Source organism: Vicugna pacos, chromosome 5, assembly GCF_048564905.1.
Source record: "Vicugna pacos chromosome 5, VicPac4, whole genome shotgun sequence".
In the NCBI taxonomy this organism is placed as follows: Eukaryota; Metazoa; Chordata; class Mammalia; order Artiodactyla; family Camelidae; genus Vicugna; species Vicugna pacos.
In genome coordinates this window covers 66,155,024-66,294,647 of record NC_132991.1, presented here as the reverse complement: position 1 = coordinate 66,294,647, position 139,624 = coordinate 66,155,024, and the positions used below count along the sequence as shown (strand labels likewise).

General features: G+C 47.5%; 1 protein-coding gene and 2 long non-coding RNA genes across 7 annotated transcripts; 1 reads left to right on the top strand and 2 right to left on the bottom strand.

Moving 5' to 3' along the window:
• Positions 1-17,982: 17,982 nt before the first annotated feature.
• Positions 17,983-129,741, top strand: NRP2 (neuropilin 2). Of its 5 annotated transcripts, XM_072961403.1 has the most exons (18): positions 17,983-18,475; positions 18,777-19,074; positions 33,130-33,307; positions 51,770-51,951; positions 57,742-57,972; positions 59,283-59,438; positions 61,095-61,264; positions 63,142-63,297; positions 75,586-75,730; positions 76,815-77,164; positions 79,027-79,171; positions 83,421-83,537; positions 86,201-86,341; positions 96,938-97,200; positions 98,757-98,853; positions 99,995-100,030; positions 124,300-124,350; positions 126,465-129,741. In XM_072961403.1, the coding sequence occupies exons 2-18, from the start codon at positions 19,002-19,004 to the stop codon at positions 126,767-126,769; spliced, it is 2,796 nt and encodes a 931-aa protein (XP_072817504.1). In that variant the 5' UTR covers positions 17,983-18,475; positions 18,777-19,001; the 3' UTR covers positions 126,770-129,741. The 5 variants fall into 5 exon arrangements, with proteins under 5 accessions (XP_072817504.1, XP_072817503.1, XP_072817506.1 ...); XM_072961402.1 differs by having other exon boundaries at positions 17,983-19,074; XM_072961405.1 differs by having other exon boundaries at positions 17,985-19,074; positions 99,995-100,015.
• On the bottom strand, positions 87,300-97,076 carry LOC140696442 (uncharacterized). Its single transcript, XR_012072786.1, has 3 exons — positions 96,904-97,076; positions 94,429-94,573; positions 87,300-87,472 (listed from the first exon to the last, which is right to left on the bottom strand). It is a non-coding gene; the product is annotated as an uncharacterized lncRNA (long non-coding RNA).
• Positions 103,011-108,994, bottom strand: LOC140696443 (uncharacterized). The gene is made up of 2 exons (XR_012072787.1): positions 106,746-108,994; positions 103,011-105,140 (listed from the first exon to the last, which is right to left on the bottom strand). It is a non-coding gene; the product is annotated as an uncharacterized lncRNA (long non-coding RNA).
• Positions 129,742-139,624: the final 9,883 nt, after the last annotated feature.

Genomic DNA, 139,624 nt, shown 5'->3' with positions numbered 1-139,624 from the left:
ATGACTTAACTCCTTGACAAAGTTACTCGGGTCCTGGATCTAGCTGTGCCTAGGTGCCTAGGTAGACCCCTGATTTCCTGATTATAAGAGCCACTGAATTCCCATTCTACTTGAGCTAGCTTCCTGGTCCTTGTAATAGGAAAAGACTTGATTAATTCAGGCGTGAACTTACCAATGAAGAATGGATGAGACTGATCAGTTAGTTCCCCCTTGGAGGAGGCTGAGCCATGTGACCCCAACCTCCATGACTGGATGAAGCAGTTGCTTTGTGCATCTTTTCACAGAACCTACAGAGTTGATAAAAAGGTGATTTGAAATGACCATGTTTTTTTAAGTGATTGTAGTCAGCCTCCTCACAAGTGAGTTGGTCATCCCTGGAAATTTGGAGTCCATTCTCTCTGCCTCCTTCTCATAAATTAACTCATATTATCAGCCAGTAACTCTTCTCCTGACATTAGTTCCTCTGTTTGGGCTGCCCCCTCACTTCCACCCCGGCCCATCAGAAGTCTTCATTCTCCTCTCCTGGCTCTGCCATTTGCATCAGCTTATTCTCTGTCAGGTTAGGTGCTGTCCCATGACTAGACTGAAAGCTCTTTGGGGACAAGGTTGGAGCCCCTTAAAGTATAGCACACTGCCTGATATGTAGTGGGATTCTGCATTTACTAAATCGATATTGGCTGTGACCTACGGCTCACTAGATTTAAGGGACCGAGACACAAAAGAATGACTTGTTTATTCTGTTTATTCTGAGATCAAGCTGATTGGTTTTCAAAATATTTAAGTGTAACTGGTGTGTGTGTGTGTGTGTGTGTGTGTTTTAACTCATTTACAGGCTTTTTGCTGACTGGGCTAGGGTATATATATATATACTGCCAGGGTACATCGTTATGAGCCCCATCTCTGGTTCCAGATAGCCTGAGTTTGAATCCAGACACACTGTATGATATGGGGTTAATTATTGCCTTTCTGCATCCTACTTCCCTTATCCATAAAAATAGGCCAAAAAAATAAAGTCACCTCATTATTGTAAAAATTAAATTGATTTGCACCAGTATGAGTTAGAACAGTGCTCAGATCCTAGCAAATATTTAATAAATGTAAGATAGTATTAAGAGTGCAATCTAGAGGGGGCGGGTATAGCTCAAGTGGGAGAGCCCATGCTTAGCATGCACAAGGTCCTGGGTTCAATCCCCAGCACCTCCACTGAAAAACCAAATAAATAAATAAACCTAAGTATAATGACCTCCCCTCTGTAGTCCTCATTCAACTGTCGGGCCAGATTTATGGATACAGAATCCACCAGCACCTCTCTGCTACACGAGGGGCACTTGAGAGTTTTTGTGACTGTTCTGTCTGAAATCAGGGGCTTGTTTCTCCGCACTGTCCTAGGGGGCTGGGCAGCAGGTGGCAGGCTCATGAAAGTCTACAGTGGTGTGTCAACATGGTGAGTCACAGATGGCATCTGAGATGTGGTTCCGGAAGCCAAAAAGAGGAGACTGAGGGTGCCCACCAGGCTTTGCTGGGAATCAAAGAGCTCTTCTTCTTGTGCTTGTCAGTGTTCTTCCGGCGTGTCGCCCTTGTGCACGCTTATTTTTCTTTATCAAATCCCGATGGTAAGTTCTCACGCTCTCGTTTTGGACATACACTTTTACATTTTCACCAGTCTTTCTCTCCACATAGCCCTGACCTGATCTTCGTTTGCATCCCGTTGCTTGCATAAGTTGTGCAGGAGTGTCAAACAGATGAAATGATTCGCAGGGAGAGTTTATGTGTCCTCAGAGGCCTCCCACAAGGTAACTTCTGACCCCCGTGCACTCCATTCATAGAGCTTTAAAATTTGTTCAGCTTGCTAACGAGTCGGAGAGTATTTACAGAGGAGGGATGAGTCAAACGGGGACCATGAACAGATGGAGAAAAGCCAGTCGTTATGCTTCAAGTACCTTTCCCACATTGGAACGCACCCATCAAAGCCTGGCTGTGTCGACTGTGCAAGTCACCCACATAGTATGAAACTGGGTTAATTTACTACCAAGCGCTTTGTTTCTCCATTGCATAATCACTAATGTGCCTCCAAAGAGGCAGTGTTGGAATGTAAGCCAGGGCAAGGAGCCAGCCAGACACGAGTTCCGGTCCGCAGCTTTCCTGCCCATCCTCCGGGGCCATTCTGATCTATGACAGGGACATACCTGATGCCGCTCTTGTCTGTTGACTTATCTTCCATGTACCTCACTGGTGAGGTCTGTGTTTTACCGGCCAGGTTCCAGAGCGTGCTGGAGACACATAACGGGTAATTGACCTGGTGCCTTGGGGTGTAGAAGCGACTCCCAGCTCCGCCGCCCTGTATCCTGCCTGCTCCCTTGTGGAAATCGCTGCTCTGAAAACAGAAATCAGCGCAGCCTGAGAAGGGCCCGGAGAGGATGACCCTCACCGCCTTTCCCTCCAAGGCCTTGCTGTGCAATCTCCCGCGAGCTCCAGGAGCAATTGTCAGCCACCCACTTGGCCAGCCCTAAACACCTCAGCTGCCTCTACGGGATGCGGGAAATTGCTTTCAGGGATAGATGCATCTCAGGAAAGTTGGCTACAAAATGGGTTTCTATAAAGAGAATTCCATTTTCTCCTGGTTTTCATTACAAAATTGGAAAATTGTCACACTGGGGGAAAAAATCCTCTCTGGAGACTAAAATGAACATTTGGGATGAAGAAAACAAAATGTAAAGCCACAGCAAGGGCACGTCTCTCGTTGGAAGGCACTGGTGCCTGCTGAGAACCACCTCATGGTTCACTTCTCCTTTTAATCACTTCCAGCATGTTGCAGAAGTGTTGGAACTCATGAACCTCACACTCATTCTCAATCCCTATCCCGTCTACCGCAAATCTCTTAGAATTGTCCCCGTGACTGAAAGTCCCATTTCCATGTTCTTGTACCTCTCAAAATTGGACTGTTCACTCCTATTAGTCTGCGTATGACACCAGGCTGCAACATAAGATTTTATTCATTCATTCATTCATTTATTTATACCCTGCTTCATTCCTATAAATAATTTGATGTGGCTCACAGGGATAAAGATGATAAAACGTTATGTTTGCATTTCAGATTTAATTCTACTTGTTTGACCTAATTAAGTCAATTTTGACATTTTAATGTCACAAGTTATAGCATTAAATAATAAATATTCATCTATTTGAGTTGAAAGAGTTTGAGAGGTTATCTACTCCTACCTCTCACCTAGTGTAGCTTGTCCGGAATGAAATGGAGAGATATTTCTGCCCCGACTGTGTGACAGATTAATGAGAAACTGCCCAATACTTTTCTCATGAGACGGTCCATGAGAAGTCCTCATTTAGGACGTGAATCTTGGGGAGTTTCCTAGTGAGTGAAGAAAAGTTTGATTATGTCTGGGAAGATTGTCACAAATAACCCAGGTCATTTCCCACTGCCCCATCAGACAGTGTTTTTTTCTCTCAATAGCTATACCTGAGGCATTTTTAGCTTATTTTCAGTTTTTCCTCCTTTTAATGAAGGTTCCTAGAAAAGCAAGTCACACACGCACACACACACAGACACACACACACACCCCACACACATGCTGCCAGACAAAAACTGCTTACCTCAGTGTCACCCACTCTCTGATTCAGTGGAATTTCCTGGACTCTGTCCACAGAAACCCCCTGCCCCAAACTTCCCCTTTTCTGGGTCAGTTCCTTCAGTTATTTCTTCTTTAAAAACTTTGTAACTATGAATAAGGCACCGGGTCCTTTCCTTTACAAGGGGTGACCACAGCTCCCCTTTGGGGCAGGAAAAACGTGGGCAGGGACATTGAACTGACAGCTTAGCTGGTCAGCTGGTTGCTAGAGACATCTCCTGATCTCCCTACTCACTTTCTGGGGGCCAAGGACACCTCCTTCTGGCAAGGATGCATCCTCCCCCAGGACTGTAGTAAGTCCCATCCCACCCAACACATTGTTCAGGATCACAGGGAGCATCCTCACAATGTCTAGTGCATTTATATAATCCACGTTCACTGGAGGATGCTGTTGTAAACCCAAGGTCTCCATGACTTACAGTACAAAGGTTTGCGTTCCACTCCCAGCATGCATCAGTCAGGCTCACCTGCAGCTTGGCTCTGCTCCTTGTATCCTCCCCGTGTTGGGATCCAGGCTGACGGGCGACTCTTGGCTGTTGCATGCCATGCTCACTTAGGGTAGAGGCAAAGAGCAGTGGTCCAACCTCACGCTGGCTCTCCAAGTGTCAGCCTGCAGGTGACCTATGTCACTTCCATTCACGTTCCAGCAGCCAAAGCACATTCATGGTTGAGACTGATGTCAAAGAGGTGAAGACGGACACCACAACTCAGAGAAGGCACTGCCCACCGCAGAGCAAAGAGGGTTGTTTAGTCCTTCTGCAGCAAATGTGGTGAATAATTGAGACCAATGATACAATCTGTCCCAGTTGGTGACAGTGAAGTTTGGGGAAGGCTCCCACACCTTTGTTTATCCTTTTTTCCAACTATAAAGCATCGTGGAATTTCACTGTCTAGCTTTCAGGGGCATCCACTGCTATTTCTTCAGGCAGCATTGAGTGTCTGCCACAGAATTTCTTGCCCTTCTTTGTACCACACTCTTCACTGTCTCCCTCCCTCCTCACCACACACACACACACACACACACACACACACACCCCTGAGTCTTCTTTATTCTCCCAAATCCTCTTCCTCCCCTTCACTCCCATGCTGTAGTCCCTCCCAAAGCCTCCTCCTTCTGTGCCTTGGAAACCTTTAGGGGAACGAGGCACAGATGCTCTTGCCCTGTTGGATGAGGTGCGAAGAAAGCCCCAGGTCCTTCTGGTGAAAGAAAGAAGGAAAGACACCATTTGGGCTGGATGGACTTCAAGGGACATCTTGAAGTTCACGCCCTCTCTCTGAGCGTCTTTAGTTATGGTCAGCCTTTGAAATAAATCAGATATCTCACGCTGCAAGAGTTTATCTTCTGCCAGTGGGTTGCCCTGAGTTTAGAAATGAGTCTCATATTCTCCCTGCTGGCAAAGGTTTCATACCTTCTCAGGCTAAAAGGATATCTGTCTCCTTCACAACCTTTGGTTACATATAAATTACTTTTCTGTTAACTTATCCTTGAGAGACATGCCCAGTGGTTGCACTTTTAAGATTTCTCAGTGTGTGTGTGTGTGTGTGTGTGTGTGTGCGCACACGCATGTTCCCTTTTTTTGTTTTTTTGTTTTTGTTTTTGTTTTTCTGTTCATTTGTTTTCAGCAGTAAGTGAAACACGTCCTGCCACTGGGTCAAGTGCAAGGTACCATCCACGTCTGTTGAACTGTCTCACCCCTCCACCGCCATGCTCTCTGCCAAAAGTGCCACCATTTCTATCTACTCAGGAGCTTCCTCCTGCCCAGAGGTGCCAGGTACAGATGAGCGTTTTCAAAGTCCTGTGTCCATGGGTGCTTCTCCCAGCATCGCACTGGTCCATGATCTCACATCACTGTTTAAGTCCCCAACTATTTCAGGCAAATAACCCAGGGTTGTTACTGCCCACTGACACTTCTAAATTTATCTCCAAAACAATGCATATGTGCACCAGGAGTTTCACTTTTAAGTTTGCCAAACTGTCTTTCTATTGTCACATGAACACCTCCAGCCTGATCACTGTTTAAATCACCGAGGCTCCCCGATGAAAAGACTCCTATATCAGAATGGAAAAGGACTTTGAGACTGGCCCAGATCAAGACCCTAGCGCCACTCAGGTATGCAGTTGTCTTGGTTTCCATCCAGAAAGGTCATGACCTTTGACCTTCATGATGTTTGCATTTCTTCCCCTGTGCCTAATCCTGCTGCTTTGGGACAAAGGGTGCTAACCTGTAACTTGTCCCACTTTTTCTTTTAAAGGGTGGGCGACCATTGGAAATCATGTAAAGCCAACCAGCTCATGAAAGAACACACATGGAGACAGGGCTATTGACACAAATGGCCAGTGAGCTCCAGCTCCATAGACTTGTGGAGGAGAAGGAAGACGGATCTTCTAGGGAGATCAGTCTACCTCAAAGCCCTCATTTTATAGAGGAAGACACAGAAGCCCAAAGCGTCAAGTGAAACTTGCTTGCAAGGCTGGGGAATGAAAGAAAGTAGGCTTCTCATCCCTTGAAGCCACACCTTCTGTTTTACCATGTCCCGTTCTGGGGTTAATTTTTTTCAGTAATTTTTTTTTCAGCAACAACACAGCACCAAGAAGATCTTTGAGATATTTCTATTTTTGAGAATGTTACATGATAAATAATGGCTACTTACCCCATTTAGACAGAAGTTGGTTTATTTAACTTAGTTCCCATCAGAACTAGTAGAAATGACATTCAGTGGTTCTCCGCAGCACAGCACACCCTATCTGCTTGTTCCTGGAGCGCTCTACCACACCGACAATGTGCAAGTCATCCTTCGGGCGTGTGTCTTACTATCCATGCGTGTCAAGCCTGGGTCCTTCCCTCTCATGTTCACAGCCTACCTGTGATCCGTGCTCACAGATATACTGAAAGACAGACACAGCCCCAACCACCCCCCAGGAGCAATTAGGCGCTTAGTAAATGCTATTGCATGGTGACATGTTTTTACTACAGTGGTGATGACTGTTTTTTTTAAAAATCAGCATCCTGGTGACAGAGCCCAGTCTGGCCAGCTGATGCTGATTTGCAAGATTTCTTTTGGAAGCTGTTCCCAAGTCCTTCTGCCGTCGTGTGAGTAAACAGACCATGTGGAGAGAGGTGGGGAGAGCTGGAGTTTGGACTCTGAATGTTGCCCTGTGGTGAAAGTACAGAGCTTGGTGTCAGAAGTTTAGAGTTTAATTTCCTGCTCAGCCAACAACTCTTTGTGTGATAGATAGACTGGCGTCCTGTACCTGTAGGCAGAAGGACGGTCGACACAGCTCTGGAGCAGGGGGGTCTGTTTATTTTGCAATTAGCCAAAGGTAAAGGGTCTTGTCTGAAATACTTAGTGAGGATCTCAGACTTGACACCCCTTCCACTGACGGTACGCATCTCTCTCCTCTTTAAATAATCCTCCCGTCACCACATTTTAAGAGAGTCTGGGAATTTTTTTTATCAACTCTAACAAATATCACAGCAACATTTGCTCATGTTGACTTTTTAAAATTGTTTCATTGGATCTGGGGTTTCTCTGTACATGTTATCCTTGAACAGAAAGGATCAAAATACAAAAGCTGCGGTAGCAGTATTTCTGAAGGAATTGCCCTGGTGAGTATTTTAAAAATAGCAGCAGAAGAGGCTTTGATTTTTTTCCCATCACAATGTTGCAGGAGAGTCTAAATACAGCTTTGCATTTGTTTAACTGAAAGCTGCCATTTCTCAGTGTCGGTTTCGTGTTGCATCTCAAAATGATGAGCGCAGTTTTAACTTCAGCTACCACAAAAAATTATGAGTCTTAGCATATTTTCATGAGACTGTCATTGTTGAAATGATTCTATGAGAGATTCAGCAAGGAGGGGAATCTGCAAAAGCTGGAATTACGTAGAGAAATGTGTGGGATGGGTTTGCATTGGATATGACTTATACTTGGCCAAAAAAAAAAAAGAAAAAGAAATGTGAATACATCGAATTTTCCCAGTCTGGGCAAACTCTCATTAATAATGGGAGTAATGAAACAGCAATAGCCGTACAAATAAAAATTACCATAAAGTGATGCAAAAGCCTTTCATGATTTTTACCTATTTGGATCTAAACAGTAGTTTCAGAACTGATTCCAAGCAAATATGCTTTTGTTAGTTTGTAGGTCAATCTATATGTATTGGGCTGGTCAATGCTGGGATCTTTATTCACTTTAAAAACATGGACTTCCTTCAAATAGTACCTTCTTTTAGATTGTTTATGATACACTCTGATTCACAAAAGTGTGATCTCCTATACTATAGCTCAAGAGCACATTTTTGCATGAACCAAGGTGCCCCACGATGGAAACACAACCGCGGCCGTGGTGTTGGACTGCTCTGGGTGAGCAGCTGCTCTGTGACCGGGACGCCGGGGTGCTGCTGTTTCTTCTGGGTAGACGTGTGTCTGCTCTGCTTCGGAAAGGCAGGAGGGGCTAGATACAGAAGATTGGGTGTAGCAACCCTAAACTCTGAGTCAATTTGCCTGGCCACGGATTTTCAGGCAATTAAGCAAATGGACTTGAAAATTAACTCATGGGCACGTGCAATGGGCCCTGAGCGGGTCCGTTGGCTCTTGCCTTTCTTCAGGATGATGTATCATTGATTTCTCAATGGGATTGCCTCGGTCTGGTTCTCCCATCCCAAGGGGTGTCAACTTTCCAGGCAAGAAAGGAAGGAAGACTTGGGTCATCTCTTTCTAATCAAATGTATGATTTTAAAAAATGATTCTGCGACTGAGAAGCTTACTACTTAAGCCACTTAACTAAGGGGAAAAAAATCTGCATTGAAGTAAAATTCCTCCTGCTTTGAAAAAGTTGACTTAAATGAAAACTCCCAAGGCCACTGTGAGGAAGGCAGAATTATCTGGCTCCCCAAGGACAAAAAATAGAAAACTTTCACAACTAATTCTTTTCTTCTTTTAAACATCCTAAAGTTTTATTGAATTACAGTTATAAGTAAGAAGAAGGCAGTTTGCCCTACTTGAGAGAAGTTAACTCCCCCACCTTTTTCCTTAAAATTGTAACAGAGATTCTAAGAATTCTAAGAAAAGGAAGTTCCTAGCACCACAAGGGCAATATAATTTTGAATTTGGTTTGTAAGTTTGGCTTTTTGGAAAACATAATAAATTATGCTGATAACTTTAGTAATTTATTTGGTAATTCATATTGCTGTATTTATTTCAAGACCTAGTGCATAAATCTCATGTTTCCTTTCATTCAAAAAGCCTTTGTCCAGCACCAATCATATGCCGGAAACTGGGTTAAACACTGGGATCCTCTGATGGGCAGTGCTACTATTTATTCAATAATAAGTAAAATCGATCTAGAACTATGCTCCATTGGGCTCCTGCTATAAAAATTGAATAGAATCATAGAATTTGAGAGCTTAAATATATTTTAAAGATCACCTAATCCAATGCAACCCATAGAAAGAAATGTATTTTACATGTGACCCAGAACACTTGTGTTTATGTATGTTTGAAATATATATATATAAATGAAAACAAGTTTCATGAAACAACACACACTCTTACATTATTCTGATCTATTGCATTTTTTTAAAATATTGATCACAAATTTCTAAGTTGATTTCATAACCCACTAATGGATCTCAACCTAGACAACACCAAGGTAGCAAAACTTCTTATCTTAGAGATGAGAGATTGAGCCTGTGCTAGGTTACTTGCTTATTATAGAGCCTTTGTTTAATGGAAAGACTAGCCCAGATTTCCTGTCTGCTGTTTAACTGGTCTCTACCACATTATCTTGCTTTCTTTTCCTTTTAGAACTCACTATCACCATCTGAAATGATCCTGCCCATTGCTGGCTTGGGTGTCATCTGTCTCTCCTACTAGGAAGTAAAGCCTCTGAGAATAGCCATTGTCACCGATGCACTCACCAGTATTCCACCCATGCAGAGCCTGGCATATAGCGTGTGCTCAATAAACATGTTTTGACTCATTGAGGGCTCAAAACTGGACCCTGCTTTAGATTCACCTGAACAGTTTGGTAGAGCCATTATTTTGGAATAACAACATGCCTTGTATGAAGGAGGAAACAGAATCACAGAGTGATGAAAGGATTTGAAACAAAGCCCCCGCAGCATCAACAAAAAAGCTGGAACCAGAAAGTAGGTCTCCTGACCGGGTTCAGATCCCTGAGTTCCCTCTGACATGGCTGTCGTTTCACATTGTTAACCCAATTACTAATGTTATTAGAACGACTTGCCCTGGAACACAACTCACCTCCAAAGTGCAACTTTTCCATTTGCCAAGGGCTGGGGGAGCTCAGCGTTGGAGAAGATGAGGTCTGTGATAACAGTGTCAGTCGGGTATAGCAGCAGGAAAACATGCTTCCAAATGTGTTGAAAGGTCAAAAATTACATTTCCTTCTTCTAAATTATGATCAAATCAAATGGGAAATCAAATGGGGAATGTTTTTACATCCTAGATTCTAGCCAAATTCTAACAAAGAGACAAACTGGCTTTGTAATTGAACTTTCGGGGACTTGTTTAAAGGGAAGAAAATTGCTTCTGGTCAGAGAAGTTTTTGTTTAGCCAAGTTTCCAGACTTTCAAAACTTGTTGGAAACTAAACTCCAGCACTCCATGTCAAAGAAAAAGAGAATGAGATGGGGGGGTAGTTGGAGAGAGCTTCTGATTTTAGGCTACAGGGGAAACCCCAAATTCTGCAAAATGACCACTTTGAAATAACTCATATTGCAACTTACCCCAATTCATCAAAACTCTAGTGCCCACTTGAGAAAACCCAGCTTCACCGGGCACAGGGTTAAGGGGTTCCTCCTGGCAAATGCACCTCAGGCTTCTTCTTAGTAACCCCAGCAAGCCCAAAGTGTCCCCTGCCCATCCTGGCTCTTCAGTAAATACATGAGTCTGACAACAGTGATGAGTGATTAAGAGCAAGTGCCTTTGATCCTAAAACAAAAGTTTCCACTGGATTTTGATGAGTGAAAGTGGCTGTAGAGTTTGGGAGTGTTCTGTCTTCTGAATCAGACTTAGCAAATAATAAATACAGGATGCCAGACACTCCATGTTTTATCCAGTGACCCTAGAGCAGGGTTTCCTCAAGTTCTTGTTGCCGATTTTAAAGCTGAGGAGGGGAAGTTTGGGTTAGAAAGGGAAAAGAAGACTAAATGAAAAGTGACCATATTTATTGTACTCTAGAAGCAATTTTCCATTTCATATTATCCCAGCATAAATGTTGCCCCTGCATTCCATTCACAATGAAAAACATCAGGGTACAGAACTCCCAAGAGGGCTGGTTTCTGCCTAATGTACCCGGGGGAAAGCCTAGAAAACGTTAAAGCAGTAGCTAGGAGCTTTAATGAGGTTAACCTGCTGAAACCAGGGGAGGTTTGCCTGAACTACACCTGAAAGCACTTTGATTACGGCATCAGCTTCAAAAGAAACATGGTCCCTCATTTCTGAGCTCTGCTGCATTGAGAAATAGAATTGCACCTTTATATTCAGGTTAATTTCGCTGCCTTGCTGAGGGCTGAGAGCATTCTTAAGCATTCTGAGGATGTAAGGGAAGGGGGCTGCTCCTCCCATCCCCACCCCTCCCCACATCACAAGCCCAGATGGGCAGAGGCCACTCTGAACTCTTCAGTTTGGAACAGGTCCTAAGAATGTAAAGTCCAGCATGATAAATGACTTCCAGCTCAGAAAAAGATAACCTCCCACTTTCTGCTAACATTGAGCAAATTTAGGTGCTACAGGTTTGCTTTTTAAAAAAAAAAGAAAGGAAAAAAAAAAAAGCCCTCAATCCCTAGCCTTTGTAAATTTCTCCTCTCTTAACACAGACTTCTTTAGCTTTTTAATATTACCATTTCCTCCTCCATTTCCTTTTATTTTATGTTTTACTATTTATTTACTTATTTATTTACTTATTTATTTACTTATTTACTTATTTATTTACTTACTTACTTACTTATTTATTTATTTATTTATTTATTTATTTATTTATTTATTTATTTATTTATTTATTTATTTTTCCTCTTCCTCTGATCTCTCTCCTCAATTCCTTTCCTTTCACATCTCTTCCTCTTGGATTTTGGTTCTTCATTTTTCCTGTTGTTTCCTTTTCTGGTCACAGCTGCCCCCTAATGGTTATCAAGATCATTACTACTTAGGGCTTAGAGGAGAGAGATGGGACGGGAAAGAGAGCTGGAGAAAAGAAGCTGGGGAAAAACATAAAATATGGCTTTGCTTTTAACTTGGAACGTAGTCTCAGTGTCTCCAGAAGGCTACCCCAAACCTGTATCAATGGGAAGATGAACTGGGGAGGTGAACTGCGAAACTGTGGGGCAGGGTGGGAGGAAAGTTTACTTTTTCAGTATCTTTGGCTTGAATTTTTTTTTAATGAGGTCCATGTACTACTTGTTCTCTTTTTTAAATTTTGAAAATAAATAGAATCCAATTCTGGAGATGGAGAAGGAGTAGGCCTCTACGAATTTTTTCTTGGTCCCTGTAGAAAGCAAGCGTCATTACAAGCCCACTCCCCATCAGGGATCTCATCCGGAAACGACGGGCTGATTGGCAGCTCAGTAAACTACGAAGGAGTAAATATGAAGGAGGAGAGTAGGAACTAATGAAGATGGTGGGTGTGAATTAACCCACCCTGGAGGGTCCTCAGTATTAAAAGGTCAGCTCCCTGACTCTCGCCTTTCCATCATGACTTTCATGCTCAAATTAGCAGCTACTGCCACCATAATGTAACAATCACTTGACATGTAGATGTCTAATTAAGGCACCGTAAGTCACAGGTTACAAATTTGAAAGCAGCAATAACAAAAAAAAAAAAAAGAGCAAAGCTTATGAATCAGTGGGGGTTTGACAAGATATGTGTGCATGTGAAGGAAGAAAGAGCAATGCTCACCCTGGGATGGAAGAAGCACGTTTCTGAAAATTTTAGTCTATGAATTAAGTGACAGAGTGGGAATCTTTAGCTCAAAATAAAATTTTCCTGGATGGTAAGGAAAATTCTGATCAGAACTCTAAAATTTCCCATCACACCACCTGTAAATGCCACGAAGTTACAAATAAGTTCTTGGCCTTTGTGATTGTCAAGTGGAATCTGTATGGGGGGTGGGCGGGGGGGGCTGGCTAGGAAAGGCCTTTGTCCAAAAATCCAAAAATGTCTGCTCCAAAAGCCCTGCCAAGATGCCTAACACACTCACTCTTTGAGTAAAGGTACCCAAAGTAAATACTATGGTAACAGAATATCCAGTTAAGCCTGATCCATGGGTTTACATCTTCTTGGGGGATAAATCAATTTCAGTGACTAAGGGTGGCTGTGAAATTAGGACTAAAATCAGTCTGAAATTCATGAATGAGGGTAGAGTCGGGAGATCTCTTGCGAAAATACAAAACTAAAATGGGGCAGAAGTCATTCAAACCAACCTCTTCATTCTACATGTGACTAAACTGGTTCCAAACAGGTTATCAGAGTTTTCAAGGACACCCAAGGGTAGTGGAGACCTAAGGTCATCTGCCCTGACCTCAAATGTCTACTGCCCCAAACTGCTTCTCTCCATTTAGGACTGGAGCTGAGGCCAAGAGCCTGGAGGACCATGAGGTTCCAGCTTCCCTGTGAGTGCTCTGGAAAAACTGTCCAGGAGAGCAGAGAAGGGGTGGTGACGGGGGGAGGGAGAGCTTGAAGAAGACATGGAAAGATGCCTATTTCAGTTCTCACAGGCTTCAGGATCCAGTCGTGGGGTGAGCTAAACAAAACTCCTAGGGAAACATTTCCCCTGGGGGACAGGGTGTGAGATAATATAACAAGCCACCCCTTCTCTTCCTCACCAAATAGACACAAGCATTTTCAAACGATGCCTCTCCTGAAACTGGGGCTCCCTTTTTGGTGAACAAGGGAGGCAGCCTCAGAGACTAACAAGGGTGTGAATTTCTAGGGATATCTTTGGGTTTGGTCTTTTGATGATCTAAACCTAAGCTGGCCGATTTGTCCAATAGCCCTTAAACCCACGTAGAATCTTTTTTTTTTTTCTTTGAGGGGATAGGAAATTAAAATTTCAGTTATAAAACTAAATACAATTTAAAACTCAGTTATCAGTCACACTAGGCATATTTCAAATGCCCAATAGCTATGTGAAAAGCAGAGACCTCCTTCATTGTGGAAAGTTGTATTGGAGAATGCTGCTCTAAAGAGAAGGGTTGATGGGGTCCTTTTCGAAGCATTGATGCCTCAAATGTATGAAAAATTAGTGTGGCAGAGGAAGATCTATCTCATGCTTAAGCCAATCAGAGTAGTGAGAGCAACATGACTTCTTTAGTTTCCCATGCCAAGGATCTCAGGGATGTTTGAATGAATTTTGCACATTTCACTTGTTTTTTTCCCCTGCTTCTTTCATTCATTTCATCCCTCCTACCTGATCTAGTCTGAGAAAGAGATGAGGGACACACACAGTTTAGAGTGAAGGAGATTTTGATACTTTACAGAAGCCTGTGAGGATTCTAGGAACCCACGGAAAATAGTATCAAACAGAAACTACTAGGCGTGTTCAAATGTATTAAATAAAAGAAAAATGTTGATTGTTTAAAGACTGAGTCGGGGGGGGGAAACCCCTATGGACCAGAAACCTGGACTTCAGCTTCAAACAAAAGAGAATAAAAAATGAAGACCTATTACATTTTAACTGAAGCTTTGCCTCTGAGACAGATGCGGCTAAACATTAACTAGGGCACTGTTGTGAATTACAGATTAAGACGCAATTATGTCTCATATCTCCCCCTTTCAGGGTGAAAGCTTGCTGATGTTGGGGCTCAGATAAGGGGACACACCATGTGACAGGTGGCATCTATTGTGCAAGCATGAAACTTCTGGTGCTCTTGGAGCCTGTGTTCCCAGGAGGCAAGACCCAAACGTCTTACTTGCTTGCATACCTCCTGCGTAGTCATGCTTCCACGAGCATTTAATAAGCACAATGTGATGAACACAGATGGAAAACCACACCTGAAACAAACCTCTAGTAACAATCGATGCTTGAGTGAGTGGATGGTGAAAGGATTGGATCCAGCTCCATAAACCCCATTAGCTGACATTTTGAACAGTTTTTGCAAACCTCCTGCACCCATGAGGTGGGGTTCTTGGTGTTTCCAAAAGGCTCTTTGCTGTTCTGCTCAATAAATGTCACAAGGTAAAGCTGGAAATACCACCACAATGGCATTTTAAGGGACATGTTCTCGGTGGCTTTTTTCAGAAACTTGAAGCATCTAACCCCTATCTGAAAAGTGTCTGGAGATGAGATGTAACTAAATACTTGTCCAGGAGTCCTTCAGTGGAAGTACATATATTGAAGGCTATGTGCAAATATATCTCAGAACAAAGGTTCCCAATTGCTGGTCTGTTGAGTATTTGCATCAGAATTACCCAAAATGTATGTTAAAAATACACATTCCAGGATGCCACCCCAGCCTCAAGGAATCTGATCTGCAGGAAGGTGGTGCCCAGGGATCTGAATTTTTAACATTTGCCTTGGGTGACTGCGATACACCCTCCTCAGGTTGGGATGGTCTAGCTGGAAATGCCTATTTCACTGGGGTGTGGCTAGCTTACAGCTTTCTCTTAACATCTTTTACAAACCTGTTTTATGTTCCCCACATCCCTTCTTGTCAAAGGAATGGAATGTAGGATGGGATTACCTATTATTATTTCACAATTAAGGATAATGATGTAAAACGTCCTAGGTGAGTCAGTGATGCCGCCAGGAATCTCGACTTCACTAGTTAGCTGTTTCCTAGTCAGTTTGCTGTTTCTGTTAACAAGCCCACTGTTTACTTGCCTTTAGTAGGCAGGATTCTCTATGGGTCAAAGATGTGAACTCACAAAATAATGAAAAGTATGGTGCCTGGCTCCTCACCCCTGCACCTCTGGTCGAAACCAAACCAATTGCAGCCAAACCCCTGAGATTCCAGTCTAGGCAAAAACTGGGGCTGGCAGGTCTGAGCCAGTCCCAGTCTGGAGAATTTCCCTAAAGATTCATTTTCTATAGGGCACAGATTGGATTTGCATTTAGTTCCCAAGAGTCCTTGGAAGTCTTGGATCAAAGTCATTCTAAGTCTTCCCTGGGTCTGTGGTCTTTTGTTCAGAGTGGTCTCGGGGAGATCTGGTCTCACTCTGAATCTTCCCTGGTCTGATAAAGGGCTGTGAGCTTCTGGAAGTAAAAGCACCGCCAAAAGTGCTACTGCCAATACTGTTATCATTATTTATTGAGTGCTGCCCCCTAGAGGATTAAAAATGGTTTGGCTGCTGGGAGTCCCCAGGGCTCTGAACCAAAGACTCACCCTCTCTACCCAATTGCAGGAAATCAGGACTTCACTCAAGTGGACTGATGAGAAGTCTTGCAACAGTCACACAGAAGACTCCTGGGAACTAAGCTAGCTTCGTCTTAATGACATCTCTGAAAAATTCAAATCCATAATGCTGAAACTCAGGTCCAGGAACAGAACACTGAAACTGACCCTTCTCCCTACCAGACCAAAAACCCTCGAAGCAGCCTGGTTAAGGACCCTCAACCCTGAGACCCCAAGAGTCCAAGTCCAGAGTTTCATTCCTATGGTTTCCCAGTGGGCTTCAGTTTACTTTTTCTTTCTGTCTCCCCTTCACATAAATTCTGGCTATAATGTTCTTGGAAACAGAAATCTTTCATATTGAGCACTTGCTAGATTGGCTTGGCATGCCTGGTGAGTGGTGGGGGGAGGTGACACTAATCGACTCTATTCATTCAGCCTCTGTCACTGTAGATAATGCTATTTGTCCTTAGGTTAGCATCTTGGCAATGATATAAGCTGAGATCTCCAATGAAGGTTCAAAATTCAGACTGCCTTGTACACTCCATTAAGTATCAGTGAGCAGTGGTCTTTCTTTCCAACTGACTTTTTTAAAAAGTAAATCTGGAGCTTTTAATAATGTGGTTGTGCTCCCAAGTCCAGGAAGGAAAGAGGGAGAGAAGGAAGGGAGAGAGAGAGAGAGAAAATGAAAGGAATGAAAGGTAGTCCTCAGGCCAGCTAGGGGATAGGCTCACTGGAAGACTCACCAGGCCTCAGTTAAATGCCCTTTCAAACCCGGCATCAGAGATGAACAGTGCGATATGCAGCCTGTGGATTTACACAGCACTGGAAAATCCTTCCACGGCTTGGTTCAACTGTTGGCAAATCACTTCTGATTCAATTTTGTTTTGGTTATCTCAGTGTAAATAACAGTTAAGTGGGAGTTTCAGATTTTTCAAACACTAAAAGTGATAAACAAAGCTAATGGCAAGTCTAGATAAGAGGGAAAGCCACCCAGAAGAATCCACAAGTACAAGCAAAGAAATACATGGGATAGTGAGATGTGTGTGTGTTTCTTGTCACCGAAACTTTATTTTTCTTAATCTGCAGAGTGGCAGGAAAGGTATACGCAGAGTGTTATTTAGACTTGTTCCTGTTAGAGGCTTTCTGATAATGCAGTAATAGGTGCCTAGTGAAGCAAGACAGTTTGGAAGCCACAAAGCCATCCCCAGAAACAAAGATACAAGTGTTTTCCCAACTGTTAGCTCGCAGCTCAATCTAAACAGTTTTCACGCCTCCATTTAAAAATAGTTGGCGTAATGCTGTTTTCTTTCTCTCAGCGTCGTGACCACATTTCCATGGGGAAAATATGAATAGAAGTAGCTACAGTAGCATTTCGAGAAGTCTTCTGGTACCTGGACTTTTTTGGAGGGTTGGGGGAATCCGATTCTATTACCTGAAAATTTTCTTTTAAGAAAGTGTCTTCTTTTCTGATAGTTACAAGTTAGGGGCGCTGGGAAAACTAAATCCTCATCCAGAGAGGAGAGGAGTTATGTTTGGGACAAAACAAAGGATCTGAGTAGTAAACACCACGGAGTGTTTGGGGTTTTATTCAGCCAGGGCTGACGTGTGTGTCGCCGCCACGCATTGCTGCCCGTGTGAACGCATGGCTGAGCTGCCGCCTGGCTCCCTACTCCAAACACCGTACGCCACCCAACTCTTCTTGTAACGCCATTGCGCGTGGCATTGTGTTGGGTTCTACGTGTGTGGCACCGGAGTCAGGGGATTGGGGAAGAAAAAGAATTTCCTCCGTTTCCCGCGGAGTCTTCCTAGGGCGGGGGCGAAGCGGCCAAGGGCAGCGCGCCCTGGAGGTGCTCGGGGCGCTCCCTCTCCGGGGCATTACGCGCGGGCCGCCCGAGTAGCCCAGGCGCGAAGGTGCCCAGAGTGGGCGGGAGGGGCCGAGTGGGAGAGGGGCGGCTGGGCGGGAGCTGCCTGCCTTAACTTTGATCCGGCCGCGGCCGGGGGAAAGCCGCCGCCGCCCCGCCCGAGCCGGGTGCCGCGGCGCTCGGTTCTGCGCCGCGCGTCTCCGCGGCTGCCTCTTTAATCAGGAACACAGAAGGGGCGGGCCCTGAGCCGGCGCGTAATCGGATAGCTCTGCCGCGGCTCTGACATCCACATGCTGCTCGGCCTGAAAAGGCAGGGGGGAGCCGGAGGGGAAGCAGAGAACGCGAGCGAGGCACCAGCCCGCAGCCTGCCCCCAGCACATCCTCAGACGCGCAGACACTCGGCGAGGCGCTGGGCGAGGTGGAGGTGAGGGCGGGCGCGAGCGAACTCGGAGAGGGGCTCGCTCACTCCCAGGCGATCCCAGGCGCCGCCGCCGCCGCCGCACCAGCAGCAGCAACAGCAGCCGCAGCAGCAGCAGCTTCCTTCCTCAGACTCCCCTCGTGAGGCTGGCCGAGCGGGTGTAGCCGTTGGGGGAGGCTCCGGCTAGGGGAACCCGGCGAGGGTAAGAGCTGGGCGGCTGCCTCCCACTCGGGCCGTCCGGCGGTGGGTGCCTCCGCCCGCGTGTCGGTCCCGGGTGCCGGGGGATGTGTGTCAGTTTACGCCTCTGAGATCACACAGCTGCCTGGGGGCCGTGTGATGCCCAAGGCAAGTCTTGGGTTTTATTTTTATTATTTTTTTCTTTTTTACGCTTGGCTTACGGGAAACATCCGTGATGTTGTAGGATAAAGGAAATGATACTTTGAGGAACTGGAGAGGACATAGATGCTTTTTTTAAAGAGAGGAAACCCGTCCTGTCTTCCCAGCTTGCTCCCTCTTTGCTGATTTCAAGAGCTACCCTCCTCCTGGTGAGGTGGGGATCCGGCAAGAATAAAGGTGAAGACGGGCCGCCAGGACCCAGGAGGGAAACATTGACCAGTAGAAACCTTTACAGAGGACACTGAAAGGAAGAATATAAGAAAGAGAAAAATACAAAGACATAATTATACCAGAAATCTACAAAAACATCTCTGGAGAAAACAACCTCCAAAATGGATATGTTTCCTCTCACCTGGATTTTCTTAGCTCTCTACTTTTCAGGACACGAAGTGAGAGGCCAGCCAGGTAAGCCTTTCAAAGTTTTTTTTCCCTATTCATTTCAACATGCCTTTACCTTTAAAAGCTACTGCGAATGCAGGGGGCCACACGCAATGGCATAGAAGGAGGCTCGCTCAATACTGAATTATTTAGAGAGAGATCCCAGCCGGCCCTCCCTACACCACCAACGCTGCTAAAACCCAACTTTTCTCTCCTGCTAAGGAGTGTGAGAGTGTATGTGTTTTGAAACATAGACAGAATTTGGCGGTGTTCAGATGTCACATATGGACTGAATCAAAGGTTTAAAAATACTACAAAGCCTTTGCATTACAGTTTTTGGGAATTTTTTCCCCTGTCTTGAAGCAGAACACATCTCCCTTGAGTTTCTTCAACCTAGCCAGCGAAATATAAATCATTTGCATTCCCTCTACTTAGCTACATTGAGCAATGTTAACTGAAGGGCTTGGGAAATACAGGAGTGTAGTTTGGGTTTTCCGATGCTGTGGATGCTTTACAGACTGTGTGGATGAGCCTCAGAATCATAGGGCTCAGGCTGATGGAGCAAGTTATCTTGCGGCTGAGCCCAGGGCTTGGGCTGGGCTCTGCTGGCAACCAAGGTGGTTGGTCGACCAGCTCTCTTTCCCGCATCCATTTGTTTTGCGGGGAAGTAAATCATCTGTTCTTTTAAAAATTATTATTAGATAAAATAAACTGTGACCCTTGAAGGTCTCACTCTTGTGAAGTGGTAAGAAACTTTTGAGTGGAATTTATTCTCAACCACTGCCAAAAAGGGTGTGTGAATGGACTGCAGAGAAAAGCACTGCAAGGCCCAGAACAGTCTGGGCCAATATTTGGGGGTTGGCGGGGGGCGGGTGGGGGGAGGCTGGCTCGGGGTCGGCTTTCTGAGAAGGGCTCTCCGGTTCCAGGGAACCCAGTGGGGTTTGTTCTGGCTTCCCCACCCCACTCTCCTGGGGGAGCCTCTCTCCCCTCTGACAACACTGCCTGGAATCTGACAAAACTCTAAGAAGCTGCTACAGGTGATTGAGGATGGGGAAACCATCCCTGGAGGAAATAGAGAAAAGACAGAGAAAAAGCCTTCCTGAAGTGTCCTTACCCGGAGGTACTTCTAAGGCTGCCACCTCCGTGGTAGGACTAACCTCAGGCAGCCTCCCGGGTTCTACCTCATCACAGCGGGCTAGTGGGTCCTGTGGGAGCCTGGGACTCTGGTCCACACTCCCCAAGAGCCACACACACCCCACTTGAAGCTTGGGTGTTTATTTGAAGGGGAAGGAAGATTCACAAATGCCCTTGTTATCCAAATCCACACGTTTGCTGCTGCTTCTCTGCCGTAACTGGTCTTCAGAGCAGCTGCAAATCTTATCAAAGAGATGGGTGCAGGCCCCACTTGGGGAGATTTCCTGTGGCTCCCCATTCCCTATTGCCTTAATTCTAAGTTCCCAGCTTGAAGCAAAATTAAATTACCTCCCACAGACCTGAAAGCTGCGTAAATTATGTATGTTTGTGTTATTCGCTCTGTGTGTGTGTGTGTGTGTGTGTGTGCGCGCGCGCGCGCTTAAGATGCCCACGGTACATTATGTATTCAGGCACGGACGCTGGTAGGCCCCGGAGCGCGAGTACGCGCACACTGGCGCACACACCGGCGCGTGCGTGCGTGTACACACACACACACACACACACACACACACAACTTAAGGTTCCGTGTGCTGTGCGGAGCGGGAGGGGTCGTGAATACTCTGGGGCTATCTCCTACCCCAGATGTTCGCACATCTGTCCCCGAGCGCTGCGCAGAGTGTGTACGTGTGTGTGCGACACCCGCTCAGACCCACTCCCGCTCTGCCACCTGCCTCCCGCGCTCTCTGCAGAGCCCCCTCCCACCCTAGCCCCGGGCGCGCTGCGTCACTTCTAGAGAAGCCCAGAGGCGCGGAAGTACGGGCAGGTCACCCTCTACGAGGCCTCAGGCAGCCTCGGACCCGGGGTGGGACCTCCTGGTGGGACGCGGAGCTGGGACCTGCCTGGGGTGGATATTTTCCAGCCCGCGGAAAAGGCGATCGCAAGCCGCGAGCCGCTCGGGCTTTCCGTCGAAGAAGCCGACTGGCACCGGGCGAGCTGGCAGCGGGTAGCAAAGGGCGAGGCCCAGCTAGATCTCTGACTCACCGGCGCGCGCCGGCCGGAAGGGGATCGGGACCAGCCTGCGGCAGCGGCTAAAAACCCATTCCGAGAAGAAGTCAGAGGCAAAGGGAGGGCGAAAGGTGCCAGCCAAGGAGCAGTTGAGCAAATAACCTCGCGGACACCATGCGCGACTTCTAGGACTCTCTGGTAGCTAAGAGGCCGCGTGGGTGTCGCGCACCAGGCTCCGCCAGTCTTTGGCACGCCAGCTGCCCTGCTAGATCTCAGTGCCGCCGCCCGCCTTCTTCCTGTCCCGGCTCGGGACTTGGGGTAGCTCCGCGAGCCCGGCTCGGAGCGCCCTCTCCTGCTTCCCGCGCTCCATACTGCACTGCATTCCCCACCGCCGCTTCTGGAGAGCCGGCTCTGCGGGGGTGGAGGTCAGAGCGCTGGCCCAGCTGCGTTGCGGGAAGCCGGAGTGGGATTCTGAGCCGGGGTCGGAGCGGGGCGGAACGAAGGCAGCTGGAGCCGCGAGGATGCGCGCAACTTGCGCTGCCTCTGGTAGCGCCGCGCGCCGGGCGCCCACCAGTGCGGGCGAACAGGTGAAGAGCACGCGGTGCGCGGGCATCCACGTGGTGGGGACGTTGTGGCCCCCCCCAGCCCAGCTACCCCCACCCACCGCTGTCTCTGACGCCGCATCGATTTGTTTGGGCTGCGCAGCAGAAACAGAGCCGAACGATCCATAAACATTCTATTAGGGAAAAATATTCCCAGCGAAAGCAAAACCGAGGCTCAAGCCTGGGTGAAGTGGCCGCCTCCAACTCCTCCAGACTTGTCCCCTCCTCCTCCTGACTAAGGACACCCCCCGGGAGACGCTTGCGGCATTTCCTCATTGCTACCCATTGCCAGAAAGTTAAGTCGCTGCTGCGGTTCTCTGCCTGGGAGAAACCTCTGCAGTCGCGGCGAGTTCCGCCTCCCCTCCCCCGCCGCCTCACTCTTTGCTTTTCCACTGGAGAAAAAGAAAGATTCGCGGCCAATGCTTCATTTTCACTGATTGATTCCTTTTTAATATCAACAGAAGTTAATGGAGGCGAGGCGAGCTGTAATTAAACGGCTGCCTCCACCCTTCGCCTCGGGCTCGCGCACCGCCGTTTTCCCCACCAGGTCCCCTGCACCCGGTGGCTGGGTGAGGGGCGCCCGCAGAGCTAACGTCTGAGGGCTGGCGAGGGGTGGTGGTGGAATGAACCGGTCGCCCCTCCGGGAACCGTGGGGATATGAGGATGGGAATCAGCTTTCCGAGCCAAGTTTAGGAGATTCGGCTCAAACGCGTCGCCGCTTCTGCGGCTCCAGTTGAATTTCTCTGAAAGGGGAGGGGATCCACGCTCTGGTTTATTGGCGTGTGCTGAGGCTCCTCTCCCTCCCTCCGCCTCCCTTCCTTTCGGTTTTAGACAGAGAGGAGAGCCCCCTGGCGCTAGCCATTCCCGGTCAGAAACTCTCCTTTGCTGGACTTACTCGTGGTCCGCGGGGAACTGGGTTTTGCTCAGGAAATAATTCAGGCCCTTACAGTGGGTTTCTAAAGATAGTGGCAACTCCCAGCCCTAACGTTTCCCCACCTCCGGGACACAACGCTTGGGGCCAAAAGAATCCGCACCCTGTAACCAACGACCTCCCACCCCTCGCCCCTTGCCTGTAGAGCTTTGATCTGTGCTTGGGTTTTAACACCATTGCCATGGACACTGGAAGACACGGTCAATTCAACCTTTCGTCTGGACCGGATGATCAGATAAGAGGTGTAAATTGGCTGTGGGGGAGAGGTCTGGGTTCAAACAAATCCTGAAAGAGAAGACAGGACAGGCTAGGCGCTGGAGATGAGTTTGAAGAGGCTTGCTTTTTTAGCCTGTCTCTCCAGATTGCAGGATGGCTGTAGGTAGGCATAAATATTTGCAAGCAGAGCTATAAACTCCTGGATTCTGCACAGACAGCCTGCTCTAGGCTCTGGGGACTGGTCTCGTGCTCGCATATAGTGGGTACCCAGTCAACTTTACCCCATAAGCAGCCACTGGAGGTGGTGAAGCTGGGGCCAGTTGCCAAAGGAGCACACAGTGCAAAACAGTGGAAAGAGGAGCGCTCCCAAGGAGGGCTGCAGGGCAAGCCCCTTCTTGTCCAAGTTGTGCCTGGTAGAACTGTGAACGCCCAGGCAGCGCTGCAGGTCTGGACTTTCATGTCATGCTGTGGAACCCTCAGATTAAGCCACAGAGCACCCAACTGGCAAAATGAAATGCTGGAAGGCTGCAGTGCCTAGAACCCCGGGCTATCCAGCCAGGACTCCTGCTGTGTACCAAATGGCTCTCATCTCCTGCTGTTCAATATATAGTTCACATGCTGCAATCGAAAGGCCAGTTCCTATCTTCCCGCTGTAGACATGGCTTGGAGTCCAAATGCCAATTCATATGCAATGAGGCATGAAAGCAAATAACAGTTGGGGAGAGGCCCCTGGGGGTCAGTGGGAGAGACACCGTGGACTCGATGGTTCTGAGGACCCTGCCTGGTGTTTTTCTTTTCACTCAACTGTTCATTAAATCAGTCAAGAGAATGAGCTGACTTTGGGTGACCCGAGTATGGGGCACACTTGTTAACAAAATTAACAGAATTCAGAGCCAGGTTCACTGGAAAAGAATTTTCAGAATATATTCCCCGAAGGTTTAGTTTGGGAAGACTTTAGGAAACAGAGATGAGACTTTCCTTTTATAAAAGACGGAGCAGAGGCATGATAACTTTTTAATTTCTTGCACTGACGAGAAAGGGCTTGAAAAGTGGCATCTGGGCAGTAGTTTGTAGTATCATTAACATATTCGAGATATTTTATCATCTGGCCATCATTTGCCACTGAATAATCTTTGAGGTACCCTCCTTGAGTGGCAGACTTGGGTTTGATCCCCAGAAGTGAGTCTTTGTATGGTTCCTTCCAGGTAAGAAATTTACTTTTTTTTTTATTAACCCATTCCTGGAAGATATTGCAGAAGTTTGTGCTGGAGAGCCTACAGCCTTCTTCAAAGTTTTATCTGCCTTGATGAGAAATTGCTGAAGGGCTTAATGGGCTCATTAGCTAACAGGATTCAGTGGGGTTGGATTCCAGGACACAGTGGCCTTGTAGCATGGCTGGCCCTTCAGGAGAAAGCATCTTCTAAAGGTTTAGGAAGCTGCCAAGTTTAGATAAGGCTGAGCTCCAATCCTATGGGACCTTAGTTGTATTAATAAGGAGAAATTAATTTTTAACCACTGGGAACATTGCCAAATTATGTGACCTTTGGCAGACCAGCTGTGCTATAAAAATAAATCCCCCATTTCTGAAAATGCTGCTCCTATCCAGTAGAACAACAAAACTGTGGCATTTAGGATGGGGAAGAACGGCAATGAGGAGCCAAGAAGAAACCCTCGGATGTTATGACACATAGTTTCAGACTTGAACACCCTGTTCACACCCCCTACACCCTCCCCCAAATGCACACCCTGGTTTCCAGAACGCAGGAAGGAGGGCCAGGATGACAAGGATCCCAGTGCCTGTGTGCTGGGAGTGGAAAAGGTGTTAAGTGCTTCCATCCCACTCACACCCCAGCCTCAGACACATCTCTCATTGTTCACACACGGATTCCTGGCACCGGGAGAGAAAACGGAGTTCTCAAACAGGCCAAACATTTATCTTTCCCTCCATGCCACTAAAGTCTGTTACCAAAAAGTTTGGGGGGAGACCTTCATTGGCCTTCCCAGCTTCCGAAGCATTGGAGTCAGACCTCCGGGTTTAAAATCCAGTGCGGCCACTCGCCAGCTCTGTGATCCAGAATACTTAATCTCTCTGTACCTCAGTGTCCTTATCTGGAAAATGTGATAATAATAGCTCCGTTATAGGGTGGTTGTGCCACATGAGATGACACAGTACTGTTCAGGACACATTAAGCCATCTATTCAGAAGTCATTTAATCTTCCAAACAGCTTCAGTAGGGTTCACAGTATCTAGTGATCATAGAATTGTCGAAAGCACACTCTAACACCCTTGTGATAAGTTTATGTTATTTGTATGAGTTTTTTAGCAAGTAAATAATTATTCATTCTCAGCTCTTACCCCACTAAACCTTTGTCTGGTTTTATAAGCGTCAGATTATCTCTCAGCACACTGTTCTTCAGAGGGGATGCTCTCTGCTGGAGAAATCTCATCTTAGATTTACATCTCTTAGCATTTTTTTTTCTCACCTTGGTCTTCCACTTTCAGTTCTCGCCTCTACTGATTTTTTAAATCTCTCTCCTTTTCTTCCCCTTCCTCCTCTTCCATCCTTCATCTCTGAAAGTATGCTCAGCAGGGAGCGCTGCGTGGAAGGGGCTCCCTGAATGTCTAATAACTTCTACTCTGGCATTAAGGCCCTTCAGCAGCTGAACTCAAAAAAAAAAGTCATCATAAAGACAAAATAGCTTTTACCCAGCAAGACTCTTAATAATCCCATTTCCCTCTGGGTCTTCATAAAAGAGTCATGATCTAATCCAGGAAAAAAGGGAGGAGGCTGGGAATAACAGAAGGAAAGCGGGCAGTGGATGGGGCTGGCCAGCTTAATGCACACGGCCAGTGATACCCTGCTCACCGCCTCTCCAGATCCTGTGATAGCCAGTGATCCGGGTTCTGGCCAGTCTTTCAGCGAAGAAGATAAAGGGAATTGCAAATTACTGGACCAAGCGGCAACAATCATTGCTTTGATAAAGGGGAAAAATAAAACAGATGTGCCTAAAAGGCAAATTGGGGGCATGGGAAGGGAGGAAGGCAAATTGGGGAGGGATGGGTAGAGAGGAGTGAATGGAAACCCAGGAAGAGATAATCTGTTCCCGGCAAACAGTTTGGTGATGAAGCAATACTTTGAATCTTCCTGGTGCTACTGACTGAAAACAAATACCTAGAACTTGCCTTTGGCAGGGTGAGCGGCAGCGGGGCCAGGGGTGGTGAGCGCATGGAGTGAGGGGGCAAGAAAACCCTCGGCTAAATTAATTTTACTATTATTAGAATTCAAATGTAATATCCTTTGAACTCCATTGTTATTACACGAGGTTACTGTGTCCCACGAGACAGAGCTCACGCTAGCTCCACCTTGACCTATGACTAGGTATTAGGAACCCAGACAAGGTATCTGAACTCTTGGTTCACCAGAAAAAACATTTGCATTTCACAGCAGCTGTGGATTGGGAAGGAATGGTAGTAGCTGGATAAACAGAACAATTTGTGACAAAGCTTTCTTTCTTAGAATTTGTGATACCTACTGATGCTTTTGGTATTACCCTAATCAATTAATTCATTAATTCATCAAGCCTCATTGAGTCTGACCTTTGGGCAAGGCTTTGGGTTTGATCCTGTAAGGTCTGCCAAAGATGAATCAGGTGGTCCAGCAGAATGGATGAGGCTCTCGCACATCTTAGGAGATGCTGAGGAGCTTCAGCCTCAGAGGCTGGGAAAGCTTACTCCTGGTGTGGGAGACCAGGAAGGGTGGAGGTGGCCTGTGAGCCTGGACTGGGAGGGTAGGTGGGATTTAGAGCGGGAAAAGGCATCCCAGGGGAAGGGGAGGTGGGAACAGAGAAACGGACATTGGGTTTGTTTGGGGAACACTTAGAAGCCACAGTTTAGATGGTGTGGAGGCAAGTAATTGCAAATAAGCTTGGAAACAATCGCTTGGGCCAAATGGAAGGCCCAAATTGTTAGGCCAAGGGGTTTGGATTTCATTTACTAACCAATAGGGAGCCATGAAGGTTTCAACAGAAGCCTTCAGTTAATCAAAATAAATGAAAAAAATTATATTACCTTTTTGAGAGACCTTAAAATTATTCTTCTTCTATTTCCTTCCCCAAATGTCTGTTGAAATGGTCAAGAATGGTAATCTCAGATCTCTCATCAATGGCATCAAAATTGCATTTGCAATGAGGGCTGGGAAAGAGTGGACATAAATGTAAACTAATGATATTATATTGGCTGCCCTATTGGACTTGCATTTGTTTATGATATAAGATGACAAATAACAAGGTTACCACAGGTGGCATGACTTGAGGTCAGGGGAGGAAATCACATCAAATGTACATTTTGACGATTAGATGAAGGTTCATTTTTAGAATCCAGATTGAGGGAGAGAGAGTTTCCAAAGGCCCTATTTGCAGACCCAATTTCCAGTTCTCTCCCTGGTGAATTCGTTGGAGGTGTTTTAGAAGAGGAAGTTTGCCTCATTCTTTACTCCTTTTTCCACGCTCAGGCGCTGGCTTCCTCTCCTGCTCTCTGGTTTCTCTCCTTCCTGCCCTCTCAGATGGTTCTTTTATTCAGATTTTGAACTTTATCACTGCAGAAGTTCACAGGGATTTCCATTTGCTGTGCCTTCAGGAGTGTATCACTCACTGCCACCCAGCACCATAAATTGAATAGATTGCATCCCTTCCCAGTTGCCTTAGGAAGTGGTCAAACAGCCGCATTCCTGGGCTGATGGATTGGCTCATTTCTTCCCAGCTTAAGCCAAGATACAGATTTTATGAGACTGTCTTGTGACAGGCTGAAGTCGCTTTGAATAAAACAAAATCCAACCTCAGCTCAGAGAAATCGCTCTTAAAAAGCAGCTTATCCAGGGTTGGTGAGCAAAATTTGGTTCCAACCCTGAGCACAGGACTTAGATGATTTGAGCAAGAGATTAGAAGAAACTCTTTTTTTGATTTTTGGCCTTTCCTTTCATGCATCACTGTCATTGAGATGCTCACACACAGAACTGTGTATCCCTAATATTTATAAATATGTAGCCACACACTCAGTTAAGAAAAGAAGCTCATGTCAGTAGAGCTAACGTGATTGAAAGAGACATTTGAACTCTCCATAATGTAAGACAGATATGTTCATTTGAAGAATCCCAGAGTTTTATTTCAGGCTTACCAAGCAGATGAAACAGGAATTAACACCTTGTGTAAATATCTTATTGTCTAGAAGGGTAGAGAATCTTTTTAATTTGGGGTTCATCTATGGGTTAGAGGATCTTTTCTCCTCCTCATTGTATAGGCTTTGAACTTTAAAACTGGAACTGACCTTTTAGAACCACGCCCCTTATTTTATAGAAGAGAAAACAAAGGCTCAGAGTTGTTTACTCACTTATCCAAGGTCACACAGCTTGCTAGTGGGGAGACCACACTTGAACACAAGGCTTCTTACTAGTTAAGTGGCAAAGTGACAACCTTCTCTTTTTAAGTCAGAGAAAGAGCTTTTTCTTTTCCTTGCTACTAACGATTAAATAAAAACAATACTGTGGAAAAAAGGAACAGGATGGGATTAGGCTGTGGATAAAGAATAAATTATAAAGTAAATAAAGTATATTATTTTCAGGGGAAATGAGAGTGACTGCTTTTCTCTACCAAGTGCCCTTAGGTATATACATGAAATCGATGTCTTCTAATTCTTCTATTCTTTCTCTTTTCCTTGGCATTTTAAAGTAGTTAAGAGTGGGGAGGGTATAGCTCAAGGGGCAGAGTGCATGCTGAGCATGCACGAGGTTCTGGGTTCAATCCACAGTACTTCTTCTAAAAATAAATAAACCTAATTAATCCCCACCCCCCCCAAAATTAATTAAAAAACATTTTTTTTAAAGTAACAAGGGAACTGAGATCGGTTCAGTGGGTTTCAGACCCTGTTCCAAGAAGCCCCAGTATTCTTACAGAGAAGCCCCCTTGGTGGGGGGACTTGGAGACAGAGACACTGTACTGATTCTGGTTCCCCCTATCCCTACACCCAAGAAGAGCTCCACTCTTAGCTGCTTTGCACATTGGAGTTCTGCGTAGAGTTTTGGTCAAGGAAAATAACAAACACCTTTAAAAAGAACTTTGAAAACGACACACTTCGTTCAGCCCCCTCACAGAATTACAGTCGAGGAAGGTCACAAGGAGTTAAGCATACATGTGCTGCCTCCCCTCTTCTTGCTAATGTCAGCCCCCCTCCCCTCCTAGTAATCTGGTCCCCTCACCCCAGACCCACCTTTGACAACAATCTGACTCACTAATCCCAAATCCAGCCAGCCTAAATTCCCCTGTTTTTGCCAAGGACTTTTTCCTTCAGTTCAGCTAAACCAAGTGATCTGATTATTCTACTGTGGGACAGCCCGCAGGCTGTTGCCTGGTGTCACTGGCGTCTCTGGTGGCCATCGTGAAGTAAGCCACTGTAATCTGATTATTTAAAAGTCTTGGCTGTACAGTGTTCCTTTAAAACAAATCCAAGTGAATTTCCCTAGGAAACAGACCAGATTTTTTAAAAGATCTTCTTTTAATCCTTAATAAATATGTCCTAAAAATCAAGTATTACCGAGGAACCAGTGCTCCATCTTAAATTGGGTTCCGTAGGAGGCTGAGTTCCTTCTGAAGCTGGCAGAGGGCCTTAGAATTGTAAGTCAATGGGTACAAAATCCCTGAATCTGATCCAGGGCCAGGTTACCCCCAGGCAGCATCAGATGGTACTTAGGTCATCAGCCAACAAGGGCACCAGAGACAAACAAAGAGAGAGACAAAGAGGAAGATACGGATGTCAGAAATAATCTGACCTTTGATGTGTCAAATAAAAACACCTTAGTAGTCATTGCAGCGGGGAAAGAAAATCAGACCTTTGTGACTTTAGAACTTAGTATTCCCTTGATTTCGAATTACATCTGGGGATCACTTGCATCCTTTCATCCCTGGGCCTCTGAGGTCTTTATCTGGCCTGACCTGGCCCATCCCATTGGCTTCCCTCCCAGATGTAGGAGAAAACTTCTCTGAACAGTCCAGGCCTGGATTTGCCTACTTCTCTTTGGAAAACGAGTTTGCCCCAGGTGAAAGGTATTCACAAAATAGTTAAAGAAAGAAGTCTCTTGTCGACTTGCCAAACAGGCTCAGTAGCTGCAACTTCACAGGGTCAACCTCCCTTTTCTGTGTGGAGATTGGCCTAAAGGGGTTTGCCCTTGAGTTCAACTCCCTTTTGGCTGGACCGGACTCCTCTGAAACAGGACAGAGAGCATTTATGCGGTTCCTTTAGGAACACAATAAAGACCTCCCAAACCACGGATGGTGTAGCTCTTCAGAAGAAAGTCTAGCTCATTTCTCCTGGCGGTGTGTTTGCATTTAAGAAATGAAGGGTCCCCAAACCTGGAAATGAAAGATCCATTATCAAGAGGAGCCGAGGAGTAAGCGTGTTTTCCTTACAATTGTTACCGATGATAGATTTCAAGAATTCAATTCTCTCCAAGAAAAGCAGAGATGGAAATTCTAGTATTTATCTTGGTGGATAGATGTCTTGTGCAAATGATGTGTGATATTTTATGAGAGGGTGTGAAAGCGTGTACCGGGCTGAAGTGTGAGTTTCTAATATGTCTGTGTACTGGATGTATGTCCATATCTATGTTTGTATGTGTTTCTGAGTGTGAGTGCCAGCCAAACAAGAACGTGAGTTTATAAATGTTTGGATATTGAGAAGGTTAACTACATGCAAACAAAGCAGATGTTTTAATGAGTTCTTAAATATTTTAGTAAGTGCCTTGATTTTCCTCAGATAAAGAAAGAACAGGAGAAAAGGAAACGAGTTACTCCTTTTTTTCTTCGGTTAAGTAAGTTTTAACAGCAGAAAATGCAGACTGTTGGCGATGAGATATAGATAGTTTAACTTTTTTTTTAAGTTGGGAAATGATTACTCCGAGCAGTGAGGGTGAGAAATGAAACCTTTCTATGAGGAACTTTCCTGTCTTTATTGCTGATCATGTGTGCCTGGTCTAACTGCTAAAAGCTTTAACTTGGGGGGCAGGGAAATTCGGGAGAGAAGTTCTTCTTTCAAGAGTAATGGGAGCGAAGCAGGGAAGGATGAAGAAAAGAGGGAGAGAGCTTGGGTGATGTGGTTACTACACTGGAGCTCAGCTCGGATTCCCTCCGATGAGTTCCAAGGTGAAAGGTGTGGTTTCCAGTGAGTAGGGGGGCAGGGCTGCAGTTTTCAGCAAGACAGTCAGTAGAGGAGCTGTGCCCAGTAGAAAATTTCCTCTCCTGCCAGCTTGGTAGGAGCAGCGGGTGATCGCAGTTTCCACACCTCCACCTTTACAGAGGGCCACTCTCAGCCCCGTTTCACGTGCATGAGCCACGACCAATGGGCCACAGTCTGACTTGCTGGAAGATGTTGGCTGCCCAGCGTGGCTGAGTGGTGTGGACACCTGGAAAGTCACTGCAGGATGGGCTGCTGAGAACAGGCGGTACCCTGCTCACTGCTGGCCTCATCTCCGTCTGGGCGGGAAGGCTGGGCCCATTGTCCTCCTGTCTGGGGAGGGTGCAGGGTCATTAGTTAGAGGATGCTGTGGTCTCTGCTAGCCGGAGGAAATGGCCTGCTTTTGTTTTCCACCCAGTAGGAAATGGAACCTGAATCCATTAGATTCTGGGCAGTTCAACTCGGCACAGTTTGAGCTCTGGGAGGCGCGATGCCTAAAAGGCTAGTTGTGTGGGTTTGTGTACCCCCACCACCATTGTGCAGTGTGCCCATCTTTTATGCATTTAGAGCCTGTCACGCTGGTAATCTAAAGCAGAGGTCTGGAAGACAGTAATGCCAGCAGACACGGGGAATAGGAGAGTGCACCTGTAGAGTTAAAAAATGCATGACCCTTTCCCTCAAAGAGTGAACACAGGAGAGAGCCCCGTCCTGTAGGGTAGCTGCTGAGATGGAATGCATAATTCACGGGCCCATGCTGCTCCATGCAGATGGCGATATTAAATCGTGATTGATGCTAAGAGAGGCGCACATCTTCGGAAGGTCTCTGAGAGGCTTCTGAATATTTCCAGGTCTCTGGTGCCTTCCCGGCTTCTGTTCTACTGCAGTATTAAGCAAAACCCCCCGTATCCCAGGAATCCCCTCCTGAGGGTGACAACCTCACTCTCAAATACATGAAATGCTTCAAATGTCATCGCCCACCTTTCCTGCCTTTGAAGATCACCCCCTTCCCTCCTGGCCCACAAGAAGCTGTTTACCTCCAGCCGGGCACTGCTGGGCAGGGGGAGGGGGAGGGGCAGCACCCCCCAGCAGCGGCCTTTCCGCTGGCTGGTGCGGCTGGACGAAGCGGCAGCACACTCTGGTGGCGGTGACCAGGCAGGAGGGACCGCGGGCAGAAAGCAGGGAGAAAACACAGGCGTCCACTCAGCACAAAGCACTTTTGTCAGAACTCTGAGGTCAGAGTCAGTGGATTCTCTAATGCAGATTTTTCCACTTGGTGTATAATGAAATAATAAATCAAATTTGTGGTGTATATGAAATTAAGTGTTTGGGAGTTTCGCTTTTTCTTTCTTTAAAAAAAAAAGTTGAAATCACCCTCTAGGGCCTGTTCTGGCCCAAAACTAAAAACGCTTCTTTCGCATCACATGTAATTGTTACCAGGCTCACTGTGGGTCGGCACCACAAAACCACTATTGTCAGTTCCCGGAGTCTTTACTTCTCGCTGCCTGGGCTGGGAGACACCAAATAACATGAAGGATTTATGAGATAAAGACAGAGATGAGAGGTTTGAATGAGAAGGAGATGAGCCAGGCAGGGGAGACAGGAAAAGGCAGGGAGGCATGTTAAGTTTGCAGCTTCCTTGGGGTTTTTTTGTTTTTGTTTTGTTTTTTTTTAAATCTCAGACCATGTAATTGGGAATGTTTATGACCATTTTCTGGAGTATTTTCATTTGAGGAGTGTGTGTGTGTGTGTGTGTGTTTGTATGTGTGGTTGGGTGAGTGGTGGGGGCGGGGATGAGCTGAAATAATCTCTTCCACTGAATGAGTAAGTAGGTTAGTCTTCTGGACTGCCATAAAAGGTCTGTAAAACAGTTTTAATCAGCCACTGGTAGAGAAGAGAAACAAGGAGAGGAAAAAAAAAAAAACCCAGGCTGTAACATATTTGAAGTTCTTTGCTTCGTGTGTCTTCTTTTCCAGACCCACCCTGTGGAGGTCGTTTGAATTCCAAAGATGCTGGCTACATCACCTCCCCGGGTTACCCCCAGGATTATCCATCCCACCAGAACTGCGAGTGGATTGTTTACGCCCCCGAACCCAACCAGAAGATTGTCCTCAACTTCAACCCTCACTTTGAAATCGAAAAGCATGACTGCAAGTAAGCGCCATCCTGTACGGCTGACATCCACAAGACACACCCTCCCGCCCCCGCCCCCCTGCCCCCGCCGAGTAATGGCAGCTCCCCGACCCCAGAAGCTACTGTGGTGGGGCCTGGCCCCTGAGGGAGACCTCAAGAGGTTTATTTCTTTCAGGGGAACTAAAAGCCTAGTTGATCCCCTAGTATGAAGGAAAGCACCTTCTTGAGTGAAGAGTAAAGAGAATACACCCTAAACTCAAAGGCCAGCATGGAGGAGAATTCCACGTGGGGGAGGGGGTGGACTGCACAACGCCAGCTCTTGACTTGGGGATTTACTTCCCCCTGGGAGGCCTCCCCATGTCCACCATCACTACCACATGTAGGAACCCCAGCGGCTTCCTTAATAAAATAGTAGTCAGTTCCCCAAGTGGAGACTTCCTCTGCATCCAGCCGTGGAGGATCAGGCTGTTATTTTGTGAAGTAGCAGCTGGTTTTCTTAAGAAAGAGAATGAAACATCTCAGCCTATACTGGTAGGTCTAAAATTCGCACTGGTGCTTGCTTGGTATTAGTGCTATGCAGGTTAGAGTCTCAAAGCTGGTGTCAGGGATTTATTTACAGTCTTCTAATTGCTTTATGAACATCCATCCATTTGGTTCTCTCAATGGCCCCTAGGGAGGTGGCACCATGATGACCTCCATTTTGCAAATGAGGAAACCAAAGCCCAGAGAAGTTAAGTAAGTCACCTGAAGTGACTCAGCTGGGCCCACAACATCAGTCCCGCCACCTTTGAAATGTCTAGCTTAGGAGAGACCCAGCGGGTGTTTAGACATCTGCGAGTGCTTTAGAAATGCCATGTTAACACCAAGGTCCCTGCCCGTCAAGGTGAGGGAGGAAGCAGCATTGTAATGTCAAGAGCGTGAACGCCCTTTGTGCTGTCCGGTGGGCTCCATCTTAAAGTCTTTCGTCACTGAAACAAAAGTGAGAGTTTTCCTTGCGGGAAAGAACCTGCCAACAATCCTGTCCTGCTCCAGACACGTGCCTAGAACATGCCACTGCTCTGATGGGTGTTCCATGGCCCCTTATGATTCATAAATACTCAAGCATTCTTCGTGACCAAGGCATTGTGAGGACTGAAAAGTTAATACAGGGGACAGCCGGCCGGGGAGGTGGGCCAGATCCGGGCCAGCGCTGCCTCATGGAGGACACAGGGTCCTCTTTAACTAGTGCTAGACTGCCAGGCATCAGGGGTCAGTGTCATCGGTACCCTCCTAGGACTCCTTTGCACCTTTGTAATGACTTTTTCCTAACCAGAGGTTGTCTTTCTTGAAAACCGAACGGTTTCCCAGATGAACCCTTCATATGACAGTCATAAGATAAGAGTTTCTAATCCAAGATCCAGTTCTGACTCAATGGAGGACACGGGGTAACTCATCAGTTCCTCTTTGAATGAGTTAAATGCACAGCCAGTACACATTTGCACATTTGCACTCAAGGCTGCCAGTTCCCTGCCAGTGAACTTTACCAAAAATTTATGTTCAAAGAGCGTCTGTATAAGGTATAAGGCTCCTGCTGTCTGGCCGGTTGGCACAAATTGAGGTGTAATGTACCGAGAGCTTGGGTCTGAGCTCGGAGAAATTTGACTAAGCACCTCTCTCCACTGAGGGCCAAAATCTGTTATGCTTATGCCTGCAAATCTCCCAGGGGAATTGCTAAGAGGTCAGCTCATGTATATTCATAGTGGCAGAGAGAGAAGGCAAGGCTTTTGGAACGGAACACTCAGGAGCTGGTGAGCACGGCTTAAAATATGTCAGGAAGCAAGAAAGGCCAGGGCAGCACGCTCCTGCACCGCTGGGGGCTGAGCCCCAGGGATGGGGCCATCACAAGGCCTCCGAAGCCCGCTGGCGGCAGAGGGACAAAGACGTTGCCTCTGGCTGGAGTTGGAGGAGGGGAAGCAGGCGAGTTCCAGGTTGTTCTAAAGCTACTCGAGTTTATCATCCTTACTAAGTGGCTTCCTGTTTTTCTCCCCACTCCTCCATTCCATACTTTCAGCTGGAACTGAAAAGTTCAGGAAGGTCAGAAAAAAGTCTTCCTGGGGTCTCCTTCCCCCAGTGCCAAAGCGTCAGAAAGGCTCTGTTGGGGTCAAGCCTCCGCAACCTAACCTCATCCCTACTTCTCTCTGCCTCCCCCCGTCTCCCCTACTCCCCATTTCTCTCTTACTCTGATTAATTTTTGTACTTGGAAAGACACATCCGGTTCCCTCCATCTCTCACCCTGCAAGGTATTTTTAACATCTTCCTTGCCATTTGCATTCAGAGTAAATGGGTTTCTTCCTCCTCCCCCTGCCTTGTTTGACTGTCTTGTGAAGGGAACAATTAATCTAATTGCAGTCCTGGAAGTTCTGTCCTATTGCTCCTCTCTCCCACTCTCCTTTTCGTTCCAAGGGAGCTCCTGGGTTGGGAAAGCACTTACTAGCAAAGGAAATTAGTATTCTTCCAACTTTCATTTCGGGTGCATGTTTCAAATTGGATTTGGCTCTCAAAGCCCATAGGGTGGCTACTTACCAAAGCTTCCCAAACAGTCCTTCTGATGAGAGAATGCAGCAGCAACACCCCTGCAAAAAGGGAGTAAAAACAGGGGGTAAAAAAACAACGCAGCCCCACTCTGGAGTAAGTGCAGTGGTCAGCAGGCCCAGCCTTGCCCTCGTGTTTTCCCCTCTTCTTCCTTTGTGCAGGATTTACTGCAGAGATGGCCCCATGACCTGGGAATGGGCCCGGATGTGAGAGGATCAGCTCGGCCAGTGGTCCCTAAGCCCTTGGCTCTCTGTCCCTTGAAATCCACATCCCAAAGGTGGAGGCCGTTGATGAATAAACCCCAGACAGACCGACCTTTTCCCCTAACCGTTGCTGGTTAATTTCGTTCCATTTAAGCTTGCTGTCTGCTTGGAAACTTTCACTCACCAGCCCCAGCTTTGCCTGAGTCAGTGCCATCCAAGGCCACCATCTGTGGTGAGCTCCTGACTCCTCCCTCTGGCCATCCACAGGCATCCAAGCCCCCAGCGCCCATAGGCTGCTCTGGGGCCTCTTCCCCGACTGTGAGCAGAAACCAGAAGCCTCCGTGGCCTTGCCCAGTCCGTGCGGCTGAGGGGCATAAGGGCAGGACTCAGGGCCATCTGAGCACAAGGGGAGAAGCCACGTCATCCCCTGCGGTGGGGAGAGGCTCCTGTCCCTGCCTTTCACTCGGGTCATCAGCCAAGCCACTGAACATTAGGGCTTCAGAAATGTATGCACACGCACTCGAATACATTTTCCATTTCTGAGATCTCAGAATGTGTATTCTTGAAAACACCCACCTGCGTATGATACACAGCTTCTTCGCGCATCCTCACACAGGCCGGGCATCCCACCCTCTCCAGGAGGCTCAAGTCAAACCAGAATCGGGCGGTAGGTACAGCCTAGTGGTAGAGTGCATGCTTAGCATGCACAGCATTCTGGGTTCAATCCCCAGAACCTCCATTTAAAAAAATTTTAAAAACTACTCTCCCCACCCCCCCAAAAAATTAAAAAACAAAAAACAAAACTAAACAGTCAAGAGTCCTTGATTTTGCCCGATCCTTTTAAGAGTTGGTCATTGCCAGACCAGTAGCTTGGAAGACATGCTTCAAACAGAGCAAAACCTGCTAGGAAGACTTGAAAGAACATTTCTTAGGCTGAAGAACCCACACAGAAGTCTATACTAATGATTTTCTGTGTGTGTTCCACACAGTGAGATCTCATTTACCGTGCAGCATTGAAATTCCCAGATACTGAAACGCTCAAGTTCCAAAACTTCCCGTTTTGAAAGATTCCTGAGGAAGAACGTCCTCAGTCATGTGCCACACTTCCTTGTTTTCTCAAATAAAAATAAAGGAGAGTCAACTTTTTCTCCATGATTCAGGCTTCTAATTCTAAACTTGACTTTTTGTGACAGAGGCTGGGTCATGTCATATGTGGATCGGGTAGATTTAAGTATGAGATTTTGTCAGGGTAGGGGGATATAGCTCAGTGGTAGAGCGTGTGCTTAGCATGCACAAGGTCCTGGGTTCAATCCCCAGCACCTCCATTAAAAATAAATAAACAAACAAACCTAATTACCCACTCCACCAAAAAAAAAAAAAAGAATTTAAGATTTTGTCTATCTTTAAACTCCCCAGGCCTCAGTGTCCTCACCTGCAAACCTTCGACAGTTACAACTACTTTGCAAGAGTGTGGTGTCTTGTTTAGGTTGATGCACAATACATCAGCAACTGTGTTAGCATCTTTGTTCTTTGGGGAAGTTTGTGACTTTTCTGTCAGTATTCTTGCTGTCACTCTCGGTTATGAGTATGCTCTCTGACCTGTTCTCACTCTTTTATGATGGCCATGGATTTTGCTTCAGGAGGCTTTGGTGTCTGTTGGGAAGTGTTCAGTTCTGGAATTGAAGCTTTGTCCCAAGCCAGTGCAATCTCAGGGCCAGCGTGTCTGGTTTGCTTGAGTCAGCTACGCTCACAGCAGTGCAAGGACTGGAGCACTCTCTCGGGGACAAAGTGCATTAGCTGAGTTGCTCACCATCTTCCTTCCGAAACCCTCGCACTGCCCACATTCTGGGTATTTGAGGTTTAGGGAATATTTAGCCTCTGCATGTCCTGGATAAACAAAGAGCTCTTGGGTTTATTTACGGCCATAAGAGTCCTCTAAATCTTAGAAGATGTGTCTGCTCCCCAAAGTAGGGGATGCTATCTTAGAAAGGGAGCACTTTCACAGGTTGGTAAGTCAACTGCAGGAAACAGGGAACATGCCAGACCTCAGTAAGCTGGCGCCTCCCCGCCCAGCCAACGAGGATCCCCTGCACTCAGTAAACACCCTCCATTGTGGTCAAACAACCACATAAACCTTACATCTGTATGAGACCCCGCGAGGGCCTGACACTCAAACTCCCCTCCCCCTTACCTCCAGCATCCTGCTGCACGCCCCCTTCCCTTCTCCTTTGTTGTCCTTGACTCCTCCAGTTCTTTTAGGGGCTCCTACTCCCCGAGCATTGCTTATTGCCTTGATTTGCTTGCCTTTCTCCCCCATGTGCAGTCACCTGTGTTCTGAGCATGTAAATTCTCCAAGGGCACAGACCACATGTTTCTTATCTCTACCCACTGCAGCGCTTAGTCTGAGAGGGGGCTGAGCAGGTGCAAGCAGATGATTGTTTCAGTGATATTTCTACATTTGAGTTGCCTGGATGTAGGTCAGCATGGCAGGAACCCATGCTGGAAGGCTGACAGAGCTGTCTTCCCTCGTCGTCCACCTTGTGATGTGACATGGTGACAGCGGGCGGATAAGACATGGATTACAGAAGTTACTAAGCTCTCTGGGACGTGGTCTTTTGCAAGCGAAATGCTATAGACCTTCCATTCATTCCTAGTTATTCAACATCTATTATGTGCCAAGCATGACGAGAGCCTTGGGGATGCAGTGATGAGTCAGTAAATCATACCCTTTCCCTTATGGAACTTAGAGTTTGGGAGGGGGAAGCAGGTAAAAAAATACGGTTACTGATGATAAAGCTACCACATCTAGAGCATTGCCCGTGAGCCTGGCACTTTGCCAAGGCCTTTACATACATCATCTCATTCGATCCTTCCAACAAAACCTCATGAACTTATTGTTTCTCTTCCTATTTCACAAATGAAGAAACTTGGGCTCAAAGAATGTAGGCAACGGGCCCCAGGTGCCGCTTTTGGAAGTGGCAGAGAAGGGGTTTGAAGGCAGAGTAACCTACTTTGCAGTCGGTGCTCTTTCCTCTCATGCTCTGTTGCCTTCAGCAACCTCATGCCTTTTGGCAGGGACATGATATGGGCATGTTTTGTGAGCCCACAGCATTGGGATCCAGCCTCAGCTGAGGAGATCAGGGAAGGCTCCCCGGCGGAGGTGATGCCTGCACCAATCCTTAAGAAGTTAGCCAGGCAAAGGGGGAATATGTATGGCTGGTGGCCCAGGTGAGAACATCATGTCAAAGACAAGAAGGGAGGAGAATTTGATGCTTTCAGGAACCCCAGTAACAAAGGGCCATCCTTGTGACAAACCCCTCTCTCGGTGAAGAGATGCCTGAGCAATGCTATTTATTTTATTTCCTGGCCAGATGATTCCAGCAGCTCAAGGAGGGGCCGGGGTCAGGAAGCAGGAAAAGACTGAGATTATGGGGACTCTTGGCTGTCTGACTCTCCCTGGTCAGAGTTTCTACAGTTTCATACCCTATATCCAGCCTTCTCCTTTCCTCCCGTTTAATGCTTGAAAGTAGGGTTTGGACTGGGAAAGTCCAGGTAACACTCTGGATTAAGCCCTGCTCATCAGTTTACTCCTGCAGAAAACTTCCTCTGAACACAACTCTCTTTGCTATGAATAAAGGGCATGAAGGCACATTGCCCAACTAGAGATGTGGCTTCAGCTGGTGTCTGCCAAAGTCTCTAGCAATCAAAGCAGAAGTGAGAGTTCTCTGTGGTTCAAGAGGGCATCTTGCACTCAGGAGAGACCCTCGGGTTGATTATTTGTGACACTGTTACAGATTTACTGCTTGCCCAACCACAGAAATACTCTGATTCCCCCAAGGAACCCATGAGCAGCAATCCTTTCCTGTATTGCAACAACCCTGCTAATGACAGAAACAGATCCCCCTCCAGGTACGTGGTGCAATAAACGGGAACAGTCCTGCTGACTTGGGCTCAGCTGGCAGCCAAGCCCACACTCACCAACCTTGACCAAGGGCTCCACCCAGCAACTTAGCTCGCTGAAGAAGTGGGAAAAACACGGCAGACTGTTCTCCTCCGCCTACCAAGGTTAAAGAGCAGTTGGGACAAGGGTTATTTTTGGCAGTTTGTTTTTAAATATGCAATGTTGCAATCTCAGCTCTCCAAATGCAAGCTTCACTGTGGATATCCTTCCTAACAAATGCATTTTTATCTTCTGATTGAGAAAATCACTTGAGATTTTCTAGTACACAGTCCCACTTGTTCTGCCTCTCAACCCTGGCACCTTCTCTGAACCCAGAGGTCCCAGAAGGCCAGCATCTCACCCCATGTAACTCCATGTAATTCTCCCATCTAATTACACTGGGTGAGAGTCAGTCTTAAGAAATTCAGTGGGAGCTCTGGGTGTGGAGGGGATAAAAAGGAGAAGGAAATAGACCAAGAAGAGAAATTAGATTCTTTTAAAAAAAAAAAACAGATTTGTGTGTTTTGCTGTAGTCACGAGTCCTTTCGGAAAAAAAAAATTCTCTTTGTTTTGTCCTTCTTTAGTGGCAGGGCGATTGAAACCTTTGGATTAAGAGAAACTCAACAGATCATTTAATTCCATTCTTCTACTTCTGCCTGGATCAGTCATCCCAGGAAGAAAAAAATATAAAAAATATATTAGCTGCCCTTGTCTTTCCTTCTAGAAAAGAGCTTCCATAATCGTCCTTCATTACAAGACCTAGTGCCTCACAACTTATTTCAGTTGATTGCAGAGGAGAGGGTTGTATTTAATTTACATAATCAAAATTTTTTTTTCCTAGAAGGAAAATCCCTGAAAAATGTTAGCAGGTTGAAAATAAAATTTAAAACAAAAAGAAGAAAGAAAAACTGAGTTGGGCTTACGTTTAGGAGAGCAGCAAAAAACTCTACATGATAAAGGAAAATCCACACGATTTTTTATGCCTTTTTTCCCTGGCTTTGTAGCCAAGCATCTTGGCTGTCTCTATAAATTTTTCTGTTCTGCCCCATTAGGGACTCAATTGTACGTTTGTAGGTGGTGTGGAGGGACTGTCAGTTGGACAATAATAGCAAATATTTATTGAGCTCTTGACAGACATCGGGTGCTACTGTACCAGGAACTTTCCATGTTTTATTCTTATAATGACACTTTGGGGCTGGGACTACTATTATTCCCATTTGACAGATGGGGATACTGAGGCCCAGAGAGATCATACAGGGAGTAATGGTGGGGCTGGGATTTGAAGCCTGCTGCCCAAAGCTGCCTTTGTATGTATACCTGTGTCCATATGCTCAGAGCTGTCATCTGCTGTCCCAAGGCTTAGGCATTTGAGGCCTCTCTGATTTCCTTAGATATCCTTGACAACTCTTTTCTTTTTTTCTTTTCTCTTTTTTTCTACCTTTTCTTTGCCTCTTCCTGCCGTGTGGTCACCTCTGGATACCGACAGGGCAGTCAAGGAGAGAGACAGAGAGATCTTTCTGTGTCTTTAAGTACAAGCTGGAGGCCTGCCTCTCAGTCAATTGTCTCCTGCCTCCCTGTCACCCACCTCCTACTCCTCTGATCCCCTCCAGCCCCCGTCAGCATCCTCTTCAAATTCCCTGCCATCCCCACCACCACCTCACTCTTCATCTGGAATCCGAAGACGTGAGGGCTAGTAATAGAGTGTCAGCGGAAGTAATTGATTCCTCACACGGAGAGAATTCTCCTGCCTTTAGTGTCAATGGAGCTGAACTGGCGTCTTGGAGGGTGAGCGAGACATGTAAACAGTCCATGGCTGAGCTGTCAGGGCAAAGCCAGACGCACCAGAGAGTGAGTGAGAGAGAAAATGGTGGAACAAATAATTGTTTTATTGGAAAGGAAAGGAGTAAATAATATTTCAGCCCAGGAACCGGCAGTTGGAAAGAGACGGTTGAGAGCTAGGAGCGGGAACAATCTGTGCTGCAGGTTTTAACGGGAGTTTTCCTTTGTCTCAAGGTAGGAAGTTTCATCCCCCTCACCCCCCATTATCATCATTATTATCATTAAAATAATTACCGTAACAATTACAGTTGATGAGCCCTCGGTTTTCTAGAACACCTTTCATCTAAAAGTTCAAAGTGATTTATTGATGTGTCATCCCTTGGAGAGCCGTAGGAGGGTAAGAAAGTATTATTATTTTTTATTATTGTTGTTTTGGTCTTCCTGCCATGGGAAGGAAACTGAAGTCCAAGCAGATACATGATTTAGTCCAAGCCTCAGGACAGGCTGCGAGGTTAAGTGTTGGGGTTCTGACTTCTCTTCTGGGGGTTCGCTACTGCCCTACTGTCCACAAGGGCCCTTACCCTCGTGTGGCCCCACAGCTCGTCCTGGCCACCGACGCTGCCTCCCCAAGCGGTGAGGGCCCCGCTGGCCACTGCAAGACAGTAGCCATCCCACCAGCCAGCCATGCCCAAAGCCAACAGCCTGCTCTGGCTGTGGGATAAATAAAAGTTCTCCAAGGTCTGACTCACACTGCTTCCATCCTGCGAGGAGGCTACCTGCAACCTGGTTCCCTTTCTCGTAGAAGCTGGTGTCCTTTCTAGACAGATTTCTTCCTGGTCTTATAGAACCTGCAGCCAAGAACACCCGTCATCCTGAACCTGCACAAGGGGCGGCCAGTTCTTTCAGAACAGAGGGACTTCCCTGTGATGCGGAAAGGCGGGGGCTTTCACGTGCACTGTGTGAACAGACCTGCTTTGGCCCTGACAGCCACAGTGCCTTCAGAACACAGCCATCTAAGCAAGCCGCTTACCCAGTGGTGGTTTGGGAGGTGGGAGCAGTTCCAGCTGACTGGCCACCAAGTGCTACATTCAGAATCTCCACCCTGGCGTGGCCACAGTCCCTTCCTGCTTGAACATTAGTGCTGGCCCGTCATTTCCACACGACTGTGCTTTTTGTACAGGAGTGACAAGTTAGCCCCTAGAGCCAAGGAGAAGCCCTGAGCTCTGTCACCTGAAGCTCCAGATGCATGAAATGTGAGGACAGGGCCCATCACCTCTGCTACCTTCTCCCCAAACTGCTCCCTGCTTGGATTTCCACATGGCATGTTTTTCAGACAAGTTTTGTATTTTTGGACTTTTGTTATGGAGGCTGGATACCAGCAAAGGTGGAGAGAAAAATGATTGGGAACCTTCGTCCCTGGGGGAAAAAAAAACATAAAGGACTTTTGATGTGGTGATTGATTCCCTGGTGCCCAGCACACCTCATTCCCAGCAGGCTTCCATTTTTCGGACAGATGGGGAGGTTATGATTCACTCTTACAATTAGACCCTCTGGGAGCAAGGATTCGTAAGCGATGTCCCAGAGGGAACCATTCACCCGGCCAGGTTCAGGTACACTGCCAGCACACCAGGCCCAGAAATGGTGTACAATGATTCCCCCTCAGTGGGTTCCAGATACTTTCTGCCCCTTCTGGTCAGCCCTGAAAGGCACAGAGCCATGATCCCTGTACCCATTTATGAGATGAGGCAAACTGAGGCATGCTCGGTTGACTTAGGACAATTCAGCAAGTCTCTGATCCTGCTGGGATTCGCCTTCCCATCTCAGCACCAGGCTACTGGTGAATGGGCATAAATTGTACGCTACTCTTTTCTACTTTTTACTCTGATATTATTACAAAATATGAGCAAGGGGGTCCTTTAAGCTGACTTCGGAGAGTGAGAATTTTATAGATGCATAGACAGAAAGGAATACCCAACAGTCACGCTGAAAACAGCCTGCCCCAAAGCCTTAAAACTTCACATGTCTCAAAAATCATTCTTTACATAAGCAAGCACATTCCATCCAAGCCGACCTCCAGAGTACTTGCTGGTCCAGGAGTAGAGCAGATGTGTGGCCACGCGGCGGGAGGAACATGCTTGCTGGGGAGCCGGTCAGTGGAGGGAGTGGTGTGGAGCCAGAAGGTCAGGGGAGAAGTGGCGCAGGCTTTGTTGTGTGCCCTTGATTTTCTGAAAGTTCATCTACAGTGAGACTCATCAGACTCTCTGTCTGCAGCGGCTGCCTTCCTCACGTTGCGAGGCGTTCTTGGCAGCCTGTTCCGCCAGGAACAATGAGACTAGCGGGGCGCTCTCCATCATCCCAGGGCTTCTGCGGAAAAACAACCAGCAATTATAAATAGATGTTATTTGTAATTTCCATTTTCTTGCCTTCAAGGTTTTTTGGAATAATTCCTTCAGTTTGTTTTGGGTTGTTCTCTTCGCATACTTCCTTTGCTGGGTGGTCAGATTTCCTCCCTTCTAAAGATCCCTGGTGACCCTGGCTGTTGAGGGGATTGAAAGTAGGCTCAAAATATCCGAGATCTGGGGTGGAAGAAATAAAGGAAGAAAATGAAAGTGCCAATAGCCGCTACTAAAAAGGCATCCGCCACCAATGCAAAACACAGACAGATGCAGTCTTGGCACTGTGTGAGTCCTTGGAGTTAAATAATAAATAATAACAATAAGTTAGATAGTACATAATAATGATGTGAAGCTAGCAACGGCAACAAATAATAACAGCAGCAGCAGTAACAGCTACCCTCTGTTTACTGAGCATTTACTACGCGCCAGGCCCTCTGCTGAGCTGTTGATGAGCATTAAGTCGCCAGATCCAAGGAGGCTGAGTACCTAGCTGTTCCAGAGCCAGCAAATGTGGAGTAGGGTCGGGGTGGTTTTGAACCCAGCCTGGCTGGCTGGTTCCAGAGCCTGGGCTCAGAAACATGAGATTGAAATGAATTCTCAAAAATTCAAGTGAGGAAGCGCTGCTGATGAGTTTGGACAGGAGAAGGATTTTTAGAAACGACCCTCCGTTGTCACCGAGGTTACGGGGCGTGGAGACTGTCTCTAAATTTGACTTTCCATTACACAGGTGATGATAAAACAGCTGGTGCCTCCCAGGCACTTCCTAAGGCACCCAGTGCAGTGCTGGGCTTGTATCTAACTTCATAATCCCTTGCAACGATCCCACAAGGTGGGACTTATTATTAACCTTTTAGAGATGAAGAAACTCAGAGAAGATAAATGCCTTGTCTGAAATTGTATCACTAGTAAGTGCCGGATACTAGCTGGATCTGTCCATAAAACCCACGCACTGCATTTCCCAGAGAACACACACCCTTATAGACAGATACGTTTCTATGTAACAGTGATATAATTAATTTTTTTTTTGTTTGATCACAGACCCCTTCCCTAGGAACATGTGTGTACATGCAAACACACTAAATTTCCTCACAGGATTATAGGGGAGCCCCAAACTACTGAAACTTATCTGTGGACCCTACTGGAAATCCATGGGCTTAAAATATGTGCTCTAGCTGATACTTTAAGAGTGTATAAATACACCGGATACTGTTTTCTCACTCGATGGGCCATATGTTCGCATGTGGGTATGTATGTGCTCTTAAAAATACTCCACTTACAAAAATTAGCATGTTATCCCATCTGAACACTTACAAGCTAGATTTCTACTGGGTGAGTCTCGACACCATGAATTCCAAATCTACTCACTGCTTCTGTCGGTGATTTGTCTATTAAATTTGGCAAGTCCTATAGGCTTTGTTTAAACAAAGCAGCATGATAAAAAGAGCAAGATTCTGTGACATCTCTGAGACAGAGTGGATTCTTTGCACCTCGCACCTTCTAGTGTGATCGTATTCTGACAATCTGACCTTCCCGCTGCTCTCCAATAGTCATTCAACGATGCAGCCAAAGGACAGATGTGAGGTCAGTGGGCCCTGGAGTAAATCCTGCCTCTGAGCTTTCTGCATCCTGTGACTTTGGGCAGGTCACCTGGCTCCCTGAGCCTCAGTCTCTACATCTGCACGTGGACGGGAGTCGTATCAGTGTCTGGTGTGTATCAAGTGAGGGTTAAATGAAGTAGTATCTAAACGAAGCGAGGGTCCAGCCCACTGTGAGTGCTCAGTAAATGAGAGCTTTTCCCAGTGATGTCCCGGCTTCTTACTAAACGCGTGATACCAATGAAAGGGAGAAATTCAAGGAAATGAAATTGACTTCTTAAAAAACCTGAAGTGACAGCAGGCTGATTTCTCCATAAAAGCTGAATGTCCCTACTGAGCCCCAGACCAGGCCACCTTGCTTTGGGCCTGAACTGTCCAGAGATTTCAGCATTGTGCAGACCTGCCTCACAGCCTCCTGGGGTCTCAGGCAGCTTCTTTGTTGGGCAGTCATACATGACAGTGTTGTTTTCTCCTCCTGTTTTCCCTGCAGGTTTTAATGTAAGGATTAATAAGACAGTGCTTGTAGATGTCTTTGAGCTTCCTGGAAGAAAGGCACTCCAGGAGGTGATAAATTCTCTGGCCTGGATAATCTACTCATGAAATATGGAACTTTGAAAGTGTGAGAAAAATCTCAAATCACTTTGACAGCATTTTAATTATAGTTGATTTGTTTGCCGCTAATAGTGAAAATGCTGTCAGCATGATGTGAGATGTTTCTTCCACTCAAAATGGTATATTTCGTGTTTTTGAGTCACGAGGCAACAGTTTGGTTTCCAGATACAACCAGAATAGCTCAGTGAGCTTGCTGCAGCACAAAGGCAGACAATAAAATGGACCAAACGTATCAAACCCCTCCCAAAGCAGAGTTCCTTCTTCTCAATATATAACACCAACCTCAGGGCCTTCATTCATTTATCTTCTCAACAGTTTGTGAGCTGTCTTGTGTGCTGGGCACCATGCAGGTGTTATAAACTCATCCGTTAAAAGATGGGGTTCTCGTTCTTATGGTGGCTACTGTCTAGTGCAGGACACAGATCCTAAACAAATAATCAGGCTTATTGACAAGCCCTTTACAGACTGTGGTAATAGCTACACAGGCGATGAGAGGGTGGTGAGGTAGAGAATAAGGGAATGCTAGCTGAAATAGGGGGCTCAGGGCAGGCTTCTTCGAGGAGGTGACATTTGCACTTACAAACATAAGAAGGTCCCAGCCATAGCAAAAGCTAACAATGTGTTGCAGGCAGAGGGAAGAGCAAGTGCAAAGGCCCAGGGGCTGGAAAGAGCTTGCCACGTACAAAATGTGATGGCTTAAACATTTTATCATGCAAGGAGCGTGAAAAGAGGCATTGCCGGGTTGGCAAAGGTTGTGGCTTCAGGACTTGGGCAGCACGTGTGCTTGAATGTTCTAGACAAATCCCATAGAATGGGCACAGCGTTCTTCCTCAGAGCAGCCAAGTACGTACTCTCCCTACGAGACAGAAATCCCCTCACGAGCAGTTCTGAGTGGCGTCCCTAAAGGTGGACTCTGGAATGGGTTAGACGTCACCGGCCCTGGGAGAAGGGCCTCCACGTGGTGAATCTTCCAGCGCAGGCTCGTCTGGCTAACCAGCCTCTGGTGGCCTTGCTGGGCAGCGTCAAGCTTGGATGCAGTTATGGAAAGTAGAAAGCCTCTTTTCACGTTTTGCCTAGTGGTGAGAAGAGATGACACTTGTTTTTCATACCTCTCCTGCCGACTCTTAGAATTAATTCCACCGTCAAGATTCCCACACCCCTAAACGAGGGTTTGGGGAGAGAAATTAAGACTTTGAAGGCGAGAAAGTACAGAAAGGGTTCTCTAGACAAATGTTCCACGTGCAGATGTTGGAGTCTGTCAGGAGAAAAGTAAAAAGGCACCATTTTAGAAAGGAAAAAAAAAAAAAAGAACTGGGGTAGAGATGGCGACTTCAGCTTCGGAAAATAAATAAATAAAATAAGAAAAAGTAGTGTTAAAGCTTTGAAAGGAATTTTTTCATTTGAGGGAGATTAGGAATAATGAAATGCAAACACAATAGTTAATACGTCTGTTAGCTGGTTTATGTTTCCTTCCGGAAAATGAGTAAGAGGAATGGCTTTTCGAGTTATCCTCCTTGACTGTCGCTGGGGTGAGCTCTGAGGCTGTACCCCAGACTGCTCTACCAAACAAACGCTAGATATTGGATGCTAGATGCAAGGCCATATTTATTCCTAAGCCTCTGCTAGCTCTACACAAATGAACCTGACAACACGGAAATTTCTAAGGAGATTGACTCCAGCTGTAGCAAATTCCTAATAATAAAAAAGTTTCCCCAAATGAGTCAGTCACACAGGAGGTAAATGAGACATTCTCTGTGGAGTCAGCATGTCATTTGGCGTGTGCCCTTTATACAAAAAGCCCAGCCGGAGGACCTGGTGGTTAACTGGGGCTTGTCCATGGGGAGAACCCAGACCCTGAAGGGAAGGGGGATTTTAGCCACCAAATTGTCACCCTGGGTCGCTTTCTCTTCAAGCAAACCTGTTAGGAAAATCCAGTTTTCCTAAGAAATTCAAGTCAGGGCTGATTATTGGCTTCACAAAAGTATTCACCAGTGGGGTCCTTTAAATAGCAAGCTCGGAGAGAAAATGTATGATTGATTGATTGATATGAACCTTTTTCAAACGTACATTCCCTTCATTAGCTGTGTGTGTAGATGTGTAAGGATGTATTTGTAGCTGGCCACATTACTCAAAAGGATTTGGGTGGTATACCCCTTGAGGACATTGGAGAAAGTTTATAGCTCTGACATACGCTGGGTTGCCTTGCTTCGTGGCTGATTCTGTTAATCCCCTAAATTACTCTATGGGTGATTAGGCAACCAGGTAAAACCCTCCACTTCTGATGAACAAGCCAGTGGGATGTCAGGGCCCCTCTTTGTCCTTCCTGTAGAAATTGGCAACACAAAGACTGGAGCTATCTAGTGGTCTTTAAAAAAATGCTTTTTAAGCATTTACTGAGTGTGGGCTATGTCCCCGGCACTGTTCCAGGTGCTCTGATGTGCTTTATTTAGTCCTCACTGTGCTTCTGTGAGATGGTTGGTGATTGTGGTCATGATGATGATGATGATGATGGTATTTTTCATCTGCAAAATTATGAGAGCTGGATTATTTTCCTCAGCTCTTCTACTTTGACAAAATTCTGAAGGGAAATATCTTCATTTTATATACTTTAAAGAAATGCATACTCATGGTGAACAATTCAGATAATGGGCGAGAACAAAGAAGGAAGTAAAAATTACCAATTAGCCCACCATCCACATATCTCACCACTGTTAATATTTTAGTGTATCGTCTTTCAGACTTTTTCTGTATGTATATGCAAGGAATATGTATATATTTTAAAGCATGCTTTTTAAAACATCTACTTTTTTCAACTTAATAATATAGCATGGACATTTTTCCTTAAAGGCAAAAAGAAAACTAGAGTTACAGCACCAGTTACTAGAGCAGTGGAGTATTCCATTTTATAAATATCCCAAATTGACTTACCCACCGCTATTGTTGGACATTTAGACATGATGCTGTTTATAAACAAAGCATCTTTTCACTATACACACACACACACACACACACAGATCCATATACATTTTGCACAATTGTCTGATTACTTTCCTAGGAAAAATTCCTAGCAGTGGAATTGCTGGATTAAAGGGTAGGTACCTTTGCTGGATTAAAGGGTTAATATGTACCTAACATAATAACTTTTCTGACATTTTTGCCAAAATGCCTTCCAAAATAATTGAACAGATGTGCATTCTCTCTTACACTGAACCTCTACTCGCTCACTCTATCTCTTAGCGAAGGTCGTTTCTGCTCTAATGTGCAGCCTCTTCACCTCTGAAATGGGCATGAGAATACGGGCCACAGTGAACGCTCGCGAAGCACATGCTAACTGCCAGGCTGTGAGCTGGGACACTTTATATAGATTATGTTGGTCATCTACATTTCACAAAAACCCTAGAAGAAAGGTTTGACTAGCCCTGTTTTGCTCTTATTTTTCCAATTTCTGAAAGATTGAGTAACTTGCTTGAGGGCACCCAGCTAATAAATCTGAGCTGAGTTCTGTCTGCTTCTGGGATAGGGGTAGGGGATGCTGATACCAGGCCATGTGTTCAGTCCTCCTGGTGAGCCGGGGAACGTCTGCTCCATGAATACAGGTGCTTCTCAACCATTGTGCACACGGGTAAGGCATCACCATTACTCAGCTGAGAATGACTATCCAGCAGGGCTTACCTCAGTGTGGAAATAACAGGAAGGGGTTTTCCAGAAGGTTTAGGGGAATTTCCTTAGGGAACAAACTCAGTGTCTCTTCACTGTTATTTTAGAAGTGACTGTTTCCAAAGTCAGCACCATTTCCTACACTGAAATCACAGACCTCAACAGATTCCCCCACCCCCATGGCCTTTCTCAATATGTGGTCATCTCTCAAGAGCTCCGGAGGGAGATGCTGGCCATCTCGTCTTCTCCAGACTCTAACCACCTCCTGTGATTCTTCGGCCTATAGGAGCCCAGCCCTCTGGGGCCTAAGAATGAACGAATCCTGGTTCACTCCTTAGACTTCCTTCGCAGACCTATTTATTTGGAAGTGGTTGAGTGATCTGAAATATGGCTCCCGGAGCCTCAAGCCACTCGGGCTCCAAAAGCCCCTTCTGCAGCCCGCCAGCAGCCCCAGACCCTGTGTGTGTGGCGGGAGGTGGCAGGCGCATCCCAGGGAGGGTAGCCTTTCTAGTCCCTCTCTTTACCCAAAAGGAAGCAATTTTGTACAGGTTGTTTTAACAGGCTGATGCAAAGTAAACAAACGGAGGGAGAGGGAGATGGATGGTTCTCAGTAAATAATGGTACAGGGGCCAGCAGTTTGAGGGATCTGGTGGGGAAGAAATTTTCCACCTTAACAGCTGTGACAGGAGTATTCCCTGGGAGCCCAGAGAAGGAGCACAGACTGAGGACAGTGAAGATTGTCAGAGGCCAAATATGTGCATCCGTACAGATAAAATGGCATAGTGTGTGTGTTGTCCCGTGAACCTAGCCAAGGCTGTCTTTGAGGAGTCATCCCCAACCCAGGCCAGTTTGACGCAGTCTGAAAGGAGCTCCGGCCTCAGCCCGGGGAAGGCAGCCTGCTCTGCCTCTTGCTGAGGCTAACAGTTATGTGCTTATAGATGCGGGGTCCCCAGGGAGTCACCCCCTGCTTTTGGAGAAAGGTTTTTATTGCCTTATCTAATATGGTGCTGATTCCTTTTAAAAATGTGTTGTTGACTAGTCACTGCTGATGTGAACTTTGCAGAGTCATATCCAGGAAGGAGGTGGCTCACAGTTGGGGAAGCTTTGTCACTAACAGTTAAAGGGAAGAGAAAAGAGGATGACCCAGGAGAAACCTGAGACATGGGGGGGGATCAGGAAAATAAGTGTCTCTGAAACATCCCCCGTGTGCCTGACTCCGTGCCTAGCATGTGCTCTATGTTTTTTCATTCCATCTCCATCCCAACCTCCATCAGTGGCTATTTTTATCTTCATCTTACAGATGAAGAAACTGATGCTCAAAGGGGTTAAGTGACTTGCAGAGACACAGAGCTAAGAAAAAAAGACTAAGATTCAGAGAGCTCATAATGGAAATAAACATGTGCCACTGAACAAAGAAAAGAAAATGTTTGTTTTGAGACATTTGATAGAATGACGCTACTGCTCTTACGCGTGCAAGAGATAAGGCCTTAAAATCTAGCCATCCACTGGGGTGCTCATTCTCTGTGGTTTTCATAAAGCAATGCAACTTCCTATATCTATGTTTGCCAGTCTCCAAAAGCACATGTAAGTGCCCTTTGTTTATCCATCTGGAACACCTGAATGTCTAGAAGTGAGTGGAGAGCACCTGAGCTGGAGGGAGACACTAGTCCTTTTCATCTCCTGAAAGCGACCTTTTCTCATACGTGCTCCTTTGTGCCATCCCCACCTAGGTATGACTTCATTGAGATTCGGGATGGAGACAGCGAATCCGCAGACCTTCTGGGAAAGCACTGTGGGAACATCGCCCCACCCACCATTATCTCCTCTGGCTCTGTCCTCTACATCAAGTTCACCTCCGACTACGCCCGGCAGGGGGCAGGCTTCTCCCTGCGCTATGAGATATTCAAGACAGGTCAGTGTGGTCATGGGGGGAGAGAAGTTGGGACTCTGTGTCTGGCCATGGGGCATTGTATGAGGGACCTGTGTAATAGTTATGTGCCCACAGATGGAGCCCAGTGGGTGGACACAGGTGGTAAGGGTTCTAGTTTTATCCAACCCGATAAGCAAGTTGAGGAAGGAAAGAGGGGTTCAAGTGAAATTGGAGACAGCCTGAGATGAACCCAGTTTAGGTTACCAGCCAACATAAGAGGGCAAGTTGCCAGGTTAATGCTTGAGTGTTTGTGGCAGCAAAAGAGTAGGGGCACCTATTAAATAGAAAAACCCTTTGGAAAGAATTTGACTTTTGTGTGTATTTAAAAAAATTACAGTAATCTTCATGGTAAAAACAAAACTTGGTTGTGCTTCCTCCTAATTACTTCATGGTTTAATATAGCCTTTGGAATTACATGGGGCAGAAGGACATAATCTGTTCAGTGTTGGAGTCTCTAAAAATCTTACTATGACCCTCACCCCCATCCCACCACCACCAGTGGGTTTATGCAGTAGCTTTTATATTCAAATACGGCTCCTGGAAATTCCCCTTGCTGATCCTCTGTGCCATGACTACCCATTGAATCCCCTTCCTAAATGCCGATGAAATTGACACCCTGGAAAAGAGAGCAGGAAAAGAGGCAGAGAATGTTACATTTCTTTTGAGTTGGCTGCTTGCTTTCCAGTAGGTCCGCCTTAGACTACTTTAGACCTTGAGAATATGGGCCAGTGCTGAATATCCATAACTGGGTAAAGACAACTTTCATTCACAAGACGCTGCTTCAGCATCTCCACTAAACCACTCCAAGCAGTCTGCCCTTCCCTCTGATATGTGAGCTCATGATCTTGAGGCCAAGTGAAGCTTATCCTCCAGTTCTCCCCTCACCCGCCGCCCGTCCCCCCACCTCAGGGGCTCTTGCCCCATCTACAGTCTGCGAGTGTGTCTCCCTCTCCAGCAGCCTAAGTTTTACAACTCCTGGGCGGAGTCTGCTGAAAGGGGAGGCTGTCAGCCTTGTCATCAAGAGGCCCAAGTCCGGCGCCTCTTGAGTTCAGCGTGAGGGGAACTATTCATATATATTTTCTTTTTCGCCAAACAATTCTTGAAAGGAAGTGGTTGCTGCTGAAAGCGCTTTTTATATTCACTCTGTCTAAATATTTGCCCAGTTTGTCTGCCTGAGAACCAGATCGCAGAATCCAATGAAAGGTTGGGACCAGAGCAGGAGCCAGGACCATCCCAGGGCACGAGTCCCAGGAATGTCCACCTGCCATGGGTCATGCTCCTGATGACAAAAGGTCACAGGGACTGACAATCTGTGTGTCCAGTGGCTCAGGGCAAGTGTGAGGCTCTTGAATGGCCTGATCTACCCTCCCTCGAGTCCTGCGCAAGATTCAGACTCGTTACAGCCCCCAGCACTGATGGACCACTCATCGTACCATCCTCCGGTGGGGCGCATTGGGGAGAAGAGAGAAGGGAATAAGGTGGGGTGCTTGCCCTTTTCTGGTGGGGGAGATAGGTGTGCAAACCCGCAGCACAAAACGGATGCACAACAGATGCTGTTGGATGAATATGTGTAAGTAGATACGTCATTTGAAAGGAAAACTCTAAGATGAGGCAGAACACGTAAGTGTGAAACATGATGAACATGCTATGGTTATGAAACTCAGGAAGCAATCAAGTGGCTTGGCCAGTGGGGTATCTGGGAAGTCTGCTAGACAGCAAGGTCCCCAGTGCTGAAGCCGCCACTCGGCTCCACTCTGCTGACCACGAGGGGAGAATTGCTCCAATCAAGGTCTTCCGCTGAGCTGACCACTGGAAGTCAGAACAGGGGTGAACAGGACCATTCAAGCTCATCTCTGTTTCATGCTTCCCAATTTAGTATTTCACAGAGGATGATGCCACATTTTCCAGAAGTCGATGTCAAAAAAGTGGTTGTTAACTCTATCCATCAGGCAGATTTGAAGAGTCGATATTAAAAGATAAAACACAGAAGAGGATATCATCACTCAGCATTGCTGTTTTGAGGAGAAGCTGATGGAGGATTTTGAATAAGGCAGCAAGTCTGTGGACTGCCTAGGAACAACCGAGCCAGCCAGGGAAGGTGGCGTGGGCATGGAGAAGTGGGGCAGTCTACGTTAAGGACTGGGATTACCTACAAGGAAGAAAGAGATTCCTGCAGTGGGAGATAAGCACAGCTCTGTCAGCAACAGCCCTTCTTCTGGGGAACGTAAGAAAGGGAGAGCCTAGTGGCCTCGGAGCCGCCATTCACACCTGCCTTTATGCCCCTTAGAAAGAGCAACTCTCACATGAAAGTCACCCCTCAGTAAAGCACAGACACATGCCAGCAGAATTCAAAACAAAGGCGTTTAGGAAAATGAGCCTTCTTCCTGACGCCATGTCCTACACCCGCATCTCTACTGGTGGAGTCCTAAGAGAAAAATACACAAAGTTACGTCATCCACAGAACATTAAAAGAGACACATGAACATGCTGAAGAAATGCAAACAAACAGCTATGTTTTCTAGTCAGATTCATAAAGAGAAAGAAGGGGGAACTGTAAATGCAGATCTGCAGCTGTACAGAGGGCTCTGGAAGCCTTCGACAGCACATCGCCCAGGCAGGGCTCTGCTGCATGATTATACCATCAGAAATAAACCCACAATTTGGTACAGATGGGGGCAAGTGGCTGGAGAGGGAGGTTCACGTCTGCCGAGTGAAGTGGTTTATGAAAGACTTTATGTATGACCAGACTGTCCACATTTAAAGGGCAAACCAAACAACTCGCTGACTTAGGTAATCTCAAATCACCAAATCATGAGCAGAACAGAGAAAGGAATTTAAAAATAATTTTTAAAGTAACATTGGAAACTGAATCACTGAAAAATGTGGGGATTTGGTATGTGTGTTTGTTTTCTGATTGTCTTTAGACCAAGTTTCCAGATCAAGTTTTCTTTCCTGGTGCCCAGTGACATTTTGGAAACAAATCTCTGGGGTCATTTACAGATGGAGAAACTCTGCAGGGCCCCCTACTCTCACTTCCCATATTGAAGGACTGGGTTCACCTTTTGTGGTCAGACCCAGCTCAATTCGGGATAAATCTACTATGTTTTCAATAGCCTTATGCATGCAGATTCTTCTTCCGCTTGTGGAGTTGGTGTAAAATTTACAGTGGAAAACCACAGAGTGGGCATTTTTCATACCACAGTCCTTTGGTATGAAATCATTCACTGCGGCTGAAATCCCCCAGCTTCTATGGACAATCTTAGTGTTGCACGAACTCGAGTATTTGTTGACTGAGCTATTTTTTTTAACCTTTAATCCTTTTAACACATTGCAGAAAAGCATCTTGGATTAGGTAGATATCTGCAAGACTCTGCTTTTGTCCCAAGGATGGCCACCCTTTTCTGAGATCTCTTCTCCACATTTGATATTCAGCTGCCTGCTTTGCGACACTGTCCAAAGAATGAGATGGTACAATTAGAGACGGATGTGTGATTGTAATGGACGGGCTTGATTTTTCTGCATAAAAAGGATCAAACTGTTTTTCTATCTGATTCAAAATAAGCCACAAGACACACCCATGTTTAGCCATTTATCAGAAATAGTTACACAATTTTTTCCCCTTTTTACCTTTAAGGACGTCCAATTGAAAAATTCTCTCCAGTCAATTCCAGAACCACAGAACCTTGGGAAATGTGGGTACTTCAGAATTTCACATTTTCCAGGCCTCTCTTGGGCTTTCAAAGTGTCCATTGTGGAAGCACCTGTCCCACCATGGATGAGAGGGACTAAAGAAAGATTCCACTATAAATTCCCTGCTCCGAGGGGGTGGGGATTCCCCTCGCCTTGGGAGAGAATGACAATAGAGCCAACTCTAGGAGGGGATGTCGGATGCCTCCTCTAGCTCTGGAAGCAACTTGTGAATAGAGTTAATTTCCTCTGGCGAAGTGGCCCAGCAGCTATAAACACTAACCTTTTCAAAATTCCTCCCGGCCCCCTGAAGACTTGCCAGCTGGCTTGGCTTTGCTAAAGGGCCTCATCCTGGATCACTGAGGAGGCCCTCAGGAGCTGGGGTCCTGACGGTAAACAAAACTGGTGGCTTCGTGGTAAACAAACTGGGGGGAGGGTCGTCTCCACTCCTCCTCCGGGCCTGGCTGCCCCTGGACCGCCCTGCCCCCATGATGCAGTGCAGCGCCTCTGGGATTCAGCATTAGAGAGCCTCCAAAGAATTCTGAAAAGATTAGCTCTCACCCCAGGTGTCCCAGGTTCCCACCTTGCCAAGGCACAGTGCTGGGTCGAAGGGTGGTGGCAGAGGTGATGGCCTGCCTGGTGGGCAGGGATATTGGCACTTCCCATCTGATGCTAAAGAAAGTTGCAATCCTCCTCCCCTGCTTATTTGCATGGCACCTTTTCCAAGTCAGACCTTTGCTGCTTTCCAGAAAGCCGTCATCAATAAAGAGACGCACAGGGGGGCGGCTGCAGGAGCCTCGGATAAAGACATCGCTGCGGGCGAAGATCAGTGTATTGACATCACATAGTTATATTTCAGTGGGATCCCCAGAGGACACTTCCTGCCAGTAAACACATGGTTTATCTAGTATTTCTGTGTTTTCTGCTTCATGCTTAGAGGGCCTATTATAAATCCTGCTCCCTTTCCAAATTTTAAAATCAGACCATATCGTGAAATCAGTTATAATTGTGCAGCTTTTACGTTCATCGTGTTAACTCGAGAAACTTCTAACTCTGTGGAGCTTCCTGGGTCCGCGGTCTGGGCTGCAGGACTGTCCCAGGGCCCTCCCTGGCAAGTGGTGGCTGGGTTACAGCACATGGGGGTCCTTTCAGTGTGATTCCACCTAGAGGCATTAGGAGATGTGGTGGCTATAATCCTTTTACTAGTTCCCTCTGTGGTCCAACCCTGCACCAGGAGGCGAATGTGTGCAGCATTTAATAAGGTGCCTCCGTGAGCCCCAAGAAAGCGGACACAAGAGCTGAGGAGAGAAACAAGGCCACCCGCCACCTCCGCCCCCCCGCAAAGGAACCAGAAGCCTTCCAAATGTCAATGCACTGCCACATTTTTTCCAAACTTGCTGCCGGAGCGGCCTTTAACATCCCCAAACCCTGCTGAGATCCACCAGCTACAAACCTCAATTGTTAATTGTCTGGCCACTACAGAGCCGCTCGTTTTAATATAGTCATGACATGAATGAGACCCGAGCTCGCCTTTGCCCCTCCCCTGAGGCACCTTGGATCTTGGAGGGAGACGGGGGCACTGAGTTGGCTCTGGTACAATAGGGGCTAGTGTTGAGGTCAGCAATAAATAAGGGGTAACATTGTTTTCCCTGCTGGCAATCAGCAAGCCTTCCTTAAGGATTGAAATAACTTACATTTCTGGAGCAAGCAGCTGAGTAATTGAGAAAGAGGACTCTGTTCCTCTATTCAAGAGAATCAGTCTCTCTCTCCCTCTCCCTCTCTCTGTATCTCACACATGCTTCTTTCTACACCGCCCCCCTCCCAAACCCTCAATTGCTGCTCTTACTCTAATATGTAGAGCAAGCCCACTGGCCTCCCCTAATTTCTCTCCTAAAGATGATCTGGCTTAAGGGCTTGAAATGTGGATGTGAAAAGTATGTTGCTTCAAGGGCCACTCCAGTGGAAACAAAAACTTCGTGAGTAGAGAGATTTGGGCCCAAACATTTAAATAACCCATGCGACAGAGGCAGCGGAGAAGGGCATCTTCTTCCTCTGTCTTATATACAGGCTCTCTTTTATATACAGGCTCGGAAGATTGTTCAAAGAACTTCACAGGCCCCAACGGGACCATCGAGTCCCCGGGGTTTCCCGAGAAGTACCCACACAACCTGGACTGCACCTTCACCATCCTGGCCAAACCCAAGATGGAGATCATCCTGCAGTTCCTGACCTTTGACCTGGAGCACGACCCTTTGCAGGTGGGAGAGGGAGACTGCAAATACGATTGGCTGGACATCTGGGATGGCATCCCGCACGGTGAGTGATGGCGCCGTCCCTCGCCAGGCACTTCTCCGTATTTTCGCCTTTGCCTGTTAATTGCTTTAGGAGCAATAAAAAAAGAGAACAAAGACTTTAAAACTCCTCAGGGGTTATCTGTGACCCTTGATGACTTTCTCTTCTTATCCTTCACCAAGGATGTTTTCAGAGAGATGGCAGGAAGGCAGTTTCCTCTCTTGGAGATATTTCCTTGGAGAAGGGTAGGAGGAGACTGAGGAGATACCTGGATGAGCATGAGAAAACTTATAGGCAATGTTCTTTTCTGCTCAAAGGCATCAGAATTGCCTTGGAAAGTGACTCAGTGACCACCCCCTATGCCCAGAGGGGACTCTAGAGCCGGATTGACTAGGTTTGAATTCTGGCTCTAATATTAGCAGCTCTGCAACCTTGGGCCAGTGACTTAACCTCTCCATGTCTTATCTGTATAAATAAGCTGCTATCATTATTGTTACTATAATTTTATTATCAAGGGGGGAGGGTATAGCTCAGTGGTAGAGAGTGTGCTTAGCATGCACGAGGTCCTGGGTTCAATCCCCAGCACCTCCATCAAAATAAATAAATAACCCTAATTACCCCCGCAAAAACAATTTAAAAATTAAAAAATGAATAAGCACTGAAACATGCTGTACACCAGAAAGTGACACAACATTGTAAACTGGCTATACTTCAGTTTTTAAAAAGCCAAAATAAATAAATAAGTAAAAAATAATATAATTTTACTATCACTTCATATATATAATCAGAGATGTTAAAAAGGCGCACCTCCCCCCACCAGGGCCAAGAGGAACCTTGGCCGATATAGGTCTTGGGTAGTCAGTATTGGCGAGGAAACCAATCTTTCACATTTATAGTTGTTCTAAGTATTTTGCACTGTAAGGGAGACTTGATGGCTAAGCTATTTCATTTCCTGAGAAAAGCATAAGGTTTAGTCCGGAAACTTGGGTTGGAGTCCCGGCTCTGCTATTTCCTAGCCGTATGAACCAGGAAGTCATGTGACCTCTCCAAACCTCAATTTCTTCTTCTGTAGAGCAGGCGTTATAATGATACCTTTCCAGCCCGTCACCCAGGGCTGTGAGAACAGAATGCAGCCAGGTCAGTGAAAGCACTTTGTTAATGTGCAGGAAAACATTAGACATTGTTCTTAAAACATATCTCTGGTTGTTCTTTTATGCCACAGCATACAGAGGGATGCTCGACTGAACAACTTGCAGTTGTGGGAAGGGAGAATGTATTGCAAATGGAGTTTGTCATTTCCGTTTCTGTGACCTCTCTTTGTCCTGCATGTCCAGTTGGCCCCCTGATTGGCAAGTACTGTGGGACCAAAACACCTTCTGAACTCCGTTCCGCAACCGGGATCCTCTCGCTGACCTTTCACACGGACATGGCGGTGGCCAAGGATGGCTTCTCTGCACGTTACTACCTGGTCCACCAGGAGCCGCCAGAGAGTGAGTCGGCCAGTTGTGAAACTCTGTCTTGTCCTTCCATCAGAGCTGCGAGGGATAGGAGAGGCTGACCACTACAAGAGAAGGAGATGGGAATTCTACAGAGTTCTCAGATGCAGTGGCATCTGAGTTCAGGGGATGGGAGCTGTATCCTCTTGCAAGGCAGAGATTAATGAAAACAGAACAAATGTTAATCTGGGTGCTCATTTGTGTTCCAAAAATTAGTTATTCCAGAATGTCACAGGACCATCTCAAGCCTTAGAAAGAAAAGGGGGTTAGTTATATCCATATAAAGCCCCCTCCTGTGCTAACATTTTTTGAGTCTAGGGCCATTTTCCTTCCTTTCCAAGCCTCAGTGGCCCACTGTCAAAAAACTGAGCAATTTTAAATCTCTTTCTGTATACCTTTTTTTTCTGGACATTAAACATCTCTGGCTCTGATTAGAGTTTCTCCGACTAGCTTGGTACACTGCTTGGACTTTCATTTCATACTTTCAATAAACAGTTTTTTTGAGCTTGACTGTGTGCCAGGCACCATGCAAAGCATAGAAAGTGTAACCCTGACCCTAGTGGTCGTGAAACTTGACATCTAGACCATCAGTCTCCTGCCTGGAGCTACATCTTTAAACCAGCTCCTTTTGGACATGTGCTCCAAATGTGCTGCCATTGTCACTGAGAAACCCAAGTGATAACTTGAAGGACTGAAGGAACGCTTTAAGGATGATTAGAGCTGGGGAGATCCTGCCATGGTCGCAGACGCTTGCCGCATGCATACCTACAGACGCAGCAGCCTGCCCTCCTGGAAAGCTGATGTGTTTTGCTCTGGGTTTTGCTTTTGTTTTGTTTTGTTTTGTTTCCAAAGAACTCATAAAGATTGAGGGAGAAGAAAACAGTATTGCAAGCTGCACTGCGTTCTGCAAATGGCCAGCACGGTCACAGGGTTACAGCATAGGTTTGATAACTGAGAAAGATTGGTTTTCCTTCTCTGACACACGCACACACAAACACTGACCAGCGTCTGTGGGATCCATGGCAAGGACAGCAATTAAGCTGACAGCGCAAGGCCAGAGAAGGTGACTTCGGGTCCATTTGCCCAGACAGGTGTGTGGGGGACTATAGAGGGACAGGCGTGTGCTCACAGAGAGGTCTCCCAAAGACAGGCATTTATGGCTTTGTGATGTCTGTCTTCTGTGCCAGAACCCACGAGACAGCCGAATGAAAGAACGAAAGCATCAAAAGTGCCTCCTGGGTATTTATTAATAAAGCAGGCTTCCTGCCGCATGTCCGCCACCCACATTGCCACGAGTCTATCACCCGTTTACCTGGATTTCAGTAGTGGTGCATCTGGCATCTGCGAGCGTTCGTAGCCTGCAGCACTAACAGTTCTTGTGCTTTTGATTGTCTTTTTAATTTGTATGATGATTCTTAGTTAGCCACAGCCTGATTTCTTTTAGGTCAAAGTTAGTTTCTTTCAGACCCGGAGGGATTGTCAAGCTCTGTGACTTGGCGCAGTTGTTTTTAAACTTCGAGTGTATAATTAGGTCTTTGAGATGAAGGAGTGCCTGCAAGGACTCACCCCTAGAAGGGAACAGCATTTTGGGGGTCCCAGGGGGTTGAGGTTGAGAGACCTAACTCTGCCTTGACTGTCTCCATCCCTTAGGCTTTCAGTGCAATGTCCCCCTGGGAATGGAGTCTGGCCGGATTGCTGATGAACAGATCAGTGCCTCATCTACCTACTCTGATGGGAGGTGGACGCCTCAGCAAAGCCGGCTCCACGGTGATGACAATGGCTGGACACCCAACTTGGATTCCAGCAAGGAGTATCTCCAGGTACTTAACTCAGATACCAGAGGATGTGCAGAGTGTGTGTGTGTGTATTGGTGGGCGGGGTGGGGGGAAGCTCCTCCACTAGGGTGGACAAAGGACACAAAGGAAATAATTACAATATACTTGAGGACTCCTTTCATCCATCCATCCATCCATCCATCCATCCAAAGAAATCCATGCTCCAGGCACAAAGAGACTGTGCCAGGCGCTGTGTGAAGTGCTGGGATAACATGACGAGGAAGCGGGACACTGGCCCTGCCCTTGGGAAGATTACCAGGCCTCGGAGCAGCTGTTTGGCCGGGAAGCTGTTTGCCCTATCACCGTAGGTATCCGAGGAACTTCGATAAACAGTCCCAGAGCTTGCTCATTCTTGGAAGGGGGAGGCATCAGAGACTCAGGGGGCGTTTTCCTAAGGGCAGGCTGGTTGAGTTGCTAGCTGAGCACGGCTGCTTCTTCTGATCTTTGCTGTTTGGAGGGAGCCCTGCCGGGAAGGTTTCGCCTGTAGCTATCAGGGAAACACGTGGGAAAATGGCACACCCAGGAATGAAATTCTAGTAGTCCTGATGCCCTGCAGCATCTTTTCAGACTATTGTTTGCTTTGCTTCTGAATAAGACTTGCAGCTCATGTTAAATGATCCTCCCTTGCACTACACACGGTCCAGCTCTCATCCCCAGGGAAGAGCAAGCTGCTAGTCCCGTGCTAAAGCAATGACTGCTGTTATGACACACGGCAGACAGCCTGGTGACCCGCTGACAAGCCTGTCCTAGCTCTGATGCGACGTGGTGACCCCTGCTCAGAGAAGGACGTTGCAGGGCAGACAACAGGAGAGGGAGAAAGACCTCTTAGAATCTTCCATGGAGCCCACAGAGGTCCTGACAGCACAACTCTAAGGCCATCTGTCACCGTCTCTCCTCTGCCTCTCCAGAAGTCCTTCTCATCTTGCAAAGCTCCCAGAAAGTTCTCCTTTGTAATCAGCATTCCATTGATTGTAGTCCTCACTTTTGGTCCTTAATCATATACTTCTTCTCATTGCTCTCCACCTGTTTATCGTACACGTAGACAGCAGTTCGTACCTCTTCCAATGCTTAGTAGCACTGAGCACATATTAAGTAAGCAATAAATGCTTTCTGAATCAAATTTTACCAGTGCTGGCTAAATTTTGATCACACAGAGATTGCCATTAAGAAACACTGTAGCCAGCAAAGGCATGACACCCAGCAATTTCCAAATGGGTTTGGTGTTGTGGGAGGGGAGGTGCCTCAAAATGTTGGCCATATCCTCCTCATCGGGCAAAAGGTCAGGACTTGGTGCATAAGCCTAATTGCTTGGGCAGACTCTGCATGCACTTTGACCTCTCAGTGACCTGAGCAACTAAATACACAATGGAGAGCGAGACTGAGGGGAGGGGAAACAGCCGTGGGATGAGGCTTCTACGGCTCGGGCATCGTAAGTGAATTGGATTGAATTGGGCTGGATCGGAGTGGAGTGGAGTGGATTGGATTTAGCCATTGTTCTCTTAAAACAGCATCGCTTTTACTGTCCAAGGCAGGCTGTGGTTTAGTAAGAGGGGTCGTAGTTCTAGATGGTCAATGACTTCTTTACGGTAAACTCAATCCTGTCTGTTCAGATTTTAAGAAAAGAGAGAGAAAAAAAGCAAGTTATAATTTCATAGGTGTCCAACCTCGTAGGTGTTAAAATAAGTTGAGTTTAACTGTCCAGTGGCTGCAGACTGATTCCTGATCACCAATACCTGTGAGTGAATCACAGACAGAGGTTGTGAACTAAGGATTATTTATAATCGTGTCCTTTGCAGAAAAAGCAAGATGCTGCCCTGTGTTGGGAGTCATGGCCCCCTTACTTCTCCACCTCTCTTTCTCAGGTGGACCTACGCTTTCTAACCATGCTGACGGCTATTGCAACGCAGGGAGCAATTTCCAGGGAAACTCAGAATGGCTACTATGTCAAATCCTACAAGCTGGAAGTCAGCACGAATGGTGAAGACTGGATGGTGTACCGGCACGGCAAAAACCACAAGGTAAACCCATTGCCCATCCTCGCAAAGGCAGCTGGGACGAGGCGGGAGGGGTGGGGCAAGAGGAGCTGCTAATCCACCCCACGTGGAAGAGGAGGCCTTGTTCGTTTCCGGTGAGGCTCAAATAATTGATGGAGGTACTGGAGACGCTGGCCCGGAAAATATTCTTTCTTATGCTGAAATGATTGGAAAATACTGTTCCTCTGACAGCCTGACTGCTGTTGCATCTTGCACAGCAGAGAGAGAAAGAGAGCTCGAAGAGTGCTCTCTGACTGCAAATGAAGGAGAAAATGTGTTCCCAGTCCCCGTCTCCCCATACAGGATTCATTGAGCATTTATGGCCTGAGTCCCTTCCACATGCTGAGTTAACAATCACAAAACCACATGAAACTGCAGTTCAGGAGTTACCGAGATCTGGAAATAAAAGGGCACAAATCCTGAGAGGGAGTCACAATGTCTCAAAGAAGAAAGAGACCAATAAATAATGAGGAGAAATTTGGTTTGTTGGGGAGGGGATCTGAACTGGCCATCATGCTTAGCAGCAAGGCATTGAATTCTCTCGGCTGGGGCCCGTCAGCGTCTGCGGCTCCCAGAGGTGTGTCCGTGTGGGTGACGTGGGGCTTTTGTTGTACATATGGATGAATGTCTGACACTCAGCTCTCTTAAGACACGTGGCATTCTGGCGGTGAACTGGCCTGCAGCTGGCGCTGGTGATGTATGCACTGGTTGGAAGGTACACTCAGCGTACGGCAGGCTTATTAGAAACATCCTGTGGTCCTCCCTGGGTGGGGGGAGAATTCTGTTCATTGTAGGCTGGCTCTCGGGTCTGGAAGGAGAGTGCTCATCCTTCCCTGAATGAAACTGGGGACAGAGGGAAAGGGTCTGCTCAGTCCCAGCAGCCCCCTGCTCTGTCAGGTTGTGGATTATCCAGATGGGACACAGGTGGCCAAACCTGGAGATGCCAAAGGTCTTTTCCAAACAGAGTCTCCTTGGCTCCTGTCACTGCCTCAGGGCAGCTTGCTCCTGCTGGTGAAACTGGAAACCTTGGACCCAGGAAATCTTAACCTGTAATGTTGGTACTGTTTCACTCAGGAAATGTGAGATTTTAAAGGAGTGCATTTTTTAAAATTAAGATCGCCGTAGTAACATGGCACTATTCATCTGAGCTCACGGCTTCTAGATATTACCAGGTCTCTCTCTCTCTCTGACAAACACACACACCCTTACACACATAGTTCTCCATGTCACAGACTAAGGAAGTGAGATACTTAGCAATTGAAAGACTTCCCCACCTTGACATGTGAAGTCAGGTCTGATTTCTCAGTGACTCTTTTGTTTTAGGAAGGGTTACCAGATATCCCATGGACATGGCAAGCCTGAGTTGGCATTGAATGCTGGGAGCACTGTGGGCTGAGTCCTCATCCCAGCCCACTCCTTTGCACACCCTCTCTCCCCACCAGCCCTTCTCAGTAAGAAACTAGCAGGACCCACAAGCTCAGCCAGGCAGACGAGGGCCAGCAGCTGGGTTGGGGTGGGTTCTCGGGGAGGAGGAAGAGGTTCATCTGATCGCCTCCCCGTCCAGGCTCAATGACTAAGCAGCGCTGGCCAGAGGGATACTGTAGCATAAGCTGATTTTAAAAGCATGCAGATGGACCGGGATGCTATTTAAAACACCATTTGTAGGAAATCTGCTTTTGGAAATACCTTAGCACTGCACATTTTGATAGAATGCTGTCCTCCCTGGCTTTATCCCTGGTATTTGTGGTGCAGGGAAGATATTCCTGAGAATTGAATCTAGTTTTCTGGGTTCCTTTGGAATCATTCTTCTCAACTTTTGCATATCAGACACATCATCCCCTGTCTTTCTCACTTTCTCCTTTGCCTCCTCTTCCCTCTCTTGGTTAATTTCTTTCCCTAGGAGCCAACGGGTGGTTTCATTTTGTTGCTGTTGTTGTTTGTTTGGCTTTTTTAGTGAATCAGTCCTGCCCACATAAAAGGCACTGGGGCAGAGGAAAAGCCCTTTCTATCCCCATTAGAAATGCATCCTCTTGGTACCTAGAAGGAAGCAGGGGAATGGAAAGTCTGCCAATTAAGCACTGCCACCCCCATGCTCCCTTGACGCCCCGCGGGTGTGGTGGGCGAGGGAGGAGACCTGCCCAGCCCTCACCTCCAAGGGTGATCTCTGCTGCTCTTTCATTAGCAGATCAGTTCCCAGATGTCTGTATTTAATGTGCAGATTCCGCACCACTCATGGTGCGTCAGCGCAGCTCTCTGGCTGTTCGGGTTGAAATAGTTGAGTGAACCGTGCCAAATAGATTTGTCAAGTCTGCTGCAGTCTGATTTGATGCCATGAAGGGGAGGTGGGGTGAGGAGGGGACTTGGGGGCTGTGGGGGGAGAGGCTTCATCTGTGCCGGGCACTACCACTGAGTTTCTCTTTGTAGCCACTGGAGGGTGGGCACCGCGCCAAGCGAACTGGTGCTAAATGGTGGGCTTGAAAGCAAAATTCAGACAGCTCGACCTGTGAGCAAAGCACAGCGGAGGGGGAGGGCGCAGCGCTCTCTGCTCCAGGGGAAGGGGGCAGGGGGAGGGTTTGCCAATGCAAACCAGTGCATGGGGCATGAGGAGGGGATGACATGTGGGACAGACATGTGGGAACTCGAGTTCAATTCCCTGGTCACTGTCAACACCAGGGCAGGATACCAAAGACCAGGGAGTTGGGGAAGTCGGAGAAAAACAAGCTTAATGAGCACTCAGGGTGGCGGGCGATGGCTGTGCTATTCCCTTGCAAAACACTATTTACAGTTTGGACCTAGGCTGGGCTGAGGCAAGACCTGAGCCTGTAGGGGAAGACCGCCTCATGGCCAGGAAGCAAGGAGGACTCAGGAACGCTTTTCCAGCCTTCCACAGCCCGTGAGCAGCCTCTGAGGCTCTCTTTCCATCCAACAGGTAATAGTGAGGGTGCCAGTGAGAAAGGCATTACTCTGTCGCTGGGGGATTTGCAAGCATCCTCCTGGCAAAGCGCAGCCCAATTATGCGGGCCACATGTACAGCACATCCCCAAATCTTTATCCAATTCCACATGCCATGAGAAAAAGGAACCTGTGATTTTCCTGTGATTTTCCTGTGGGGCGGGCCCTCCTTATGCATATTTATGGCATAACCACAAGGCAGAGAGCTCATCCGCCTGTTAGAGCCCATATCCAGTCCATGTGCTCCTGAGATTATACAAATTGCTTCACATATATTTCTTCGGAAACCACAAGCATAAAACTACTGCTTTTGGTTTCACCAGCTGAATTAATAACACCCCAAACAGAGACACAACATTGTAAACACAATTGTAGAAGGTTCACGTATGTGTCTATAATTATAGGCACAATTATATACACACAGACCAAGGGAGGGGTGTGGAGAAAGGTGGAAAAAGCTGGAGAACACAAGACCTTGGCCACGATCCTGCTCACCACGGAGATGCTGGTTTGGTGACGAGTCTGCACTGGAGGGACTGAGATGGAGGCTGGTGTCAGGGCAGGAGGGCAGAGGCCATGCCCTCATACGTCTCAGCAAAAGCCCTTGTCTTCAGTTCTCCCTTATTTGGTAAACGTGGGCATCTTTCTTGTTGACACTGCTCTGGTTACCTTGCTTTCAGTCACAGTGTTGCTGGGCTGTTCTGATGTATTTGGAAGAAATTTGTGCTAAAGGAAAGAGTCTATCGGGGTGTTGCATATATCCTGATGGCTGGATGGAGGATGGGAGAGTGAGGACAAGAATGAAGTAAGGTTTAGGTCCAGGAGTTTTCAGAATTACCCCATAATGAGTGGCAGAAATGCGCTAAGCTCATCGTATTAAAGTAATGATGACTTCCAAGGGGCTTGGAGAGCCCTCAGGCACTGGGTTATTTGCTTCAGAATTTAACAGTGTTTCAGACTGTGGAATTGAAGCTCTCCGGAGAAGTGATGTGCCCCAGGGACACGGAGAAGCGAGGAGTCCCTGTGAAAGGCTTTGACCCCGGCAGGTGTTCCCATGGTCTGATCCAGGCCTGGTTTGTCACTTGCATCCAGAGGGAAACTGGCTTCCTCAATGCTCAGTCCAGGCCAGGGGACGAGAAGGGTGTGTATTCCTGGAGAGTCTCTGTTTCGTGGAGATTGGAAGGCAGGTAGTGCTCAGGCAGCATGGCTCTGAGTGCTGAGCTCATCACTTTGGAGTTTGGGCTCCATCATCAAATCCCGAGGGTGTAGAGTTGAATGAACTTGCTTTGCATTTGATTTGGCCACATCCCTTCTGAGCAAATAAACACCCCACTGCAAAAACCCCCTGCCCTATATTTATTTTCCAAATTAAAACAAATCAGTATGAGAGCTGTTGGAGAATTTAAAACCTTCTGCGAAACTACCAGAGACTTAGGGAGGAGAGAGAGTGACCTCATCAAAGCACCCCAGCCCCCAAATCAGTTGGCTAACAGACCCATGCAGGTCCTTTTTTCAGATCTTCTTGAATGATGTGCTGTGTGACCTTGGAAATTTCTTTTCATAACTCTGTGCCTCAGTGTCTCTGTCTGCCCAAATGGAATGGTACTGTAGCTACTGTTGGCAGAGCTCCTTGGGCTCTGTAGATGGAAGGCTCTCTGCAGATATAATTAATGTATTAGACCTGCAGAGCTCTTCTTGAGCAGAAGCAAGTTATCAATTTAAAAAGTAACAAGGCCCCATGGGATATTTATCTGCCTCTTTAAAATCGTAGGTCTGGAAGGGACCTGATAAGTCATCCAGACCTCTCCCTGCATCTGATGGGGCCTGTCCTTGAGCTGCCTCAGATAAACAGTACCCCCTCATTCTTCAGTTAGAAATGCAATTATTCGTCTGATGAAAATTTTTGAGTTTTCCAAAAGTACTTAAAAAAAAAACAACTTCCTGGTGGATGACGGCTTTCCCTTTTCCTTTTTATTGTAGTAATTTTGTTCATCATATATAAGATTAAGACAGTGACTCAAATCGTCAGCTCATAATGGTACGCGACTTCAGAAGTCATGAATATGATTGCATCCTCTAGCCAAGTTTATGTGTGTTCAGAAGAGGGCCAATGGCCTTTCCAAATCCAAGTCCCCCAGTTTATCTGCCCCCCTCAGTTATAACCAAGATGAATCCAGGGCCCTAGGTAATTAAGTTTTTCCCTTATCCATTTGCCGTGGGATGATCTCAGACCTTTAGCCTCTCCACTTAGAAAGCTCAAGGGAAAATTTCATTATACATAAGCTTGGAACCTTTTCTCCATCAGGCTCCCGTGGCTGGCTTCACCCAACTCCCGTGGGTGCTGAATTGTCTCCGGGCTCTGAGGCCAGCCTCCTTGGCGCTTACAGCCTTGATGCTAAATTCCTCCTGCTTCCCAGGCCACCGCTGTGCCCAGGGTCTAGTGGGACCGAGCAGATAAGCAGGGGGTGTGGGATGTCGCCAAGATTTTGCTTGGACTGGGAAAACACTGGCTGAGCGCTAACCCAGCGTCCCTAGACGAGCAGGGGAGTGAACACCTCACCAGGTGGATCGCCAGGTTCTTTGCATCTCTCCCTGCTCCGTGGGTTACTAAGATCCCACCCGGAAGAGGAACGCAGGTGGCAGATGGACTCAGCAGCCTCATTCCTTGTACCCTCTCCACTCTTATTTTTCCCCACCTGGAAGTTAAAGGTGCCTCCTTAAATAATGTGGTGGTGTGTTTTTAGGAGGTTTTTTTCACGTAGGGCACTTTCCCACCCAGTTAGAATGTCTGTTTCTGCCCCCACCCCTGCAGTGCTCCAATGCTCCACTCTCCCCTACCCCATCTCTCCTCCAGCCCCAAATCCCTGGGCCGTCCTCCTCTCCTCTCCTCCCTGATGCTTTCCTGCCTCAAATCCTGAAACCCTAATCCTGTTAGTATGCTATGTTCCAGGGCTCAGCGTCTCGATGGGGGTAACATAATCCCGCAGTAAATCTAACGGGCCCCACAAGGCATACACAGATGAGGGTGTGCACATCCCACCCCCAGAAAGAAAGCGGCCTCCCCTGCCCCACGCCCCACGACAAGCCCCTGCTCGTCCATCTCCTCCTCCACGTCAGCCAAACTGCTTGATGACAAAAACAGCCTCAAAGTCAAGCAGGAGGAGACAGGAGGGCACCGTGGTCATAAATGAGCATTTAGTGGTTAGGGAATTTGCCCTCCCCTCCATCCCTTCCCTTCCCTCCTTTAAATTCTCTCTCTCATATATATATGAGACAGAGCCTTCTGATTCTGTATCTGGCTAACTTCCCACAGTCACTAGAATGAAAGCAGCTTCAAAAAAATGTTATAGTCTTTAAGGAAGAGTTTTAAGAGAGAAATGTCAGGACCATGATTTACAAACAGGAAAAAAAAAAGTCCATTACCTTAACATCATTTTCCCTGAATGCAGCACCCCCCCAGCCCCATTCTTGCCTATTTGGTGCAACAAATTAATTAAACAGGATGGCGTTCATTGATTAACAATTTATTTCTACGTGTCGCCCTGATGGCTGGTTTTAGAGAAATCGCACATGTTGGGTTGGGGAGGGAGGGCTGGCACATGGTTCGGCAGAAGGGGTAAGTCCGCGCACTTGTTTCAGAGATGATTTTTTAAAATGTGCTACTGGTTTCCCCATCTCTGCCCTCCATTCCTGCCGCCTCCCTCCTTGGCCTGCTTTGTTCTCTTCCTTGAGTGTTTGTGCCAAGTAGATTGAAAAGGAGAATTTTGGATGCAATGAAACATTTATTAGTGGAGAGAAATATTTATTAAAAAAAAAAAGGAAGAAGAAGAAGATTTCCAGCACAATTTCTACCCCAGGGCTCCAGCACTGTGTTGTCTTTGAAAAAATTTCCTGCTTTCTGCGCTGTCCCTGGAGCTGGCCGTGTTCAGATTTTTACAGCAAAATAGAAATAAGCTGTAGGTCACTCCATAGGTAATGAAGAGACAGGCGTGTGCAGATGGAATGCTGAAGCCCTACTCAAGTGGGAAGCCATGCACGTAATGAGGGCCTGCCCCGCTGAGGAGGTTAAACAGTCAAGAACACCGCGAGCCTGCACTGTCTCCACCAAGGGGCTCGAAGGCTTTGACAGGTGCGGACCATCTACACCAGCCTGGGCACCCGGATGCGGATGGCAGAGACGGATGGTCTGCAGGAGGGGGATTTAGCGCTGGCAGAGAATGCCCCTCCTAGAGGCCTCCAAGCTAGGCATTGCTGTTCTCAGCAGTGCCCGAGTCACTGCAGAGCCTTCAAAGAGGACTTAGGGAGGGGGTCAGCAAGGAGAGGTGGCTGTGACCAGAAATAGGGTGAAAATCAGAGAACAGATGACCTCAGAAGCCATCAGGGATGATTTCTGGTTAGATGTTTCTTATCAGAGTTATATATTTTTTTTTCTTTTATTTTTTTTCCCACATAGTATTATAGTCCATTCCTTATGAGCTCACAGGCCTGGTCAAAACATGTTGATTTTCTTTTCCTGGGGGGAGAAGTGTGGGGGTTGTAGATAATAACCAAACTGGGATATTGGATAGCAGCCAATTTAATTGGCAGATGCCCCCCCTCAAGAGGTGCAAATCAGAAAATCCATGAAGTGCTGCTGGTTTCAGACGCTGTCTTACTGAAAATAAACCAAAGGTCTCAAGAATCAATTGGAAAGTGTTGGATCACATTCAGAATTCAGCGAGGCACCAAATGGATTCTCCAAACCACTTCGTGCCCTGAATTGTTTTTTAAACTTGGTTTACAGAGGTGCACTTGGAGAAATCTTTATGTTCAACGTAGCTTCGTGTTTTTTTTTTAAATGATTACGATGTAATCAACACTATCCCCACCTCTTAAGAAAGCTAGAGTCACCTTGAACACACTTCTGGGTTTCCTTTGGGTGATAAAGCAACCAGACTAACACTTTTTCTTTTAAAATTAACAAAAATATACACCATCTGCGACATTCAGCTCTTTAAAGCAGATGTTAAAATGCAATCATCACGTTTGAGATACGTCTATCTGGGTGCACCATACGCTGACAATTCACTGAGTTTTCTCAGCAACATGGACACCTCACTGCCAAGTTATAGCCTGAAAATTCTTGGCCTAGAGGTGGGACATGGGAGTCAGTGGCTTTCAGAACTTGGACTCCCCCAGTTGAATGAAGCTCCATTTGTTACTTGTGACAAAGCTTCTAGTCTAACATCTGTCCTGGGTGTCACGCAGGCATAGGAGCCAGCAGGGAGGGCTGGTGAACCTTCGGGTCTATCTACAAGCCTGTTATTGACTTTATTTTCCTAAAGGAGAAACCAAGGTATCTAAGGTTTATTGATTTGCCTATAGTCATGGAGTGAGTCGGCAGGGAATAGGGAGTAAAACCAATTTCCTGGCATCATTTCCCAAGCACACAGCCCCTTACCTTGCAATGCCTAGACTGGAAGCCAAGAATCCATCTCAGAGAATTTGATCAGAAAACATGAAAGGTGATTCTGAAACCACAGAGGCATTGAGAAAGTCATAAAGATGTATAATATATGATAGCATTTACCAGCTATAAATAGGGAGGCGCAGGGAGAAAAATAGAAACCTTGTACATCCATTGGGTCAGGAGGGATAGAAACTGCTTAATATTTCATTAAAGATGGAGTCTCATAAACTGCACTTTGATGTCTTTGGGCAAAAGACAATACAGGAGGACTGAGGTATTGTTATTCATTACTCTTTGTTATTAATAATTTGAACTGTGATTGAACAAAAACATCAACAAGGTATATTCTCCCTTTGAGTGGGGCACTCACTGTGTGTTCTGGGCACTGTTTGACTTTTTTTTTTTTTTGGTGGGGGTGGGAAGAGGTAAGTAGGTTTATTTATTTATGTATTTTCTGATGGAGGTGCTGGGGATTGAACCTGGGACTTCGTGCACACTAAGCATGTGCTCTACCACTGAGCTATATCCTCCCTACTATGGGCACTATTTGAAGAGGGTGAAAATCCACGGCACTTGTCCACAAAAGCACTTAGTCTGTAAGGGACAATGGGAACTAAAATGCGCTGTTAGAAAGTGGACACTCCCGGGACACTTCTAAATAAGAAACTCTTGTGAGGAAAGCCTTAGAATCTAGGGGCCAGAACAGACCTTACAAATCAACTCATACAACCCGCTCATTTACTAGAGGAGGAAATTGGGGCCCGGGGGAGGTGGAGATATTTGCCCACACTTAGGAGCTAATTAACAGCAGAGTCTGGCTCCTGGTTCAGTGGTGTTTGGACTTTTTTTGTTCCCACTATGCCCACCGCAGAGTGAGAAGTATAGAAAAAGTTTAATAAAAATAAGATGGTATTCCTTCAGCTAAGGGTCCAAAGAGTGGAGGGTAGACATGAACATAAGGTCAAGAGCAAACAAAATGCCAGGAAGGAGCTAGGCTTGGAAACAGGAAAGATGATATGAGGCCACGTTGAAAGAGCCTTCACTTGGTTCCAGAAGAGTGAGCAAAACGGATTAGCAGAATGAAGCTCAATTTGAGCAACCAGGTCATGGCCTAAGGTAGATAAATTGTGGGCTTATCTCCCTTTCTGACTGATGCCACTGTAGGCAGAGATCCAGGGGGCTCACCCAAGGCCTGAGGCCACAAGCATCCACGCAAAGGCCAGCCCCCCCCCCCAGACGTGGACCCCCGTGCCCACCCACCACCAGCCTCCCAAGACAGTCCAAAGAATCAATCGTTTCCTGACTGGGGAAAGATAGAGAAGGTTTCTTGGTGTTGACTGCCAAGGCTGAGAAGTGAAGGGGTCAGATAAGATAAAACTGGGTATTAAAAACACATAAGACGTGCTGGGTTTCTAAGCATTACCAGCGTGGTGTGTGTGCTGTGGATTAGCAGCTGTGTTAAAGTTCAGTTCCACTCAACGCTCCAATTCTATATTCACGTGGAAATCAAGCCCCCCCACCTCATATGAACTCCTTAGCATCTCCTGATGGAGGCCACACACCGTCACCGTCCTGGGGGAACAGGCCAGTGGTGGCCCCCCGCTGCTCACAGCACCCGTCCCCAGTAAGAAGAATGCTGCATTTGCTTCTTCCCTGCCAGAGCAAAACAAAAAAACAAACAAAAAGCCTCTGCCTCATGTTGAATTCTAGGAGAACTGATTAATCTCCTCCCCTTGGATTCAGTTCCTGCAGCCCTTTCCTCAGAGCTGAAAAGAAAGCCAAGGAATGGGTGTGGCGTGGCCTGGGCTTTCCCAGGCCCCCCTTGCGGTCATCCCTCCCCAAGATTAGATCACAGAGGTTCTGGCATCTCTCACTTCCTTAGGTCTTCTCCCAGGTGTCTGGCTCTAACCCTCTTTCCTTCTGCTTTCTTGGCCCTTTTTCTTCCCTTGCTTTGTCTTCTCACCCCTCTTTGTCCTCAGTCACGATGCAGGAAGCAGCCAAGCAGAAACCGAGAGGGATGGGTGGGCAGGCAGTCCTGCCTTGGCGCCCGCTGCGGGCAACAAGGCTGCAGAGGAGGAAGCTGGCGGCCTGTGGGCTCGGGGGAGCTCCCCTGGAATCGGTGGGCTTAGCATCAGGAACTAGGGGTTTCAGCAGAGTACAGTGGACCAGGGGACACCTGTTTCCTCCTCTCCTTTCCTCTGTTTCTCTTAAACAGGGCACTTCCCCTCAGTTGGTTGCCAAAGGTATGATGTCTCTTAGCCTTGCCCCCCACCGTCAGTGAGGTGCTGTTAAATGGCTCTAATTCTGACCTTTGCAAGTGGGAAATATCAAAGGTTCGAGGTTGCCAAATGGCAGAGTTCCTAGTTACAGTTCCTAAGGAAAAAAGGACATGTTGTTAATTAGCTCTCAGCTCCCGTGCCGTTCCTTGCTGTTACCCAGAGCATGCTACGTTGGGATTATAAACACACAGGGAACACATCACCGAACAGCAGCCCTACCTCCATTCCACCCATGCTTGGGGACCTTACGGGCTCCATGACTCCTAGCCACCAACATAAACACTGCAGATTTATTAAAAGAGGTGAGAGTCAAGGGAGGAAACCACAAGCCTGAAGCCTAAAAACACGGCAAGGGCTCAAGATCCAGACAGACATCCCTGAGCCTGTTTGTTCATCAGTAAAGTGGAAATAATAATACTTACCTCCCAGGGTGTTGTAGGCTAATTGTGTTTACACAGTGACTGGCTCAAGGGTATTCAAATAGACCAGGTCTCCATTCCTCTTGTCCCAGCCTTGTCAGTGCCCAAACAGCTCCCACGCTGGAGGTGCCGTGAACTGAAGCATCTAGTCCCCCTTCCCAGGAGGATTTGCTAGTCTTTGAAGCCTTAAGCCTTGGCTGTGAGTAGACTTACAGTCACTTGGTTGTTACAGGTATGATTTGAGAGGGATGGTTGGCTAGTTGGTCTTTCCCTCCATCCTTATCCAGGGAAACCAAGAGAAACTCATGTATACTTGCTCCAGCTACTCTTTTTTTCTTTTTTTAATGGAAAGCACAAAAAAGCATAAGATCCATATGGCAGTTATTGATTGAGGCCATCTGGTACGCTAGAACTTGTTCCTACCATCTTGGATTAGAAGCTACTCCGAAAAGCCTTTCCTCCCAGAAGAGATGCATTGGTCAGATGGGGACAGGGATGGATTTCATTACAAGACGGGCACTGCAGTGAGAGGAAGCCAGAGCAGGACTCCTACGGTCTGTCTGCAACCCTGACCCTACAACAAAGACCAGAAAGAACCAAGGAAGTGTTGATTGACACAGGGGCACGAGGGTAGATGGTGCCCGCTACCCTCTCACCCGCGGCATGGAGCAGGGAGGCCTCTAGGTAACTAACAAAAACAATTGTGAAGCCCTTTGTAATTATGAAACACTGCAAATCTTTCTGTATGCCTGCAACCTGAGGAAGTGGGGAAGTCAAGTTCAAGCTAGTGAGTGAGGTCAACTAGCCCTAAAAGATGACATTTCTGCTCCATTTTTAAAGGATACTCTACTTTTTCTCTTTCCCCCCCTCTCAATTTCTGAAAGCTCACAGCCCCTTCCTCTGCTTTGCTCTCAAGCCCAGAGGCAACATTTTCCTTCCCTCCAAAAGTTTTTGTGAAGACCATTTATTGTTTTCAAGTTAGAGCAGTATGAGAAATTAAATTTTTTTTTTCACGGTGTTTCCGAAATAAGCACTGAACAACAAACCCACTGATTATTTTTAAGGTTGAGAGAAATACAATTGAACAGAACTGACCCCCCTCAATCAAAGACTGCTCACGTGGCTCAACCGCACGGGGAAATTCAATAACACGGACTCGCGTCTCATGTTACAGGTGTTCCAAGCCAACAACGATGCCACGGAGGTGGTTCTGAACAAACTGCACTCGCCGCTGCTGACGCGCTTCGTCAGGGTCCGCCCTCAGACCTGGCACTCGGGCATCGCCCTCCGCCTGGAGCTCTTTGGCTGCCGGGTCACAGGTAAAGTGGGGCTCCTGTGATGTCGGGAAGAGGACTGTGTCCTAGGCTCTGCTCCCCTTTGAACCCTCTGTAGACAGATGGCTTGGTTTTACCTGTGACTCAGTCTACAGGCATTGAACTCACACTGACTCTAGACTCTGCCTTGCTGGGTACCACTTCTTCACGCACACTCCCCTCATTCATTCACTGCGCGTGTACTGAGGGAAGACCTGCTGTGTGCCAGGCCCCACGCTGGGAGCGGGAAAGGAACAGGAGAAGGGAGCCAGCAGCTGGGGTCTCTGACATCATGGAACTTCCAGGCTGGTGGGCAAGATAGATAATAAGCAAATGCAAGTCCAGGGATGATCATACACTAAGATGCATGTGTGTAGGTAAAGGACAGGGTGCTCTGAGAGGGACTGAGGGGACCTCACGGACTGTTGACTGGAAGTATGGGGACAACCTTTCTGAGGATGTGACTCTTAAGCTGGGGTGTGAGTAAAGCTGATGATGACTAAGTGGAAGGGCGTTTTGGGTAGCGGGAACAGCAGTAAAGAGCTGCGATTACACTTGTGGAAGTAAAATCCTAGCCCCAGGAAGGGGTCCATCTAGTTGGGGAAACAATCACCAGGTGACAATTTAGTGCTCAGCTGAGCTCCCCTGCTCACCGCCTCCAGGGGGGTCATTGGGTGTCTTGTCATCAAAAAAGGATGTGAAAGTCTCTGGCTAAGCATGTGAGATGCTCAGCCATGCCAGGCACTGTGCTGCGAGTTTTATAGACTAACGGAATCCTCACAACAACCCGCAAGAGGTAAGTACTGCTATTAGCCTTCCTTTAGATCTAGGGAAACTGAGGCACAGAGCACTTCAATCATTTTCCCAAGGTCACTCAGCTAGTAAGTGACAAAGAAAATGTGAATACAGGCAGTCTGGCACCCAGTCCGGGCTCTTAACCACAGTGCTATCCTACCTTGAAATGCAAAGAAATCAGTTCTGACTTAATGTGTTTGATAGTCAGGTTCTTTGACAGCTCCCTGCTGATGGGGGGTGGTCCCAGTTAGGAGGGTACCAGCAGAACCTCCTGTATCTTCCTCCCTCTCCCCAGATGCCCCTTGCTCCAACATGCTGGGGATGCTCTCTGGCCTCATCGCCGACTCTCAGATTTCTGCCTCCTCCACCCGCGAGTACCTCTGGAGCCCCAGTGCCGCCCGCCTGGTCAGCAGCCGCTCGGGCTGGTTCCCCCGGATCCCTCAGGCCCAGCCGGGCGAGGAGTGGCTTCAGGTGGACCTGGGAGTGCCCAAGATGGTGAAAGGCGTCATCATCCAGGGGGCCCGTGGAGGAGACAGCATCACCGCGGTGGAAGCCAGGGCGTTTGTGCGCAAGTTCAAAGTCTCCTACAGCCTAAATGGCAAGGACTGGGAACACATCCAGGACCCCAGGACCCAGCAGCCAAAGGTAGGCTGTTCCCGGAGACTCGCTAACCTTGCCCCAAACAGGGAGGTTGATTTGGGGGTGCTGCTTTCCCGTCTCGACGGTCATCACCAACCCCTATAAGCCAATAAAACAAATATTAACTGAGAGATTACTTTGTGTCTGGCCCTCTGCTCCATGCCTTATTTTAACCATTACAACATCTCTAGAAGGTCGATCCTTTGGTCACTCCCATTTTAGAGACGACAAAACTGAAGCTTGATGTCACGCTGAAGGTCCCAGAGCACCTGTGGTAGAGTCATGATTCAGACACGAGTCTCTTTCCAGAGCCCAAATGCCTAACCACTACTCAACACTGCCTTTCTAGTAACTTGGGCCCTCTATAGCCTCTTTCAGATAAAGTTTCCTTGGAAATGTCCAGACATCCAAAGGGGATGTGTTTCTTGGAGGCTCAACTATAGGAACTGGGGAATTTACTTCCAAAAACAACTTTTTCTGAATGTTACTGCATGCCTTTGTATTTTCCTGGTCTTGACTGTTTAGATCTTTCCTGCTTGACACTTGGAGGCTGGGGAGAGGCTAGGGAAACTTACTCAGACCAAAGTGCAGGCCAGTGCAGCGCACCCTCTCCTGCCTTCAGAGGAATGGTCAGCCCTCAACACGGGCCACGGAAGAGCCCCAGGAAGGGGAGAGGACATGACACCTCTGTCCCTATCCAGGTTAATCTTCCGGTCAGCCAGACATTCCTATCCTCATTGCTAAGTTGCCCCTGGTTTTCCTCAGAAGAGCAGGGCCCCTAACAAGAAAGGGGTATCACATGTCTCTGTTTAACCCCTTTGCTAAGCAAATGTTTCCATTCTTAATGCAGAAGTGAGGGCTGGGTTGGAGGTTTTGTAATGCTGATGCAAACTCTCAGCTCATAATTCCAGGGGCTTGGAAAGGCTCAGGGCTTGGTAACTGGAACTTTCAGCAGATGGAGCAGAAATTGGACCACAGGCTTCCCCAGGGACAGCTGACCCTATCTCTTCCGGACCATTCTGGGGGCCTGGGAAAGGAGATGGTCTTAGCTAGGATCAGAGCCTGCCCTCCCCATGACAGTGGCCCCCTTTCTGGAATTGTGAGCATCCTGCAAAATGAGGTGACTCACAGGCCCTGGCACACCAACATTCCCCGAAATCACTGATGCTTGGGTGTGCTCTGGGTTGGTTCCCCCACCTGGCTTCAGCCAGGGCAGCCCCACCGGCATCAGTTTTATGTAGCACGGTTCTAGGTGAGGTTTCTTTTAACAAAATTTCTTCCACTAGATGAAGGTTGGGGGATCAGGGAACACCATCTTGGACCATCAGTGTGTGACCAGAGGACGTTGTCACTAGCCTAGAGAAGAGTTGGTCCCTTTCCCTTCAGCCGCTCAGTGACTTGGGACTTTCTAAATCTAGGCTTTCAAGCTGGGACCTTTTAAATCTAGACTTTAAAACATCAGGGAAAGAACTTCTTTTTCTTATAAACTGAGAACTTCAGAACAAGCACAAGTGTAAACCCCCTTCTCTCCTCTCTAGCCACACCCAGCTTAAGACTCATTCAGACCCTAATTCTTTCCTGAATCCACAGTTTCAATCCCAGAATAGAAGACAGAACCCAGCAATTACCACTTTCATCTGCTCCCTGTTTTCCATGTTTCTGGGACCCTAACCACCTCCCAAATGAATAAAAACCTTGGTCTGAGAGTGGGGCTCCCCTAGACTGTAATGTCTGGTGACCATGCATCAGCTCTGCTGCTGCCTTCGGGTTGGTGTGAGGGGTGGGGAGGGGCATGGGGAGGAGGGGCAGCAGGGAGGGGGGAGGAGGGGTCCCGCTGAGAAGGGCTGGGTGGCCTGTCTCCCCTACAGCTGTTTGAAGGGAACATGCACTACGACACCCCCGACATCCGGAGGTTCGACCCAGTTCCGGCGCAGTACGTGCGGGTCTACCCTGAGCGGTGGTCGCCAGCGGGGATCGGGATGCGGCTGGAGGTGCTGGGCTGTGGCTGGACAGGTAAGGTCCTCTTCCCACTGCGGTCTCACCTCCTCCCACTGCGGTCTCACTCACAGGGTCTTGTGACCTCGGCTTCCTGGGATGCCCCGGGAGGAGGTCAGACCTCCACAGGGACAGGGCGGAGGGGCAGCCGTCGCTGGTGACATCCCATCAGCTCAAAACCTGGCAGACCCCCAACCCACCCTGGACCCTGCCAAGCTCTGCCTCAGACCATGGGTACCTCAGACCACAGGTACTCTGGACTCAGGACAGTTTCTCAAGGGATGTGCTTTGTCTTTTTTAAAGGCCTATTTCAGTCCTCCAACCCGAGTCTCTCAAAAACAAATCATAACCACACGCCACCTACCCAAATTCAATTAGACCCTGACTCTTCAGGCCAGAGGGCTGTGGCTGTTGATTTAGGGAAGAAAAAAACCCTCATGATAATAAAGTAATCGGTTTATGTCTGAATCTGGTCTCCAGATGTCAGTGGCTAAGAGACTGCATTTTCATTTCGAAGCCACATCTGTAAAAAGCATTTATGAGCTCAGGAGGGACCCTGGTGCGGGGGAGCTGCCGGGAACAGGACTTTTTCCCAGTGTGCGGTGTGCGCAGGAGCCTCGCTCCGTCCCACCTCCCCCATACTCAGGCCCTGGGAGCACCTGATTCTCCTGAACGAGGATGAGGCCCACCGGGCATGCCCACCCTTCCTGTTTCCCGGGGAGTGCCCATCCTTCCAAATCAGGCCCCACCTTCCCTGCGGGCATCTGCCCTCCTCCCCGGGCAGCGCGGGCACAGATCTCACAGGAGCTGGGGCTTGCTCACCGCCTGCCAAGCCAGTGCCAGCAGGAGCGCCAGGGCCCCAGGTAGCTCCATTTTCCTGTCTGTGCCGTACCTGTCAGCAGCTTACCCAGCGGGGCGTTGTGAAGGATTAATGAGGGCATGTCGGAGAAGTGCTTTGGGCTCCCAGGGAGAAAAGTGCTGCCTGTGTGCCCGTTACGATGGCGCAGAGGGGCAGTCCCGTCGAGGCACACAGGCTGGGAATTGGGCCCAAATTAGCCTTCCTCACCTTTGGATGGAAGGCAGCCCCAATGAACACATTGTAGTGGGAAGACACTTGACTCCCCATCATGTCGGTGTGAGGCCACGGTTCCCTGCAGCCTGCTGAGTGTGCGTCACCTGTCCTCTTGCAGGTGCTAAAAACTGCCCCTCCAACAGTGACCCAAGCTGGCTTCTTATGGCCAGATTCAGAGGGTTAGAGATGCAGGGGACATAGGGGCTTCCAGGCCAGTGGCTTTCCAACATTTCTGACCATCATTCAATTTAGAATAAATTTATATCACAACCCTCTTGACTTACAAGCAGGCATGCACACACACAAGCACACACACACGTGTGTGTGCTTATGAGATATAGTATTAAGTGCCTGGACTCTGGGGACAGATTGCCAAGCTCAAGTCCTACCTCTGTGATCGCTGGCTGCTTAACCTCTCAGCATCTCAGTTATCTTAGCTAAAGAATGGGGGTGACTGGGGTACGTGTACACCCCCCACCCAGGATTGTTACGAAGAGTCAATAAAATAGTGGATAGAAAGTACTTAGCCTGCTGCCTGGCACCTAGTAAGCCTGTCATAACAAGTAAAAGTGACTGAAGCAGAAGTTTCCTCCTAAAGCAGTGCTCATCTCTACCATGTGAGTGCAGCCTGAAATATTATAGTCCAGATTTTTAAATGCTAGTCAGGACCCATTAAATTGATCCACAACCTATTAACAAGGGTGACATGCAGTTTGGAAAAAAATCATAGATCTAGGCCAATCTCTCTCTCACAGACGGGGAAACTGAGTTCCAGGGAGAGGAGCCGCTTACCAGAGCCGCTCAGCCAACTGGGGGCTGACTCACTTCCCTCCCATCCCCAGCACCTCCTGCCACGCCTCTCCCAGGCGGCCGGCTTTATGACCCGCTGGACAACTGCTGATGGCCTTTTCCTCTTCCTACCCACCCTCCACCAAAGCTGGCCCTGATCACACAGGCGATGGTCAGCAACAGGTTTCTCATTTCAAAGTCCTCCCAGCCATTCCTTGGAAGATCAGAGTAGGGGCTTGTTACCCTCTGTCCAGCCTCCTTTCCTTTGAAGTCTCTGACATCTGGTTTCAATTGCCGCGGAGTGTTGTAGTTTGATGGGCAGTTACCTCTCAGTGTCCAGTACAAGCACAGTGGACACAGAGGCCAGCTGCCGTCTCCTCGCTTTCAGTCACACACCCTGCCCTCTCGGTGCCTCGCCAGCCCCCTGCGCCCCTGGATTTAACACTCTCCCCGCCCGCAAGGTCACCCCCTCTGCTACCTAACATGTCCAGGAATGGCTCTCCCAGGCTATGTGGTGTTCTGCTGTTCAGATTTCCACTCATTTCTGCAGCTCATCCCTGCCCCCTTCTTCACTCCTACCCCCAGAGGAAAGCAGGGAAAATAATGGGCCGGGTTGAGCTGCCACAGCTAAATAATTTGACGGGGCTGCTTCACCTGTTCGTTTGTTTGTGTCTCAAATGATTACTCCTTGCCTGGCTGCCTGTAGCTTGCTTTACAATAGAGTTGGAGATTCTATGACACAGTGACAAATTCGAACTTACAAATTAGGACGCTTTGTGGTTATTTGCTATTTATGGTAAGCAAGAGGCAGACAGGGCAAAGGAAGGATGGAAGGTTGTTTGTCTAGTTTTTAGTAGCAGAAAGATGGGAAGTCGACTGTGAAAAAGCTGTTCAGTGTATTTAGCCATTTCCTTCAGCTCCTGGCTTTATTAACCAGTATCCTGAGGGTGCCTGACAAAGGCGTCTGATCATGTACAGTGGTGCAAAGGGACCACATAGAAACGGGTGGAACCGTGCTCGGGCTTATTCAGGGAGTCTGGCTGGAGGGCAGCTCTGGGATGGAGACCACACCCCACAACACATGGGCGTGAACACCGGTCACCAGAACTCCTTCTGGCCCCACCCAGGGCTGACTCACGGTTTCATTCAGTTCATAAAGGTTGCTGAATGAATGATGGGTGTGAGCGAATAAACAAGTGAATGGATGGGTGAATGAATCACCAAGAGCCGAGGTCCCAACTGCCTGCCTGCCCCAAGGCCCAGCCAGGTTTGGTCACATGCTACTTGTAGTATTTTGAATAAGTTGCCAACATTGACAAGTCTGGAGATTCTCCATGGGGATTGTTTTGCTTCCTGGGGCAGGGGTGGGGGGGTGTTGGTTTTTTTTTTTTTTTTTTTTTTTGCAAGATCTGGCCACACTGGGCCACCTGTCCTTGGAGTCTGCTGGAGCCAGTCAGGGTGGTGGCCTCCTTTAAACCAGGCGAACAGGATCCCTCCGCCCCCTTCTCTCCCACCCTTTACTCTCCCGAAGCCTGGTTGGCCATCCTTCCTCACAGCAGCTGCTTGCATCCAAGAAGTATTTGAAATTGCCACACCCTGACCTAAAGGCACAGCCCCTGGTGGCTTCCGCCAAATGAGTCTGAGTCCCTTTGAGCCCGTATTCTTTCCCATCCAGTTTTGTGCAAACACGAACAACAATGTCTGGGGTTTCCTCTGGCTTTGGCCATTGTGCCTGATGATTTTGTAATAGGTGGGCCCTCAGGTAGCTTTGGTTCAAAAAAGTTCCATCTGACTCCGAGAAGGCTGAGAAGGGAAGGCCTACTCCCTATGCAGGCAGGGTGTGGGGGTGGGTGCAGGGGTGAGGGTAGGGGTGTGAAGACATAGCAGCGGCTCCCCGAGGGGCCGTGCGCGGATCGGTGTTTTCCAGGGGGAGAGTCAATTCGTTAACCCAGATTTTTTTTTTTTCGAGCCATTTTTGATGGGTGTCGTTCACTGTGTGTGTCGGTGCATCACCTGATGTTTTAAACAGAGTATATGGTTGGACCCTGCCTGGGGTCATCGTTACCCACAGTCATTACTGCCTGGCAGGGCCTTTTGTGCTGGTCTTGGGGCCTCTGCTGTGGAGTAAAGAGGGTGGGTTTGTGTGTGCACCTCTGTCACTGCTGTTTCTGCAGCTTGGGGCCGTTCTCCCTCAACTTAGGCCGTGGTCCTGACTTCCTCGACAGCACACAGAAGTGACTTCAGGAATGTGTGTGTGTGTCTCTCTGTCTGTCTTGGTTTTCCTTTTTCCTTCCTTCTCTGCAGGCCCAGGCTTGGAGAGGAGACAGTATTGGAATCTTCCTCCTGCTGGGTTTCAACACGGGTCTATCATGCAGCATTCACTTCCCCTCCTTTGCCTTTACGCAGACTCAAAGCCCACAGTAGAGACACTGGGACCCACCGTGAAGAGCGAAGAGACCACCACCCCATACCCCATCGACGAGGAGGCCACGGACTGTGGGGAGAACTGCAGCTTCGAGGATGGTGAGGATGGGGCCAGAGTCTTATTTCATCCAGGGTGGCACAGGGGCCAACCAGTAGGCTGGCCCATGTCTGGGGCAGAGACCCGGGGGCCCCCTGGGTCAGAGGTCAGGGAGGTGCGGCACATAGGGGCTGGGGGCAGTGGCCGTCTCGAACCGGTTGAGAATCATTTAGGTACTGGAACAACCGGGACAGCCTCAATGGTCATCAGCTGAGATAAGGATCTGTCCAAAGAGGACTCCTCCTTTGAGAAGCCTCCTTTCTTAGCCCTCACTTCACATCTTTAGAGTCCACAGCCATGATCTCTCTTCCCGCTGAGCTGTGAAGTCAGGTCCCCATGGTAGAATCCAGTGACGATCTGGTGTCGTCTGGGGGACTTGGTCGTGGAGCACGATTGTTGGGTTAACTCAGTGGCTAACCATGACTTAATTGCATTTCCCTATGTCTTTCACCACCACTGGCTGAGAAAGCAGGACAATTATGACAGTTAGATGGTGCATCTCAGCCTCCGTGAGGTGAGTGCAGGTCAGTGACAAAGGCGAAGGGGCCAGAAGGCGTCTCAAGCATTCCTTCAAAACTCAGGGCCTCCTCATTTCAGACCAGTCCCTTCACATGGGAAATCTGTGTTACTTTCATTTCATCTTCTACGCATATCTAACTTAGATACAAACACTAATTGGCAGAGCCCAAAAGGACGTCACATCGTAAATCTTCCTGCTAAGGTCACAGAGCACGAAGACATTCCTAACAAACCACAAATTTTGGAACACCTGGCATTTTTGGCTAGAATTTAATGCCTGACAGCCTCAATTTACAGTAAACTACTGATCATTATTAAACACTCATTAAACCAGATGAGGGAAGATGGGTGAAGAGGCTTGGAAAGTGATGGAGACATAAAAATGTAGCACCAAGTCAGGAGGCAGAGGGTGAAACCTGTGGAACCTGCAGCCTTAGCCACTCAACAGTATTAACAGGAGCTGCACTGACGGAGTGGACGGCTCCCAAAAATGGCTACAAAGAAGAATGGGATGAGAGCCAAAAATAAATGCTGAAGCTGTGTGACTGCAAAATGATAATTTAATGCATATGCTTTTAGGAATGTGCTTTTGTACATTGCGTGGGCGGGGGGAACCCTCTTGGTCAGGGATAGCTGAATACAGAATTCTGACATTTTAATGAACTTCTTGTTGTTTTATGAAGAGGAGAAAGAGACTTAGAGAATCTTCCAAGACATGTTTAAAAGAGTTTGAGAGCCAGCAGGGGAACGCAGTCATTTACGACATGGTGTTGGATTAGCGGGGTCAGCTTGGTGGAGGGCAAAAGGAGCGGGTTTCATCTAAATGGCAAACCGAAGGAAAATTTCAGGGTTCTGCTGAAAACTTTCAGAAGTTTAATATAATTTTCCCGTTTATAGTGGTTTGTTTCATTTGAGGTTTCTTTGGTGGTTCCTCCCATCTCTCTCTCTCTTTTTTTTTTTCAAAAGATCTCTTTGTAGAATTGGGTTCCTGAGATACAGAGTGCATATAAACATTAGAGGGGAATTATGGTTTATTGAATTACTCCATATTTTTGAAACGAAAAATAGAAATTTAGAAATTGTCAGGAGAAAGGGATGGTGAGGGCTAAGGGCTGGGTTTTCCAAGCCACAGGTTGATGCTTCAGTAATAGATTCCATGTGTTTCTTCTTGGCTTCAAGCTGACTTTGGCCAAGGGTGGGCAAATATTAAATAAGCTCTCTTGGGAAGGGGAAGCATGAACAGGGCTCGGTGTGATCTGTCCCTGAGGCCAGCAGTGTCCTTCCCCTCAGAGGTGAGCCCTGCAGCACCGCTGCCTGGGGTGTGAGCAATTTGTTTCCAGCAGTCTGTTGTTCCCTTTAGACTTCCTAACCTGCATTCTAGGCCTTCCCCACGGAAATTCCTCTCTGGGAACCCTGAGAAGGGAAGTGAAAAGGCCAAAGACCCCACTTCCTCCCTGCCACCAGCGTTAGCCAACACTTTTCCGCTGTCTCCACAGCCACCGCCTGCAAGAGTCCAAATTTGGGTCCCCATTTCCTCTCTTTCCCCTGCCTCCTCCCCAGCCGCACAGAATCACATGTCTGGCACCAGCTCAGACTGGATTTTTAGAGCTGAGTAGGACCTCAAAAGAAACTTGGGTTCTGTCTGTTAGCTTAGAGGTGGGCAGCCAAGCAGACGCGGACAAGCGTTGTGTGGTCTCGGCTTAAATTTCCATTCTCTGCTGCCCCTGGAATCCTGGCCCTTGGGCACTCAGTGCCATGTGCAATGATTTTCCCTCCTGATCAGCGCTGGGCTGGTCTGTAGGCTGGTCTGCCCACCCCTCCACGCCCCATTTTGCCCTAACATGCCAAGTTTCCCGCCTGGCAGTGCCTCCCCACAGGGATGCTGAACTGACTGGGTCTTCGAGACCTATCATAGGGAGGTGAAGGGGAGCAAACAAACCTTGGCTTTCGGGCCTGGGAAGGATGAGAGCAAAGGCTGACCCAAAAGCCAACAATCACCAAGCTGAGTTAAATGAATAAGCAACGGGAACCACTTCTTTCTCAGCTGTCTCCTTAGGCCTTGCCAGCCATTCAAATAGCGCCACCGTGGCTGTTTTCAGAACCTGTTTCATTTGCCTTGTTTTGGATTATTTTTCCCCCCTTTTAGACAAAGATTTGCAGCTCCCTTCAGGATTCAACTGCAATTTTGACTTCCCCGAGGAGCCCTGTGGTTGGATGTATGACCATGCCAAGTGGCTCCGGAGCACCTGGACCAGCAGCTCCAGCCCCGACGACCGGACGTTTCCAGGTAAGCCGGCCGCAAATTAAGAGATGAAAGAGTTAAGGCCAGCCTGCTCCACGCCTTTCAGCCCCAGGTTCCCTGACGAGCTTCCTAACTTCCCACCACAGAGCAGCCCTCTGCTCTTTGCCCACAAACCACCAGCCTTGTCTTACAACGTCACCCTCCAGAATAGCCGGTTGGCGGTTCTGAGCCCTGTCTTGTGATTACAGTGCAGCCTGGAAGCGGGGAGGGAGTGAGAGAGGCCAAGATAAAAGACAGAGGAAGAAGAAAGAAAGAGCAGTTGGGAGGGCCCAGGAGAAGGGGTGAGTCAGTGTCCCTTTGTTCCCATGGCCAGTGCTTGCTGCCACCATCACAGAGCCTCCTGTCAACTCCAAGCTGAGTATTGTTCCTAAAATGGCTCATGGGGGAAGCCCTGGCCTCAGGTCAGACTGGTCCTTCTTGGAGGGTACCGTTGCTTCTGTAGCATCCCAGTCGAGGGCCTGAAACACCGCCACATCCATGGGTTTCTAGCAGAGCTGCCTGCCACTGGCCTCTCAAAGAGCGTGGCTGCCAGTTCTTGAGATATTGTGAAGCCGCCCTTTGGGTTTCAGAGAGCCACATTTCAGAGCCTCTCCGGCACTGCTGAGAGAAGGGTTGCCTCCAGCCCTTCTAAACAGGTAGAAGCGAAGGTTGTCCACTCTCCCCACTGGCTCATGTTTTCACAGTGTTGTTCTGGGAAATGTTTAAGAACTGGCTCTCCAAGTTAAAAACAAAAATACCTGCTTTGGAATATTTGCCACTGTCCGTGGTGTAAATCCTCCCACTATGGTTGAATTCAAGCCACCAATGTGACATCATCGGAGGTGGCGTTGAGAAGGGCAGCAACGCAGCCTTAGATAGGTTTTTTTCCATTACGCAGATACAATAGATGTAAATAGTTTTGGGGGCATAGATACCGGTACAGTGTGCTAAAATCACTAGGAAGTGTTGAGATTTGGTTTTTAATATAGCTTTATATAATTTAATTTTTAATAATGCTTGCCTTTAACAGCTGGCTTGCAAAATTCCAGAAAGTGTAACAGTCTGCTCTCACCAGCCAGTGGTACACATTGCTCCAGCACATCACATGTTAGCTTTCAGTTTTCCTGGACCTTAGGCCTGCATAAACATTTGAGAGGAAAGGGGTTAATTCAGAAAATTAGTAGATCATATGTTGCCTGATTAGAGAATAAAAGGGGGGAGGGACCTCCCTGCTGCAGAGGCCCCCAGAGATGCTCTGCTGTCCCTCACCCCAAAGACTGGCCGTGTCCCCTGTCCCCAGGGGATGGCAGTGGGACAGACGTTAGGAGAGCACCGCGGGCCGCCTCCTGACACAGCCCGCACTTGCTTTCCCGGAGGGTCACAGCGTCTGCTCTGGAGAAAAAACATTTTCATATTTCAAGTGTTTATCTCTTCAGCATTTGAGTGCTCAGAGAGATTAATATCTGAAGATCACCACGGCCTCGGGCAACAGGAGAGAACACTTACCCTCGCCCCAGCCTTAATCACCCTCCCCCTTCTCGTTCACTGCAATAATGTTTAATTAATATAATGAGCCTCCTGCACGTTGGGAAAAAAAATACTTATTTTTATAACCCAGCCTGGATTTTTCATTTCATTTCCTCTCCTTTGAGACTTGGCCCAATTAATTGGTGCTTTTTCCCAACCCCCACTTTTTATCCGAACGTAAAGAAGGTTTGTGGCTGTGTATGTGTGTGTGTGCATGGTATTTATAGGTGTGTATTTGTGGGTTGTGTGTGTATGTGTTTCTTTCTCAAGGTATTTGTGTTTTTTATGTGTATATGCATTTGTTGTGTGTTCTTATGGGTAAATGTATGCGTGTTTGTAGATATGTGTGTGTATTTGGTTTGTGTGCATGTGTAAATCTGTGTAGATGTTTGTGTGTGTCTGTATGTTTGTGTTTGTGGTTTATATGCACAAGCGTGTGTGTGTGTGTGTGTAAGGTGTGGTAAGGGGGCAGCTTGGCTGAGGCACTTTGAATAAAGGGATGCAAAGGACACAGTAAGGGGAGATTTCCTGGCTCTTATCCATCGCGCCCATCTTCAGGTTCTTTCTAATAATTCAGCCTCCTCCCTTGCACTCTTCTGAGCAGATTTTCTCTAAGAATGTCTGAGGCCAGCCCTCTGCAGGCTCCAAGGCCACCAATTAGCACGTGACACTTTGTGGGGAGCTTGAGTTCCTCTCCCTTTGACGCCGTTCCCTCCGCCCTCTCCTCACCTTCCCCTGATGCCCCAGCGGCCGGCCACCCGGCTACTGGCTGGGGATCCACATTGCTGCCCTCATTTCACTTGAGTCATGACACCCTGCGGTTCGGGAGGGCTTTTCAGAGCACTGTCATGGAGTGGGCAGAAGCCCAAGCTCTGGCTGGCTGGTGGGGATGGGGAGAGAATTAGGGCCACACGGCACTGCTAGAGCTCATGGAGTTTCTCCCTTAAGAGTTATTTTCCTCTTCCAGAGGAATCCCTCAAGTTTGGGAAAGTGGCACTTGGACACTGCTCCCAAAAAACAAAATCTTAATATTGTCTTGAGAGCCCTTCCGTCCAGCCTCTGATGATTTAAAAACTCATTGGCTGTACTTCCCATTTCCCTTCTCCTTACAAGACTCGATACCGGGCTTTAGGCAGGAGAGGATAGAAAGCTCTTTCTGTTCAGGGTGGTCCTTTCTTCTTCTTCTTCTTTAAAAAAAAGATGGGGGCCCTGCGGGGAGCAGTTGGGAGAAAGGAAACAGCTGTGCTTGGTTAGGGGCAGGGCCAGTGCCAGTGGGTTCAGAGCCCGGGACCTTCCAAGTCAAACCTGGAAGCCACTGTGCCACCCACTGATCACCACTCACAAAGAGGAGACCGCCCCACTCTTTGAGAGAAGTGTGCTCTGTGTTTTATCCCGTTATTAGATATGTAAACAACAGTAATTACACTTAAGGAAGGCGGCATCTCCATCGAGGATAGAGGGAGCCCAGAGGAAAGAAAAAAGGAAGCAGCCGTGTTGAAATATCAGACACAGGCTGTTTGATTAGACGTGTCTGTGGAAATGACTTAAACATTCCTTAGATGTTTTCTGATTTAGTTCTTTTCTCATGTTTTGTTTTGTTTTTCTTTTCTTTTCCTTTTAAGTAAGCACTTAGCTCTGTTCTTTTGGCTAGTGGTATTGGTTGCTTAAGGCTGACAAGACACCCACTGGTTTTATTCCACTGTTTTTGTTTTTCAAGATAGTCTTTCGAGACACTCAGAGTTTTCTTTTTTTAGCTTGTGGCTTAGATGCCTGGAGTGTGTTCCTGCCAGCCCCTGGGGACCGTGTTCCAAATCCAGTGACCCCTGGTGGTTGTAGAGGAGCCGGTACCACGTTCCCTGAGAAGCCACCTAGCCTTTGCCCTGTACCTACAGGGACACAGAAAATGTCTTCCCTAGCGGGAGCTGCTATGTTTCCTACAAACGTTCTCTGGGGTGTTGACCATAAACAGAAACATTTGAGGCCGATCAGATTCAGATCTTTAAGGAAGGCAAAATCTCCCTGAGATGCTCTGGTGAGCCCGTGGGTCTAGAGCTGCCCCATTTACCTGCCCTGCTAACGTGGTAGCCGCTAGCCACATGTGACTATTTTCATTGTAATTACTTAAAATTAAATCCAGATAAAACGTCAGTTCCTCCATCACACCAGCCACATTTCAGGCTTTGGTGTAAACCAAGAGGCAAGTAAGTAGGAGGCTGTGCCTTCTCTATGACCCCTTGGTGGATGTGTTCAGTGGCTGGTCTTTTTGTCACTGTGTCATTCTACCTCAGTGAGTAATCATAGTAAAGTAAGCGAATAACATAGCATTAGATAGTGTAGGAACTATTTTATTCAGTCAAAAGAGTAAACACCAAGTAATACCAGGAATAGTAATGCTAATTGTTTTACTATTATTATGATGATTATCGTCAGGAATGAGACAAGAAGACCAGAGATAAAGCTTTAGAATCTTCAAATGCGTGTTCTCCGTATTTGTTGACCTCGTGCAGTGTGATTACGGTATTACTTCATTTCAGTAACTCTAAGTCATGTGAGTGATACGTAGAAAACGGGCAAAGGCGATTCGTAATAGCACACGATTATAAGAGAGCAGAGATTTGGCTACCTAGCAATTATATGTTTATCGGATTGAGAGACCGGAACCTTTATTCTGGGCTCAAAAACAAGCTCAAGTGAGAGTTAAGTCAAGAACACCATGTTCTGAAATACTCGAATTTTACAAATGGCGGCCGTTCCATCAAATGTAAGTGCTGGGCCTGTTGACGTCTCGTCGGGCTGTCCCAGTGCAGGCTGAGCCACTGCATAAGCTCCGTGAGAGTGGAGAGCCAGACCTGTGAGTCACTGTGGGCTTACACACACAAGAGGCTCGAGTGTGGGTGGGGGTGGTGGGCAGCTGGGCACAGAGAAAATGACTGATGAGCGAACTTGCTTGCAAGGGGCTTGATTTTGGGTAGTGAGCTAGCAGTGACTCCGTGGATTAAAAAGAAATCTGTGAACTCAAAAGACCTTCCTCAGAGGCGGGACCGATGGTAGCAAACAATTCAGACACTGGATTGGCAGGAGCTTGAATTGCCTTCAGAAAGAGGTTGCTGTGGCTTGGCAGGGCACAGCCACTGTAAACACGGAGACGGGAACGTCTCGGGCTTAGACCGTGCTGGGTAATTGAAGAGCAGGGACAGCTTGGCTAAAAGAAAGCCAATATTCAAGGAATAACTTCAGCTGGAAAAGGAAAGCATAGAGGCCCCTCTTTAAGGAAAGTAGGACAGAAAACATCTCTGACTTTGTAGAAAAGACAGCAGGAGAGAGAAGAAGCTATTATTCTTTTCTGAAAATCACGATTGGTTGAGTGTGCAGATGGGTAATGAAGGGGCAGAGTGATAACAAGACTGACTCAACCGCAGACAGCTGACACGCAAAGCTGACATACCAAAAAAATAGCCGTTCTAGAGACTCCTGCAAAGCCCCGGCCTGAAACCTCAAATGTCCACAAAATGGTCAGTTGTAAACCTTGAGCACATCCCGCTGAGTTCATCCAAAGTCAGTGTTTCCTTTAGCCAGTTGTTAATTTGAGGACCTTAGCAGAGATAGACTTAGCAGAGATGGGAGGCCAGCTGAGGGGCTGACTCATGTTTTAAGCATGACCTACACAGAGACCATCTCTCCCGCTGTACTACATTTTCTTTCAGATGGTGGTTCTGGTAGGAGGGCGCGATGCTCGCCAGGAGATGTGTGTGTTGGGCAGATGGTGTGTTTGGCTTTGCGATAACCAGGAGGATCAGACTGGTGATTTATTTCAGGGTTTGGTAAGGTGTCGGCGCCATTGACTCCATGGCTGTTGGGCCAAGAGCAGTCACGTGATCACCCGGCACTCAGGCAGCTGAAGCCAGATGCGGTCGTAAATCGCTAGGTGAAATGTCAGGAGACCCTTTCTAGGGACAGCAGCAGGTTAAGACGCCTGCATGACTTGGTCCTCTGCACTTCCTCTCTACCCTTCTGAACCCCTCTTGTTCATTCCCGTGCGATTGTTTTCCCTGCGTCACGGGCAACAACAGATGTTTTGAGTCAAGGACCTAGCAAAATGCTTCCCAAGTATGTCAGGTCCAGGAGGAGAGGGATTGGATCTCTGGGACACTTTTTTCTTCATTCCCTTTCTGCGACTGAGTGTGCTTCCTTTGCATTGTTTATTTGCTGGAAGCTATCCATTGCCGACATCACTGCCATCAGCTACAAAAACAAGACAGCCTCCAGTAAGCAGGGCTGGTTCTTAGCTGGTTGATTGTCAGGTTTGGGGACCTCTTCACCATCCTTTGGCTTTTCTCCAAAGCCTAAGTAAATCTATAAAGCAACCCACCCATGCCAGGCCAACCCTTTGCTCTACCAAGTAATCAACAGCCACGGCTGCTTAAAAGTTCCTCTGGGTTTGGTAGCGGTGGGCCATAAATTAGAACGTCCCAGAAGAGCAGACTTCACTGATGGCACATGTGCTTTGCTCTCAGCAGATAGATGGGTCCGCGACTTAAAAGAACTGAAGCCCTTAGCTTGGAGAAGGGTCCGTGGAGACCTCACACAATAAAAGGCCTGGAAAGTGGACATTTAAAAGAGACAAAGGTTGTGTTTCCTGAGGAAGTGAAGACCAGAGTCTTAATTCTTCATGAGTGAAAATGTTTCTCAGGCAGAGGACAGAAGTTGGCTGTGCTCCATCGGGCATGGAAGGAGGACATGTGTCTAAATGACAGCAGGAAAACTTAAAACTGAATTTAAGAAGTTCTTGACAGTTAGGGTTGTGACCTAGAAAACACATTGGCGGCATGGCCTATGGAAACTCCTTCTCTGGAGAATTTAAAGCAAAGGGTGGACAGCTGTTCTGGGGATGTTTTCGGTGTGGTTCCTCTGGACAGCAGGGCTGGCCTCATCTAAACCGTCGTTTGAGGTTCTGCTCTCATTCCAGAATCATGTATGATTTTGTTTAATCTACAGTAGATTGACACGGAAGACACATGGTAGACAACTAGGGGCTGGCTGGCTTCTGGGGTGAGGACAGATCTGGGAACCATTTTATTCCAGAGGACATCTTTACCGTCCTCAAGCCAAACCTTACTTCCTTTGAGGCTTGGATTGGTCTTCCCAAGTTATGGGCACCCTTTTGATCCTTTCTTTTCTTTAAAAAAACAAAAACAAAACCGAAAAGACAAGCATAGGAGGCAGTGATGGTGGTAGAAATAAAGATCGTAGCTTTTATAGCACTTCTGCTGTGTCCCTGTTCCTGTGCAAAGCGGCTTACAGGGCTGGTTCCATCTCCTCCTGCTCACAACCCTGTGCAGGATTGCTGTTATTATATCCATTTCACAGATGGGAAGACTGAGGCTTTCAAAGATTAGTGAGCACGAGGCTGGGATTCCAGCCCGGGTAAGAGGCAAGGCTCTGGTGATTTTACTCAGTCCAGTCAGAACTCTCTAGCTGTGGTCTGGGTCGCATGACTTCAGTTCTCTGGGCCTCAGTTTCCTTTTTGGTAAAAATGGTACTTATTTCACAGGGGAGATGACATAAGGCGCCAGAGCCCCCAGGGTGACAGCTGGTGCGTCGAGGTGCTCAGCTAACACCAGTTCTCTTGCCCCTGCTCCTCCTCTCTCCCTCTCTGGGCTCTTCCTGGCCAAAGCCATTCCTTCATGATGTCCTGGTTCTAATCAGTCCACTCTCCATGACAGGCAGGGACGTTTTGCAGCTCAGCGTCCCTCTGACTGATGTCTACCACTAATTCCTTAAATTTACATATCATCTTTCTTCCCTCCATCTCATAGCACTTAACAGACAAGTAGGGCACAAATGATTTAACTAAGTGAAATGCAGAGGCCTGCTTGTCTTGAGAGTCTGCAAACTAGTGGATTAGCTCGGATGTCAGCACTGAATTATGATCCTTCAGCTGCTCGTGCTTAGCACGCCACCAGCATTAACTCCCTGGCCTTCCAGGGGTCCTTTAAATCATGCACAGTGATTATCATCTTCTTGTGCGAGAGAGAGGAGAGAGGAGAAGGAAGGAGGGTTGAGGAGAGGGGCCAGCTCAGGTCCCCAGGAGAGGCAGTCTGGGAAACCTTTGGCCTGGCTGTGCCTGAAGTTTTAGCAACAGGATGGGTAAATAAAACAGACCCGGATGAAATCCAGCCAGCCCGGCGCTTTACACCTCCACACACATTTTACTTACTAAATTCTAACCATTATGCTATGATTCCCCCGCTGCTTAAGAATGTAAATTCTCATAAGTGACAGTATTTCTGCCAAGCAATTTTCAGGCAGCCACTGGGTCTTATTTGTGAAACTTAAGGAAGAAGGCTGAATAATAAGTCTCTGAAATCTGGTTTCCTTCATATACAAGGTGGAAACAGTAAAAGCTTGGAAATTACTGGAGCCTGGGAGCTCCGGGGGGTTCTCACTGGTGGCTCAGTGGTCTGGATGCTCCCACAGGTCAGCCTGTTATTATTCATTCATCTCACCTTTGGAAAGGGCTCTTGGCTCAGGAGAATGGGCGGGAACTGTGAAGAGATTATACGGACCTGAGGGATTACCAGAGGTGAGCTGATTCTCCCTCTGCTCTTGCTTCCAACCGACAGCCTCGTAGCATTCTTCATCCATGTGTTTGTCATTCATTCATTCGTGGGAACAAAATTTTCTTGAGTAATGGCAGGTATACGTCACTATCTAGGGGGAGGGAGAAAAAGCAGTATTAACCACTCTATGTGTAACACCAGGGCCTTATAGTCTAACCGTGGTGACAAGAAAGACATACACAAAATAGTTAAATTATAGTACAAGGCAGTGGGTGGTTACTTGCTGAAACACATGAAAAATGGCCTCAAGTCTTTTTAAAAACAGGGTAAAATCAGTGGTACAGTGCGTAAATGCTCCAGTTGTTGAGAGAAGAGAGCAATTAATGTCAAAATGTGCCAGATTGGTTAGGAGGAGAACTCGCAAAGGAGGTGGGATGTCAGGGGAAGGGGGGGGGTAGGGGGGTGGTAGGCAGAGAATTCCAGGTAGGAGGAGAAAACAGAACAGCGCCCAGCAGAGAAGCCAGTTTGCTTTGAATAGAGTGTGATTGATTGCCCGGTCTTGGGACAGGGTACTGGGGGCACAGCTGAAGTGAAAGGTCCTACTGCTTGAAGATGGGAAAACCTGAAGTCAAGTCAAGCTCTACTATTTACTAGCTTCTCTACCTTGGACAAGTCACTTGAACCTTTCTGAGCCTCAGTTTCTGTATCCTGTGCACAGTAAGATTAGTAAGACCTAGCTCGCAACCTTATTACAATGATTAAGTTATGAATACATATCCACATGCCTTGTAACCTGTAAAGCAGTATGCAAATATGACATAATTATTATCATTAATAGCAGTTGTAATGAGATCTGATAGGAGAAGCATAGGTTTGGAAGATCTTCGAGTGTCTGGCTGTGGCACCAGTACCTCCTCCCTCAGCAGATCACCGTCATTAAAATTCTCTGCCGCAGACAGCAGTCTACTTATCTGTGCTGACTTTGGTCTTGAAGAGGTGCCATGTTGTGGGGTATTAGACCAGCATGGTTCTGGTTAGTGAAGGAGACTCAAACTGGAATGCCCACTACGCATCCTAAACTGGGCTAATATAACTTTAGGAGAGGGTAGCTTCTAGAGCAATAGTCCATGAGAGTCTAACTGGGAAGGGCTTAGGGGAGATGGGGAGGAGGGAGAGAGGTGGCCAGGAGGAGGGAAGGAGCTATTCCTGGGCCCCTGATGGGAGGATTGTCACAGACTGCTCTCACTAGAAGGATGGTGTCAGCAAGGGTAAGAACAGCAGACCAGTGGTCCAGGAAGTGCCCTGTTGATTCAGGGCTCTGGAGGGCTTGCCTGTCCTTCCCTGCCAAGCCCAGCATGTTCCCAGTCTCCGCTGAATAAGAAAGCTCCGTGCATACGTCTCAGATTAACATGATCCTGAAGTGTCTGATGTGCTGGTGCAAAAGTGCCCTTGCCATCTTGCAGAAGTGTTCAACGAAGATGTTTCAGGGCCAAAAAGAGACAGTGAGATTTTTCTCCTCAGAAGCCATCTTATTCTCTGTGCTCCTGCACAAGCTGGATTTGCCAGTGCAGGTCCCCAAGCTGTGTCTGGAAGGCACGCGGTCTGCCAACAGGAACAGGAGCTCCGTCTTCCACATAGTACTTGATATATTTAAAAGCTAATCAGCCAAAAGATACGCTCTTCTAACATTTGGCTGGGTGAAACCCTCATTTCCCAAAACATGTATATGCTCTGCTAAACACATAGCCCTTGTTCGTGATGATGACAGCACCTGTTTTCATTGGGTCTATGTTTGCCTAGTCTCTGAGAGAGGCCAAGGTCTGGCCTCCCCAGGGTGGGCAGACAGGGGAGTCGGGTATCAGGCCCCCTGAATCACCCCTACTCAGCCACCATTCCCTGTTCTGCTTGAAGTTGATGCTGGGCTTCTGGGTTACAGTCACTAAAGCCCAGGCACTATCTAGAAACACTGCTGCAGACAGAAGGTTTGAAATGTCTTCCATTTGGATGGTGCCCAGCCAAGATGATAAAGGCTTGAAGCATAAAACACCCGACCAGAGTCATCCTCTATCCTAGCAGCCACTTCACCCCCTTAGACTTCATTCAGTTCATTAGAGTGCACTGGCCCTTTGGGTAAACCAATGATGAATAAAACGTGGGTCTGGCCTCTCAGACTCTAGGAGGAAAGACAAGCACAAACACAACCAGCCCAGACATCAAGCCAACAGGGCTGGGTGCCATACGTAAAAGGCACAAAGGAAGTGATGCATGGAAGAGGCAGGAGGGACCTGCTTGACGTAAAGACTCAAGAAAGGGCTTCAGGAGGACACAGGATTTGAATTGGGGCTCTGAAGGAACCTTAAGAAAGGGACCCAGGGCCTGGAGAACAAGTCCATACATAAGCAAAAGACCCCCCAAACTCTGGTCACAGCTTTTCCCTGAAGGGGCCAGAACTGCCAACTGGTGTCTTTCCCACACGTTTACCAGGAACCTCTGTTTGGGTTTGTTTTCCCGCCAGATGACAGGAATTTCTTGCGGCTGCAGAGCGATGGCCGGAGAGAAGGGCAGTACGCGCGGCTCATCAGCCCACCCGTCCACCTGCCACGGAGCCCCGTGTGCATGGAGTTCCAGTACCAAGCCACGGGCGGCCGCGGGGTGGCGCTGCAGGTGGTGCGCGAAGCCAGCCAGGAGAGCAAGCTCCTCTGGGTTATCCGTGAGGACCAGGGCGGCGAGTGGAAACACGGGAGGATCATCTTGCCCAGCTACGACATGGAGTACCAGGTCGGGTGGCGACGGGGGACGGTGCGGGGATCCAAGGGAATCGTCGTGATCTGTGTTTCAGTATTTCAGAGGGCCGGGCCCATTCATCATTAGGGAACGCGGTTAAGCGCCGTTGTGTTCAGTGTGGTTCTCACGTTGCCATGGCAACTAAATGACACTCTTATTTGTTATTCAGAATGTGCCTATCTCGACACCCAGACTTGGTTCTTTGTTCCTCCTGTTGCCTTTTATATTGCTGAAATCTTCTCCGACAAATGTTTTTCTCTCCATTTTATTTTAGATTGCTATCAGGTAGGCTGACAAACGGACACAGAAGGCAGGGAAATAAACACAAACAAACCCTCCACACCCAAGGGAAGAGGCCTGTGGAGCCCCTCAGACTGGGAGGAGGAGAGGGGAACAGCCCCCCAGCCCTGTCCCAGCACGTGTGAACGCAGGAAGGGGAGGGGAGCTGTTTTGTGCTCAGTGGCCAGCAGACCAGAGAGACTCCTAAGTGAGTGGTTTCTCTCCCAACGGCTCCAGGAGTTGAGTTCTATTATCTCCTGCCCACAGAGCAAGAGACTGAGGCACAGACGGGTCTTTGCCTCTGTGGCTGCGCCTTGGGGAGGAGTAGGCACGCAGTGGAAGAGGTGACGGAGAACCAGCCAAAGCATTAACCTGCTCCTCCCTAGACGAGAGGCAGCAACAGATGGCTGGTGAGGCAGCCAACTGCTCGCTCAGCTTGCCAGAGGACATGTGCTCGTTCGCAGAGAGAACCTAGGGAGGGCGAGAAGGAGGGCTGACTGGAGACCATAGAGCCCAGGGGCTCCTGTGTGCAGCCTGCAGTCACTGTCAGGCTTGTAAGGCATCCTGAGTTCCTTTCCGCCACATCTGCGTTCCCACTCACGGACCTCGATGCGCTGTGCGGCCAGTACCTGTTGGCATTTCTGTCTCACCCACTAGGCGCTGAGGTTCTCCGGGCAGAGGGTCTTGTATTATTAGGTTTTAACTGTCGTTGTGCCTAGCATGTAGTAGGTGCTTAGTAAACTAGTGGTGAAGGAAAATCACTTCTCTTCGAGTTGTCATCATGGAGCCATAAGATCGTGCTACCCCCAAGGCAATTCAAACCTGTATACTACGTGTCTTACCTTACCCTACCTGCTCACATCCTCTGAGCTTCCCAATACCTGGGTTGGGTGTTTAGAAGATTTATAAGAAAAAAACCATCCAAAAAGGCTGGGGAAATTTCAGCTCTCCTTTAAACACGCTCTGACTGTGGTCCTTTTAGACAGTATACTCTAGTCACTGGACAACAATATCCATCACTTTGTTATTTATATGTATATATATAATCCCCTCAAATTTGCATTTGATTTGAACCAACTCTTTTCAAATCAAGATTTCAAGCACCATAGCCATGTGGTCAACAGATGTGTACCAGGTGCAGCAACACACACACACGCGCATGCACACACACACACACATTGTAAGCCGCAGTTAACAGAAAATTGGAAATCTTTGCACTGTTTGGACCAGGAAGCTCAGTTAACCATGGCTCTTTTTCTTCTGGCTTCTAGATTGTGTTCGAGGGAGTTATAGGAAAAGGACGTTCGGGAGAAATTGCTATTGATGACATTCGGATAAGCACCGACGTCCCACTGGAGAACTGTATGGGTATGTGAATATCTGTCCCTTTGAGGCTCTCCCAAGGGCTGGGATATACAAGAGGAGGCAGTACATCATTTTCAAACACAGCTGTTACCCGGTGGTTGGGGCAGCGCCAGTCTATGCAGGAGGCGAGGTGTGAGCACCGTGTAACTTAGGCTGCATTCAGGAAGGGAGCGGTGTGAGAGGAGGTGAAGTCTTAAATCCCCGTTCCCATTCAGAAATAGACATGCAATAAGTATATGGAGATTCAGGGTGCCAAGACTCCAGCTTTTAGCAAAGAAAATGCTAGAGGATGAGAGCAACTGCCAGTCAAAATTACATGCTGGAAAGGCTTGATGGATTTAATGGAAGCCTTCACTTGGGAGCAAAAATAGTACATATGTTGTCTCAGAGTGATAACACAATTACCCACGCAGTTCTTTTACATGAATGAATTGCCAGGCAAACCATGGCCTGTGAGGTAAGAGTTTAGATTCTACTTTGGAGCTAAGACCTCTAATGCCCAAGGTCCCAAAGTCATAAGGTTAAACACTGCAAGCCAGGTGACCAGCACAGGAAGGACACTGTCGCCTTGAACAGAAGTGCTGAGTAGCCAACCTACCTGCGATACACACATTTTCCTCAGTTCACCCCAAGGGCCACCTCCCCTCAGAGCCATGGATATCCCCAAAAGCAAGAGGAACCCTGAGAAGGAACGGGACCTGCTTTTAGTCTGCAGAGTGACTGTAATGACTCACCACGTGCTTCTCTTGGCTCTTGGCTCCCGGGCAGGGAGCATGTGCCTGGTGATGTCAGAAGCACTTGGGACTGCCCTAGTCCCTTCAGGCAACTCTCGGAGCCCAGGCATCTAAAAGTAATCCAGGCTCTGAGAAAGTAATCAGTGGTAAGTGACTGATTACAATGCTTCAGGGACCTGTTACTCTATAAAGGACTTTTTTGTTCCAAAGCAACTTTGAGAGTCTTGTCCCCGCCCACCCGGCCCCCATGCTGATGGTGTGTCAGATGTGGTCTAGAGCATGTGGAGGACATGGGGTACTTCCCGCAGGATATTACAAAACAGCTTGATGAAAGTCATCTTCATCCTATTCTGTGTGCACCCTTTTTCTTCCCCTTAGCTAACTCAAAATTCTTTCTATTTTTTTTCTAGAACCCATCTCAGCTTTTGCAGGTGAGAATTTTAAAGGTAAAAAAAAGTTTTTTTTTAATTTCTGCATGTCTTTTCCTTCCCCCTATGTAATGTGGATTTGGTGGAGGCAATAAACCTCCAAATTTGACAAAGCTCACAAGAGAAACTAGATGCCACAGCTTCCCACCACTAGATGGCACCAACAACACCTGTAGGTGTGGGGAAAGGGGGATTGAGATCCTCGCTGTCTCTTGTTTAATTAAAGTTTAGAAACCTATAATAGAGACAAATAGGTTACAGATAAACCTTTCAGCCTTGCACTGTCCAGCGGAGAGCAATGAGGCTGAGATGCATGAGTGGTGAGAAAGGAGATGCTGCGGGGAGACGGAACAAAAAAAAGCAGCAGTAAATTAAAAGTGAAATGAGGTGGCAATGATTTATTTTCGCTTGAAGATGCTTTCTTTCCAGTTACGGGGTACCAAGGCAGCGGTCTCAATTAACCCTCAGTGAGGTGCGCTGCGGGCAGTTTGGGGAGGGAAGGAAGTTAGGGGAAAGACAAGGAATGATAATCCTAAGGAGGAAAAGTTGCAGGATTCAGGAGCTGGTGTCCAATAAGGGAAAGAAGGAGGCACATTTGGTGACAGGAGTTAGAGCTCTTGCAATACAGGACTGAAAAAACAGAAGAGGACCTTTTCTCCCTAATGAAGTACATAGAGGGCAAAGACAAGGGAATTTGGGACACTTGCCTTATCCAGGGAGGGCGGAAGGACCTCCAGGGTTGGGTGATGCTCATGTCTGTGCCATTTCATGCAGTGGGTTTCTCATTTTGCCTCTTCTTAGTTGGCACTGCGAAAGTTTCCACCCGAGTTCCAATGCTAAGCATTTAGAAGCCACTCTATAAATGTTTCACTTGAGTTGACCTGGGTGTAAAAGCACACCCAGAGACACTCACCTTCACCTAGTGACAGAGCCCAGTCTATGCAAACAACCGTGGGTGTTTCTGTGCCCTGTTTGCATGGGCTGGCCTGAACCCCACAGGTGCTGGCAGTTCAGAGATAAGGGAAGTCATTTTTATATCTGAAGTCTAGACTTGTTATCTTCACTCTCATTAATCTGCCCAGCTCCTGGCCAGAAAGAGATGAATTCCTGGTGTTCCACCGAGCTGCACTCTCTGACTCCAAAGCATCTCGCCCAATTTGCCACCAATCCCCCACAGCCTAGGACAGGAGATGAGGCAGCAGAATAGGGAACGACAGACCTAGAGAGAGTATCTTTTCTTTCTTTCTCACCCTTCCTTGCCTCCTGACCCCCATCCCCACTCCCCATTGCCCCTTTTAAAGTATTGAGAGTATTCACGTGCCTATGTTGGTTCTCATGGTGTGTGAGATTTCTGTTAATGTGAATCTTAAGTATTGGAAGGAAAGCTGAGGTCAAAACTGAATGTTGAAGTTGAATTCAAGTTCTGACCTTCCGGAATGATGATGTTGGGGAAGTGAAACCTGCTTTTGTTGTTTCACTTGATTTTACTGATGGTTGAGACTCAGAGCTCCCAGGAAAGGCTGTTTAGGGGACTCACAGCCATCGCCGCAGACGCTCTGCGGGGTGAGCACGCATGTCCGGGTCCGTGACTGACAAGTGCGGTGGCCAAGCGCTTTGCTTCCTTGAGAGAATCAACAAATCAGAGCACATGTGCTCTCCTGGAGGCTGTGTTTACTGTGAGGCTTCACAGGACAGTTATGTTCTCTTGTAAAAATATACATGTAAATAAAATATCAGAGCCGCAGGGCTCATTTAGCCAGAATAAACACAGAGCTTAGGGACTTGGAGGTAAGGATGTCCAGTGTGCTCCTGATGTGCTGGTTTGGGGGTTAAGCCAAGGCAGCCCATGAGTAGCACGGATTGGCCTACCACTGTTGTCTTGGGAAATCATGAGCATCCTTGGAAGGAGGAAACCGAGGGGTGGGGAGCAGAGACTTGGCCAAGGAGCCAAGAGCAGGATGGGAATTGGGATTGGACAGTTTCAATCACAACGGCAAGTTTTACATGAAACTCCTGACTTGGTAGCCGGGTGAACCCAGGGCCAGGGAGGCGTCTTTGGGGCTGAGGCCCCTCTGACCTCAGCCTGCACCTCTGTTCTGACTTGGCGAAGCCTTCCATCTGGGAGGGGAAAGAGGACCATTTGCTCTGTCTAACCTAGTGACCTCCCCTGTTCAGGGCAGCGGCAGCCCTCGCTTGGTGGAAGCGCAGATGCTTTGGGGATTAAATCAGCCTTTTCACTCAAAAAGAGAAACAGAGATATCAGGTTTGGCCAGGCAGGATCTGGAAAGTTGATGGTGAAACCCTATTAACAACAGGCGTACACATTGTGAGCATGTTGGGTTGTTTTTTTTTAACTTGGGTTGCTTTCTTTTCCATTATAAATTAGCCATGAGAGAGAAGTACTCTTATTGTTTAGAAGAGACCAATGTATACAAGGTAGATCTTTACAAGAATGCAATAAAAGTGGCCTCTGGACCGGGTCATATTAGATTGCCTTAATCTTTTATATTTTGAAGTGTCTTTCATTTTCTGCCTCTTACTCATTTCTTGCCATGAAACATTTTCTTTTTATTCAAGTCGCCTTGTGTTTTCTGCCTGGTGTGTATACTTTGATTGTATCCGGGGTATGAGTCAGTATGAAGAGAAACAAGTCATGGAGAAAAAGAGAAACGTGGAGAAAAGGGACAAGGAGAGAGAATGAATAAGCTGTGTTGTCATGTGATGTTTAAAAAGACTTTTTCTTGTTCTAAACAAAGTAGACTGGGTGTGCATTTTTTTTCCTTTTTTCATTTTTTTTAAGCACTGGCTATAAACATAGTGCCGTCATGCATCTTTTTCTAGAATTTGAGCTTTAACAAATGAAAATCTGTGTAAAGGAAAGGCGGGGGAAGGAACCGAAAAGTGGTGTAATTAAGGTGATGGATTACTTTTTCTCAACCAATACTTTCTTTTTTCAATAAAAGTAAAAAAGAATAATAAAGAAGCCAGTAAACATATATAAGGCCCATAATCAGAGTTCTTCCGTTGTTAACCAGGGGGTTATTTTCAGCAGGTCGCAGTAAAAGCAAGAGTTCTTGTTCCTGTTAGAAGCTGTGGGCTTTGAACAAAGCAGGAGCAGAGAGACAGTCTGGTGCCCTACCCGTTAGAGACCCGTGGAAATCCCAGGCACGGGTGGTAGCTTGAGGGAAGGATTCCGAAGCACTGTGTCTACCACGGATGGATACTAAAAGGAACATCAGTAGCTCCTGTTCACGGCTGTGACCGTGGGTTTTATCTCAGACCAGTTCTGAGGGCTGTGGGGCCCGTCTCTGGGTTTCACTCTCTGCAGTCCTCTGCGGTGTTCGTCCAGGTAACACCAGGAGACAGCGAACATCGCAGGCTGTCTTGTGGGCACAGGGGGGACCCATTTGGGGATAATGACAGGGCTGGCCTGGGTTTGACCCTGTACATCAGGTTTTCAGTTCTGATTATTTGGTACCAACTGGCCCACCTCCACCCTTTCCCACCCCTACCTGTCTCTTCTTCCATCCCCACCCTCGTCCCGATCTCCATCAGCTGTCTCCCCAGGGCTTTGCCCACCAGCGTGATGACCCCATCCCAGGGCACATGACCTGGGGTTGGCCTCAAATTCCCTCTCTCTGTGGCTTCTCTTCCTCCCAGGACCCTCTCTACCAGAAGCACTTCCGAGATGCGGTGAGGGTTAAATGGCGTTCCGTAACCCTCTGATGAAAGGCAGAGAAGTATTCGTGAACCCTGCCAGGGCTCCAGCTAGGCAGCTGTGGTGCGTGACTCCACCCTGGCACTCTCCCCCTGACGCCCCCAGCTGCCAGGTTCGGGCTTGGTGTTGCTGAGCTAGGAAGCCTGGATATGAGACGCGTGTGAACCGCTAACTGTCCGGCTGCCACGGCTAACCTAAGGGGACACCGAGGCATCCTTTGTGAGGTTTGCCTCACAGAAGCCTGACACATCCCCTCCACAAGTTTACCACTCATCTGGATAGCTGCCCACATCAGTTTCTCTAAGGGGAGAGGGACATTTTTTCCTCTCTCCAACAACAGAAAAGCCTTAGTTGAAAAGAAGGAGCCTAAGTGCCACCATACAGAGAAGTGTCCGAGACTTCAGCATCTGAATTAGGAGGCGTTTTAGACAGATGTGGGGCATCAGCACAGGTTCTGCTAAACTAGTGGAAACCTTCCGATGATCTTTCATACGCTGCTTGTAGGGCAAACCGAAGGAGCCGTTTCTCAGGGACATGTTGTGCTTTTACATTCTTCTTCCAAACAGATCGGTGGGCGTGGCCACATTCTTCTATTCTCTTCTGTAAACTCTCCTAGAGGAGCCAGTCTTCTCTTTTGCTTGCTGAATCTCAAATGCCCCTTTTATCCAAAATGCCCCTTCAGCTGGGACTTCACTTTCAACCTACACATAAAAGACTGCTGGCAGCCCAGACCTAAAACACTTCTTATTTGCAATGAGCCTTTTTTTTCCCCTTCTGAGAGAGATGATTTACCTCTGGGGTCTTTCGAAACTTTTCGTTTGGAAACCTGGGTGACTCCTCCAGGTCCGGAGGACATTTCATACACTTAGCTGTGGGAGATGCTTTCTCTCTTCAGTGACTCAGTGAGGACTTGACAGAGCCAGTCCTCAGGTTCAGACAGAAGGCAGAGGCAGAAAGGGAGAGAGCTGCTTCCTGCTACAGCCCTTCGTGGTTAGAACAAGGCCCTGCGCACGTTTTCTGTAAAAGGACAGATAGTAAATATGCTGGCCTTTAGGACCCTCTGTGTCGCTGGTACTCACCTCTGCCCCTGTAGCACAAAAGCGGCCGGCCATAAGCCATACGTAACGAGCGTGGCTGGCTGTGTTCCAAAATGTGCAGAAACAGGCAGTGAGCCAGATTCGGTTATCTGAGCCTTGAGGCCCAGCACAGGCTGAGGATTTGGTCCACGTGCTTCCGGCTTCCCGTCCTGAGCCTGCCGCTTCCCAGCGGCGTGACCTCCCTAAGAGGGCTCAGGGCCGTCTCTAGGGTTTCACTGTGTGCTGTTCTGCCCTCCTCCTGAACTTTCCTCCAGGGAAACTGGGAGAAAAATCACTTCTTCTCTCAGGTGCTCAGCTCTTCCATCTGAGAGTCCTGAGGAATAAAGATGATTCACGTGAGGCCAAAGCCCAGCACCCAGGAAGTGTTCCCTCATTCCAGCTGTGGTCAGGGTCACATTTCCCAATGGCTTGTTAATTCGGTTACCCTATTTGCATAATAGGAATAGGAGGAACCTACCTATGGTGTTATTTTTTCCCCTTGTTTTCCTCCCATGCATGGCTTCGTAGAATTTATTATTTCTCAAAATTCAACTTCTCCACCTTCACCTTGCCCCTTTCTCCAGGGAGCTCAGAACTTTTACAGATGGAAGCCTGCTCAATCTTGCAAATACAGTTGGAGTTATTGACTATTTAAATGTCTGTTTCTCATTATCTCACACAATGGGAAAACTTTGTGGAGAATTAGAAGGTGGAAATTAATTTTAAAAAAAAAGAACAGGAGTTGAAAGCATTTTCCAACTAGGGGGAAAAAGGTATGTGAGTAAGTGGGGGAAGTTAGAGCAATCAAAGGGGACTTTCATTCAGCACATCATCAGTGCTGGACAAGGTTGACGTCATCACCTGTGTTCTTTCTCCCATCCTGGGGGACATGGCCCAGGCTACTGTGTTGTGAAGCAATGGCCCAGCCATCCCATATGGCTGAGGGGGCAAATGGGGCTAAAATATGGCCACTTACCAACCTGGACACGTGGTGCAGGCAGCATCGGCCCGAAGGGGGCACCTTTTTTGCGATTTGACATAGAGGCACAGTATGAGCTAAGAGAATGTAGCACTTTCCAAGAATAACTATTCTGTGAAGTACCATTAGGCCATCAGCATTTTTCCAGGGATTCCGCCAATGTTGGTCCAGCATGCATGCCTCCACTCATCTGTCCACCCGTCCATCCATCCATCCATCCATCCACCCAGCTGACGTTCCCTGGATTGCTGCTGTTATCTGGGAGGATGATTTGGAAAGGGATTGACCCCTGTTGACCTATCACCTTCCTTTTCTCTGCCTGGCAAGCTACAGCCTCATTAGCATACAGCCCTTGAAGCAGCCACAGAGCCAGATTCCAAACCGGCAGTCCACTGGCCTGTGGGAATTGAGAATCTTTAGCTCTGGAGAATATTCTAAGAAACTCTGGACCCCAACTGCAGGTCACCAAAAACAGCTTGAGGGGGATGGGAAGATGGCTATTAGCTGTATCTTCTCTTCTAACTCCCTTGACTTTAAAAGCATAAATTCACATAGTGTGTTTTCTCATTTCTTCAAATATACAGGGAAAACGTTTAAGGAACCAGTATGGTGTCCTCCGAATAGCTTTTGTTGCTCAAATTTTCTACACGGCAATCATTTCGGGGGAGGGGAGCACTGGCAGGGAAGGGGAAGAGGGTCTTATACCTAAAGCGGAGTTTGTCTTCCAAAGCAGAGCAGAACTCGAGCCCAGGGGTCTCCCTCTGATTCAGAATATGGAATCCACGTCCTGTGAGCTCTCCTTCCTCCAGCGGCTCCCCTGGAGCATCCCCACACAGTGCCCCACCTTTGTCATAAGCAACACTCTAGGAATAGCATGAAGGCCCTGGCTCTTTGAGCCCCCAGGGGATGTTTTTAATATTGAAAACCAGCATTTTGGCTGAAGGAAAGCAGATCTCTGACCTGAAACTGTGTTGTTGTGACTGTTTTCTGCCTGGAAAAACTGTGCTTCTGCTCCACGGCCTGGTCAGGTGCTTTGTTGGGGAGCTCGTCCCCGTGGGCTCCCCGCCTTCCTTTCCCCTCGCGGGTGAGCTGCAGCCTTGTTAGAGACTGGGCCTCACGGTGGAGCCAAATCGAAGGCAGAGCCGAGGATACCCTTTGGGGAGGAACGTGGAGCCCATCCCCGCACACTTTGTTGTTTCTCGCGCGTTCTTCTGAGCCCACATGAAGATCCAACGGCGGGATGGTTGCCAGGCAGCAGATACCCTTAGTGACCTGAATAATGAGTCGACACTAGTTCACTGTGACTGGCAAGCTGGCCATTTCCAGGAGCTGTTCTCAGTGCCTTGCTTTCTCTTTCTCTCTGTTTCTATGCATAATTTTCAATATGGTCACAAAGAGAGAGGAGGAGAGAGGGAGGGAGGGAGCTTTCTCAGCCACAGTAATGAAATTATTAAAAGATAGTAGTTTGGGAATAAAGAAACACAGTAGGGGTAATGAAGGAGACAGTGTAGAAAGGGATCCTGGGGTTCTGGGATCCTTGCCACCTCAGGAGCTGTGGATGTGGCTGCCCAGGTGACACATGCTTGTCACAGCGTCTCCAACGCCGTGGCACTGCTGATGGCCCGAGAGGCACCAACGAACACTGCACCTCAGCAGAAGGGGGCCCCTTAAACTAGAGGAACCAGTGACTGAGAGCCAGGAAGGTGGGCAGGCTCTAAAAGCTTTTCCAAGTAAAATGCTCTCATTTTCCTAGCACTTCTGAGGAGACATCAAAAGGTCTGACTCACCCCTCAGCTATTCCCCAAATCAAAGAGAGGAGCTCTGGTGTTCAGGCTGCAGGAGTCGGGGAATACTGACTCAGAAATAGGGGTCGTCACCTCAGTTCAGTCTTTTCATCAAGAGCACTTAGGGAGCACCTTCGCGGTGCATACCCTGAGGTAGAAACCAGGCTGAGAGCGAATCCTTCTGCTTGAGGAGTTCGGGGGTCTCATGAGGGAGGCATGAAAGTATAAATGAGCCTTGTCTACATCTTGGGCAGAGAAACACCCACAGAGTGGGACCACTGGTGCACAGAGAGGGTTCCTTACCTGGGATATCCCGTGGATAGAGAGGATGCATCTTTCTGGCCACCACCACTTGCTGTAAGCAGCTAGGGAGGAATTTTTCATAGGTTAAGCATACATCATTTTTCAGAAGTAAAGATCATGTCCAGTTTTGGCAAGCTCAAAAGCTCCTGGTCCCATCCTGGGCCAGATTCTCCTCTGATGTACATCATTGGGAGAATCAAGTTGTAGCACTGTTTTGCATCAAGTGGGACTCCAGCCAGTCTTCCCCTAGAGTTACCCTGGGCTTTAGTCGACTACATCATCTCCATGGCAACCAGAGGCTGGCCAGTGCATGTAGTTGCCTTCCCAATCCTCCGCTAGCTTCTCTTCCCTCCGCTGTCTTTTCCGTGATTAGAATGATCTCCCTCCCTTTACTCTCACTTACTCACTCTCGCTCTCACATACCTACTGTCATTTTGTGCCCGCATTTTTTGCTTGCAACATTCTTCCAATCAGCTTTTTTAATCTTCCATTGAATTAAAAAAAAAATGAAGCTGCGTTAGTCATGGCTTGACAGTGGTAACTGACCTGTTTAAACAAGACCAGGCTGATTTCAATGGGCATGGAAGCCTTGGCAAACCAGAGTGGAATTCACCTTCAAGTCTAGCCAGCCCAATTAATTAATACATTGTTTGAGAATGCTGGCTAGCCAGGCCAAATACTGTATTTCCACCCATTCAGAGAATCAGTCCTATGGAATCCCAGAAGTCACGTCAGCATCACTTACCTGCATGTATTCATGTGTGTGTGTGATATGTGTGAATCATAATGCTTCTATATGTCATAGAGTAATTATTGTTTAACAGAAAGAAGTTTTGTAATCATGCAGCTCTTGATTGAATATAATACTTACTGTTTACTTGCTGAATAACTACTGTTCATTTAACCTCTCGGAACCTCTATTTCCTTATCTGTAAAATGGGTCTGTACCGTACCTACCTCTCATAAGGTTGTAAGTAGGAAATAATGTCGATCACTGAAAAGTGCTTGGAACACACTAAATACGCAGTACCATCTTATTCCGTGTGCCCTTCCCTATCCACTCCAAAGCATGTATGTTTCTTTTCTTTTTTTTTTTAATTAGTTTTTGATTAGTCTGCATGCTCTCAGCCTAGCAACACTCTTCTGTGTCTCTCCACCAGGGGGCACCCTCCTACCAGGGACCGAGCCCACAGTGGACACGGTGCCCGTGCAGCCCATCCCAGCCTACTGGTATTACGTTATGGCCGCCGGGGGCGCCGTGCTGGTGCTGGTCTCCGTCGCGCTGGCCCTGGTACTCCACTACCACCGGTTCCGCTATGCGGCCAAGAAGACTGATCACTCCATCACCTACAAAACCTCCCACTACACCAACGGGGCCCCTCTGGCGGTGGAGCCCACCCTAACCATTAAACTAGAACAAGACCGCAGCTCACACTGCTGAGGGCCGAAGCAAGAACAGCACCCAAAACAAACAAGAAAGACTGCAGACACGTTGCCTCGATTTTGCACTTTTTTCTCCTCGCCTAGTCTCTTTGTGAACTCTCAGACACCTCTCTCGGGGCCCAAACCCTGTGCGCTCTTATCCATCCCGACCATTCTCCTTGGGTTCTTTTTTTTTTTTTTTTCTTTTTGTTGATTCCAAACCGATCAACCCCAACTCTAATGCTGCATCTTGGAATATGAGAAGAGATACTCCCCTAAGCACTTCACAACTCAAGGTTCAGCTGGTTTCCTTCCAGAGACTGGTTCCCTGTTTCTTCCCCTTGCCTTATCCCATCCCTCCTCTCGATGGGCAGTCCGCCAGGAGACTTGAGGGGAAACCCGGTCTGTGTGTTTGTACATAGTAGACATTTGCGTGTGTGAATCTCTCTGTGTGTGCGTGGATGTGAGAGAGAGACTGGCTCACTGAGGTTGGGGGGAGTGTGTGGGTGTGTTCAGAGAGGGCCCCCTTTAACTCTTGTGTTGCTTCTCCGGGGGGGTACATGTTCCAGAAAATAATATACTGTACTAGTTTTGTTTACTTGGAGAAGAGATTGAAGCTTTTTGTTGCCTTATCTAGCTCTGGCTGGCTTTCTGTTGGCTACCATTGTCATCCCCAGGTACCTAAAAACTCGAGGCCACGTGAAAGGAAACGTGGCTCTCCCATCCCTATCCCCATGCCCAGCCCGCCTGACCCAAGAGAAGGGTTCCCCCAGTGCACTCAGACACGACCCCTTGTCATGTCTCTGGCATCTTTGAAGTAACAAGGTAACAGCCATTGGGTGCAGGCGGGACTCCTCTCCTTCCAGCCCTGAAGCAAAGCTGTCTCATGTGGCCTTATAAAGAGAAGCTCATAATGAATGTTTAGCTTTTATCGGTTAAGTCCAATCTTAGAAGAAGTCATAGAGAAAAACAGATCTGAGACTGATGTAGGAACAGCAGTAGCCTGTTAAGTTGGGAGCAGGAGGAGGTGGAGGAGAACAGGACTGAAACGTTGTCTTTAAAAAAATCTCCTCTCCCCGGGCATTCTTTGTGCCCTGCTTGGGATGGGGTTGAGTATGAAGGTTAAAAAAACATCTTCTTTGGTATTATATTGGTCATTGTAATAGCATTTGTAAAATATGGGGGAAAAGGGATCATTTGCTTTCTTTTCATGGTGTTAATGTGTGCCCGAATCTATAGCCACTAAAATATAAGGCTGTTCACCTGACTTCTTTGAATATTACGAGAAAATAAAAAGTTACCATATTTTTAAGTGTACCAATGTGCTACCCCTTAGAGCATTCATGGCATCTGGCAAATACGCCCTCATAGGCTGGCCTGGCATTTCCAGATGTTGCTGCATGGTCAGGAGAAGGTATAATGAAGATAAATCCGTTGCTGCCCATTTGTCCTCTCTAAGCAACGCAGGGAGAGGGATGTTAGAGATAAATTGCCTAATGGTACTGTATGAAGGATGGATTCAATAATGAAGTCAATTTCATTAGAAAATGCATGTTTTAACGAGATTCTCAGTGTCCTGGGGCTCAGCCTTGTGGGTGCTTACTTCTCACCTCCTGCTAGGAATCCACTGGGGAAGTATAAGATTCTTTCCAAAGATGGTTGCCTGGGCCGAAAGCCTCCAGGTACCTTCTGAGAACAAAATACTAATGATTTTTTTGGGCTGCTTGGGAGTGAGAGACTTTCAGCATTCTTTCGGTATATCCACATAGGTCTCTCCAACGCACACACACTCACTTTTGCATCTGGTTTGTTTCATCCTCCTGAAAGAACGGTGCTCTCCCACTCTTATTCTATTTCAAAGAGCTACTCTGTCTCAACCACAGCAGCCCTGCCAAGAAAAAAGATGAAAGGCTAGAGCATGAGCTACCTTGAGATTTCAAGAAATGTCTTACCCCAGCTGAAGATGGGGAAGGAAAGATGGGGAAAGGGAGGAGGGGTGGCAGGATACCGTGGATGCCTTGTGATGACTTCCCTGCCAGTCACTAAGGCTTTTTATCTCAGGTATCCATATCCAGTCGTGCGTTTGGTGCCAGGCATTCCCTTGAAATGACTGACATCCCGATAGGTGCCCCACGGATGCGTGGTGTCAGGAAATCTCAGCTAGAAAATCCAGCCAGTGTAGCAACTGAGTTATCATATACCCTTGGGGATTTCCCTTCTTTGAAAGAAGAGGACAAGAACTTTGTGAATTTGCTGTATCTTTATCTGATGCCCCATGTGGCATCATCTTTATGTACATGCTGTCGTTGAGAAGATGAGATTGCTCGAATCTTTGTGAATCCCATGATGCAGTTCAGCTAGGGATGTCACGCTTCTCTTTCTCTGTGTGTGTGTGTGTCTCTCTCTTGACCCCAGCAATTCTCATAGTATTATCCAGGTACTATGCTAAAAGGGCAGCTCTTCTATAAAATGTCATGCCTTGCAGCTTTAAAAAGCAAAATTCTGTACTTCCTGGAGGGAGAAGAAAAATAGACTGGACAGGTGAATGCATGCATGCATGTGTTTAGAATTGCTTCTCAGAAGACAAAGGGGTGGTAGCAACTATTAAAATATAAATGAATGAATGAATTGAAGGTCTAGCTCAGGCCGGTAAAATTTTTGCCTTAGTGGAGCTTTCATGTTAACAGCTCCAGGTGGGAAACCCTTACCTTTAGGGTAAAAATCCCTTCTGCGATATTACGCTAATAATTGCTATTCCCTCATTGCCAGTGAAGGCAGAAAAAGAAAAAGAAAAAAGAACTGTAGCATTGCCATTGACAAAATGAAATGCTGAAAATAAAGTAAAATTGTCTTTTCCCTTGTCCTACATGTTTGGGATTAAAGCCAGAAGAGGATAGGAAATCCAGTAATATTGCTGAGGTTGATATCCAGTGTTTAAAAAGACCCTGTCTTTACAAGGAAACTAGCAGGCAAGTAAACACCTAAATAGTCAAAAATTACCAAAGAACAACAAGAAAACGTAAAGATTTTTACTTCCTATTCTTAACCCCTCGCCCTATAACTGTGACATCTCTTGCATCGCTCAGTTGCCTGTGTGTCAAAATAACTTGTGGACGTTGGAAACTCTTTGAAAATGTATTGTGTGGAATGTAATAAAATGATGATATTTTTATACAAACATCTGGGATTTTTTTTTTCACCTTTGCTTGTGAGAACAAAGTTGAAATGTAGGCTTTGAACGAACTGATGTTTCCCAAGTTTACACATCGCCCTGTGAGCCACAGGGCGTGTCTGTGGGAGGCAGGTGGGTTTTCTCCCTGCGGCTGAATGCCAGCTTTTCCTTCTTTTATTTTTATGACTGCTTGTTAGGAGTTTTATCCAATTTGTGCAGCTGAGCCAACTTTTATGATTGGTGTGGGATTTTGCAAAAGTTGCTAAGTGCTAAATTGCTCCATGTGATTCCACAAAATTTCGCTTGATGGCAAATCCCCGGAGATTGGACTCTACTTTCAAAGGGCCCCTTGGGGAGTGGGAGCAGCGAGGCTGAGTCATGTCCTCAGCGCTGCGGAGACAGCTTCCTTTCAAGAAGTGGCGACATCTTACCCCTTGCCTACAAAATTATTACCTCCATGGGGACGTTGAGCTCCAATTTATGAGCAGTTTCCCAGACAAAACGGGAACTTGTAGCATGTTCAAGGCTCGAAGAGATTCCAGACTTCATTTCTGGAGCAAATAATGAAGATAATTACATGATTCCTGCAAACCTGGAAATATCATGGTGGAACATTTTATAAAAAGAACATTCTATTAAAAACTTTGAGGAGAGGAACTTGGGAAATTTTACTCAAAAAACCAGATCTTGTTGACAAGTATTTTTCTTTTGCTTCTCTTTCTTGGGTAGTTAGTAATATAGTTATAAAAAATATTTCTATCAGAGGAGGATTGGGGGCAAAAAAAATTTCAGAAAGACAGCCTCTTAGCTGTTCAGTGTTTCTAGATGGTGCTCAGAAAGAGGTTGTGGAAGGATTTTCCACCACCCCCTATTCATGGGGTACATTAGAAGCATCCCATCGACCCAGGAGCCTTCCTCAGCGTCTAAGAACCATCCTTAAAGGTCCACGTCCAGGAGACCCTATTTCTGCCAGAGTCCTGCTTTTCTTCCTCACTAGAGGATTCGGGAAGGAGTGCTTTTTGCAGCTATAAAACCCGCTCAAGTGATGCTCAAGGAAACAGGCTTCTGGGTTTGTAGGTCTTACAGAAAGCTCTGTCAGTCCAGAAGGCTCAGCATAGATGTCACTACCTGTCCTCGGCAGGAGAATAGAGCAGAATGTCCACGATTAGAGCACTGTTTGTTCCTCTCATGACCAGGGCCATTACCCATTTTGTCTACATAGCACTTGGTTATCCTTAAAGCCATTTGTTCCCATTAGTAAAGGATGAAATGAAAGAATCTCAGAAGCATGTATTTCAAGCAAAGAGCCAGGCTCAGTCAACATTTTCATGAACTGGCCTGGGGCCAAATATGCCAGAGTGAATTCAATTAGCCATCACTTGCGCTCCATTAGCATTACTGGTTTTGGAGCCACCTTTGAGAATTTCATCACTGCCTTTCCTGCCTTGCTTCTAATCCCGAGGCTAATTCTACAGGTTCTCTCTCGTCCCCCAAAGAGCAGGACTCTAATCTTAGGCAACAAAAACAGCACTGTTATCAGTATGGTATTTCAGACCTAACCCAAGCATAAATGGTACATAAACTGTATTTCCATGGATCATAAACACCAGATGTCAAGGCCCAGTATGGCCTGTCTTGGCGCCTACCTGGCACTTTGTGACGGTTTAAATGTGGGTTCTTGCAGCTGAAGGGAGATCTGCCCTCCTAGCGCAGACCCCTGCAGCCCGGCCAGTCAGCTGTGGCCCACTGTTGGTTCTCATCACCTCTCTTCGCTGACTCTGCAGTTGTTTTGCACAAACGTTGTGGCCTTTCTGTAATCTTTGATGAACAGAGCTTCATTTTTAAGTTTTAATTTGTCTGGGTTGTGGGCTCCACGTCTGAGCCAAACTGCAGATCTGGAGGCGCGGCTTGTTTTCTCTCTTTGATTGTGCGCATCACTGGGGCTCCCGCAGCTGTAATTTGCCTTTCATCCACTTCGGTGATGGCCCAAAGAAAGCACAAAACAAATCCAGCCAGAGGAAAAGGAGGGGCAAGGGGAACACCAGCTGATGGTCTTATAATCAGCAGGGGAAAGATCGCCTTATATAAATAAATTAAAAGCTAGGAATAGTGTAGGATTTAATTAAGCCTGACATAGATCAAGTGCACTGGAGTTTGTCTAGAGGTTAGGTATAATCAGAAACCTGTGCCCTTAGAAGGCGTCAGGCCACAGGCCTCAGAGATCGTTTGCACTAACTGTGTGGCATTCTGTTGGGCTCCTAACTTGAGCACAGAAGAGCTACAAGAATCCAGGAATTCCCCCAAATTTCCCCCTTTCAGCATGGTTTCTGCATGGCACAATGCAGAATCTCAGTGCTTCAGGGCAAACAGCAGACACCATTCTTGCCCCAAGCCTAGAAGGCAGGAGACCCAGAATTCTTCTCCTCTCCCATGTAAAGTAATTGTTCTTGAGCTTTGCTGTCACTGACCTCCAAACTCCCAATAAAAGCTAAAGTCCCATGGGCATTGGACCAAAAAATAGGAAAGGCCATTGAGAGTCAGCCGCAGATGTGCTGGAGATAGGACTGGGGCTAAGTGGGGAAAACGCCGATGCTTAGAGGCTCGTGACCAGAGTGGTTATCGATGCTGAAGAAGGTCACTGGGGGAAATTTTAGGATGATAACTGGTTAGGTTTCTTCTCTCTCTCTCTCTCTCTTTTTTTTTTCTTTTTAACTTACAAGTTATACATGACTACATCCTCAAAAAGTACAAATAATTTTTTTAAGAAACAGAAGTCCATGTCGTTGTTAACCAGTCCCACTCTCCTCGCCAGAGGCAACCATGAGAAATTGTTCAAGGTATATATTTGCAGGCCTTGGTTTATACCTGGAGTTCTCTGTATATATGGTCATGTCTAATGAGGTAGTTCGGTTTAGTTGGAGTTTGGTTTGGTTTTGTGTAAATGGTATCAGCATTTGCTCACTTTGCTGGATAACTTGCTTCTTTTCACTTGACAAAGGCTCAAGGATACTTTGGTGCACACTGACAGGGTACCCCATCCTTTTTGGCTATTGCCTAGCATTCCGTACTGTGTTGACGTACCATAGTTTATTAACTGCTCCCCTACTGGTGGGCATTCAGGTTGTGTCTAGTTTTTCTGACTATGATAAACAATACTGCAGTGAACATCCTTGAGGTTGCCTCTTTGTGCACGTTTCTCTAGGATAGACTATCTGGGTCAAAGGGTGTGCCTGTTTTGTCGTTAATAGATGCTTAAAATGGCTGAGGTTTACCTTTTAAAGTGAACCTGTCTCCATTTGCGAGGGTAACAAACTAGTGGACTTCCTGCATTGTATCGCCTGCCACGTGCACAAGACACATCTCTGTGACTCTTTCTCTAAAGCAGGTGGAGTGCTTGCAAAAGAAGACTTTGGGCGATTTTAGCTGAAGGGAATTTTAATCACAGGGCCTTTTTTTCAATGCCAATTTGTGGAGAATGCAGGCCGGATCGTAAGTGGCAGCTCACTGGAGCTGGGGCAGCCGTGGCTCGGGAGTGAATTCTGTCCCTGGGTTTCACAGGCAGAGCCCTGTTCTCCATGATTAATGAGTTCCACTTGGTTTCTTCAAAGAGTGACTGCTGTGCCTTGCTGTTATTTATTTATGTCTTCTACTAAAAAATTCATGTAAAAAACATCCTTTAAGGTCAGTGCACAGTATTGTGCTGCAGACTAAAATATTCCAGCAGCCACAAGTAGGCCCACGTGCCAACAGAAAGTCTTCAATGGTTGGGGCCTTGAGCCCGAGGTCCCCATGATGGCCCTGCAAGGAGCAGTCCTGCCTGGTTGAAAGGAGGCATCCAGCTTCCTTCCAAAGGGGGTTTGGGGCTAATGTGACCCGAGGAAAGGTACTAGGAGATGAGGTGGTTTTCCAAGGGGCAGTTTCAGTGTGCAGGCAGAGCTGCTAGCCCCAAGTGGCTCTAGCAAGGCATGGCAAGTGGAAGAGAAGCCAAAGGACCCATTTGTTCAAACACCATTTCTCCCCTGATTTCTGCTGTGTGCTGTGACCGTGGGGTCATGTCATAGTAATGTGACTTTGACTCTGAGCACGGTGGATGGGGCGGACGGCCATATATGGGCTTTGCAAGCTTTCTCTGACCTGCCAAAGATCCAGGCCTGCCGCCTCTGGGGCATGAGGCTTGGGTTTCACTCTTGATGGCTCAGGGAAAACAAACAGCAGGAGAGTGAGGTGTAGGTGAACTAGAGTTATGTCAGCACACACACACAGAAGCTTTGTTTAGTCTTCTATGTGTAATTGTGCAAAACTGAACCCTTGAAATATCATTAACTGACATACCTGAAGGCAAAGGCTCTGGTGGAGAATGGGCGTGGGGGTATTCGCGTCTTGGCTTTCCACCACAGCAGGTCCTTTCTCAGGCAGCAGGACTCATCAGCTGGAGGCTGGCCTGGAGTTCTCTGTAACTTGCTAGAGAGCGGCCCACCCCAGGAATGAAGGGGTGCGGACAAAGGCCTGAGCCCGAGGTGGACTTGACCGAAGTCCCATCGTCAGTCGGCCTGCTGGGGGCTCATTTTAGCACAGTCTGTTCAGTACCTTTCCTTCCCTCTGCATCTCTCTTCTGCCACCAAGGAGCAGGGAGACGGGGCACAAAGACCCTGGGGGCCTGCGCAGCCTTCAGCATTGCTTCTCCAGGGCAGCTCCGCCAGCTGCTGCTGGGGTGGGAAGGCAGTCCGTGGGGCCTAGGCGGGGCCCGGTGTGGGTTGTCAGAGGAGCCCCGAGATGCCTCTTCAGCCTCAGCTACAGACCAAGGGTGTGAGCTCAGTAACGCCATCCACAGGAAGCCCCGGCCCTTTGGCGCCGCCATCTCTTTCTGGCTCTGAACTCCTGATAGGGTCACCGCCCCTCTTCTTCCCTACGGAGGACCTGCTCCACCTGTCCGCCTTTGTGTCAGGTGTCGTTCATCTTCAGCCTCCGCCCTCCCCTTCCAGTGCCTTCCCCCCTCTCTCAGTGGCCCCCTTTCTTCTCCTCTGGCATCCTTACCCCTTCTCTGCCTCCCTCCACCAAGGCCCCCCGCCAGGAAAGTGTGTCAGATTCCCGACACAAAGGCTTAATTGCTTACTTCCTGCAAGTAGTTGCATTTTTACAAGAGACCAAACCTAAATTCGGAGGAATTATTCTCCTATGTTTATAACCACCATTCTCTGTCACCAGCAAGCTTAGGGGGGAAATCATCTCTTGAATGAGCAGAGTTTCCTTTTTGGAACCCCTAAGATCTTATTATAAGATTGTGGATCCTTGTCTTCAGAAGAGCCCAGCTTTTAAGTACAGCAAACTCTCTTGGTGAGATATATGTGTATAGAGAGGGTTTTTTTCCCCCCAAAACCAACAAAACAGAGGGCAATCTTTAAGAAGATACTGTTTTTCACAGTTAGTGGCTGCAGGTTTGTTTCTTCTCTTCCATCCTTTGACTTGTTCTACCAAACCTCTCCATCTGAGTGGTGTTTCTTGAACCTTGGGACTGGACGAGAGGAGAAATGTTAAAGCTTATAGAAGAACTCCTTGAAATGTGAAGATAGAAGACTTTTCCTAACATCTCAAGAAAAAAATTTGAATGCAATGAGGGAGGGGGACACTTTTTTCCTGAAATTTTCTGTCTTTTTCCCACCTTCATACCCTAACAGTAGGTAGCCAACAAAAGAAGAGTCTATTTCTTGTATAACATATATAGCCTATAACATAGCCACTTATAGTAGTGGGGAATAGCTCTGATTTTTCAAAGACGTAGAGCAAAGGAGAGATTCCAGAATTTTCCCCCATTAGCATTGCTGGGTTCTTCCAGCCTACACAATCATGCAGCCTGTGTTTACAGCTAAACATGTCTCTGGCTGCATTTTTCTTGTTTTCATGCCATTGTGGGGGCTCCGTGGAGCCGTTCTGGCCTCAGCTGCTCCTCCGCCTCCACACTTAGAAGTATTATTAGGTCATTTCACAGCCTTTTTGTTGTAGTTGGTATTTCCAATCCCTTTCAGTGTTTCCTCGTGATTATTCAACTAAAAGTAATAGAAAATCACGTTCAAACTCTTCTGCTATCACAAATCCAAGCCCCCTTTTCTTTTCCAGCTGGAAACCATTTGAAAACGCCAGAATATTTTTTTCTATGACTTTGCATAGATTTGGCTAAAGCTCAAGAGATAAAAACCTACGATAGAGGATCTTCTGGTGGCGTTTCTAAACCCAGTCCAACCCCAGCATGGGATGAAGGGCTCTCAAGTAGCCTGACTCGAACAGAGGAGCTTTGGCAAGGTTTCATGCTACATCTGAACTTTTGGCTCCTCGTAGCAACTTGGGATGAACAAACTGAATTAGGGAAATTAAGTGTGGTGGGGAGTGAGAACCTTCAGCCAATACTACAGATTAAACCAAATTAAACACTTTGAAGGGCCGAGAAACATCTCCTAGTCCTTCATGAGTTCTGATTTATTTACACCACAGTGTTGCATTTCCTGCTGAGATCCAAACAAAATGGCTGAGAGAATTTTCTGAAGGCTACGCCCATCTGAACGGTCCAGTGATTTAGCTGTCTCAAGGAGTTTGGGAACTTGGAATCCAACTCAACAAGGGCTCTCAGTGGCCAAGAGCTAATCCCCAATAAATCACAGCCCCAGACAAGGTGTGGAAAATGTGGCTGACTCTCAGTTCTACTACCGATCTTTTCAATGACTTACTGCAGTTTCTGCTTTCCTTCCTCTTTAAAGTGGAAGCGATGACACCTGGTACCTGTGAAAATGAATGATCGCCATGATTTCCTGTGTAAGAGTCTCTTCAGTGCTTGCTTTAAAGGCTGGTTGCATTTTGGTGGGCGAAGTGGCTTCTCACAAGGTTTTATCAGCCCTGACTTGGCTAAGGTGGAGGCTTAAAACTTGGGGCACAACTTACTCACTCTGTCAGCTCCTCACTTGCCTTTTAGCAGGACTGGTTCCCAAGCCAAAAGAGCGAGTATTGAAAATATGGAACCTCATGGCTTCCCCTTACTTGCCCTTTGCATGGTCTTCTTTTTCTACACAGACCTTAAGATGGATGCCTTCAGGACATGACCACGTCCTGAAGAGGGCAGACCCGGGGTGAAGACTGGGGCAGGGAGCTCTTTTCTGTTGAAGTCTCCTTGTCTACTTCAGTCAGCAGCCCTCTTCAGAGAACCCTCATCAGAAAGACCCTCAGGGTTTTCTCCTTTTCTTCCTGTAAAGATGGTAGAAATCTCGGCCAGGGAAGAACAGCTGTGCTGACCTGACAGAGGGGCAAACGGAGACTCCAGGAGGTCAGTGACTCAGCCAGGCCCTCGTACCTGGGTGGAGGGGCAGAGCTCTGCCGAGAAGGAGGCAGCCTGCTCCCAGGGCAGTACTCCTGGTCCAGTGCGCCTCCATATCCCCTGCTGCTCTCCTTCCAGGACCGTCCTGAGAGTGTCTCTGCTCCACATTCCAGACCCATGGGGAGAAACGTAGCTCCTTAGAGTAGGTTCAGTTCATGACTGAGCATGGCTGTTCACCATTCATGCTGTAGTGTTGCAATTTACTGCCAAGGATGCTAAGGAACGTTCTCCTCTTCCAGGGTGGCGGAAGGTCCTAGACAGTCCAGGGAATGTTTTAATATCTAGCCACCTCGGGTCTTTTGCTCTGGAAAATCAGGATGATAGGAATAGGTAAGACCTTGAATCACTCTTCACTGGGTACCTAACCCAGCTCTTGGTGATGCTAAGAGAAGGAAACTGGGGGACCTGAGGGGACCTAAGGAAACAAGGGGATCGTTCAGCCTGAGATGCAATGTCAATGTGAAAATGACCAGGTTTGGTTAAATTGGGGGGGTTTGTTTATTTGTAAAGTGGTGGCTACTCTGCTCACTCGATTACTCAAATTCTGTTAAACCCCATTTCAGGCACTCCTGAGTCCTTCCTCCTCTCACAAGGCTGGTCTGCAGCAGCTGGTGGTGGGAGGTGGGCTGAGACCTGCTCTCCTGCAGGGAAATATAGGCTGGAAGACTTGTGATCAGGCAATCCCTTTGAATTCCTCAGTGGATCTGATAAAAATGAATTAAAGCCCCAAACCAAGAGAGCAGTGTATGAGTAAAAAGGCTCAGGTACCATGTTTGAAACCATCCCTATCCTTCAGATAGATAAAGGAGCCAGGACTCCCCATCCCCACCTCCTGCCCTTGCATCAGCCTCAATTCCACAGCCCCCTCCTCACTCCCACACTTTTCCTCCTGGCAGCATCCCAGTCCCATTTGCCCAACCCCTACCCTGGACTCAGCCATCACTTCGAGTTCCCCCAGTAACACCCTACTGTCTTTTATGCTATCTTGGCGAGTCTTTGCTTCTGAACCACACTGAAGGGCCTTAATTATAGACACCTGGACCCATACATCTTCATTTCCTGAAGTCCTCTGCATGGTTCCGGGGCACGTAGGAAACCCTCTTAATAAGTGAAGGTTGGTGGTTGATTGGTTGGTTAGTGGGTGAATGGAGACTGCCCTTTGAAGAACAATGCAAATCAGCCTTCCCTCTCCGGGTGATGCCTACCACAGGAAACGTGAAGCCCCAAATCTCAGGTCACCACGCCTTTACATTCATGAGATGTCTCCGCGAGTTCCCATCAAAGTGGTGAGCCAGCAATGCAGGCAAACAGCCAGAGAGTGTGTATCTGCCCACCGGCGTCAAGACAAGGCAGACTCTTTGTTCTGCTGGAGTGGGGCGGTGGTGAGACAGGATAGTTGCACTGCTTGCCCACTCCCAGAATTTGAGGGAGTTGAGGGGAAAGGGTCTCCTCTAACCTTAATACAGTGCTGAGGGTCAGAATTCAGGTTTGGAATCAGGATGGCCAGAGACTGAATCCACACAGGGGCCAGAAGGAAATAGGGTCACATGAGCACAAAGGTTGAAAGTGGAAGTCGTGTGGGTGGTAAGTTCCATTCCTGACCTGTGTTCTCCTAAAGGTGTGGCCTGTTCCAGTCTCCCCCATCCGTCTCACACAAACATACCACCCACTGAAACAGAGTCCTGGAAGGTCCTCTCCGAGTTTTAACTTATTTAAAAAAATTAATTCCAGGTCCCTGGTCTCCACATTCTTTGCCACCTGCCTCACTTCCCCAGCTGCGTCTCCATCCTCCCCTCTCCCTTCTCTTCCTCCTCCCTCTCTTCTTTGAACGACAGGGACCCAGTGGACCCCCACACTCCCTGCCAGCATCCTGTGGAAACAGGCTGAAGTTTACCTCCCGGGCTCAACAAAAAAGTAAAGTGGCTCATGAAGGGCAAAGAGGCTTTTGAGAAAGAAAGCTCTTCATCAAACACAGATATCAAGAATATTAGCAAGGGGACTAGAGAAAATTGCTATCAAAGTAAATTGCTTTTTGTACAAATGTTCCCTTTACTGGGGTTTTCCCCAGGGTGTCATTCTTTCTTTAAGGCTTCATGAACAGATGCGCTTTTGAAAATGTTGATTAACTTATCCTTTTCTCGACCCCTTCCCACTCACCCAAACTCCTGCGAGTGGTGATTATGCAAAAAGCCAAGTCAAGTCTCTAAAGGGTTCTTCACCTGAAGTAGCCTTTGATCTTCCAGGTGCAGGAATCTCAGCCACATCTGGGCAATTACTTTCATAGAACCTTGAAAATGGACCCGTTCATGGGAGGTCATCTCATCCAGTCCTCTGCCTGCAGAGACAAGAGGCCGTGATCTCCGGGGACAAAATGTTCTCATCGTCATTACCATCCTTTTACCCTTTTTCTTCCAAGATCAATGCCACATCCACTCCTTTCCAGCCTGTGATCAATAGCGTCCTAAAGACTTCTTCCTTGAGGGTATGAGATGGCGCAAGATGCCATTCTAGCCTCCAAGACTTTGTCACATCCTTGGCAGAGGCTGAATCCCTAAAAGCAAGAACAGGATTTGGCCCAAAAGTCACTGGCAGGAGCCCCGCAGTTTTCTTCCTGGGCTGATTCACATAGTCTCATCCAGTGTGCTGCGTCCTTTAACTGTGAAGGTGTTAAGACATATGAGCATCCCGTCAAAATGATTAATTGTTGGAAAGGTGATGGCTTTCTTCCATGTTTGTTTTATCATAAGGTTAAAAAAAGGCTTTGGGTTGATTTCCACAAGCCTGATTGGATCCCTATGACAGACACCACTGCCTCTTGTTGCTTCTTGTTCACAGCCTGCGTGGTAGAGGCCTGGGGAGTAATGCAGGGGATGGGCATTGAGGTGGGGAGGCTGGCGTGGCCTGCAGGTGCCGGCTGCTGTTCTATAAACATGCCAGGGACAGGCTGGCCTTGTGGAGGATGGGTGCCGCATGGTGTCCATCCTTTCAACTGGGGTCTTGGCAAAGGTATTTTCTGCATCCCTTACTGGTGGCCAAGAGTGTAAGAATGGGCTTTTAGCTCTTTGGCCAGGAATGAGGAAGACTTCTTTTTTTTTTAACATTTTTTATTGATTTATAATCATTTAACAATGTTGTGTCAAATTCCAGTGTAGAGCACAATTTTTCAGTTATACGTGAACATATATATATATTCATTGTCACATTCCTTTCTCTGTGAGCTACCATAAGATCTTGTATATATTTCCCTGTGCTACAAAGGAAGACTTCTAACATGATGAAAACCACTGCCTCCAGAAAAAGACTGAAATTCAAGTGTGGCAGTGATAGATCGAGCCTCAGTTCAGGTCATGGTCAAGTAGCTCTTCCCTGAGACGTTGTGCCAATGAGGGAGAAGTTCAGGCTGGTCTGAAGTTCTTTTTTTCTCTCTTGTGTAATCTTTTAGCCATTTGGGAGTTTGGGTTTGTTTTAAGGCTTGATTTTTGGGTATCAGTTTATAGTGTTGACATCAAAGTAGTTCACCTGACTTTGGGTCAAATGAAATTCCTAGAGGCCACATATGTTCACCGGGACCATCTTGGGCTCCCAGCCAGGACAGGCATCACTAACTTGTGAGGTAGGAAAAATGATAAGACCCCACTCTATATTTGATTCTCTTTTTTAATGTTTTACCATTTTAGACAGGTAATTTCCATTGGCTCTGATTTCTATAAGATGGACAGCATAGTGAATAGAAACCTGGATTACCCCTCCCCCCAAAAAATTATCATAAAAAAAGAAGTTAGACAGTGATAATACTGAAGAAAAATTCAGAGTGAATTAACTTATCTCTGTTCAAGCCTGGGCTAGTCAGACTGGATGCTCATGTTTGATCTATTCTAAACAGTGAAGAAAGCCAACGGGAAAAACAGAATGGGAAGGAAAGAGAGGAGACCTTAGCATGGATATGTGGAGGTGGACAGGCGTTTTAATGTTCTTTCGAGTTCTGCTTCTACATTAAAACATGTAATGATGAAACCTGACTTCCTTAAATACCATCCATTTATTTGAAACCCAAAGGAGAAGGACTCTTGTACTTTGTGTCCACACAGATGCATGCATCTGAGGAAGGCAGGATGTTAGACTGAAAGAACTCACAGTCCTGGCAACTGACAGGGCGTGAGAGGCTGTTGAAGTTGCCTTCGATAAAATTCAGACCTATATTGGTAATAAACAACAGTCATTATAAAGACACAAGTGAGAGTTTACTCGGCACTAAAGATCTTTCTTATTGTTTCTGTTCTTCTGGTTGCTGTTGCAAATAAAGACCAATTATTTGAAGGGGAAAGTCTCTAGGAATGTACATACTAAACGATCCAGAAGATTCTTTAGCTGCCCACGGTGCTGGGAATCATTCTCAGAAAGGTTGTGTCTCTGCCTTTTACATGGCATAGAACTTGTTATAACTCAACTTTTATGTTTTCTTTTTCCTTACAGTGGACATCCCAGAAATACATGGGAGAGAGGGCTACGAGGATGAAATTGATGGTGAGTTTTGCTGTGATTTAGCAGATAATCAGGAAATTTGAGTCTGGCTATAAAGGCATCAACAAAAATAATGCACAGGGTATTGGAGGGCCAGAATTTAGAACTATCAGTCAGAAATAAAAGTGACAAGAATCCAGAGAGGAAAGAAGAAACCATCAATCGCTCTGTCAAGGTCAAATTTAGAGATTTAGAAATTTATTGAGTTCCCTCTGCCTAATCTGAAACAGGTCTCCCACTTTGGGCAACTTTTGACACTGATGGACTTCAAATCTGAATAAACCCTTTTGAAGTGAAAGTCAGCCTCCTCTATACATGTCACTGCTAGAACCCACTGACCTCCTTCCCAAAAGGGCTGGGTGAATGAGCATAACCGTGAATATTCCCTCAGGCTGCTGTGGTTTCCAGGCCCCTGGCTTGCAAGAACCTTTTTCACACTACCCAAGACTCCAAGCTGGGGCTTGTTGCAGGATTTAGGTTTCTCATCCACACTGCCCACCCCATATTTTCATATTTATTCCAGGCTCTATTTTCCCACTTCAAATTCCCGTACTTCAAGAGACTGAAGTGGGAGTCCCTACTGGGAGGCCCACTGAGCAAACATGCAGATGTAGTTTCTTCCCTGGACTCAGAGCAGCCCAGGTCTCTCTGGGTGTCCCTGAGTGCCAGAGCTGATCTCCAAGAGAGATCACCAAGGTTCCCCTCAAAGAACAGCTTTAGACCAAGATTGATGTGTTTGAGAAGAGCAGTTTATAGAGCAGCTGCTTTTAACCTGACCTTAATCAAACACTTCAAGTGTAGTTATAGAAACAGAGCGACGAACCCAAACAGCACCTTGTTAACTGGATGCAGGCGCTCCCCGCCAAGCCCAGTCTAACGCTCCTTTTATGGGCAGAGCTGCCTGCGCACACGGCCCCCACAGAGAGGCGGCGATAGATGGAGCGGCAGAAGCCCTGGGACGGGGCAGAAAGAGTCTTAAAGCCTCAGTTTCCTCATCTAGTTTTTAATTTTATATTATCACCCTGCCTTCTGCATGGGATTGTTAGGAAATCCCATAAAATCAGACATGGGTGTGGCCGTGCCTTGGCCACACCATAGAAATATAATTGTATTAGTTTGCTGGGGCTGCGTAACAAAGTACCAGGGACTGGGTGGTTTAGATAACAGACTTCTATTTTCTCCTGTTCTGGAGGCTGGAAGTCCAAGATCAAGGTGTCAACAGAGCTGGTTCCTTCTGAGGGCCGGGAGGGAAAGATCTGTCCCAAGCCTTTCTCCTTGGCTTGTAGACGGTCTTCTCCATGTCTGCGTGGCATTCTCCTACCTGTGTCTGTCTTTCAGTTTCCCCTTTTTAATAAAGACACCAGTCATGCTGGATGAGGGCCCACCCTGAGGAACTCATTTTAACTTGTTTACCTCCATAAAGACCTGATCTCCAAATAGGGTCACATTCTGAGGTGCTAGGGGTTAGAATTCAACTGAGTCAGGGGTGGGGAGGGAACATACTTTAGTCCATAGCAGTGAGGTAAGATTTATACCAAGTGAGGTCTAGTGGCTCAAAAATAATCTGCTGCTTGGAGGGCTAGGAGCGCTAAATTGGGATATTCATCACATCAAAATAGTCTCAGCCTGTCCTTTGATTTAACCTAAAGCAGCTGGAAGTGAGGGGTGAGGAGGCAAAGAAAGAAGGGTGCCTGGAACACAAAGCCATCCTAGGTGCTTCGAAGGCACCCTGAAGTTTCTGTGAAAATCTGAGCTTACCTGATATGAATCAAATGATTTAAGTATTAAATATTTAGACTATGCTTACATTGTGCTGGACACCAAGCACTTTACAAATATTAATTCATTTAAACTGCCTAACAACCGGTAAGGTAGATTTTATCAGTATCATCATTTCACAGATGAGAGAACTGAGGCAAAGAGAAGTTAAGTAACTTACCCAAGGTTACACAGCTAGGGATGAGGCAGGGCTGGGCTCTGAAGCCAGGCGGTGTAGTTCCAGAGGCCTACTGCTCAGCCCTGGGCTCTGAAGGACATCTGAACTGGGCTGGGGAGCCTCTGTTACTTCACCCCGCAGGAAGCAGTGTCTGCAATCTGTCACATCCTTTATGTCCTAGATGACTACGAGGTGGACTGGAGCAACTCTTCTTCCCCAACCTCTGGGTCTGGTGCCCCTCTGGCCGACAAAGAAAAGAGCTGGCTCTACACACTTGACCCCATCCTCATCACCATCATTGCCATGAGCTCGCTGGGCGTGCTGCTGGGGGCCACGTGCGCGGGGCTTCTGCTCTACTGCACCTGCTCCTACTCGGGCCTGAGCTCCCGCAGCTGTACCACGCTGGAGAACTACAACTTCGAGCTTTACGATGGCCTCAAGCACAAGGTCAAGATGAACCACCAGAAGTGCTGCTCGGAGGCCTGACGCACTGCACCCAAGTCACATTTCATTCCAGCAAGAGGGGCTAGTCAAGATTACCGTGGTTTTTTTTGTTGTTGTTGTTGTTTTTTGTTTTGTTTTTCCCTTTGGAAACTGAAGGCCATAATCTCGATCAAACCGATCCAGAATACCGAAGGTGTGGACAGAACAGACAGGCGAGTCGAGGGAGGAGGGCAGATGCAGCCGTGCAGGGGGTTATGACCCACCTAGGACCGCATGGCTGAGTCGTTGCTGGGACAAAGACGGGAGCTCATCTCTTTGGGGTCACAGTTCTCTTTTGTTTGTGACTTTGTTATTATTACATTTTATTTCTTTGGTCTGTGAGCAACTCAAGAGAATGATCTTTCCAGTACAGAGCGGTGATCAATATTCTCCACTTTCTCTTTCTAATCAACATTTGGAAAGCAAAGGGTCTTTTCAGACTTTCCATCTTTGGAAGAAAAAAACTCCACCCAAAAGCCGTCCAGTTTATCCTGTCCTCTGATCGTCGTGTGACTTACGGGATTTGCAGGCTGTGGGTCCCGCCAGCCAACTTGACAAGCTGCCGTTTCCAGTCCCAGCATTTCAGTAGGATGTTGTTGCCTTTAACTTTTTTTATCCAGGGGAAAATTGCCATTTTAGGGTCAGCACGAATAGCTCTTTCTTACATGCGATGTAAAACAAACCAGAAAGGAAACTTCACACATCAGAATCCGTAGGAGCGCCTCCACGTAAGAAGCGGACGAGCCTTAACGTGCTTTGTGAATAGGAGCCATTCGTTCGATCTAGAATTTGTGGCTGTGAGGCTACTTTGTGGGGCCTCCGGTGGTGGTTTGGCTTTTTCTTTTCCCTCCTCCTTGTTCCTCTAAAACATACACGTACACACATGCACACACGCACATGTATCAGGTCTCCAAGCCCCAGGAAACGACATTGTTCGACAGTCTCCGAAATGGGGCTGGGGAAATACAGGCTATTAGTATGTTTTCTCCATCAGTGAGACTAACTGGTGACCACTGGACCAGGAGAATGGTGGAGACAGAAAAAGAAGGCCATCCTCTGTAATCATGTGATCAGAATCACATGATCATGAGCAGACTGTAAGAGACATTCTGAGAAATTACTCTCTCTCTGATAGGCTAGAAAACACTGACTTCTCCTTAGGGTTCCAGCCTCCTTGTCAGCCTTTCAGAAGCATCAGAACTAGGATGTACGTGAGCTGATTCTAACCAGAAGTCTGCAAGCACTAGGGACCAAAACGCTAACACTGCTTCAACCTCAGAGAGACCTATGTTGTCACACACACACACACACACACACCAATTTATGTATTTTTTTATTAAGTGCCTTGGAAAAAAATGAAGAAAAAGATGTATTTTCCTTCTATGTAGAAATCAGTGACTATCATACAAGTTAAGGCGTTCCTCTTCCCTAACCCCACGGTTCCACGTCCAGTTGCCCCCTCACCGCTGATCGTTCTAATGGAGTAAAGCCTTGCCACTCAGTGGTCGTCCTCGCCCAACACGACGCTCAGCTACTGTGGAAGGGGAGGCCTTAGGACTATCATGAAACTGTGTGAAGGAGATTGTCCGCGTCCAGATCCAAATCTTGATTTTACAGTGACACCCAAGGATTGCCTGTGTGCTGGAAATACACTGGGAACCCGACCGGTATGCCCAGCCTGTGCTTATCAGCGGTAAGCTGTCAGACCATTTTTGCTGCTATGGTCACCCATAATTTCATTTGTCTCAGACCCAGGTGAAAGGGGAGGGGTGAATGGGACTGGCCGGTTCCTTAAAACGTTAACTTATGGAAATGCTAGTTCAAGTGGTAATGTCACAGTGTTTTGTATGCAGAGAGGGAGAGTTCATACCGACAGCTATTTATTCATATGTGTGTATGTCTTTGCCCACCTTTGAGTTCTCTGTAGCTACTGTGTATGTGAATGGTCACGTGGGACTCAGTGGTGTTGTGACTTTGACCTAGGGCCCGAGTGTCACTGCTGATCTCGGCACTCGTTGGCACAGTGGTAGTTAGAGGTGAAAAGCAAAGCTGTCAAGCCCAAAGGCTTAGCTTCTGGCCCCCCTGAGCTGGGCATGCAGCAGAAGCAAGTTCTTGATTAACCCATCTTCCTCTTCGCCTTCCCGTGTAGCTCAGTGTTCAGGAAGCTAGCAAGTCCAAGGGTTTCCAGAGTTCGCCTGCAGAAAAAGAGAGTTCAAAAGCCGACCCTTGGGGTCCTGGCTTTCTCATGTCCCATGGGCTATTTTACCACTCCCCAAAGACCAGCCCTGCCTCCAAGGGCTTGCAGTTCACCTCTAAGTTACATACAACTCAACCTGCATCCCTTTAACAGTCCTGTATCCCTGGTCACCACTGGTTGGTTTGAGGCCCTGAGTAGGCTCGGACGGATGAACAGAAGCAGGCCATCCAGGGCTACACGTAGATACCTCCCCAGCACTGGAGGCTGGTCTGCTGTAAGAAAGACAGCGGGGTCCAATCATAACCTAGCCAGGGGACACCCCAGTGCATTTGTTATCTGTAGGTAGGCTAGCTGACCCGTCTCCTTGAGTCATTCCCTTTGGGAAACCCAACTCAACAGTATTGATCTCCGTTTTCGCCTCGTAATGAATGACACATTACCTCCACGCTCTCCCGGGCTAGGTAATCAACAGGGGCCCCAGGGCTGCTTCCTCTCTTAGGTGGGGATGGGGAGTGGACAGGGATACGGGTCCGAGGAATGAGCATGAATGGCGAGAACACAAGGGAAGAAGTTAAACTGTCACGCAGAAGGTTAACGTTTCCAAGGGTTTCAGTTAAAGGTATTTGACCATTCGCTGGCTGAGCCAGATCAAGGGAACTTGAGAGCTTTTACTGTGATTCTTCAATGTAAAAATAAACAACAATGTCAAACTGTGTTTATATGATTTGTATAAAGCCTTTTTAAGATTACTATTTAAATAAACATTATACCAGAGATATTTTTCTGCATGTTCTTTGTTGGAGACAAAGAGACTTGGGTTCAGGGTGACCAGATCATCCCAGTTTGCCTGAGACGTACCTGGGTTTTAGCACTGGAAGTCTCGTGTCCTGGGAAACTCTTCAATGCCAGCCAAATCAAGATGGTTGGTCATTTTCTTGGGACAATGTTTCTCAACACTTTTATGTGAAGTTAGTAGGTAGAACAGCTACCTGGCTTTTTAGCAAACGAAAATATGATGAGATGGGTAACGGGCTACCTGGCCAGGTGGGCTACTTTAACTTGAAGACTTACCTGGTAGATTTCTGAGACTGTGATCTCAACAAAGAGTCCTTCTCCAGGGACATCACCAGTCCCTTGCAACTTGTGACTCGTTGTTGCTTCCTTCCTGCTCAAACATTTGCTTGTCAATATCTCTGGTGATTTCAAGGTCTCTAAGAGTGCTTCTCAAAGTGTGGTCCCTGGACCAGCAACACTAGCCTCACTTGGGAACTTGTCAGGGGTGTACTATCTCCGTCTCCACCTGGCATCTACGGAATCAAAAATTCTGGGAGGAGGGCCTAGGGATTTGCATTTTAACAAGCCCTTCCGGGCGGTTCCAATGCACTTTCAAGTTTCAGAACCTCCGGTCTCGCAGAAAGGCAAAGTAGCCTGGCTTCCCAAAGTGATTAGGGATTTTTCACCTGTAGGTTATCGGATTCAAGACAAACTAGACTTTGGCTAGAGAAAGCTAAAGGAGGTCAAGGACATTCCTAAATAGCACAAGTTTCCAGGGAAGGAGGAAGGAAAACCCTTACTATGAACTTCCTCCCCACCTCCCTGCACCACGACACACACGCAAATGAGAAACTTGAAGCTGTGAATTGGAGATGAATTTGCCCCAATCCTGAACCTCTGTTCGCATTTGGTTCAGTTTTATCCAAGAAATGTTTTTTAGCACGTCCTGATTTTGTAAGCTTTTGGAGCTTATGCTCCAGTGAAGTGAACGGAAAGCAAACAGTCAAACACTGAAGAGGAGGATTGGTTATGGTAAACTCAATGAAGGTGATAAACAGGTAGCTCTAATAGAGAATTACTAGATATTAAAGGTATAATATTTGTGTAACTTGAGTTCATATTTGCAAAACATGGGATTTGGGTTAATTATATTGACTACAACTTATCCGTTGTATAGTCAACAACACTTATCATGAAACCTAATGAATCTGATATAATACAATATATCTCTCAGAAGCTTTTTTTAAAAAAGAATTACCAAGGCCACTCCCTCTAAAGGATTGATCAGGGAAGGCTTCCCTGAGGAGGTGATATTCAAGCTAAAACCTGAAAAGATAAGGAGTCGGCTAAGCAAAGTACCTGGGCAAGCTTTCCAAACTGAAAAAACAGCATATAGAACAGCATCCTGCTGTGGGAAAGAGTTTGCTGTGTTCCTAGGACCACAAAGCAGGGCAATGAAGGCATGAAAACAGCAGGGAAAGGTATCGAGGCTGGGGAGCCAGGTTAAGATTCTTTAAGGTACAGTGAGGAGGTGCTGTCTAACCTGCATCACTCCTTGGTCTTCCTTAACTTATAGAAAAAGCAGCCCCCAAGTGCACCCCCAACCCCATTCCTCATTGTTCAGTAAGATCACCCCATGGTATCTCTGCAGCTTCCTTCTCGGCCTCTCTTGTGATCTTTATGATACCATGTGTCTCCTGAGATGCCGGCTTCTACAGTCTTACTGACCCTAGCGACGATAACAGGTTAAAATGAAAGCAAATTTCTACTTTCCCTTCGTCGAGCTTGTGGGTATTTTTAAAGCCCTAATAAACCAATATCTCCTGGTCCCTAGCCATCCACTGTTTACATAAGATCTTTTTTTTTTTTTCTTATCTGCATCCTTCTGGAAATGTTTATACAATCCTCAGGGGAGGCAGTGAAATGAAGTTGGAACAGGCCCATCCTTGAGGGAAACAGGACCCATCTGGACGCCGAGGCGCCTTTGCCCCAGCAACGTTGGTGGTGGTGACGGGGGGGAGGGGAGCTTGAAGAAGACATGGAAAGATGCCTATTTCTGTTCTCACAGGCTTCAGGATCCAGTCGTGGGGTGAGCTAAACGAAACTCCTAGGGAAACATTTCCCCGGGGGACAGGGTGTGAGATGAGGGGGTGCCGATCAGAACAGGAAATGCTACCTGTGTGGGTCCCCGGTGCTTCCTTCCCTCCATGAGCGGGTGTCACAGAAACTTTAATGCCCATTCCCACCAGTAAAAGGGAGGGTCCGAAGAAACCTGAGGACTGAGGCAGAGGCGCTGCTTGCCCTGGTTTTCCCACCTCTCAGAAGGCCCAAGCCTGCTCCCCACCCACCGAGGCCAAGGCCGAGGCTGGTCCTCTTCATCCCTCGCTCTTCAAGGTGACCCTGTGAGGAGCTCCTGGTGGAAGGCCACGCCTTCCCTGGTCTCCCTGAAGATGGGCCGAGGAACTTCCGAGGGAGCCACGGGCCAAGTTGTGTCTGTAGCTTGTTCAAAGAATGACACCTGCGTCCGCTCTCTTCCTTGCCAGAAGACCCAGGACAGTTGGGGGGTGGGGCGCTGTTGGTGTCACAGTCAGCTCCTAAGTGTTGAAGAGAAAGAGACCCTTGGCCGCAGGTGAGCCGCCCCTCATCCCTCCCTCTGCCTGGTGGCATCAGACCAGCAGGGTCCCTGTCTCAGCAGAGGACCCCCAGCCTGCCTGGCCTGAGGGTCAGCCAGACCCATGTGTACACAGAGGCGCCCAGAAAAGCCCTCCACTAGCAGAGGGGCAAAGCCCCAGGGTGTGGGCTTGGGGGCACTCGGTTCTGGGCCCCTCCTCACCAAACCAGCGGGCCTGGGCAGCCGTGGTCTGGTGTGGACCCTCCTCTACCCGGATTCAAACAAACTTCCCCTGGAAACTGGGGCAGTTCTGTTTGCAAAGGGCAGGCTGCCACCTCTATAGCTGCCCAGGCTTCTCAGAACCGTCGCAGAGCCAGGTTGCCGTGGTTTGGAGCACAGCTCCGCTAATAAATCTCCATCCCGAAGCCCCTGACTGCCTCCGCTGGGAATTGAAGTGCAGCCTCTCAGAGCGCCTGCTGGCAGCCCCGCCGCCTTGCCAAGCCTGGCGCATAACTGCCCTGGCTGGGCCATGACTCCAGGGCCCTGGCTGGCGGCCTTTCTGGATTTGCCTTCTTTCCTTGCCTCCCCACCCCCCATTACCCCCTCAACTCACCTTTCCTTGAGCATTGACATTTCTATTTCCAACCAACTTTTTAAATCCTGTGGGAGTTCAAAGAAACCTTTAGAGGTTTTTGCAATCCACCACTGCTCCCCTCCCCTTGACTTGGACATGCTAAGGAGGTGGGAGAATACTGGTCCCAGAGCTGGGCACCCAGGGTTCTCAGTTCTGCCTCTAGCTCTGTGACCTTGGGAAGGTCATGCACTTCTTCCTTTGCCCAGGTGTAAAGTGAACATTTAGGTTGAATGAATTTTGAGTGGGGAACTCTGACATCCTAGCTGATGGAGTAGTTCTGTTTGGTTGTCTGAATCTATGCTGTACAAAGCAGTGAGCATAAAGCTTTGCAGATGCCTCCCCTCCGCAGAGAAGCTGGGAGCGCATCTTCAGGCATGATTCTGCTGTGGAGCTGGCCCAAATTCAAGCTCCCTCGTGGCAGAATTGCTCTCTTTCCAGAGCCCTTCACTAATAGCTATTTACATAGAAATTCACGTGCTTACTTGTCTGTCTCCCACCAGCTCTTACGGGAAGAATATATGCATGCATTCATTCATATAATCAATGTGTTTTGTGTTAACACCTACTCTGTGCCTTGCTAGGTGCCGGGAGGCAATGATACATAACAGACATGGTCCCTGCCTTCGGGGAACTTACAATCTAGAGAGGGAGACATAGGTGAATCAAATAACCACACAAATCTGTCGTGACAATCATGGCAGGAACCATAAAGTGAAGTTTAGGGAGCTGTGAGTGTCTAAGAGGCTCAGGGAAGCTGCCTCTGAGCATCATGACCGACAGGAGCTGAAATCCTAGGGTGAGTCTGATGAATGGGAAGGTTGAGAGGGAGAGTGTGTCAGACAGGAGGGCCAGCAGGTGCAAAGATCCAGAGGCAGAGGGAAACCCGACTGGAGCAAAAGCGAAGGGTAAGGAGAAGCATCTCATGTACCTTTGTATAAAGATCCCCAACTCATACCTGACACTCTGCAAGGGCAAAAAGTATTTGTTGAATGAATGAATGAATGACTTGTATAAACGCCCCTTTCTGACAGGCATCAAGCTGCCCAGTTTGTACAGACTCAAAGATAAGTGTTTTAATTCTTCCTTTTTGCTACTGTGCTTCACATAGTGGAAAATGTAGCAGTAAGTTTCGTAGAGTCTGAACTGAGAAATTATGCCCACAAGTTCCAGTATGGAGATAGGCACTACTTGTTTCTGTTTAAATATAATAAATTAGGTTATATATACAGATCAAAATACTGTTGGAAAAGTTGGAGAATTGCCAGATTTAACAAATAAAAATATCCTGTGAGCCACTATGGAGAACAGTATGACAGTTCCTCAAAATGTTAAACATAGAATTACCATGTGGTCTCAAAAGAGTTGAAAGCAGGGACTCAAACAGATACTTGCCCACCAACATTCATATCAGCATTATTCACAGTAGCCAAAAGGTGGAAACAATTGAAATATCTATCAACAGAGGAAGAGAAAGACAGAATGTGGTATGTACTTACAAGGGAATATTATTCAGTCTTAAGAAGGAATGACATTCTGTTAAGTATTACAACATACATGAACTTTGAAAATATTATGCTAAGGTGAATTAAGCCAGACACAGTAAGACCCATGTTGTATGATTCCACTAGTATGAGATACCAAGAATAGGCAGATTCAAAGAGAAAGTAAATTAGAGGTCACCAAGGGCTGGCAGGGGGGAAAAAATGGAGTGTTATTGTTCAGTGGGTACAGAACTTGGCATGATGAATAAGTTCCGGAAGTGGATAGTGGTGATGGTTGCACAACATTGTGAATGTTTCTAACTCCACTGAATTGTACTTAGGGTTAAAATAGTCTGTTTTATGTTGAATAAATTTACCACATTAAAAAAAAAATCTTTCCTTCAAAAAAAAGTCCCATGTAATACTTGGGACATACCTAAACTGAAAATGTATTTATTGTCTATTTGAAATTTGAATATAACTGAATATCCTGTATTTTATCTGACAACCCTAATTGAGAAGCTTCCTCTTCACCATGGGCTCCCTAGAACATTTCCAGGTTTCGGGGGCCATCCTTTCAAAATCCAAAATCAATGCCTGTGGTCTGATAAGAATGTGTATAACTCAGGCGCAGAAAATCAGGCGGGGGTGCCTGCCCTAATTATAGACTCAGCCCTAGACAGAGGCCATGGAGTGACTCCCTCAGCCCTCACTCACTCCATCAGTGAAGAGGTAGAGATTAGAAATCTTGGTTGGGTTTCCCATCTGTTGTTTAATCATCACAATCCACAAATGCAGTAAAAGCTGGTTATAAAGCCCTTCTTACAATTGACCACGTGGCTAGAATTACAGTTGCAGATGGCGACGCTCGTGCGTATGACTCAGACGATAGCCTTGTCCCCTGCCATCAATGTATCTTCACACCAGAGTTGGTAAGAACCCATGGGGTGCCCAGATGCCTAATTGTACTCCCATTTGTACCCATGTCTTCTCCATGAAAGAAACTGCCTGCACAGCTCATCAGGCAGCAAGAAACAACAGGTGCAAAACGCAAAGGCCACTTTGGAACAATTTGGACCAAAGAACACGGCTCGGTGTAACAAGAGCGCCCACAGGCTTGGCACACCCACTCTGATCCGCCTGCGAGATGGGCCTGGAAGCAGACCACAGCCGCCGTGTCTGTGGCTGCCACTCCAGGTGGTCCCACCTACTCCTTCTCTCAACCAAGACGAAAAGGCAGCTGGGGAGGGCATCGCATGAAGAGATGGGTCGTGTCCAATTCATTTTTACTAGGTGCTGACAAGTCACTGTGAAAGTCTGGAAATGTGTAGCGCAGCAAAAACACACGGGTCACAATGCACTGGTGAATGATTACCAGAGGAGAAATTCATTACAGGCTGCTCTCAGCTCCCATCACATACGGAAGTGTTACATTAACAAGATGGAAGGTCCCTGCGGTCCCCTCCCCAACACAGCCCCCACTGCCACCGCCCACCACCCCACTATTTCAATTTGTGTTGCATGGTGGGAGCAGAGCCCAAAGGCGGGGGAAGTTAATTCAGCTATACTAATCAAGAAGGGGGTCACGGGGGCAGCCAAAGCCAATTGAAGCAGATTCGGCCTGCATGCCACATGAAATTCTTCCCTTGCAATCTGTACCGGCTGTGACCACTGCAGGCTGGCACCTATCTATGGCATTAAAACAGAAGGAGTCTTTTTTTTTAAGCTGTTTGTGTAATTTGCTTTCCATCTTAGATGTGTATTTCCCCGTGGAAGGGCCTGGTCCTTGTGCTTGTTGGCTCCCAGATGCCCTCGTGTTTCTAACCTGTCCTGACATAGACTCAGACAGATGTAAAAGCTAGAAGGTGCCAGCATACAGCCAGTGCTGAATACCGTGGAACAGCTAAGATGAACAAGCCACACTGAGTTTGGAGCTGTTCTGGACCCAGATCTGGGGTGATGAGGACAGGCAGTCCTCATTTTGTGGTGGCCAAAGGGGCGTTATAGATCAAGTGGCCTTCAAGTCCTTGCTAGTCAGCGCCACATGCCGTCACTGTCTTGTCCCTCTTTCTAATCTCTCTTCTCTGATGACCACTTCCCATGTGAAAGAATCACAGGCCATGAAAGCAGAGATTCAAAAGCTCAAAGACAGACGGGTCAATAGTCCTTTAATGAGATTTCTGCTCCTTCAGGATGCTGTCCACATACAGCGGGGCCAGCCACTGTATCTGCTTTCAAAGTCAAATGCACTGCCAGGCCTGGGACGGACGGACGGGCCCTGCCTGGGTGGGGTCTCTTCACTGGTGCCAAAGAGCTCAGTACCTTGGCCTTCACCCCTGTGCCAATGCCCTTACCCCTCAGCGAGTTCCTGTTGCGACTGTTAACCTAAAGAGGGTGAGGAGCCAAGCAAGATCACCAGCCAGTACGATGTTAAATATTCGACCTCCCTGCCTGGGCCATTTCATTATGCAACTTTCCCTGGGCTTAAGAAAAAAGAGCTCGCCTCTCCCAGAAGCGCCCCATGGAGACATGCCCTCAGCCTCCCCAGCGCTGAGGAGGCTTCAAAACTGTTCAGTTTGTCTAAGCCCCATCCATCTTTAATGTCAGAGTCTACATTTCCTCCTCTCCTCCTTTTTCAAAGCAGCCAAAAAAGAAAATGTCACTGCATTTGGGGCCGGTTCAAAAGCCTGGCTTAGACGGATGTTCTATTTCATTCTCTCTAGCCCCCGTGATTTTATCTCCCATGAAGTCTTCAGGGGCTGCACCCTCCTCCCCATTCCTGCGTTCATTTGGCGTCTTTATGTCTCCCCCTCTTATCCGTTCCTCACTTGCCTTCTTCTAAAGCATCGGCCTTAGATCGTACAAAGCTCTTTGTGACTGCAGCCCCTGCTAGGAGGGCATCGCATTAATTTTGGGGGCCGAGGAAAGGAGCTTGCCAGGTGAGGCTGTCACCATCCCTATCAACATCCTGACAGGGATTTGGAAGCTGAAGAGCTGATGCAGATAAATGTCCCCTGTGCTGCCTTTTAGAAACCATATTCTCCGAATCTGTGCAAAACACATGGAATTGTCCCAAGCCGCAGCAGTTTGGTTGGTGTATGCACCTCCTCTTCCCTGTATGCCTTGAAAAGACTACGCCGTGAAGGGCAGGTGGCAGTTCTGATGAAGACGACAGTCAGAACGCGTGCCTGACCGCCCCTGGCTCACCCAGGAGTGGGGAGCTGATGCACTGATTGATACCTGGGGGCGAGGCTGTCAGCAGGGAGGACACAGGAGGGAGATATGGGACTCAATCAGTGTCAGACCCGTCCTGACACACATCGTGTAAATCACTTTGGGGAGAGATTCGCAGCTGCTAAGAGAGGAGAAGGGCTAGTAGGTAATAGAAAGACAAGGGGAAAAGCAGCTGTGTGGGCTGCTGGCTCTGGGATGGACCAGGCACTTGGCCTTGGCTCTTGATGGAAATCTACAAAACTCATAGAACTCCATCCATCCGTCCCGAGTCTGAGCAGAGGTACAGCACTCTCCTGAGTTAATTGCAGTGGGTTAAAATATAATCCAGGGTGAGTTTTAGAGCATGTGAATTATGTCCCAGTAACACTGTTATAAATATAGATGTTCCAGCCTGCAGCCCAGATGAGTGCTGTGGAAATTTGCCTTCCCCCACCCCCTCGCCATGCACTGCAAGAAGGCAGAAGAGACCACCATTGAAGTTTTCACCCTGTCCTGCCCACTGATACCTGCAGTGAGAAGCAGCACATGGTGAGCTGGAAGGAAATCCAGCCTTAGAGGCTTAGCTTTTTGATAAGAAAAGATTTCTCCAATTCCAGAAAGCCCCAAGACTGCACTTCAGCAACTCCCAACTGTATTGCCGATGTGATTAGCACTGGCCAAACCCATTTTAGAGATTGTCTTTCAACATGTTCTAATTAGACATTTAAAAATAATAACCTTATTTTTTTTTGTCCGTAGGACAGAGATTTCTAAGTTGGAAATAATGAACGGATTAGTGATTAATTAATTGCTAGCAGGTGTGGGGAGAAACCATCTACGGCTTCTTCGCAATTTTCCCCTTTCTCTGTTAAGGTCATTCTTTCTTATTTTAATTAATTTTTGCCACTCAGCACTTCTCTTATCAAATATTCAAATAAACTAAACAAATAGAGTGTCCTGAGACCAAAGTACTCAATGTGGCATTTAATTGGAATTGCAGCCTTGTTTTCTCCTGGTGGAGTCTCAGAGCACCTGGAAGCTTTCTCTGGCAGTGGAATTGGACTTGGAAAGTGCATTTCTAGCATCTAGTCAATCTTCCTTTCAGGTGCCGAGGGCATGGCTTGACTGAAGCAAGGAGCAGTAAGCCATTGGGTGTTTGTGGTTCTCTGGAGAGGAACCAAGGTGGTAACATAACAAGGCTGTGGACCTTCTCCCACCCACCTGCCTCCTGTTCACGTCTGTGTGTCTGTGCCGCACGAGTGCACACCAGCAGGTGCACCATCCTGCCTGTTGGAAGGGCCAAGGCCCAGTGGCAGCCATGTGCTTCTGTTTGCCAGCATCTCTCTGGGCTCTGCAGGTGGGCTGCCATCATTTACCACTTAACCCGGAACAACCAAGTCTAGGCAATGACACACCTCCGTGGCCTCAAACCCAGAGGACAGGTGCTCGTGTACAAGTTCCCAGCACTGGCCTCTCAGGGAATGTGAGCTTCATGTGAAGCTGTGTTCTTTCCAAAGGGACAGCTGCTCAGAAAGGCTATGACGCAGTGCACTTCCTACCCTGCGGGACTGTTTCCTGGATGTGAGACCAGTCATATCTAACTCCCAGAGGGGGTTTGGGGGACGTAGCTCTGTGATGGAGACAGAGTGACTGGCTCTGGGCTTCAGGACATTCCTCTGATGCCTTCTTGCTGTTGGAGATTCCTTAGGACGGAGGGCCGAGGCTATCTACCCCAAAGCAGACGAATTGTTGAGCCATGACCATAGATTTATCCAAAAATGATGACTAGTAGGAATAAAGAAGGAATGGAAGGGAGTTTTAAAAGTGGGTCTCTGGTGGCCACTTCAGCCCAAAGTATTTGTCCCCAGATCCAGGTAAAGACAAAAGTAGTTTCCTGTGACTGATGAAGCCCAGATGACTCCTTGTCAGGCATTTCAGTAACGGGAGC

Excerpts from the sequence above, each read along its gene's own strand:
- NRP2 (XM_072961403.1), top strand. The coding sequence starts at position 19,002 with ATGGATATGTTTCCTCTCACCTGGATTTTCTTAGCTCTCTACTTTTCA. Across the intron at positions 59,439-61,094 it reads CCACCAGGAGCCGCCAGAGA|GCTTTCAGTGCAATGTCCCC; the intron begins GTGAGTCGGCCA and ends TCCATCCCTTAG. Across the intron at positions 83,538-86,200 it reads GAACTGCAGCTTCGAGGATG|ACAAAGATTTGCAGCTCCCT; the intron begins GTGAGGATGGGG and ends CCCCCCTTTTAG.